Source organism: Prionailurus bengalensis, chromosome F2, assembly GCF_016509475.1.
Source record: "Prionailurus bengalensis isolate Pbe53 chromosome F2, Fcat_Pben_1.1_paternal_pri, whole genome shotgun sequence".
Lineage (NCBI taxonomy): Eukaryota > Metazoa > Chordata > Mammalia > Carnivora > Felidae > Prionailurus > Prionailurus bengalensis.
Genome location: NC_057353.1, coordinates 47311342 through 47455520, shown reverse-complemented (window position 1 = coordinate 47455520; position 144179 = coordinate 47311342). Strand labels below are relative to the sequence as shown.

The window sequence follows — 144179 nt, the reverse complement described above, 5'->3', positions numbered from 1 at the left end:
TTGAGGAGTGATAGATCATCTCTCACGTGGCCACTGGGGATCATTAGAAAGTAATGGACGTGATGGCTGTGTGTCTAGGTATTTGGGGTGGAGCACCTGGAGGTATTTGTGCTATAGACGGTGTCCATCAAATCGGGTCCCCGTGTTCTCTGACATCAGTTGCTCTGACGAGCATGTGTTTCTCAGAGAGCAACAGAGCTCAGGTTGGCGTGGAAAGAGGCCCGTGGATCTTCTTGGGCTATACCCCTGGAATAGTGTCAATGCAACCTGACCTGCTGAGCATATGGCATCACCTCGACTCAGCTTAGCCCTACAGCTCACGATGGCAGGTCCTACGTGTATGTCCAATAGAGCTTGCAACCAAGGCCAAAGCGCAAAAAAAAAAAAAAAAAATATATATATATATATATATATTAAAGAAATCCCAAGGGACTGTGAGCCTGAATAATTTTGCTGTCGTGCACAGGAGCAGTCCATAGCATCCACTTTTGGGCTATTGGATGACAGGACTCTAGTAATACATTCACTACACCTGTCTTCACATGGGGCCAAAGAAGGAGAAAACCCACCTAGATCCGTGCACGCAGCCAGAAAGAGAGGCGAGGTGGGGGTAATTAAAATTCCACAATGGCAGTAAAAATGGCAGCACAACTCAAATGATTGCCTACCGTGGGCCAGGCTCTGTGTTAAGCGCCTTCTATACGTTATCTTACTTGGTTCTCAATCCCGTGAGATAGGTAGCATTGTTGTCCCCATTTTTAGTGACGGGGAAAGCAAGGCTTAGAGAACTCAAGCAAACAGCACAATAGTTAAAATCCAGACGGGGTGGGGCGCCTGGGTGGCTCAGTCGGCTGAGCATCCGACTTCGGCTCAGGTCATGATGTCACGGTTCGTGAGTTCGAGCCCCGCGTCGGGCTCTGTGCTGACAGCTCGGAGCCTGGAGCCTGTTTCGGATTCTGTGACTCCCTCTCTGTCTCTGCCCCTCCCCCACTCATGCTCTGTCTCTCTCTCTCTGTCAAAAATAAATAAAAATTTTTTAAAAATTAAAAAAAAAAATCCAGACGGGGTAACTCCTAACGGCTCAATCTTAACCATTACCTGGTGTTGCACTTGCAATGGGGTCTTTTTTACCATAAGCGAAAACGAAGCATCAGAACGCACACCCTGGAACATCTTTCTTTGCCCATGGCTTGAGTTTTGATCTGAGTGTTTTTGTGTTTCCGGGGCGTTTTTGTTGGGTGCGTGGTTTTACCGTTGTAAACTACCACAAATCCTTGATGGCAGTAGGCACATCTCAAAGCACAATGAACTAAAAAGGCGGCAGAACACACACAGAGATCACGGAAATCGGCTCCAGCCTCTGTCTGGTTATCACTGCTTTGGGGTGGGGGCTGGGGGTGTTGTCTCCGTGGCTGCCAGACAGAAGGTTATTTGAACTTGGCTGGCTCTGAGCGCCAACAGAGTGAACTTGGAGAGAAAGATAAACATACAACAACGGTTCAAAGCTTCAGGTGTTATGATTGCTAATTGAGAAAGGCTCTAAATAATACCTGCTGGTGTGTAGGAATTTCACTCCCAGGGATTAGTGGCTCAGGTAACACTGGGATTCTGTTCCTTCAGATTCGCCCTTAAAGAAAATTAAAAATGTGGTGTCGCAGTCAATCAGGAGTGGGTATGCCTCGGAGTAACCCAGGGCAGCTAAACAGCACCTTCACCTTTGAACTCCTTCGGTTGGATTCTTCACACACACACAGTCTTTCTCTCTCTCTCTCTCTCTCTCTCTCTCTCTCTCTCTCTCTCTCACACACACACACACCCACACACACACACTCCTACACTCTCTCTCTCTCTCTCTCTCTCACCTGCACAACATACTTCTGGCAAAGCCACTGCAGCTGTACTAACCTGCCCAAGTTCCTTTCTGGGCCCAGCCCAGTCAGCATTTGCCCAGGCCCAGGCTCACTTTAGCCGCCCTGCTTGTATTCCCTCAGAGCAGGGCCACACGGTCCCTGACCCCAAATCACGTATGTGTGAGGATTGGGAGTTGCCGAAGTAGGAGAGGGTGTGCCGAGCCAGTGGAAGCCGGGGGGCCCCTCCGCTGACCTCCTCAAGGGGACCACCCAGCATCGCAAGCCCCGTTCCGGCTTCCTCCTCTTCCAGAGACAGCTTGGGGCGGGGGACTGGGTTTGGGGAGACACGCAGCCTGGGTCGAGTCCCCGTTGTGAGGCCTTGGACAACTCCATAAACGTCTGAGTCTCGATTCCCTCAGCTGTAACATAGAGTGAGCATGTCACAGAGTCGTGGCGAGTATCAAATCCCATGCTTGGTCCTGACGTGCTATCCCAGCGGGGGCTCTTAGCAGCGACTCTTCTGGCGGATGAGTTGTAAAATGTCTCTCGTACTCACTCCTGACTCACACTGGCAAACTTCCCTGCCAGATGAGTCAGCTGTATGTTAACATTACTTCAAAAATTAAAAAAAAAAACACACGAGGCGCCAATACGCTACCCAGATTACCATCACAGGAGAGCATCTTTGTGCTGTTTCTAACAAATGAAAGCATGAGGAGAGAACACTTTAAAAACCTTTGTTTTCGTGTGTAAAAATTTCAAGAGTAAGCTTACATGTCGAGTGACACAGGCTGCCATCTTCACGTGTGACTTTGAAGGCTCAGAAACAGTGCCCTCTTCCCTCCCGGTAGGCTCAGTTCTTCCGGGAAGTGTTTAATGGGGCTAATTAAGTACTAATGTTGACAAGCAAAATGTGACGTACCACAGTGGCCCAGGAGGAGAAGACAGCAGAGAGAGGGAAGCTGCAGATACGGAATATAAAATACCTCTTTTCAGAATTTTTCTGAACACGGTGCCATTAAATATCTCCCCAGTGGCGAAGATGGTTGTAGATACCATTTCTTCACACCTGCTCTGTCCCGGGCACTATTTGGCATCTAACAGACTTTGTCTTTCTTCTGCCTTGTAGCACTTACCACAACTGTAGTGATGTCAGTGTTGTTAGAGTCGACTGAATGCTGATCTCTCTCACTAGAGGACAAGCTCCAGGAAGGGACGGGCCGGTCTGTGCTGTTCCATGTCTAGCGGGGTGTCTCGCCCATGGCAATGCTTAGTAAATGCTCTCTGAATGAATGGATGAGCTATAGTCCTTGCAGGAAAGTAGCAAGGTAGGCATTATGATCTCCATTTTACAGATAAGGAAATGGATGCTTTAAAAAGTTAAGTGACTCTCCAAGGAGATACTGCTTTGTGTGCTGGGAACCCAATCAAAGTCTGTTGATTCCAAACACATTTGCTCTCTTGCCTACTAAAGTAACTATTTATTTTATTATATATCTTTTTTTTATTTTAGAAGGCGTGAGTGGTGAAGAGGGGCAGAGGGAGAGAGAAAGAGAAGGAATCCCAAGCACGTTTCGTGTTCAGTTTGGATGCCAATGTGGGGCTCGATCCCAAGACCTGGGATCATGACCTGAGCCAAAATCAAGAGTTAGACGCCCAACCATCTGAGCCACCCAGGTACCCCTGAAGTGACTATTTAAATGAGAGCCTCCTCTGAGTTGCCTTGGCTGGGTTGTGTAGACCCTGAAGACTATTTGACAATAAACATCTTCCTGGGTTTAGCTCCTTTCTCTGGCCCTTCATCTCCCTCATGGGTTATATGGCCTTACCTTTAGCTTCTCAACTCATTTACTCTTTCCCATCCTACTTTGTGCTGCCTGTGTTGTCAGTCCTTTTTTTTTTTTGCTTTGTGCAGAGGGTCCATCTCGAGACAATCCTCATTTAGTCCTTCTTAGCCCTAGTCCCTTCCTCTGCCCCAGGATTCCCAGCCAGGAAGCTGCTCGAAGTAAATCTCACCACAGTTACCCCATGTGATGAACACCCACCTTGACTCCCTGGCTAGAGCCAACAAGAACCTCCTTATTGCCAAATCCAATAAACACTCCAGGGTTCTCACCCTTCTTGTACTTGAATCTGCATTTTCTACCAGTGCCTGTTCCTACTGGAAACCACTTGTGGTCCCCACTCCTACCCCTTCTCCTTGGCAGACCTTCTTCCTCTAACTTCGTCGCAAATGGTGGTGTTTCAGGGTCTCGTTTCATCCTCTGTAGTCTCCCTGGCTTTGATATCATCTTTATCCAGAGATTCTCAGTGTTAGTGGGCACGAGGGTAACCCGAAGGAGGCCGCAGATCATCCTGAGTGCTGATTTGGCAGGGCAGGACGCTGCGTTCAGAGGATTCAGTGCAGGTTGAAACCACAGGATGAAACCCTGTGCTGTAGCTCAGTTTCCCAACATCACGCTCTTCCAAGGTCTAGACGGTGTAGACGGCTTGATGTCTCCTTGGCTGTGGTAGTCATAGCAATGTGCTGCCCACATCCCCCTTCAGGGAAGTACTTTCTGCCCCAGCTACAGGGGCTGCTGTTTGTATCCAGATTCCAGCTGTCCATGCCTTCCAGCATTGCCTCAGCTGGAGAGACCCTCCTGGTCCAAGGTCACGCTGCTTCTCAGGCAGCCACATCCAGTCACTCATCAGTGTGGGATATGAAGCCTCTGTCATCTTGGCCCAACTTGGAATGCCTCTGAAAGGCCATGTTAGTTCTTCTTTTTTTTTTTTAAGTTTATTTTTATTTATTTTGAGAGAGAGAGAGAGAGAGCAAGCAGGGGAGGGGCAGAGAGAGAGGGAGACAGAATCCCAAGCAGGCTCAGTTGCTGTCAGTGCAGAGCCCAATGGGGGGCTCAAACTCAGGAGCCATTAGATCATGACCTGAGCCAAAATCAAGAGTCAGACACTTAACCAACTGAGCCCCCCAGGTGCCCCATGGCCATCCTAGTGCTAAAGGTCCCCGAGAGGTGAGCTGATGGGCCGGTTATCTAATGCTGTGTAACAAACCACCCCAAAGTGTAATGGTTTAAGACAATGGCAACACTTACTTTGCACATGAATCTGCAGTCTGGGCTGGTCTCCATGTTGAAGAAGGGACAAAACGATTATTCGTCTCTGCTCCACCCAGCGTTTTCTGGGGTAGCTTGGAGGTTGGGGCCGGGTGCATTTAAAAGCTCGCTCACTCACTCATGGGTCTGGCACCTGGACTGGGCATGCTCAAACTGCAGACAGCTAGACTGCTGGCCTCCTCAGACTTCTCTCTCTACCTATTACGTGATTTCTCTACATGCTTTTTCCAGCAGGGAGACTTCAGGGAAACCAAACTTCTTACTTGTTGACTCAGAGCTCCTAAAATGCATATGGTGAGAGAGGAAGCCAGGCAGAAGCCATATTGCCTTTTATACCTAGGCTTAGGAGTCATGCAGCATCACTCTGGTCGAGCAGTGTAAAAGTCCCCCCAAGTTCGAGAATATAGACTATAGACCCCACCTCTCCTTGGAGGAACTTCGAACTCACGGTAAGAATATGTGGGATGGGACACAGTTCGTGGGGCCATGTTTGGAAGATATACTCTGCCTCAGCCAAGGCAGTCATTAGGCCTGCCCTGCAGCTGGATCTCTCCTTCTGCCTACTCCTGTTTCTTTCCCCTCCTTTCTGTGTTGCATTCAAGAGCACACCCTAAGAAATACCTTGTTCATCAAACTGGGTCTCAGAGCCTGTTTCCCAGGAACTGACCCTGCAAGACTGGCCGCCCAAAACCAACATGTCCAAGCAAAATCAGCATCTTTCCCTGGTGTATGCCACCCCATCTTCTCCTCCTCTCTGTGCTTTAGCTCAGTGAATGGCCCCGCCCCTGTCTGGCATCAGCCCCTTCCCTCAGGCACTCTCCATGTCTGCCTCTCTGGGACATCCTCTGGGACATCATTAGCACATGTCCATTTCTCTTCTTTCCCTGGCCTTGTCCAAGCCACCCCATCTCTCACTCCAATCTGCACAATAGTCCCATAACTAGTCCTCCGCGCCCACCCTTGCCTCCCTACAGCAGCAACTCTTACTTGTTGCCGGAATGATCTAAGTCCCATATTTGAATATTTTATGTGATAACGCCCAGACTTCTTAACTTGGCCCACAACCCCCTTTGTAACCAGAACTTGCCTTCCTCTGGAGTACCCATCTCTCATCCCTGACCGTCACACTCACTCACTCTGAGTTTCTTTCAGTTCCTTTGTTATGTTATGAGCATGGCAAAATCTCTCTACCCTTTCAGGGATGTTCCTCTTGGTGGATGGGACGGTTCTTTTCCCACATCGCAGACCGTCCTATGTATTTACGTTTCAGATTTTGGTCCAAATTTCAATTCCTCTAGAAAGCCCTTCCTGACCCCTAGACTGGGTGAGGGGCCCTGACCTGAGCTCCGGAAGTGCCCCTCCCACCATTGCACAGCCAGGCTTCGTGGAAATCACATTGTGACCACCTTTCCTGGAGGTTGGAAGTTCCACCAGGGCAGTGACATTGCCATCTGGTTCACCAATGTAGCCAAGACACTTAGCCCAGTGTGTGGCACACAGGGGGCACTCAGGCTGCCATGTACCACAGAGCAGGTTGTGCACTGGTCCACTCCAAGGAGCAACAGATACATAACCTGTGCTGTGGACACATCCCCTAGGATTATGCAGTACCCACCCTAAGCACACGCAGTGGCCAGCCAGAAGTTTTCATCGTATAATCAAAAGAATCGATGAATTATGCTATCTCTGGTGCTCTCTGTGAGCCATGAGATTGATGTTTGGCAAAAGGAAAATTATCTGATTTCAGCCGTCTCTTTTCAAATGCCGAAGAATGCAACACTGGCAACTAGAAAAGAGAAAGAAAAAGCCTAAAACACAGGTTCTCAATCCTGGATGCACACTAGAATTACTTGGGAAGTGCTGGAAAAATACAGATGCCTGGGCCTCACCACAGACCCATAATAGAAGCTCCGGGGGTGGGGCCTAGTAGGGGGATTTTTTTTTACTTTTTCTTAGGTATCTTTCCTGTCCAGCCAAGGTTGAGAGGCTCTGGCCTAAAGAGCCTCCAAGCACGTCCAGGGAGCTTAAGAAACCCACCAGCAATCATTAACCTTGCTCTCAAACACCTCACTCAGGAGCCACAGGGCTGAGCGCCCAAGATGAAAACCTTTTTTGGGTTAAATGTACTTCTCTGGGCTTTGGACCTCAGATGCAGACCTGAGTTTGCCATATCCATCAGTTCACAGTACGTCGTCTTCATCGGTCCATGCAAGGCCCTCTCTCGTATTTATTCCCTTTTACTCCATTCTCCCTTGAGTTTCTCACCCCCTCGCCACAGGCAACCGTCCTCATATACTTGATGTGTGTACAATGTACACTGGTGTTCATATGCATTCTTGTGAAAATGTGTTTTGCTGCTCTATATACCTGTCCTTGTGTTATGTAAATGCATTATGCTCCAGCCTTATTCTGATAGTTCATTTTTCACTCCATCCAGTCTTTTGTTCCTGTCTGCTGTCGAGTATTCCAGTCCATGCTTCCAACATATTTTCCCCATCCACACCCCCAATGGTACCCACCCACATTGCTTCTAGCTCCCAAACACCACAGCACTGCACAAGCCACCCTTGTGTATGTCCCCTTGTATACCTGCGTGACGGTTTACCTGGGGTAAATACCCTCTCGGGTTTATTAGCTATGTATTTTAGGTCTCATTACTTACATGTTTTTGCATAATGGCATAATGGACACTTTTATTCCCATATGCCAAAAAGAAAAATCCAAGTGATTTGTGTAATATGTTGACTGTAATAATGGGGCCTAAACAATATGGGTGAGTGGCTGTAAGAAAACAATGTAACACATTCTTTTTAAAAAAAAATTTTTTTAACGTTTATTTATTACTAAGAGACAGAGACAGAGCAAGAGCATGGGAGAGGCAGAGATGGGGGGGAGACACAGAATCCGAAGCAGGTTCCAGGCTCTGAGCTGGCAGCACAGAGCCCAAGGCGGGGCTCAAACTCATGAACCGCAAGATCATGACCTGAGCCGAAGCCGGATGCTCAACTGACTGAGCCACCCAGGCACTCCACAATGTAACACATTCTTAATGTCACAAGAAGAGCTGGGAATCTTGGCTTCTGTGTGTCATTTAAACCTGATGCTCTATCAGGCTGGATTTTAGTAAAGGAGGTAGTTTCCATGAGGGACCACTGGATCACCTTAAATGAAATCTCAGTGAAATGTCAGCATTTCTTGGATTGTTCCAAAATGTCACTGGGTAAGACTTCTGACTCCTATAGATGTTAGCTGAACCTCTTACAGGTTCAAAAGGGGCAAACACTAAATCCAGAAATTAGGTGGTATGCATTATACCTAACCTCTATTGACAAAACTAGGCAGAATCGGATATTCTAGCGTGGGAAAGAATTCAATGTTGCCAAAACTCTGCTTGTTATAATCAGCATTATAAGCTGAATGGAATGTTTAGAGGCGACCGTTCAACATTTGATGGGCAAATATTCTGAGTAGTAGTAGTTCACTGAAAATCCTTTGTATAATTGCTGTGTTATGAATGCACTGATGCCCCTGAGATTTCCAAACCAACTATCTGTGTTTCAAAGCCGGTGTTACTTTAGCAGAAGTAGTAGGTTGATGCTGAGACTTTCGACAGCTTCTCTGCTCGCCAGGAGCCTCAACAGTTACCGAGCATTTACTTTCTGGCTGGTAGAGGGTAGTGGTTAATATCTCAGGTCACTTACTAGTTCTGTCACTTAGGGCAAGGTGATCAGCTGCTCTGTGTCTCAGTTTCCTCACCTGTACCACAGGATGGTGTTAAGACACGCCCTTTGGTGGCAGTGGCAGGATTAAAGAGGATACCACATGTAAGGCACTTTGAATATAGTAAGTCTCCCAGTGTCATAAGCCCTGGAGATACCCAGCAAGTATCCTTGTCATGATTTGTTTGGGCATCGTGGACAGAGCTGGGACATTTGAAGTCCAAGTGATTTCTTTAAATTAATTTGTTTAACGGGACTGCCCTTTGCTGGCTAATCCCATAGCATATGCTTTTCTGCTCTCTGACTCCCTGTGTCCCCAGGTTAACCAAACCACACAAACTTTCTTCACTCATCCATGGCCGGAGACAGTCTGCATTTCCGTCACTTGTTTTGTCTACCCAGTTAGATGAAAATTGGAGGGAAGTAAACCAAGAAACAGACTCTTAACTATAGAGAACAAACTGATGATCACCAGAGGGTAGGTGGGTAACTGATAGGTTAGATAGATGATGGGAATTAAGGAGGGTACGTGCTGTGAGGAGCACCGGGTGATGTAGGGAAGTGCTGAATTACTATCTCATACACTTGAAACTAATATTACACTGCATGTTAACTAACTGGAATTTAAATTTAAAAAGTATCTTCAATCAACTGATGAATGGATAAAGAAATTGTGGTTTATATACACAATGGAATATTACGTGGCAATGAGAAAAAATGAAATATGGCCTTTTGTAGCAACGTGGATGGAACTGGAGAGTGTGATGCTAAGTGAAATAAGCCATACAGAGAAAGACAGATACCATATGGTTTCACTCTTATGTGGATTCTGAGAAACTTAACAGGAACCCATGGGGGAGGGGAAGGAAAAAAAAAAAAAAAGAGGTTAGAATGGGAGAGAGCCAAAGCATAAGAGATTTAAAAACTGAGAACAAACTGAGGGTTGATGGGGGTGGGAGGGAGGAGAGGATGGGTGATGGGTATTGAGGAGGGCACCTTTTGGGATGAGCACTGGGTGTTGTATGGAAACCAATTTGTCAATAAATTTCATTAAAAAAATAAATAAATAAATAAAAATAAATAAAAAGTATCTTCAAGTAAAAATAAAGTAAAATCATAATAAAATTGCAGGGAAGTGATGATGTCTTCTCAGAAAGCCCTTGGCAAGTTCAAGGACACACAATAGACTGCTAGAATGCTTCTGTATAAATTTACAAAGTCTTTTTGAATTTTGCCCATATAAGAATTGTACTCTCTTTTTAATGTTTATTTATATCTGCGAGAGAGAGAGAGAGCGAGAGAGAGAGAGAGAGAGAGAGAGAGAGAGCACGTTGGCAGGGGAGGAGCAGGGAGAGAGGGAGGGAGAGAATCCCAAGCAGGCTCCACACTCAGCACAGAGCCCAACACAGGGCTTGATTTCATCAACCATGAGATCATGACCTGAGCCCGATCAAAAGTCAGTCGTTTAACCAACTGAGCCACCCAGGGCCCCTGTACTTTCTTAATATATTCAATAAATGCATAAATGAAACCTGGACAGTGTAGCTTTTCCTTCCCTCTCCCAGAGAGAAGTTAGGCTAGTGTTTTTCTGCAGGCAGCTTTAGCCACTTCCTCCATTGGACGGCTCCTTTTTCGCCAAAGCTCCCAACAGGGTCAGCACTGATTTGCTTAGGACACACATGGATCTGCAGTCCCACTACTTTCTTCATGGAAGGACTTGCTGTTGAAGTCATTGAGCAGCACAAATCCTGTTTTGTGTGTGTGCGTATGTGTGCACGTGTTTGTGTCAGCCTCATGGTGCTCACATGCCATTGCAGGCCATTATCATTCATTATGATGAAACATTATTACCTTTTGCAGGTAGGAAGTTGGATGCATTTCAATTGCTTCACTCAGCCACTAATTGATTCATGTAGTTTTCTGACATTCAAGTTTAAACGTATTTCTTCCATAAACAGGAGCAATACTTTCCATTTGGGGATATAGCCTGTACATTCTATGATGCTCCCTCATAAAGCACAAGCTGATTTCTGCAGACCTTCTGTAAAAAATGTTTCCTTTTCTGATATGATTTCTTTGTTTAGCGGACTCGATGGGTGCTACTGATGACATGGTGGGTTTTAGTTCTGTACTTCTACATTCAAGGAATGTCTTTACTTACATTTTTTAAAAGTTTATTTATTTATTTTGAAAGGGGGAGGACAGAGAGAGAGGGAGGGAGAGAGAGAATCCCAAGCAGGCACGATGCTCAGAGCAGAGCCTGACGCAGGGCTGGATCCCACGATTGTGAGATCATGACCTAAGCTAAAATCAAGAGTCAGTCGCTTAACCAACCGAGCCACCCAGGCACCCATCACGGAATTTTTTCAACGTTTATTTATTTTTTTGGGACAGAGAGAGACAGAGCATGAACGGGGGAGGGGCAGAGAGAGAGGGAGACACAGAATCGGAAACAGGCTCCAGGCTCTGAGCCATCAGCCCTGAGCCTGACGCGGGGCTCGAACTCACGGAGCGCGAGATCGTGACCTGGCTGAAGTCGGATGCTTAACCGACTGCGCCACCCAGGCGCCTTTCTTTTAAATTTTTTTTTCAACGTTTATTTATTTTTTTGGGACAGAGAGAGACAGAGCATGAACGGGGGAGGGGCAGCGGAATTTTTATAAGCACCATAGCTACCTTTCTCTTCTTAACTTCAATATTATTTTTTTTTTTTTTTGAGGGAGAGAGGGACAGAGCATGAGTGGGGGAGGAGCAGAGAGAGAGGGAGGCACAGAATCCAAAGCAGGCTCCAGGCTCTGAATTGTCAGCATAGAGCCCGACATGGGGCTCGAACCCATGGACCACAAGATCGTTACCTGAGCCAAAATTGGACACCCAAGTGACTGAGACACCCAGGAGCCCCAATATTAATTCTTATTTCATTTTGTTATTGTGTACCGTACCTTATCTCAGAAAAGATTTATGATGGCTAGTTTAAGAAAAACATTCCTTTCTCACATCATTTGTTTAGCAAACCTTGCTGCATCCTCTAAGTTTTGAACTGATGATCTTATTCATTCTTTCACAATCTTGAATCCCAGCCTTTGGAGCAGAAACCAGAAGTCCAACAGGCAATGGCTGTGCGACAAAGTGAAGACAGGGTGGGAAGGAGCCAAAGCAACCGGATGTGACTCCCTTCACACTTAGAGTCTTAATTGTCTGCTCCTGTTCATATTTATTTCCAATCAAAGCCCATGGCTAAGTCATGTTGACTCTCATTCTCTGGAAGGGAAGGAAGCCAGATCAGTTGATGTCCTCATGTCCTTCTTGGCATCAACCCAGACATTTAATCCTGAAGCCCTCTCAGGAGTATCCAGGTGAGACATTAGGCAGCACTTGGTGCATGCTATTGGTCTTCCCATGCTGGTTAAAGCAGTTCAGATTCAAGCTCCCTCCGCCATGTCTCTAACCACCACCAGTCCCAGGACAGCTTGTTTCTTCTGCATCAAATTTAGTTTGTCTCTGAGCTCAGGAGCACCGGGGGTCTTTGGAAAGATAGGGTGCTGGCATTCTTGTGTCCCCCACACACCTCCCAGAGCCCCTCCGTGTGTCATCCTCCCCCAGGCTCTTCCTGTCAGTCTCTGGGTGGTCTCTTTCTCTGTGGCCACTGTGGCCACTCCCTACATCTCTGCCTTTGGAGGACTGCCTTTCAGAACTCATTCCCTCCTAAAACTTTCTAATTGTTAGTGTCTAACCTCAAAGCAAAACTGTGTGTCTGTACCCAAAATTTTATTTGTTTGTTTGTTTGTTTGTTTGTTTGTTTAAAGTAGGCTCCACACCCAACTTGGGGCTTGAACTCACAATCCTGGGATCAAGAGTCCCATGCTGTACTGACTGAGCCAGCCAGGTACTGTCACCCCACCCCCCATTTCATTTGTAATCATTGTAAAAAAGTTCTTCAGAATGTGACTGTAAGAGTGTCTTTTAAATACTTATGTGAGTAAAAATGACTAATCTAGGGGTGACTGGATGGCTCAGTCAGTTGAATGTCCGACTCTTAATGTGGCTCAGGTCATGATTCCAGGGTCATAGGATTGAGCCCTGAGACCAGCTCCACGCTGAGCATGGGGCCTGCTCAGCATTCTCTCTCTCTCCCTCTGCCCCTCCTCCACCCATCACCACTGCTCGTGCACTCTCTTTCTCTCTCTCTCTAAAATAAAAAATAAAACAAATATATATATATATTTTAAATTGGCTAGTCTAGTGTGGCTCAAACAGCAACTGCTCCCAAAGGACCCAGACACACGTTCACTTGAATTTGAATTTGAATTTCTCTCATGCTCACGAGAATCTCTTGATCTCCTTCATTATTGCCTCAGAGCCTCATTAACTAATTATTTGACCCCTGACTTGTTTAATTACAGAGTGAGTTGAGTATTGTTGGGATAGCTTCTTGTAGAATTAAAAGCGTAGGCCTCAGTCCCATAGATCTGGATTAACATAGACTCTGCCTCTGTCTCAGCTGGCTGACTGTAGGCGAGTTGTTTCATGTCTTGATACTCAGTTTCTTCATCTGTCAAGGGGGCATGGTCACACCTGTGTGGTCCTACCGATCACATGAGAAAACGCATATTGAACAGCCCATCGAACAGTCTGCAGTAGTGACCTGGATGGAACGTCTGCCTGTCATTGTACTGGCAAGAGCCTGAGAGGGGGTTCCAAACTGGTTTTGGTAGAGTGTAGACACTCCTGAAGACAGCGATGCATAGGGATGGGTAGGGGTTGGGCAGGGAGGGTCTCCCAGGCAGGTGCGGTGTGCCCCAGATCCAAGATGGGGAGTGGCCAGGAGTGAGGCTGCAGAGAGAATTCTCAGCTAGACCATCAAAGACCACCTAAACCATTCTTAGAAGCTCGGTTAGGATGCTGTTGCATTAATTCAAATGCAAAACCTCAGTGCTCTAAGTGGGAGGCAGAGCAAGGAGAATGTGAAGCAGTCAATAGATTTAGAGAGATTTAGGGGGTAAAATTGAAAAGTTTTGGTGATTCATCGGATGTATGGGGCCCAGTCAGCCCGAATTCAACAACTATTTGTTGAGTACACCCTCTGTTCCGGGTAGGACCTTGACTGATTTACTTCCTTATCAACCCCTGGGCCAAATGTCCGCAGAACTCCTCGTCCACCCCAGAGGCCAGGCTGCTTTTACCGGGGGCAGGGCTCTGACCCTGCCCTGTAGAGTGTGCTCGGGGTAGCCCCGGGCCATTCTGATTTTAGAAAAGGCAGGGCTTTAACGAGAGCTGTCAACACTTGAGGATTTGGGAGCCAGATTACCCCGTTGGTAGATTCTCTCAGCCTTTAGACTCCTTGCTCTGAAAGCCTGCTTTGTGATCAGCGTGGTGACCTAAAGAAAGGGTGAGGGAGGGACAGTCAGCCAATATCACTACTGCCATGTGGTCATTTGGATGACCTATAGCCAACAGAGGAGGATGAGGGTGGAGAAGATCCCAAGCCATGACCGAAAACACCCTCTCCTTCAGAGTGTGCCTTTTCTAATCAGGCTTTGGAGTCTTTGATGCTAAAATCTGCTTTCAACCCCACCTCGCTTGCCAACACATGACGAGTCGAGGCAGCCAGAAGTACGAGGGACGGCAGGGGAAGGAGCCTGGAGTTGAAGGCAACGCGTGGACAGGGGGCTGCTATGGTGTGTGAGAAGACCCGCTTCACGGTGTTGGAGACCAGCAAGTAAAGAACTCCGAGTTACTCTGAAGTTACGTTTTGATCATCAGAACTACCATTCTGAAACTGGGCCACGTGGGTCACTATTTCGATAAGTTTTACATCGGTCACGGCAACAAAAACAGCTGCCACTAAATGCATATGATGTGTGAAGCCTCATACCAGGCAGGAAACGCCATGTCATTTCTTCCACACAGTGCAGCCACGTCCTCAGTAGGACAGTGTTCCCATCATGCCGTTGAGGAAGCTAAGGGCTCAGGAAGCCCCTATAACGGGTTCAGTGTTCCACAGTCAATACGTGGCGGAGGGAACTGGGGAAGAGTATGAAAATCAGGATGTGTGGCACTTGATGGAAGCTGACGGCTGAACAACTGGTTATGTGTGGAAAGTTTTGGGTTTGGGAATGAGAAAACAATGCTAATCAGGTATGTTGTGTAAATACTGCGTAATGTTTATTTTAAAGCAAACACGTAGTGGTCTACACGTTCTGGAAGGTCTTCACAAGGAGACAAAGGGCCCGCTCGTCCAGTTTGACCTCTGAAGCCCCCCTCCGTCCATATAACCCCTTTCTGTGTGTCTGTCTGGGCAGGGGGCGGGGGGAGTGGGGGTCCTGGCGCCCACAGCATAGAGCAGCCCTCGTGAGTTAATGGCACCCCGGGGACCAAACCAGGCAGGCTTCTGGTTGGAGTCCCTCTCCTTAAGCCCATGCACCGTATACTGTGCAGCCGGTGAGAAGGATGCTAAGCAGACCTGCAGACTGCCTGACTCCACCATGCCAGAGCCTCAAGGAAGTTTCTCTCTTGGGAGCCAGCCCTGCAGGTTTGGCTCTGGCAGACAAGTCTGAGCTGGATGAACGAGCAGGAAGTGCCAGACCCTGCTCCGCATGCAGTGATCCTTAGCTCTTTGTAGAATAACCTGTCCAGCCCGAGAGGAGAACCTCCCACCGCCCCCTCCCCCTGCTGCCCCAGCCCCAGCAAACGGGCCTGATAGCACCACCCATCTCGGAAGAGAGAGCTTGTGTTCTTTGCTTGGATTTTTGACATTCCTTAATTGGAGCAGTCTTGAGAGGGAGCATCTTCCGATGTCGCTTCTCTGGCAGTGATTCTCCTAGCCCACAACGTTCACTAACTCCCACAGTCCCTTAAGTGTAAAGCCTGACTAACTGAGGGACATCTGGTAACTCATACCCCTTCTCTAGCTCTCAGATTCTTTATCTGCAAAATGAAGCATTTGGATTCGGTGAGCCTGTAGTTTGGGGTCTGAATTCATTACCAGCAGAGTGAAAAAGGATAGTCCGTACTACCAAAGCAATCGAGATAGTCACCTCTCCCCACTAAGAAGGACTGCACTCACTAGGTGAGATACAGAGGCAAACATAGGTTCAGATGGATGTCCTGTACTCTATCCAGGTTTCCCAAGAGGGGAGACCCATGCTTGAGGAAAAGTGCCCAGACCTGGTAACCTAATCAAGATGGCCCCAAGCTGATCCAGCGCCCAAGCCTCCCACCCAGCCCCAAATAGTAAGGCTGAAGAGGCATCGGCATTCCTGTGACATGATCCCCCTACTGGGAATGGAACCCGAAGAGGCCTTAGAACCTGTGTAGCCTCCTTCTGCTCTTTACCAGAGAGAGGAAGTCAAGGCCCAAACGGTTCCCGTGGCTTAAGGTCTCACAAGCAGCAAGTCTGAGGCTGAGGCTGATAGGCCACATTCTCGGCTGCCGGCCTAGTGCCAGGAAGGAGAGGAAACGAGTTTTCACCTGGGAGGCACCTCCATTTTTTAATCCACCCTAGGGAATTCACTCTCCATTTGGTCAGGTGGACAGCCTGTGATTTCCAGGAGTGATTTAGAGCTAGTGGGTTTCGTTTCAGGAGCTTCGCTACCCTGATCTTTGCCTTCTGGTCAATTCCAATTACCACGGTGTGCTAGTCCAGAAACCCCAAACACTGCGTGATCAGCTTTACCATCCATGGTGAGGGGGAAGAAAAGAAACTATGTGCCCGTTAAAAAGTCATCATTTGGATTTAAATCAGCCCCGGCTGAAATAAGCAAGGGAATCGGGAAACTATAGAAAGGTCAAAGGTTTGCAGGTTTAGGGTTTCGTGGGAACATGCGCGTGTTTGGACCAGACCCAAGTGCCTGGTTGACCTGTTTGACAGGTAACAATTAGAGAGTAGGAGCTTGCCTGGCTGGAATGTGGCTGCAGAGGCCGGCAGGAGGATCTGGTTTACCTGCTCAGCAGGTGGGGCCTGCCGAGTGGGACAGGCATGTGCACGCACAGCATTCCAGAGAATCGGTTTTCTTTTAAAGACACAGCGATGGCTGCAGGGCACAAAAGGGTTGGGTTGAGCCCTGGCTGGAAGCCGTTAGCTATTTGCAAGGTAAAGAGGCAAAATAAATAGTTCCCTCTAGACAGCTCAAGGAAGAAACTGTAAAGACGTTCAGGACTCTTTTTTTTTTTTTTTTTTTTTTAATGTCTTAGATGAATATGTGCTTCTTGTCTCAAGACCTGAGAAACCTCCAGACTGGTAGAAAATGCCAAAGATAATAGAACTGAAAAGTCCTTCCACCCTCCCCTCAACACCCCCTCCCCCTTTTTCTTTTTAAGGAGGCCATAATATTATTAAGAGCAAAAGATAGGCTCCTTAAAGGACGGTGTCTGGCTTGAGACAGTCTAGTAATGTTAGCTACTTTTATTAGCACAGTTACGGAAGACACCAGAAAAGTAAAGTTCTGGGGTTTTTCCTCAATAAATTGTACATAATCTGTATATTTTAAAAGTTAAAAGTGTTGTTCTGGTAAAACATAATTAAAGAAAGTAATTGTGTGGTTAAAATAATAGAATATTAGGATAATATTATATACATAATATATATATATAGTATAATGGAGAGTCTACACATAGACCCACATGCATCACATGGCTTCCTTTTGATTCCAAGGGGCTTTTGGTACATGACTTTAACTTGCCTGTATCATACTCAATCATTGATGAGAAGGGAGAGAATCAAGTCAAGGGAGATTGGGACCTGAAAATTGATTGCAATATTGTAGGGTACATGGCTGAAACAAGCTCAGAACTCTAACATTTCCAAGTAGTTAACTTTTAAAAATTTACCAACTCAGGGGCACCTGGGTGGCTTAGTTGGTTAAGCATCCGACTCTTGATTTTGGCTCAGGCCATGACCTCATGGTTCACGAATTTGAGCCCCACATCCTCATCTGGCTCAGCGCTGACAGCATGGAGCCTACTTGGGATTCTCTCTCTCTCCCTCTCTCTCTGCCCCCCCTTTTCTCTCTCTTTCAAAATAAATAAACTTGATTATTATTCCTGGGACTATCGAACTACTTCCTATGGTACCGTTTTCATGTTCTCTGGATACTACTGTTCTAGTCTATCTTTGTAAAATTATGACAGAATCTAATTCTTTTTATTGACAATCTGTACATATCTTTCACTGCCAAGTTTAATTTTATTATCATGAAAAACCACTAATCCTTCTGATTTTGAGTTTACTTAAAAATAAACCATCTCGAGAGTTGCGGCAAGATGGCGGCTTAGGAGGACGCTGGGCTCACCGCACGTCCTGCTGATCACGTAGATTCCATCTACACCTGCCTAAATAACCCAGAAAACCGCCAGAGGATTAGCAGAACAGAGTCGCCGGAGCCAAACGCAGACGAGAGGCCCACGGAAGAGGGGCCCCTCCTGAAGTGGATCACCTAAGGAGAAGCGATCTAAGCCTGCCCCTCCTGCTCCCGAGCACCTTGCCTACCCACCCCAGCTAATACGCCAGATCCCCAGCATCACAAGCCTGGCAGGGTGCAAGTAGCCCAGACGAGCCACACCACCCCACAGTGAATCCCGCCCCTAGGAGAGGGGAAGAGAAGGCACACACCAGTCTGACTGTGGCCCCAGCGGTGGGCTGGGGGCAGACATCAGGTCTGACTGCGGCCCCGCCCACCAACTCCAGGTATACACCACAGCACAGGGGAAGTGCCCTGCAGGTCCTCACCACGCCAGGGACTATCCAAAATGACCAAGCGGAAGAACTCCCCTCAGAAGAATCTCCAGGAAATAACAACAGCTAATGAGCTGATCAAAAAGGATTTAAATAATATAACAGAAAGTGAATTTAGAATAATAGTCATAAAATTAATCGCTGGGCTTGAAAACAGTATACAGGACAGCAGAGAATCTCTTGCTACAGAGATCAAGGGACTAAGGAACAGTCACGAGGAGCTGAAAAACGCTTTAAACGAAATGCATAACAAAATGGAAACCACCACAGCTCGGCTTGAAGAGGCAGAGGAGAGAATAGGTGAACTAGAAGATAAAGTTATGGAAAAAGAGGAAGCTGAGAAAAAGAGAGATAAAAAAATCCAGGAGTATGAGGGGAAAATTAGAGAATTAAGTGATACACTAAAAAGAAATAATATACGCATAATTGGTATCCCAGAGGAGGAAGAGAGAGGGAAAGGTGCTGAAGGGGTACTTGAAGAAATCATAGCTGAGAACTTCCCTGAACTGGGGAAGGAAAAAGGCATTGAAATCCAAGAGGCACAGAGAACTCCCTTCAGACGTAACTTGAATCGATCTTCTGCACGACATATCATAGTGAAACTGGCAAAATACAAGGATAAAGAGAAAATTCTGAAAGCAGCAAGGGGTAAACGTGCCCTCACATATAAAGGGAGACCTATAAGACTCGTGACTGATCTCTCTTTTGAAACTTGGCAGGCCAGAAAGAATTGGCAAGAGATTTTCAGGGTGCTAGACAGAAAAAATATGCAGCCAAGAATCCTTTATCCAGCAAGTCTGTCATTTAGAATAGAAGGAGAGATAAAGGTCTTCCCAAACAAACAAAAACTGAAGGAATTTGTCACCACTAAACCAGCCCTACAAGAAATCCTAAGGGGGACCCTGTGAGACAAAGTCCCAGAGACATCACTATAAGCATAAAACATACAGACATCACAATGACTCTAAACCCGTATCTTTCTATAATAACACTGAATGTAAATGGATTAAATGCGCCAACCAAAAGACATAGGGTATCAGAATGGATAAAAAAACAAGACCCATCTATTTGCTGTCTACAAGAGACTCATTTTAGACCTGAGGACACCTTTAGATTGAGAGTGAGGGGATGGAGAACTATTTATCATGCGACTGGAAGCCAAAAGAAAGCTGGAGTAGCCATACTTATATCAGACAAACTAGACTTTAAATTAAAGGCTGTAACAAGAGATGAAGAAGGACATTATATAATAGTTACAGGGTCTATCCATCAGGAAGAGCTAACAATTATCAATGTCTATGCACCGAATACCGGAGCCCCCAAATATATAAAACAATTACTCATAAACATAAGCAAACTTATTGACAAGAATGTGGTAATTGCAGGGGACTTTAATACACCACTTACAGAAATGGATAGATCAACTAGACACACGGTCAATAAAGAAACAAGGGCCCTGAATGAGACCTTGGATCAGATGGACTTGACAGATATATTTAGAACTCTGCATCCCAAAGCAACAGAATATACTTTCTTCTCGAGTGCACATGGAACATTCTCCAAGATAGATCATATACTGGGTCACAAAACAGCCCTTCATAAGTTTACAAGAATTGAAATTATACCATGCTTACTTTCAGACCACAATGCCATGAAGCTTGAAATCAACCACAGGAAAAAGTCTGGAAAACCTCCAAAAGCATGGAGGTTAAAGAACACCCTACTAACGAATGAGTGGGTCAACCAGGCAATTAGAGAAGAAATTAAAAAATATATGGAAACAAACGAAAATGAAAATACAACAATCCAAACGCTTTGGGACGCAGCAAAGGCAGTCCTGAGAGGAAAATACATTGCAATCCAGGCCTATCTCAAGAAACAAGAAAAATCCCAAATACAAAATCTAACAGCACACCTAAAGGAACTAGAAGCAGAACAGCAAAGGCAGCCTAAGCCCAGCAGAAGAAGAGAAATAATAAAGATCAGAGCAGAAATAAACAATATAGAAACTAAAAAAACTGTAGAGCAGATCAACGAAACCAAGAGTTGGTTTTTTGAAAAAATAAACAAAATTGACAAACCTCTAGCCAGGCTTCTCAAAAAGAAAAGGGAGATGACCCAAATAGATAAAATCATGAATGAAAATGGAATTATTACAACCAATCCCTCAGAGATACAAACAATTATCAGGGAATACTATGAAAACTTATATGCCAACAAATTGGACAACCTGGAAGAAATGGACGAATTCCTGAACACCCACACTCTTCCAAAACTCAATCAGGAGGAAATAGAAAGCTTGAACAGACCCATAACCAGCGAAGAAATTGAATCGGTTATCAAAAATCTCCCAACAAATAAGAGTCCAGGACCAGATGGCTTCCCAGGGGAGTTCTACCAGACGTTTAAAGCAGAGATAATACCTATCCTTCTCAAGCTATTCCAAGAAATAGAAAGGGAAGGAAAACTTCCAGACTCATTCTATGAAGCCAGTATTACTTTGATTCCTAAACCAGACAGAGACCCAGTAAAAAAAGAGAACTACAGGCCAATATCCCTGATGAATATGGATGCAAAAATTCTCAATAAGATACTAGCAAATCGAATTCAACGGCATATAAAAAGAATTATTCACCATGATCAAGTGGGATTCATTCCTGGGATGCAGGGCTGGTTCAACATTCGCAAATCAATCAACGTGATACATCACATTAACAAAAAAAGAGAGAAGAACCATATGATCCTGTCAATCGATGCAGAAAAGGCCTTCGACAAAATCCAGCACCCTTTCTTAATAAAAACCCTTGAGAAAGTCGGGATAGAAGGAACATACTTAAAGATCATAAAAGCCATTTATGAAAAGCCCACAGCTAACATCATCCTCAACGGGGAAAAACTGAAAGCTTTTTCCCTGAGATCAGGAACACGACAAGGATGCCCACTCTCACCGCTGCTGTTTAACATAGTGCTGGAAGTTCTAGCATCAGCAATCAGACAACAAAAGGAAATCAAAGGCATCAAAATTGGCAAAGATGAAGTCAAGCTTTCGCTTTTTGCAGATGACATGATATTATACATGGAAAATCCGATAGACTCCACCAAAAGTCTGCTAGAACTGATACAGGAATTCAGCAAAGTTGCAGGCTACAAAATCAATGTACAGAAATCAGTTGCATTCTTATACACTAACAATGAAGCAACAGAAAGACAAATAAAGAAACTGATCCCATTCACAATTGCACCAAGAAGCATAAAATACCTAGGAATAAATCTAACCAAAGATGTAAAGGATCTGTATGCTGAAAACTATAGAAAGCTTCTGAAGGAAATTGAAGAAGATTTAAAGAAATGGAAAGACATTCCCTGCTCATGGATTGGAAAAATAAATATTGTCAAAATGTCAATACTACCCAAAGCTATCTACACATTCAATGCAATCCCAATCAAAATTGCACCAGCATTCTTCTCGAAACTAGAACAAGCAATCCTAAAATTCATATGGAACCACAAAAGGCCCCGAATAGCCAAAGGAATTTTGAAGAAGAAGACCAAAGCAGGAGGCATCACAATCCCAGACTTTAGCCTCTACTACAAAGCTGTCATCATCAAGACAGCATGGTATTGGCACCAAAACAGACACATAGACCAATGGAATAGAATAGAAACCCCAGAACTAGACCCACAAACGTATGGCCAACTCATCTTTGACAAAGCAGGAAAGAACATCCAATGGAAAAAAGACAGCCTCTTTAACAAATGGTGCTGGGAGAACTGGACAGCAACATGCAGAAGGTGGAAACTAGACCACTTTCTCACACCATTCACAAAAATAAACTCAAAATGGATAAAGGACCTAAATGTGAGACAGGAAACCATCAAAACCTTAGAGGAGAAAGCAGGAAAAGACCTCTCTGACCTCAGCCGTAGCAATCTCTTACTCGACACATCCCCAAAGGCAAGGGAATTAAAAGCAAAAGTGAATTACTGGGACCTTATGAAGATAAAAAGCTTCTGCACAGCAAAGGAAACAACCAACAAAACTAAAAGGCAACCAACGGAATGGGAAAAGATATTTGCAAATGACATATCGGACAAAGGGCTAGTATCCAAAATCTATAAAGAGCTCACCAAACTCCACACCCGAAAAACAAATAACCCAGTGAAGAAATGGGCAGAAAACATGAATAGACACTTCTCTAAAGAAGACATCCGGATGGCCAACAGACACATGAAAAGATGTTCAGCGTCGCTCCTTATCAGGGAAATACAAATCAAAACCACACTCAGGTATCACCTCACGCCAGTCAGAGTGGCCAAAATGAACAAATCAGGAGACTATAGATGCTGGAGAGGATGTGGAGAAACGGGAACCCTCTTGCACTGTTGGTGGGAATGCAAATTGGTGCAGCCGCTCTGGAAAGCAGTGTGGAGGTTCCTCAGAAAATTAAAAATAGACCTACCCTATGACCCAGCAATAGCACTGCTAGGAATTTATCCAAGGGATACAGGAGCACTGATGCATAGGGCCACTTGTACCCCAATGTTCATAGCAGCACTCTCAACAATAGCCAAATTATGGAAAGAGCCTAAATGTCCATCAACTGGTGAATGGATAAAGAAATTGTGGTTTATATACACAATGGAATATTACATGGCAATGAGAAAAAATGAAATATGGCCTTTTGTAGCAACGTGGATGGAACTGGAGAGTGTGATGCTAAGTGAAATAAGCCATACAGAGAAAGACAGATACCATATGGTCTCACTCTTATGTGGATCCTGAGAAACTTAACAGGAACCCATGGGGGAGGGGAAGGAAAAAAAAAAAAAAAAAGAGGTTAGAATGGGAGAGAGCCAAAGCATAAGAGACTGTTAAAAACTGAGAACAAACTGAGGGTTGATGGGGGGTGGGAGGGAGGAGAGGGTGGGTGATGGGTATTGAGGAGGGCACCTTTTGGGATGAGCACTGGGTGTTGTATGGAAACCAATTTGTCAATAAATTTCAGAAAAAAATAAATAAATAAAGTAAAAAAAAAAAAAAAAAAAAAAAAAAAAAATAAACCATCTCCTTCTGTCCTCCTAAAAAAAAAAAAAAAAAAAAATAAATAAATAAATAAATAAACTTAAAAAAAATTTTTTTTACCGAGTTAGTTTTCTTTAAAACAAAAACCAAAACCTCCCCTTCTTTCACATTGTCTCTCTTTGTTGCAGAAATTATTTAAGTCACCTCCAGATAAATGATAGGTGCTTCCCCTTCCCCTGTGTGTTCCCAAAGCTCTGAAGTCCATCACTGGGGGCACATCACTGAAGTCCTGTTAGTGAGATGGGAAGGCAAGGGAGAATTGGCAGCTGGTGATTACATAGAAAGAGACTTGCCGGTTCAAAGACTTAATTATAGTGAAGCAAAGGATCTTAAAATTCAATTGGCAGAAACAAACAAGCAAACAAAAACTTAGCTGTCTCATTGTTGACCATTGCTGGTGGTAACACAGCTGCTAATGTAGCAATTTAACTCTTTGGGTATCTGTGCAATGTGAGGATTATTGTGTACAGACCATGTACCAGGACTGATCCAAAGTCAGTGGTAATGATATTGGAGAGTCAGAGCAATCACAGCTCCCAGGTAGCGAGCTCCTACTATGGGGAATGTGCTGTTCTCAACTGTCCACATTTTCTCATTGGGTCTCCACAGCAATCCTGAGACAGGTATTATTATGATCTCCATTTTATAGACAAGCTCGAGGCACAGAGAAGTTCCAGAACTTGCATAAGATCACACGTGGTTAAGTGCGGAGCTGGGATCTGAACTTAGGCGGTTGATTCGTTCATTCATTCAGCTTTGCATTCTTGTTCTGAGACAGGCACACTGCCAGGGTTCATAAGACCATGATGAAGTCTCAGAGTTGGTCCTCTGTGGACAAATGGGAAGTCACACAATCTAGTTATTGTTTCTGACTCCAACCCAGTTCTCTTAACTATCCCCTTAATGACGCCTTACTGCTACAAACACTTTAAAGTCTGCGGTTGTCAGGGTGCCTGAAGGGCTCAGTCAGTCGTCTGTCTGACTTTTGATTTTGGCTCAGGTCATGATCAGGTCCTGGGATGGAGCCCTGCGTCGGGCTCTGTACTGAGCGTGGAGCCTGCTTAAAATTGTCTCTCTTCCTCTGTTCCTCTAACGTGCTCTTGTGCGCGCTCTCTCTCTCTTTTTCTCAAAATAAATAAATATATAAATACATACATACATAAATAAGTTTGCAGTTGTTTCTGAAACCAATGATCACCATACAGAGACCGCTACCTTCATCCCCACCATTTTCTAGCCATTCTGAGCAGCGTCTCAGTGCAGTAAAGGTGATGGCCAATTTCCAGGGCATATACATGTACACTCCAGGCCTGCTTTGTTTTATTTGCCTAATTAGTTACGGGAGCAGGAAATCCAAGTTTGAAAGTCGTGTGAGCAGAGCTTACTATGGGTGTGAGAAGCCATTTTAATTACTGGGTATTGACAAATATCTGTTTGGTGCCTGGCTGGCTCAGTTGGTGGAGTGTGCAACTCTTGATCTCGAGGTTGAGGGTTTGAGCCCCACATTGAGTGTAGAGATTACTTAAAACCATCTTAAAAAAAAAAAGACAAATATTTGCATGCTGGTTTTTACCCTTGATAATGAGAACTTGGTCTTCGTGGATTCTGAAATAATGACTGCTTCCTGAGAATCCTGGGGGGGAGGGGGGGAAGGAAAACAAAGTTAACTTGCGCTTAACCTACCCAAAGAGAAGTACCATTGTTTCCTTACCCTATAGCATTGCACATTCTCCAACAAGGTTGTTTTTATTTCCCAAATGATATTTCCATCTGATAGTGTCTATAAACTCTGACCTTTGTGCTCTTTGACCAGTCTGTCTTTCTTGTGCCTTTAAGCAAACTCTGAAGGACAGACATGGTTTCTCTGGCAATGACCCACTTTCAGTGGCCATAGAAAGGCTGAATGGCCACTTTCTTGGGACAGAGTAATAATAATAAATGGTAATAGTAGTAAGTATGCCAAGGGTCTGCTATGGGGTAGGCACTGTGGAAATACTCAACATGCAGTGTCTCATTGAATAATTACAGCGTCTATAGGCATGTGTTATGATTACAGGTACCAGGGAAGGAAGCTACCCACAAAGCATAAATAACTTACCTGACGTATACAGCTAACTAATAGCAATACTAAGATGCAGAACTAGGCTCATTAGGCACTAGAGCCTGTATCAGGCAGAAAGTGAAGGCAAATGACCATTTGGTCTTTAAGGTTCTGTAATTCCGACATGCTCTTCTCTACTCTGCTTTGAACAAAGCATATCAGAAGTGTTACCCTTGAGGTCCTCTGGCCCCCGTGCTTTAAATGGGAAAAGAAAAAAATCTGAAGCAGGTTTTAAGGAGAACCACCAGGGGAGAAGATGCTCAAACCATATCACGTGAGGAAGAGTTTACAGAACCAGAAATATTTATAGCCAGATTTGAGGAGACTAGCGCTGGGGAGTTGGGGCAGCGTGGGGAGGAGAGTATGCTAGTTGCCTTCAAATAATTGAAGGACTGTCAGATGCAACAAAGAATAGGCTGCTGTTGTGTGACTCCAAGTGGGAACCTCAGGACCAATGAGGAGAAGTTGGAGGGAAACAGGTGTTGATCCTATATAAAGACAAGTTTGTTATTCCTCAGACTAGAAAGCGGCGGAAAGGATGTTTGAATGCCAGTTCCATCGCTGTGGGAGGCATCTGTTGTTTTGCTTTCCAGAGTCCCTTCCTCTTTATTCTAAAAGCAATAGCCTGATTTCTTTTGGAGAAATGACATTTCCCCATTGACAGCAGTCTTGGTGGGACAGCCAATCAAGTTGTACCACTCACCCCTGGCCCAGAGTTGAGTATGTGACCCAAGTTGGCGCAGTCAGATTCTTTTTCCCAGGACACTGTCTTGAGCTGGGTGACATGAGGGTGGAAAACAGCTGGAACTGATTCTTCCCTGACCAGGGCCCTGACCAATGAGCATATACCAAAATGCGAACTATGTTTTGTATAGTAAGCATCTCCTTCAAGCTATATTTTCCCACCATTTGCTTTCAGTCTTTAAAGAGAATCATCAAGGATTGTGGATTCCTTATGGTGTGGTTTGCAATTCCACGCTCTACTCATCTCTTCCCAATAAATTCTATTTTTACGTAAGTTGATAGGGATTTTTTCAATGTGAGCAAAAGGTTCTGACTGACACCGCCATTAACTAGATGTGTGGCTGTGGTTGTGGGCAACAGTTTGAGCTCTCTGAGCCCTGGTTCCTTCGTTTGAAAACGATCCCAGTAGGTTTTAGCGTATAACGTGAAATAGTGTCTATAAAGAGAAAGGCACATAGTAAGTGCTCAATAAATGCTGCTTCGCTTCTGTTTCTCCTTTAAAACATAAATTTTCTATTTTCAGAAAAACGAAGATGCTTGTAGAGTGGTTAGCGTAGTGCCTAGCACATAGCAGGTGCTCAATAAGTGGTACAATAAATGGTAGCTGTGGAAGTGATTTTATTATAATTTTCTGTCACTGGAAAATGATTGACCAGAGATCTACGGAGGTGATTCAACCTCTGAGGTGAGTGGTTGGACATGATAGTATCATTTCATTCCTATACCAAGTGTCTGTGAATCTATACTAGAGAGATTTAGCATGGATGTGCAAGAGATGGGCAACTCCTTTAAAGCAAAATGGCAGAGACCGATGTCTTGGTATGAGAACTGAATATGGTTGGGTGCATCTCCTGGGCTGATGTCCAAGCCAGCGTTGAGGAGGGGTCACTAACCAACCTGCCCTGGGAGAAGGCTCTGCTGGTCACCCAGGTTAGTGTCCCAGAGACTAACTCACTCGGTGCTTCTACCAATTTTATCGTAATCAGGAACACAGACTCAACTTATGTTGTTTTAGGAATAATGGAGTTTATTGAAAGGGCATATATGCACGGGAGCTTGGGAAGAGCCAAGGAACCCAGCCTCAGGAAAGGCATGAATCAAGACATCTCTGAGATGTGCTCTTTTCACATTTCCAACTCTCCCCCTCACAGCAAAGTCTCTCTCTGTATGTTGTCTCCTTTATCTTCCTCCTTGCCAGCTGGCTATTTCTGGTTATTTGTACACACACAGCCCAAGATGGCCATTCAGTCCCCAAATCTGCATGGTCATCCAGGTCCAGCTACCATACCTAACTTACATCTGGGTGTCTTTCCCTAAATCCCGAGAAGGATTTGACGTGAGTCAGTTGACTTTAGCTGTTGAGTCAGTGTCACGGGCTACCCATGGGCCATCCCTGAGACCAATGTCCTTGCTGGGTACAACCAGCTGAGTCTGGGGAGGCAGGCTCACCTGGTCTGTTGCCCACGCGGCAGGAGACGTGGACTGGTCAGAAAGTGTTAGCAATGTCTGGTAAGAGGCACCTTACCTGTGATGATACCAAAATACAGGATGCATTTTTGTACATTAAATATCCCTTTTAAGGTGTATTTTTTCTACTATTTTCTTCTTGTTTTTAAAGAAAATTTCCAAGGGTTATGTCTCCCACCCAAATTCCTTTTGAGGTGGTTTGCCCTTGAAGAAGATCTCCTGTGAGATTATGGAAATCTCCCTTCTGTGGTGAATACAGAATGTCAACTTGAAGCAACTGGGTCTTCAAATGTGTTGTGTAAGGTTCTCAAGCTAGCAGGAAAGTGTTTCATTGGAAGGAAAGGCTTCAGTTTCCAGTCAGAGGAGAGGTGGAAGGAGGCCCTCAGGCCATGGGAGTGGGGAGAAATTGACAGTAATAAGGGAGTTGGGTGTGAGAGCTGGGTAGGAGCAAAGAGAGACCAGGTGAGAGCTGGAGCTTGGAGTGAGAGGCAAGCCAGCCAAGACCACAAGCCAGACAAGAAGTGCTGCTTCCACTGTGGGTTCCAGAATTTATACAGTGAAACCGGGAAAAGACCACAGAGTCAGGTAGAAAGAACGAGAAGGCTGGGCTGGGTGGGGGCTCGGCCCCGGTGAGATGGTGGAGTACCAGCGAGGCACTAGTCCCGTAACTTCACTCCAGGAGCGGAGCTGTGTTTATCTTGTGAGACTCTAATCAGCTTGTATTTGGCGGGAACACTTGTAAGGTCTTAGCTACGATGGTCTTAACGGCCTCTGACTAAAGGGAGGTTCAGAGGTAAGAAGGATATGTTTTTAAGACCGGGTGAATGTCTTGTCTTAAACTCTATTTAACACAAAGCAGAGTGCAACATTCTACAAGGGCCCTTGGACATACGTTCCCTGAGAAGTTTTGAAAGCCAGCCCGGGGATTGCCCTGTAATTTGTTGTAGGCTTGCATGCCATTCAGATGCTTGTGAGATCTGACCACAGGGTTGAACTCACATCTTTCCAAATTGTTTTGGGATGCTCCTTTGACATCATGACTCTAAGAAAACATTACCACAAGTCTCTCTGTAGGAGTGGAAGATTTGATGGACTGTCTGTGGGGGACTCTCCGTGGGCCTCTAGGCACTGGACTAAGTAAGAGGATTTGGGGTACAGAATTTTGGGCCCACACACTTCACATTAATGCTTGCTCCTCCTCTGAGGGAGTGGGGCCGGGGGCGGTTTAAGCCTTTGCTTGCTGATTTCAAATGTCCCAGACCCAAATCTTGAAGGTGAGCACTTTGTGAATGAGGAAACAGCCCCAGAAAAACTCTGCAGAAAGCCTTGCCTGAACTCATTACTCAACTTCGTGAATTTTGAGGACTTAATGAGACATTGTAAGTAAAGAAAGGGATTACTTAAAGGCTAAGGATATCTGGGACCAGCTTAAATTGGGCAACGAGAAACCTAAGTTGCCCTTTGAGGATATTATTCATCCTATAAAAACAAAGTGTGTTTTTTCATAGTAAACATGTCAGAACGGCAGTTGTATAGACAAGTGTAGACTGGTTGCTGTCCAATCTGCCAATTTTCAGACGAAAGACCAGGATCTGATAAGTGACAGAACGCCATGAGAACATTTGCCACAGGATCTTTTCTGGTTCATCATTTCAGCACCAGACGTTTAAGTGTATCAATAAAAGTTCGTTACAATGGCTGTTCTCACAATGTATTTACAATATTCATCTGAAGGTCTGTCTGATGGCCACCCTGAAGGCATTGGAATCCCATGACCAGGGCACATAAATGAGCGGTCCTGGTGCTTAAGGACAGGGCAAGACCAGATCCCCGAACCAGAAGTAAATATATCTTTGTTGTATTTACGGGCAGATACCATCTCTTCTCCACCCACCAGTTAATGCATCTATGAAAAGGAGAGAAGTGTCCTGTTCAGCATGGCCCACATTTCAAATTGCACACCACCTCATGATTTTTGTCCTGTCATTGTACCATCTATAATATTATTTTCGGACTTTTTTCTTTAAGGCAACTCACTTTCCAAAACATCTAAATGAATGTATTTTGAATCAAGTTGGTCATCTCTTTTAAATCAGTTTTACCCGTCATAGCTTTTGTGGGATAATTCTTTTTTTCTCGTATCAATTGAAACAAATACATAGCTATTACCAAAAAAAAAAAAAAAAAAAAAATACTGGCCCATTTTATTTTATTAAAAAAATTTTGTTTCATGTTTATTTTTGAGAGAGTCTGAGAAGGGGAGGGGCAGAGAGAGGGGGGAAGAGAGCATCCAAAGTGCACTGACAGCACGGAAGCCCGATGTGGAGCTCAAACTCACAAACCGGGAGATCATGACCTGAGCCGAAGTCAGCTACTCAACTGACTGAGCCACCCAGGCGCCCCTCATTTTAAAAGACAATAGCTAAAAACATCTTGTGTAACCATGAATGGCACGCAGAGCACATTTTGGAAAATACTGCCCAGCTATAAGAAGGATGCTGGGTGTGGGAGGCACTTAATGCAGTCTGCCTACTTCTTCCCTGGAAGAGACCTGTTGGTTCCAATAAGCTCATTAACTGCCTGATCAATCCTGGGTTAGTTATTCACCCCCTACAACTTCATTTCCTCCTCTAAGGAAGTTGGACTAAATAAGTTGTGAGTTCCTTTCTGTCTTTAGAGACCTGTGATTTTCCATGTTCTGTTGCCGGGCCCAGCACCCTGGTAGGGGATGCTGTCAGAAGCAGTGGGACTATGAACACAAGTTGTTTCCTAGCAGCACTCCATACATGTGCTTGCTTAATCTTTCTGGGAATTTTGGAGAAGTTTGCTTTGCTTTTCATCAGCAACGGTTAGGGAATATTCCTCCCAGCCACGGGAGGGGAGCAAAAGCCCCCTTTCTCTAGTTTGGATGAGTTGCACTTGCCGGGCGGTGGGGAGGCAAATGGGAAAAGAATTTGGAAGGTGACTTTGAAAGGTTGCTGATTTTGCCCTACTATGACCCTTTGACATTTCTAACCCCCCAACTACTCTGGAATGATCTTGGGGAAAAGGAGAACCTAATTTGATTACTCCACACCTAAGAGCGCAGGGATGATAAACAGGGAGAACGATGATGCATAATTAATGTGTTATTAGTCTAATAAAGTAACAGCAAGTCAGCTAACCTCACTGAGCTTTTGTTTCCTCAGTTGAAAAAGACGAAATTTGAAACTGATGACGTGTGAAATTTCTGCTGGTTCTATAGTTCTTTGAATGTATGACTTCAGCTTTTATTTGTATTTTTTTAAGTTTATTTATTTTGAGATAGAGAGTTCAAGCAGGGGAGGAGCAGGGAGAGAGAGAGGATCCCAAGCAGGCTCTGTGCTGCCAGCACAGAGGCTGACGTGGGGCTCAAACCGAGGAACCGTGAGATCGTGACCTGCGTCTAACTCAAGAGTCAGACATTCAACCGACTGAGCAGTCCAGGTGCCCTGCAGCTCTTATTTTTTTAAGCAAAAAAGTACTAGATTTTAAATTTGATGGAATCCCTTTAAAAATCTGTTATCAGGGGGCGCCTGGGTGGCGCAGTCGGTTAAGCGTCCGACTTCAGCCAGGTCACGATCTTGCGGTCCGGGAGTTCGAGCCCCGCGTCGGGCTCTGGGCTGATGGCTCAGAGCCTGGAGCCTGTTTCCGATTCTGTGTCTCCCTCTCTCTCTGCCCCTCCCCCGTTCATGCTCTGTCTCTCTCTGTCCCAAAAATAAATAAACGTTGAAAAAAAAAAAATCTGTTATCAGAAGACAAGAATGAAGTTCCCTTTTAGGATAACCATCTATCAAACTTAACGTGTAATTTACGTAAGTTTTCAGAACTATGATGTGGTCTGTAGTACAACTGAATCTAAATGTCACATGTCCATGTTCTTCATTATTCCATTCATTTATTCGGTCCTTCTTTCTTCAAACATACACTGCACGTCTGTTATGTACCATGTATCATAACATGGTGATTAGGTGTAATTCTGGAGGCAAAATAACTTGGATTGACTTTCATTTCCACTACACATTAACCCTCTGACATGGGGTAAGTGACTTAATCTCCTTAAGCCTGGTTCCCTTATGTGTAAACTGGGGAGGACAAAATATTGATCATAATTATAGGATCATTGAAGAGTAAAAGAGATAGCAGGTGGAAAGTCAAGTGTCGGGTATATAGTAAGCACTCAATAAATGGCAGCTGTTATCATCCTCCACATCACCATTGTTACCGGCTGAATTGTGTCCTCCCTCCCCCTGACTCCCCACCCTACAATTCATTGTTGAAGTCTCAAACCCCAGTACCTCAGACTATGACTGTATTTGGACACAGGACCTTTAAAGAGGTAATTAAAGGGGTACCTGGGTGGCTCACTCAGTTAAGTGTCTGACTTCGGCTCAGGTAATGATCTCACAGTCCGTGAGTTCGAGCCCCACGTCAGGCTCTGTGCTGACAGCTCAGAGCCTGGAGCCTGCTTCAGATTCTGTCTCCTTCTCTCTCTGCCCTTCCCCCCTCACACTCTCTCTCTCAAAAATAAATAAACATTAAAAAAGAAAAAGAGGTAATGACGGTAAAATGATCTCATATGGGTGGGTCCTAATCCAATATGACTAATGTCCCTATAAGAAGAGGAGATTAGGACACAGACACACACAGGGTAAAACCATGTGAAGACACAGAGAGAAGATGGTTATCTGGAAGGCAAGAAGAGAGAGCATGAAATTAACCCTGCCTATACCTTGAGCTTGGACTTCTAGTCTCCACAACTGCGAGAAAATAAATTTCTGTTGTTTAAGCCACCCTCTCTGTGGTATTTGTTACGTCAGTCCTGGCAGCTAATATGATCATCACCATCACCGCCATCCCCATGTGCTGGGATTCAAAGATGACTGTGCCATTAACTCTTTTTCGGTGAATTCACAGTCTGAGGGAGACAAGCACATAAGCAAATATACTTCATAATGCAGCCCGATAAGGAGAAAAGTGGAGGTCTGTACCCATTACAGCGTGGGATGCTTCGTAGTGTGGAGGAGGGAGAAATTACTTAAGGAGACGCGAGGGAGAAAAAGGAAAGATGTTTTAACCAGCTCTTGGCTTGAAAAAATGGAGGGAGGTCACTTGGTAAATGAAGGGGGGCGGGGACAGTACATATGGTGGAATTCTTAATGGAACAAGGACTTTCTTCAGGATTTGTTATTTAGGAATTATTTGTTCTCCAACATGGGACCTCACCCGTTTGTGGTGGAGAGGAAGTGAGTCCTTAACCATGAAGCGTTATCCATCAACTGGCTAAGCTGGCTCCTGAACATTCATTTCTGTGGTCCAGAGAAGTTGAGGATAGCACAGAAAGATACTCCATTTTGGTCCACCAGAAGCATTCAGCAGGCTGAGTGTTTTTTGTTTTGAAGCCCAGGTAACAGGACACCTCAGCTTTAGCTCAGAGTGGATAAGAGGACAATGAGAAGGGGGCAGAAATAGCCTGGTTCGGGAGGCGGTGGTTAAAATGTAATCCATTGGTTCTGGTGTATACATACGCGAAGATTTAGAATAACCTAAAAATATGATTATAACTGGCTTCGCAGAAAGCCCTCATCATGAGTTCAAATAAGTTATCCTTTAAATGAATCAGAATAAGTGCGGTGGGGGAGGTAATATTATTCTCTGCCTGCTTCATGGATTGTTGAGGATTAATGAGCTAACGTCTGTAAAGCTCTCTGGCAATGCAGAAGAAAAGAACTAGAGAAGTAGGAGGTGTTATTATGCCCTCCCCCTCCCCCCTGCAAAGCGAAAGGACCAAGTGCAAAGCAGTCTGTCTTGTCTTCTTTTTTAAAATAACAAAAAGTGATTAAGGAACATTTTGTTAAAAGACACACGCACGAAATTTCTCGTGTTATTGCGCCATAGTTCCTCCATCTTTATTCTGATTACGCCCATTGGTTGTAACCATTCACGGCTTTTAAATACTTACATGGGGCGCCTGGGTGGCGCAGTCGGTTAAGCGTCCGACTTCAGCCAGGTCACGATCTCGCGGTCCGGGAGTTCGAGCCCCGCGTCAGGCTCTGGGCTGATGGCTGAGAGCCTGGAGCCAGTTTCCGATTCTGTGTCTCCCTCTCTCTCTGCCCCTCCCCCGTTCATGCTCTGTCTCTCTCTGTCCCAAAAATAAATAAACGTTGAAAAAAAAATTAAAAAAAAATAAATAAATACGTGTTTTGCATTAGCTTTCTTATATTTACTTCGCGTCATAATTTACTCATGTCGCTATATAACCTTTAAAGTATTATGTGGATGCGTAACTTGTATACAATAAAATCTACCCATTTTAGTGTATCATTATAGGACTTTTAGTCAATTTATAAATTTATAAAGTAAGCAAATTTATATAACTGTGCAATCATTGCTAAAATCCAGTTTTAGAGCAATTCCATTTTCCCCAATTTCCCTTGTGCCCGTTTGTAGTTCCTGGTTTCATCCCCTGTCCTAGGAAACCACTGATCTGCTTTCTGTGGAAGAGCTTTGTATTTCCTAGAAATTTTATCTAAACTTGTGTCTGGCGTATGTTACTTAGTAAAATGTTTTTGAGGTCCATCCACATTGTAGTATATGTTAGTAGTCTGCTCCTGAATAATATCTCTTGTGTGGAGATGTCACGTTTCGTTTGGCTACTCACCAGCTGATGGACACCTGGATTGTTCCCAATTTTTGGCTGTTTACTGTGCTGTAAACCTATGTTTTTACATGGGCATAGATAAGTTGGAGTGGAGTTGCTGAGTCGTATGGTAACTCTGTTTAGCTTTGTAAAGAAACAACCAAGGTGTTCCAAAGTGGCCGCACCATTTTACGTTCCCACCAGCGAGGTATGAAGGTTCCAATTTCTCCTCATCTTTGCCAACACTTGTTATTGTCTCTCTTTTTGTTTACAGCCTTTAAAGTGGATGGAGGGTGGTATTTCATTGGTTTCAGTTTGCATTTCCCTAATAACTAATGACGTGGAACATTTCTTCTTGTGCATTTACCCTTTATATATCTTCTTTGGTGAAGTGACTTCAAATATTCTGCCCATTTTTAAATTAGGTTGTTTTTCTTCTTGTTTCTGGTTACAAGCGCTTTTAAATATATTCTGGACTTATGTCCTTTGTTAGATACACTATCTGCAAGTATTTTCTCCCTTTTGGCTTTTCATTTCCTTAGTGCTATTTTTTTTGAAGAGAAAACCTCTTTCATTCTGATGGAGTCCAATGTATCAGTTTTTTTTTTTTCTTTTACAGATTATGCTTTTGGTATCATACCTCAGAAATGTTTGTCTAATCCCAAGTCCCAAAACTTTTCTCCTCTGTTGTATTCTAAAGTTTTATACTTTTAGTTCTTACGTTTAGGCCTGTGATCACTTTTAACTTAATTTTTGTGTCTGGTGTAATGTGAGATCTAAGTGTTTTGGGTTTTGCATGTGGCTCTCCAACTGTCCCACTACCATTTGTTGGCAAGACTATCCTTTCTTCACTGAATTGCCTCTGTACCTTTGTCAAAAATCACTTGACCATAGAGGCACCTGGGTGGCTCAGTCGGTTGAGCATCCAAATTTGGCTCAGGTCATGATCTCACAGTCTGTGAGTTCGAACCCTGCATCGGGCTCACTGCTCTCAGTGCAGAGCCTGCTTCAGATCTGGCCTCCCTCTCCTTCTGCCCCTCCCACACTCATGTGTGTGCATGCTCTCTTTCTCTCTCTCTCTCTCTCAAAAATAAACAAATGTTAAAAAAAACATTGGTTGACCCTAAGTATAACTAAATATAAGAGTGTATTTTTGGACGCTCAATTTTGATTCATTCAGGTCTATCCTTATGCCAATAGCATACTGTCTTGATTTCTGTAGCCTTACAGTCAATCTTGAAATAAGGTTCAGTTTTGTTCTTCTTTTTGAAAATTCTTTCGCCTATTCTTTGTAACACTGTTTAACACTGTTTATTCTTTGTAACACTTTTTAACACTGTTTAATGGCTGCAGAATAGTCCATAAAATGGATGTTTTATAATGAGTATACCTCATCATTTAGCTGTTCCAGTTTTTTTTTTTTTTTTCTGTTGTATTTTTTCTCTTGGTGGTATAGTTTCTTAAGGCGAGTTCTGGGAGGGGGGTTGCTGGATCAAAGGCTATGAATGTATGTACCCACATGTTTGGTATAAAAGGGACAGCCTTGGGGCGCCCGGGTGGCTCAGTTGGTTAAGTGTCAGACTATTGATTTTGGCTCAGGTTATGATCTCGCAGTTCATGAGTTCGAGCCCCACATCGGGCTCTGCACTGACAGTGCGGAGCCTACTTGGGATTCTCTCTCTCTCCCTCACTCTCTTCCCCTCCCCCACTTGTGCTCTCTCTCTCTCTCTCTCTCTCTCTCTCTCTCTCTCTCTAAATAAAGAGATAAGCATAAAAAAATTTAAGGACAGTCTTGACAGGTAGGGTAGTGCTTTTCACCCTGATGGGCTAACGTTTATCGAGCACTTGTGAGGTACAGGCATTGCACTAAATGTTTTATACCTATTATTTCACCGAAGCTTCACAACTACTTGTCAAGTAGATGTGATTATCCCCACTTAACAGGAGGGTGAGATAAGTATTTTGACCCAGTTTGACCAGCAGACAGATGGTCGAGCCAGGATGGTAGCTGAGAACATCTCCCTGACCGAAGTACTGAAATACCTCTGTTCACTCTCGTCAGCAGTTACTGGAAGGATCGTTTGGGATGGGGGAATTTGCTCAAGTTTCCCAATCTTCACCAGATACGCTCATCTTCTCTCCTTGTCTTTATCAACACTTTCATTACATGTCACAAGGGCTGCCTTGTGGACTGAGGTGGCCCGTCTTACAGGCAGGAAAACCCCAAAATTTAAAGGTTGATCCCTGGAAGAGGCCAGGAAATGATTCTGACTCTAATTAATGTCTCCTAGGCTTCTTTGGTTTCTCCTGAGTACTACTGAACGAAGGGGAAGCTTTCTAATTTTGTTCTATGTTATACTTTGAACGTGAAGTTTCATTGAAAGTCTTGCCAAAAGGCTCGGCGCTGGGCATTTGCACTCTCCATAGACATTCTTACTCTACAATGTTTTCCACCCTCCCTTCCCACCCAAGAGCCCCGGAGCCTTTTAAACTGAGGACACAGCATCTCCCACTCTCAGTGGCCTGGAACGCGGACTGAGGCACACAACGGCAGAGCTGTCCTGCAGAACAAAGCAAGCGTCCGGGCTGGGGAGGAGACTCCAGCCCCGCTGCTCTTCTGGCTCAAAGGAGCGGCAGTGAACAAAGCAGGGGGGCCCTGCCTGGGAGCCTGCAGCTCAGAGTAATGGACACTCGGCTCTGCCGAGCACAGGTGGCACACGCCAGGGGAGGTCGGGTGTCCGCTTTGTGCAGGCGGGAACTGGGGCTGCCTGGCCCTGTCTCGGCCCAATCTCAGTCAAAAGCTGGCATTGATGAGGGTGGCGGGTCCTGTTTCATTCCAAGGCTGTGCCCTGAAACAGCACGAGGCTGAAAGTCACTCTCCCTTCCCTGGGGAGATGCTGAGAACGCACGAAGCTGAAGCCTCACGCCCCCCTTTCCAACCACCTGCAGGTGGAACCAACCCCACGCTCCAGGCTATTGTTCAAATGTGTCCTCTGCCCAAAATGACCTTCCTGCCTGCCCATCTGCCATTCCTCCAAGTGCTGCTCCAATCCTGTCTACATCACTGATTCTACACGAATGCCGACTGCGCGCGAGGCACACGTCCCAGTCTGGGAAATTGTCCTAGGTCTCCCTGGTATGATTCCTCTCTCCTTCCCCAGTACCCTCTGAGCACTTTGTCTCGACCTCTACTGTAGTCTTTACACAGCTGGGCTGTCATTCTGCTCTACCCTCTGAGCCTGACCTCTGGAGCTTCTTCGTTACTCTGTTCTGAGCTTTTCTGTCTTCCAGTCTCTGGCTCAGCGAGCTGATTCTGATCTCCTGGTTCTGACTTAACCACAAGATTCTTTTGTTGTTGTTTTTCTCATGATGTCCCCTATAACCAGTGGTTCCTGGCATCCACTTTGGGAAACACTGCTGTACTTGTAACCCAGCCTGGAGATCTGACTCAGATTTTGATTTGCTCCCTTGACTCATGGCTTGATTTTGGCCTTATTACCCCCAGGCAAACCTAAGCAATGACCATCCAGCCATAAAACCTTTGCAGCAAGAACTCCCTTCCTTCCTTAAATATACCTTTTAGTTGTAAGTGGCTCTTGCTATAGATAAAATTACCTTATAGTGGAGGAGGTGTACTTGTGATGGTTGGGGCTGGGAAGGGGATGGGGAATAGATTGTCCTGACTTTCTTGAAAATGTTCTTCTTTCAGAGGGTATGGAGAGTGAGGACTGGGGTTCAGTTCAGCCCCTGGAGGGAAAACATGGGGGCTGCAATGGCATCACTTAACTGGCTCTTTGTCCAGTGTTACTTGAGGATGATGAGAAATCTTGGCCCCCTAATACTGCCCGGTAACTAGTTTTATTATCACTGCAATGGTACGTGTTCTTTTCCCGTGTAAAAATGCTACTGTAATCGATCCATCCGTCTGCCTGTAGCTTCTGGGAGTCACATATGTGTGCTCAGCACTGTATGAAATGTGCAATACAAAGAAATAACAGAGATGGCCCTGCCCAAAATAGACTATTCTGGGACCTTGTGCCCAACTTGCAATGCCCCCCCTTAAATTCCCACTCTATACTCACTCACAGGAAGCTGGCTCCCTACAGTCATGCTCATTGAACTTGATCTTATATCCTGGGCCCAGCTGATTGGACCACAGTTGTCCATTTGACCCACACAGACCCAGTCAGAGCCTATTCACAGTAAATGTCAGGGTGGGGCTGGGGGAAGGAAAAGAGAGAGAGAAAGACCGTGGAAGGTACTGGAAGAGGAAATGAAAGCTTCTGCCTTTAGCCCTAAAGATCAGAGCCACCATGAGGCCAAGAATGGCATGAAGAGAGTAACCTGTGCCACCGGGATGCCCATGCCCTTGCAGTAATGCCCACTTTCAGAGGCAGAAGCTCTTGTCCACAGTGGCGGCTCCAGAATTCCTGGGGGAGGTGACAGCTGGAATATGGGAAGAAGGCAAGTGCTAAGTGATTTTTTTTTTTTTTTTGGATGCTGTATTTGCATAGTATATCCATTGTTTTCGGTTGGATTGTTTGTTTTGGGAGAGCTTGAGCAAGAGGAGACTAATTCTCCCAGCTACGTCCTGGCACTGTTACTGGTTGTATCAATGAGCGATTGCCACATACTGTTGTGTAACAAACCACCCCAAAACTCACCGCTTACAACAGCAACCGTTTATTCTCACGCTCACAGCTCTGCGTGTCTACTGTGGGTCAGCAGTGACTGCACTGAGCCCCAGCTCCAGCTGGACTGAGCTTCTCTTACGGATTGAGGTCCGTCTGTGTTCACTCTGGGGCCCAGGCCGAAGGGGCAGCGGCTAGAAGGGCGAGCTCTTTCCATGACCGTGGCAGAGGAGCAGGAGGGCAGTGCCAATGCTCTGGGCTTGCGTTGCAGCTGTTAGCAACCCACTGACCAAAGCAAGTCACACAACTGACCCCAAAGTCAAGGGATAAGGAAATACACTCTTACCGTGGAGGTAGACGGGAAGGCGTGAATATTCTTGAACGATCAGCCATCTATTGCCCTTGTGCTCAGGAACACTTCTCCATCCCCCATACCTGCCCCAAAGCACCATGAGAGGTAGAAGATAACTTCTCTCTTCTAGACGGCCACATGTTAGTGCTCAGGGGGTGTGTGCTGATTCTTGCTGGGCGCCTTACTCTGCCCACCCGGAGAGCCTCCCCAAGACCGCGATTGGAATAGACCACTCCCAGAGGTCTGACGCCACTGTCCCCACAAAGCAATGATTACAGTTGGTCATTTTGTTTACCGTCTACGCCCTCTCCTCCCGATGATAAACTTTACAAAGGCAAGAGCTGTGTCCACTAGTGGCCCCAGCGTCACTTACAAAATAGGCACTCAAAAATAGTTGTTAAAGAAATGAGCGAATAGGCCCCACAGCAATAGATATCGTTGTATTGCAACCCTCAGGTTGTCGGTGTTTCCCCAAATACTGACCACATGCGTCATTTGTAACTTCTCCTAAAACCTCCTCCCTCCCCCGCTCTTTTGCCAAGTGAGTGAGGGTGGCTGGATCACAAGGCTGAGTGGTGAGGCAGCCTCTCCATCACTGCCTCCCATCACTCCCAGCTCCTGGAGTGACCTCTGTTAGCAGGTTATCTGCCTGGACAAGTCACCTCTGCCCCGATCGGGGTGCCCTCTGTGGGTCTCCTGGCCTGATGACAATCAAGGTGTCCTGATAGGCTGCGCATTGCCTTCGTTCCTTAGAGCTATCAGGGTGTAAATGTGTTGGGATCCATTGATTTTCTTCCCCCTCTCCGCCTCCTCTTTACTCAAGTGCAATGAAATAATCTCATGGCGGAAGATCTGGGGGGAGATTTCCTACCTGGTGACCCTTGAAATCAAGACTTAAGCTCAAGGCACTGTTCTCTCTAAATTCAGGCCTTGCCTAATAGGACAGTAGCAAATGCGCAATCAGAGTAATGCTGAGCCTTTCCAAGGGCTTTAGAGACACAGATATGGGTTCACATCTGCTCTCTACCATTTTACTGAGCGTAGGACTGAGAACAGGTTTTGAAGCCTGTCAGTTCCCTCATTTGCGAGTGTTAAATGGTGCTGCCCCGAGGTGCCCTTGTGAAGATTCAATGAGAGTCTAGTTCAAGGGCCCGGCACGGTGCCTGCCAAACAGAGTGCTCCAAACAAGGTACCCTTTCTCACCCCCTACCCAAACGCTTATTCATTTATCCATTTTCTTCCTCTGATTTTTGCAGTAAAGGCAGGTTCGAATGAATAATCACATCAACCTTGAAGAAACCAAGTTAAGCAAGTAAAGTCTGAACTTGGGAGGAAAGAACAATCCCAGACATTTTTCCCCTAACCTGCTCAAACTGTGTGTCTGATAAAACCTATGATATACAAACTTAATTATTTAGAATATTTTCTCATCCTTTGGAAGGCTTTCGTGTATAGTCAAGATTTGAAATGGGAAGCATTTAAGTTGCTACAGGATGGCGGGTATTTGGGATGCATTGATAGAGAAGATTCTGGGTATGTGAAGCAGGGATGGCGGGGTAAATTTCGAAGTCCCAGCATATCACCAAGGACCGCAGGCCACCACATTGTACTTCATAACGGAGTGTGGGGGCGGGGGGCCGTATTTCTCACACTAATGTGTTCTGGAATTTTCTTTTTTTTTTTTTTTAATTTTTTTTTTCAACGTTTTTATTTTGGGGACAGAGAGAGACAGAGCATGAACGGGGGAGGGGCAGAGAGAGAGGGAGACACAGAATCGGAAACAGGCTCCAGGCTCTGAGCCATCAGCCCAGAGCCCGACGCGGGGCTCGAACTCACGGACCGCGAGATCGTGACCTGGCTGAAGTCGGACGCTTAACCAACTGCGCCACCCAGGCGCCCCTGTTCTGGAATTTTCGATACAGTTTAGCTTGCCAGAGGCACCTGGGTGGCTCAGTCAGTTAAGCAACCGACTTCGGCTCAGGTTATGATCTCACGGTTTGTGGGTTCGAGCCCTGTGTCGGGCTCTGTGCTGACGGCTCAGAGCCTGGATCCTGCTTTGGATTCTGTGCCTCCCTCTCTCTCTGCTCCTCTCCTCACTTACACTATGTCTCTTTCTCAAAAATAAACATTAAAAAAAAAAGTTCAGCTTGCCAGCTTACAGTCAGGTGAGAGAATTCTTTAAGCATCCCACAGTAGCTCCCCGTCCCTCTCCCTCAGCTGGCCACGTGCCAGGAAGTGTTTTCAACCTCAGCTCCAGCCTCCACCTCCCCCTGGACCTTCCTGCCTATGATGGGCCTGCCTGCTGAGCCTCTCCCCTGGATGTCTCATAAACCCTTAACACCCCACACTTCTGAAGCAAGACTTGCCGTCTGCCCCAGTCCTGCTTTCCTGCCTGTTTTCCTTCATCTCAGCTGTGGGCATTACCAGCTACCCAGCCACACGGGCCAGGAACCACGAGCCCACCCATTCTGTCCTTCATTTCCTGCCCTCAACCTGTCTCCACATTTGTTCACGGTCAGCAAGCATGTACTGGTCATTGGCTGGGCCAGTCAGCACCTCAGACACCAGAAACAGAGGGGAACAAGACAGGCCCTTCAGCTCCTGGAGCTTTACCACTCACACATTTTTTTTTAAGCTTATTTATTTATTTTTGAAAGAGAGAGAGAGAGAGAGAGAGAGAGAGAGAAAGAGAGAGAAAGAGAGAGAAGGGGAGGAGCAGAGAGAGGCAGGGGACAGAGGATCCAAAGCAGGCTCTGGGCTGACGGCACAGAGCCCGATGCAGGGCTCGAACTCACGAACCGTGAGATCATGACCTGAGCTGAAGTCGGAAGCTCAACCAACTGAGCCACCCAGGTACCCACCTCTCACACATTTTTTGTCTTTGTTTGGGTCCATCCCGCCCTTACCATCCCTGCCCTGGCTGAGAGCTCTTTGCCATCAGGGCTCTGCCCTCTGTTCCTCCCTGCCACCGGCCCCACCCTCCCAAGTAACTCTCACATCCTGACTGCTTTTCACTCCAAAATGCAGATCTGTGTCACTGCCTTGCTAACCCCCTCTCCCGATCCCCTTGACCCTGCTTCCCGCACATGTGGATTCTCTAGGGTAGTTGAAAAGAAAGTAAAGCAAAGTAAAATAGAATAGAGTAAAATTAAATAAAATAATATTGGAGAGCCATGTAGAGCTGCCAACTTTTTCCTTTGTCAGGTACATCATTTGAAACAATGACCACTTAATGACCGTTACCTTTTCGTGAAAGAAAGGTCATTACAACCAAATGGTGAAAAATACATATAATTTAAGGGAAAAAAGTTCCTTAAATTACACAGATGTCCATACTTTCCTCATTTCAGCAGAGCCCGTGAAAACTCCATCACGAAAGACTGTTGAGGAACCAGGGCCAGTGGATGTATAAACAGCCTCCCCAGGATGCTCAGCCCTGGGCCCTGGCTTTCTTCTGGAATCACCCTTGCAGACCCCCTGCCAGCTCCTCCCACAGACCCTGCTGTGCCTGGTGCACCCCCCTGCTCTCCCTCCTGCATTTTGCCTAGAATGTTCATGCTGCCTGTCTCTGCTTGGCTGCGCTTACCCTTGGAAGCCCAGCCTAGGAACGATCTCATCCAGGAAGTCCTCGTGGTGACGGAAGTTCCCCCTTACCCCGAAGTGTAGGGTATGTAGTTATCCCAGTCAACTAGCCTTTCGAGGTATTTCTGCCTTCAGGGCTGAATCTACCCTCCCGGCCCTTACCACCCCGCCTGTGCCCCTTGCAGCCCAGCAAGTCAAGCTCCCTCCTCAAGGTTTTTGAGCTGTCCTGGGGGCTGCAGTTCCCACAGTCAGTCTGCACCCAGTTCCTGCTGCCTCATGGGTCCTCAGAATGGTTCTGTCCTCCTCTTTCCTCAAGTGACACCAACATATCAGACTTTTACTGAAGATGTGGGTGGGGAAAGGATTAGATTGCAACCAACATAATACAGGCAGCAGTTTAAAAGCATGTTTTCAATAGAGGCGTCCTAAAATTCTCCCAATCATTCCCTGTCCTCGGAGAACCCCCTTAGATGTCTGCCCTGTCACGGGGTTTGTCTCATCCCAAACCCCTTCCTTCCACTCATCAGCTCTAACTCCCTTCCATCACCAGCCGTAACTCCCGTCCATTCCCCATGCATAGCGATTTCAGTCTGCATCCCTCCTCTAAGTTCTGGGTCTACGTTTGAATATCCGAAACTCACAAATGAGTAAAAGAGTGCTGTCTCTCACAGATCGGCACCCTTTAGCAGGGTACATCAACAGCAGGAGCTCTGAAATCAGTTTTGCAAATACAAAACTCCTTCAGACACCGGGCTCCGTCAGTGGGAAGGGAGCCATCCAGAAAGCAGTGGGGTTTGGTCAGTGGGACTTGGTTGGTTTGTTTGAGTTAGTGATTATTTTCTTAGAGATTTGTCAACACAACTGGTCTGCTAGGCTGGAGCTTCTGGGGACAGGGACTTACTTATCTTTATCTCCCCAGGATGAAGCACTTAATACATGTTTGCTGAACGAATTAAAGAGCTCATGAGTGGAACCAGCTCAGTTAAACCAATAGTGAGCATGCAAGGAATAATTTGTTGAATAAAACGCTAACTCGAAGATTGCATAGCAACATTATTTACAATAGCCAGATTATGGAAGCAGCCCATGTGTCCATTGATAGATGCATAAAGAAGACACACACACACACACACACACACACACACACACACACTGGAATATTATCCAGCTGTAAAAAAAGAACGAAATCTTGTCATTATAGTGACGTGGATGGAGCTAGAAAGTATAATACTAAGCGACATTAAGTCAGTCGGAGAAAGACAAATGCCATATGATTTCCCTCATGTGTGGAATTTAAGAAACAAAAGAAATGAACATGGGGGGAAAAGAGAGGAAAACCAAGAAACAGACTTAACTATAGAGAACAAACTAATGGTTACCAGAGGAGAGGTGGGGGGGTGGGGTGGGGAGAGGTGACATAGGTGATGGGGATTAAAGAGTACGCTTATGATGAGCACTTAGTATGTAGAGAATTGTTGCATCACTGTATTGTACATCTGAAACTAATATAACACTGTATATTAACAATACTGGAATTAAAATAAAAATTTTAAAATAAGTATTTGTTGAATAATAGAGTGAATCATTGGTTTGATGAATGCATTCTAAACTGCTATACCTTATTCCACTTTCTTCTTAGCAGGCTCATATCTGTCTGTTTTGGACTCAGGCCATTAACCAGACCCCAGCTCCTCATGACATTCAGCTTGGCTTGACCTTGGGCTGTATAGAGTTTAGTGATTAGGGATGCAGTTTCTGCATCGAATAGATGAAGTTTCAAATATGTGTCACTTAGGAGTCCTGCCTGACCTTGGGCAGGGCACAAGGCTTAAGTCTGGGTTTCTTCCTCTTAAAATTCAGAATAACAATAGTACTGACCTCAAAAGGTTTGGGGAAGGATCCATTGAGATAATCCCTGTAACGTAGCTAGCATAATGCCTTAATGTCTAGCACACAGTAGGCACTCAATAAATGGTGGATGTTGTTATTAATTACTGTCATTATCTCCTCTTTGTTATTATTATCTCAGATGTCTGGGCTCTGGACAGTTTTGTGTCCCTGTGGAGACTACCATTTACCCCTCTTTGCAAGGTACAGCTGCAGTAAGTAGAGATGTTCTAATTACTCTAAGTGGGTGGTCTGGAAACCTAGTTTGGGGAGAACGTGGTTTGTTTTAACAACATAATTTTTTTCTCTTTTAACAAAAATTTACAAGAGATGCCAACACACAATGAGATCAAAGTGCAGCTTTTCATGATGTAGTGTTTATGAACGCAGCTTCTGCAGCCACTTGCCTCGTTGGAATCCTAACTCCTTCAGTTACTAGTATGTGAGATTGCTCAAATTAGCCAACGAAGCCTCAACTTCTGCATCTGCAAATGAGTATAATAATGGTACACTTGGCAAGGTAGTTGCATGAGATAATGAATAAAACAAATGGCACCTACTGTGCCCGCCAAAGCTAACGATTACTACATGGGTGTCTGAGAGTGGAGGAGAGGGTAAACCAACTTCCAACCGTGGCTCAGGAATCTCCACTGGAACCACATTTTAAAACTCTCAATCTTATTATTGGTTGTACTGTTCTAATTTTATATCTGCATAGATTGGTGCCACCACACCTAGGAACATTCCAGATTGCCTCTACTATGACCAAGCATTTGGTTTTCTTCACAAACCTTAGTATGACAGAAATTTGCTTTGACAAGTATCAGTTCTTTTTTTTTTTGTTCTAATTAATTAATTTATTTGGGAGGGACGAGGGCCAGAGAGAAAGAGAGAGAATCCCAAGCAGGCTGTCACGCTATCAGCATAGAGCCCAAAGTGGGGGCTCGATCTCATGAACCTCGAGATCATGACCTGAGTTGAAACCAAGAGTCGGACACTGAATTGACTGAGCCACCCACGCATCCCTGAAAAATATCAGTTCTGCCCCAAGTTCATACCCTCGTCACATCCTTTATCCTTGGCTTTAAAAGCTATATTTATGGATGGGAAGGGGATTGCATCCAAATCATGCAGTCTCCCGCCTGTGTCATACTCGGTTTAATTGGACTCACTCTGAGAAGGATGCCTTTGCCTTTGGTTTGTCAGTCAAGGAAAATGGAAGCAATTGGGCGATTGGTATGGTCTAGTATGTGTCTTCAACTCTTTTCAAACTCTGTAATAATGTGCATCAATCTGAATTAAATTGGATCGATCTAGAAAAGGTCTAAGAAAGATTGTCACTTTTACAAATGTGTCGCTTTTCCAGACATGATTCTTTCCGGTTATGTAAAGACTACAGATGATTAGGACACCTTTTGTAAATCTAAAAGGAGCTAGATTAAGTAATGAGGTATATGTGAAATCAAAATGACATTTACATAAAACACATCAGGATTTCCTCTATTAAAGGGAGAGTGTAATTTTTAAAAATCAGGAAATATAAATAAGTATAAGCACTCTTTTCTTTAGATTTATTTATTTATTATTATTCACTTATTTATTAGATTTTCAATCTAAGTAGCCAGAGTAATAAGATGCAGCTGTAATAGGTTCAACAAATCCTTGATTGACTGGAATGCTTCAGGAGTGGCATGCTTTGGTAGTTGGATTTCTTCACCTTGCAAGAAATGTTTCTAGAACATAGTTTTACCCCTCCCTTTCTCTTTCCTTCCTCTCTCCTTTCTATTTTCTCTCATTTCCTTCTTAAAAATGAGTATAAGGGATATAATTTGTCTGACTCTTCTGGACAATCATTCTGAACATGAAATGTTACTGTTCAGTTTTGAGATATGGAAATTAACTTGATTGATTTTTTGGACAACTGAATAGTGAAGAAGTCTATGCTTATTTGGCAAATCTCATCATTGTCTATGACATAGTCTTGATTTCTTCATAGCATGCAGTGCTAACTGAAAACGAACAATTCATTATCTGTGTGTGTGTTTTCTATCTGCCTGGCCCTCTCAAACGGGAGCTCCATGGGGCACAGACTTGGTCTTGTTCTTGACTGAGTCTTCAGCACCTAGCTTGGCACAAGGTAGCCACTTCATGCAAGTTTATTGAAACACAAATCCCTTAGTTTCTTATTCTTTGCCTATCACTAAAAAGTCAAATGTGAACATTTTTCCTGGGTTCTACTTCAATGATGTCTTGCCAAAATACCATTACAAGAAGTCCTTTTTTTGTTCACCGCATAAGGGATCCAGAAGACACCATTGTAAAGCTGGTTGCTGCAAAGCAAGTTCTATTTTCTCAGAAGGAGGGTGAGCTTCTTTTGAGGTAAAGGTATTTAATTAGAGAACATCTTGAAAGAACCCATAGCTGTGCCCAAATTTAAAGCCAAAAGACAGAATAACCGTTAAACCACTATGAACAGTCACAATATTAAAATTATCTCCCAGATCATTGGTATTCAAATTGTGCTCCTCAAACCCCTGCAGGTTCAGCCAGGGTATGCTGGGGACTTCCTTGGGGTGTGGGAGGAGAAACCCAGGAAAAGGCCTCCACTTCCCCAACTCTCCCCCATCGTTCAACCCCTTAGTTTCACTTCAACAAAGGATTCCACAGTTAAAGAAGGTTTGGAAACCAGAGTGTAGGTCTAGATTACCATCATACCTCGCTGGACCTTACAGTACCACAAATAATTTCCATTCATTTAGCCATTCAAAAATATTTCCTGAGTGCTTCCTGTCCATGGTCCTGGAGTTACAGCAGTAAATTGAGTAGACAAAGTTCCTGACTTCACTAAGCTGGCATTCTTTTGGGTGAGACTACCAAAAGCAAACCAGTAAATACATATGTCAGGTAAGAAGTGGTAACAAGCACAGTCAACCAGGGTCAGGATTGGGAAGGAGGGTGATGAGGGAAGGCCTTACTGATTAGGCAACATTGGAGTAGAGGCATGAAGGAAATGAGAAATGAGCTGGGCCAGTTTCTGAGGGAAGAGTATCTTACCCGAGCAAAGAGCAAGGGCAAAGGTTTTGAGGCAGAAGTGTACTTGGTATCTCCAAAAAATGAGAAGGAGGCAGGTGAGACCATGAAGAAGCAGATAAGCCAGCAAGATTGGATTGGGCTGGTCATGACTCTGTGGCACTTTGACTTGTACTCTGAGTGAGATGGGAAGGCATTGTAGCATTTGTAACAAAGGAACGATAGGATCCTTCTGACAGCTGTGTTGAGAATAGATTGTACAAGGGCAAGAATGAAGTCAGCAAACCAGGTAAAATGCTTCTGCAAAAATCCAAAAGAGGGATGGTGGTGACTTGGTCAAGGTGGTAACAGTGGAAAGAAGAGGTCATATCCAGTCTATATTTTGGTGGTGGGACCAAAAGGACTCGCCAATGGATTAAAAGTACAGTGTGAAAGAAGGAGTCAAGGATGATCGCAAGGTTGTAGCCTAAGCAACTGGAGGGATGGAGTTGCTATAGAACATTATTGAAAAATGCCCTGGTGTCTTCTGAGAGCTCCAGGTGTTGAGGAGAGGGTCAGCCAACCCTAGTGGAATCGCAGCAGGTCTTAGGGGCCAGGAAGTCTAAGAATTCATGTGGTTGAATGGGAAAGGCTTGGGAGAAAGTGGCCTCCCTGGGGGAATGCTCCCCCAGAAAAGTGGAGGAGACCAGCTGGGGCTCTACCCAACCCCAACTCTCCCCACTAAGGGATCTCTGGAGGCTTAGGTGGGCAAAACCCAAAACTCCCCGAACTAGGCTTGGGATGGTTTGGAGCTGAGAACCCTCCTAAATACCCATTCCTTTTGGTCATCCCCTTTCTGCTTTTCCTGTGGTTGTCCTGTCTTGAGCTCTTTCTGCTGGATTGTTCTCATGAAAATGAAGATATATGTCTGCTTTCTGCAAGAGCAGAAATGTGTGTTAGCCATGTTTGTCTCCCCAACACCTGGAACCTTGCATTTATTTGGCCATTCACCCATCTGAAGATTGGGAAAACAAGATAAAAATAGGTAAAGATTCAGAAAGTCCCACCTTGATGATTTGGTGCCCCAGAATGTCTCTGCGCGTGTTTGAGCTGTTCCCCTCCCCGGGGCCAGTTTGCTACATGGAAGATACCAGAAGCAGTCAGCATGCAGTATTAAGTAGGTTGGGAAGGCCTCGTCTCCCATCTTCGTGGTCCATATTCAATTTAAACAAATGCTTCGGATCTTTTAAATTCTCCATTAGTAACCTGCTCCTCTGTTTGGAACACTACCACGTATTTGGGGTTCTCTGTCCCCGCTGTGAAAATGAGCCCGTAGGGCCAGCTTTTAGGCAGATAGAATGGAACTGAGCTCAGGCTCTGAATCTAGTAAAGAAGGGAATGCTAAAGATAAGCGTGTTCTGTCAATTTTGCCTGATTTCTATTATCTTAACAGCAAACAAAATGATGTCTTCGTGTTTCTAGTCGGGTTCTCCCATAGATTCATTTTACACGTGTGGGGCTGGACGCTCGAAAGACTTTTGTTGGGTTCACCTCTTCAGTGTGCACTGACCATTGCTCATTGCTTGGCTGAAAGAGATTTCATACTCTCCGCATCATTATCCACACTTGCCTCTAAGAGAGAGTAAAATAAAACAAAACAACAACAAAAAAGCTGATGTACTCACCCCTTCCGGACTAGCCATCACGGCGCCCACTGATCAAGGGGAGGTGGGTGATGGCAAGAGGATTTGGGGAGGGGGGCAAAGTTCTCAGCAATTATGCTTGGAGGGGAAGCAAGGGTGACCCTGTTAAGATGAACCTGAAGGGAAAGGAGCAAATGAAAGTTGCTGACAGGGTTGAGGAAGCCACTAACATAACAAGGAGTTGCCTGTGGACACTGGACAAGGATAGATCTGACAGGGGAGAGGCAAGGAGGTAGAAGAATGGGAACCTGTTGCCTCCTCCTGGAAAAGGAAATGAGCTGAGTGTCAGCAGTTCCAGAGGAAACAAGACTCACAACCTCATGGCCATTTAGTTTAGATTTTGTCTGCTTTTTATGAGAAGTTCAAATCAGGACACTGCTATCGACAAAATTCTATGAGTGATTATTATCATGTTTATATCTGAAACGATGCTGTATATATGTGGTCAGAAATGAGAGTCTGGCAGCGGAGAATTGGTTTTAAGTATGTTGGGAAGTGACAGACCTCAGTCCTAAGTCCCAGAAGGAGGTGGAGAAGGTGGAGACATATGAGCGGGGACTCGGGAAATCCGTAGCAAAGTGAGAAGTGGAAAGTGACAGGTGCTTTCAAGAGAACTCAAGCCGTGCCTCTAAACTGCCACCTCTTTCAAGGACAATCAGGGAAAATCTGCTTGGCTACTGTGTGCTCAGTAATGTCAAGATTCATAAGATATCCACATGTATGAATTTTCATAATATGTGGCACTTTCTTCTTTGATTGCCAGTCCTTGTATATTGAGCCAATTTGAACAGATATCTTTCTAAGGCGTAGGGTATACATTTCTTGCCAGGGCATTGGAGCACAGACGCAAAGCATGGGCCTGGGACAAGCTTCTTTGCAGCAAGACTTAGAGAATAGAATGGGAGCACTGGTAAGCCAGGGCTCAGCCCAAAGCAGGGATACTGACTGGTGCAAGTGACAGATGATCCCTTCTAGGGTGTCAAGTAATGTCTGCAGATTGGAAGGGTTCAAGAGACTGTGTTAGTCATGAGAGAATCCTCTACTTCTGTCTATGCTGAGGATTCTGAGGGAGCTCTGCGGAGAAGATTCTGTTCTAGGCATTGGCCCCAGATGACCATCTGTAGCCTTTGGCCCCTGACGAATGAGGAGGGACCTCATAGATCAGGGAGGAGGACTCTTTTGGCTTCAGTTAAAACCCGGCTCGTCACCTTCATGGCTCTCCGGGTCTTATCACTCTTATGGTGGAAAGGGTCAGGGACAATTAATCCAAAGGAGGAGTGCTTCTCCTGAAGGCTCAGAGCAGACCTGGCACCTGCCAGTGTGCAATCTGCCACCATCTTGGAGCCTGAGGGCAATGGCAGCCCCAGACTCACCTACTCTGCCAGCCTCATGGGAACTTCAAGGATGAGAAAGAATGCAGAGAGAAGATGACAGAGTCAAGCCGAGACCACAAAGATGCCAGAGCTTCTCACCTCTTTGCTCTTCAGCCCGTAAGCTTCACCCTGATCACTGGGACTTGACAACATTGTTGGCCTGACCCATATCAGTCCCTCCTGTGCCCAGGGATCATACGGGAAGGGGGCTCCAAAGTCCCACAGCCGGAGAGGTGATCTGAGCATCAACCCCAAATCTCAAGACAGTCAGGTGTGCGCATAAATATTCATCACCTCCCTGAACCCTTCATGCCCTCTGAGTGCCAGGCATTTGCTCTCTGTTTTATGAAGATTCTAATACCGATCTAATATCGATCGTTACTCTCATTTTATAGATGGAGAAACTAAGACTCAAAAAGATGAAAGAATTTGCCCAGGGTCAGACGGTGTGGGATGGTAGCTCCACAGCCCATGCTCTTCCTTCCCCACCACATTTCTCCTGGGTGGAGGGTGTGTGAGCAGAGTTGAGCAGGACCTTCTAAGAAGCATTTTCTGTCTAAGCCAGAAATGACTTCAACCTTTCTTTGTCATCCAAGAGCATCATTGTGAATGTCCTCCGTTGAAACACATTATAATTCAGTCAACTCCATGAAGCGTGTGGTTCCGCGTGCTGTGCACCAGATGTCCCCAACCAGCTGTGCATTTGTTGGTAGTTTTCCTCCTAGCACTTCTTGCTGCAGTCTGTGTTTCTCAGCAGCTTCCAGTCTTTCCACTGTCTTTGTGCACAGCTGCTGTGCGCGGGCCTGGGATGACGCCGCCTGTCCTGTTGAGTTTCTGAGAGCCTTTAGCTGCCTAAAGACCTTTTTTTTCTGATTTCGGTATGCATGGAAATTCTCTGAAGGGTTGGGTCACCAAATACTCCATTTCAGCATCACAGAGGTACTAATCAAATTGGACTTACAAATTAAACTGGGTAGTATTGAGACGTTTCCTTTTAGATTTGCTGAAAAGTTGCAAAGCTAATGCAAAGGATTCCCAATACTCTTTACTTAGCTTCCTCTAACATCTTACATAACCATGTGTGTTTGTCAGAACAAAGAGATCAGCATCATTTGTATGTTTTAATATGCTTCAGGACGTGCACACTACATTGTGTAACAGGTATTTCCTAATTATCTAGGCGATCTCATTTGTACATAATAGTCTAGGAAGCCGATTTCTTCTTGACGCCTCAGCTTGTGAAGTTCTTTGTGACCAAGTGTTCCCTTGCCCCGCTGGAAAGTTTATAGCTGCTGCAAATTCAAACTTTTGGTCCCTTTTTTTTAATTGTTATTATTATAGAAATGGATTAAGAGAAAGAATGAGATGTACTTACAGGAGAATTGGAGCTAAGTACATGGTTTCACCATCACTGGTTTGATTTTGTATAACAGGTCCTCAGGTTTGTGCCGTGGGTAAATACTATTTACTTAACCAATTATGGAAGAATAAACATTGCTGCACACACTTCACTTGACCCAGCAGATAAAATCCAACTTGCCATTTCTCTGTCCCTTAGGTGTCAGACAACTTGAGTATAGCTGTTGGGTAATACGGTTATTTCTAAGGAAAACCGAGAGACTGGGACCACTATCTTATAGCTTCTCTGTTTAGTGCCTGTGTAGCAACCCGATCATACAAACAAAGAAAAGAAGAAAGCTAAAGAGAGATCAGAAGTAGTGAGGGGAAGAGAGGAAAAACGAGGCATTTTAAAGTTGTTGAGGCAGAAAAGAAACCAGGAATGAAGATATACAGGAATGAACTTGTAAGAATTCCAGGTGGCAGAAAACAAGGTAAGAAGAAAACCAGGAGACTTTGTTATCCTAGGTCAGGTCCCCTGGAAATGAATTCTGGGCTGGAGAGTCAGGAGTTCTCAGGAACAACATCTTTAGGGAAGTGAGAGAAGCAGGACTGGGCAGAGGGAGAAATTCAGATGTGATGCCATGGTTTTTTTAGTCAGTCCAGCCCAGCTCTGGAGCTGGATGGACCTTTAGAGTTGTTCCAAATTGAGGCAAGGGAGCTGGACTTTGCACCCTCACATCAACTCACATCAACCAGTCCTTGGGTATGGACTACCCCTGAGAAGGGGCTTAGGTTTGGGCAAGGCAGTTTGTTTGTCTGAGAGCAGTTCCCAGAGATAGAGTGAGCCCCAAGCTGATTAACCACCAACATGCCTGACAACTGGAGGAAGAGCTCCTTGGCCTTATTGGGGGAATCTGACTGGCACAGCAAAGCATCTATTTATTATATATGGTATCCTCATCCAAGAAAAGAGAATATTTCAAGAAAGGTGTGGTTGACTGTATGGAATATTTCTGAAAGCTTGACTTAGAGGAGGATAGACATATGCCAAGTTGAAGGTCTTGGTCACCTTAACCAGCATAATTTTAATGGAAGTGGAAGGATGAAATCCAGTTGAAGACACTGAGAAAAAAATAGAAGGTGAGGAAATAGAGACAGCAGGACAGAGGCTTACCAGTCAATAGGGGCAGAGAGACTGGGTGGTAAATAGAGAAAGATGTGGAGTCAAGGGAGGTTTGTTGTTTAAGTTGAAAGACACTAGAACACGTTTGCTGACCCCCAAAATGACATGAATGATGGGAGAAATTGAGACCCAAGGGAGGGCTGGGATGGTTGCAGGAGTCACAACTTTGAGAAGGAGAGAAGTAGGAGATAGGTCACAAATGAAGGGCTGGCCTGGGATAAGGGACAGGATATATCACCCATTATAGAAGCAGCTTAGGCCTCTAGTGGGAACTGAATGACTTTAACTCCTTGCCTGTATTTGACAGAAGAGAGGCCTAAATGGGGCTATTAGATTTCCTCTCTCCGGAATTTGGAGCAAGGCTTAAGGGACAGAAGCCAGTCTGGGAATGTCTCTTGAATGGTGATTTGAAACCAAGGGGTGGCCACTTTCCATCCACCATGTGCTCAAAGAAGTGGAAAGAGCTTGAAGAAAGTGCCTGCAGAGATGAGAAATGAGAAAGGTTCTTGTTGACTTTTCACAATCCAGGGTCCAGGATAGTCTTATTATCTACAGTATGGGGCACTACCTGGCTGATATGCAATTAACCTCACTCCAGATACCTATGAAGGCATCCTTGACTTGAGCCAGCCTTCAGCACAGAGAACTGCTCTGCCACATGGCTCAGGCCCTTTCTTGGACCTATACCGTGGATCATGTGTAAAAACATTTCTTCTAGGGTCATACGCTGTGGAAAAACTGGGTGCAAGAAAATGTAAAGTCATAAGGAACAATTAAGATAAATATGATCTATGTTTTCGATGAGCAGTATCTAGCCATTCAGAGTGATTATTATGAAGACATGGAAACATAAGGCAAAATACGACACTGGTTTTAACGGACCATTATCACAGCAATGTAAAAAAATGCATTTGGGAAAAGATGGGGGAAATACATCAAAATGGGAATCGTAGTAATGTCTTAAGTTAATGGGATCATGTGTGTTTCCCCCTAATTTTCCTAGTTTATTTCTAAAACATGGCTATCTTATGCAGATAATTTAAAACAATTCTTCTTCCTGCATCCCACCTCTGAGCAATTTGGGTAATTTCTGTGAGGCCCTCAAATCATCACAGATCATATGTCTAAAAGGAACTGGAATCAGAGAAAACCACCAGAGGAAGAGGTTGTGTGCATCAAAGGGGACGCCCACCTGCCGGCTGGGACATGAACAACAGTCCCTCAATAAAGCCCAGGAGGAGAACGAGGTGACCGCGTGAGCATGATCAGGTCTTGCAGCCTGTTCCCATTGCAGAAATACTGCCACGAAATAGCTGTGAAATGGGAGAAGAGGTCAGACCATGTCCTCCCAGTGAGCACAGGAGTCAGGATCCTGACCAGGCACTGCCCTCCCTCCCCCTCCTCCTCCCCCTGATCACCGCCTCCATGCCTCAACAGCTCTCCTCCCAGAAGCTCCAAGGGTTTTATTAAGAACCATACTCAGTACTGAACCTAAACCTCATCTTTGCTAAGTGCCTCCAAATGATCTTAATGAGGATTCCCTCCACCCCCTGGGAAGTCAGCTCAGGGCTGTCCTATGACTCTTCTTTCAAGGCAAGTACAACGGGTCACTAAGGGGCTTCTTCCCCAGGAGAAGACCTAAAACGAGAACTTTGTGTTCCTGGGGCTTGGGACTGTTTCTAAGCTCTCTGAGCCTGGGCAGTGCTTCAGGACAACAAGCACTGAAAAGAATAAGCAGTGGAGGGAACTGAGGGCTTGCGGCCCAAGCTCTGCCCCGAGTGCATGGCCACACTTCTGTGCACCTGCTGGCTCCCTGAGCTTCCGTTGTTACAAATCCATCACCCTATTCCTACTCCTCCTGCTTAATCTTCCAGCTTGTACAAACAGAGGCCAAGGAAGGATGGACTGCTATGGGTTTAAGTTAATCAGAGTAGTGAGACATCCACCTCAGAAGCCAAAATATAAATTAGCTATTGGTCTTATATTTGTGGGTAGCAATAAGCTCAGGTAGGTAGATAGAAGTATGTTAGCAATAAGTTCTTCCCAGAGAGCAAATGGATGTGAGAATAAGGTGAGTGGAGACCCCTACCCAGAGGACCAGAGTGTTACCAAAGAAATGCAAATTACTTACTTTATATTAAATATTACTGTTTAGTGAATGGCTGCTAATTAGTGCAGGCCCTGTGCTAGATGGGCCTCGTTGTGTCCTACCCCCTTCAGGTCTCTGCTTCAATAACATTTTCTCCCAGAAGTTACTTCTGACCCCCAGGACCCTACGTTCCCCTGTTAGATACTCAGATTATAATTGTGACATTCACGAGTGTGACTTTTCTTTTAAAATTTTTTAACATTTATTTATTTTTGAGAGACAGAGACAGAGTGTGAATGGGGGAGGGGCAGAGAGAGAGGGAGATACAGAATCCGAAGCAGGCTCCAGGCTCTGAGCTGTCAGCACAGAGCCTGACATGGGGCTCGAATCCATGCACCATGAGGTCATGACCTGATCTGAAGTCGGACACTTAACTGACTGAGCCACAGAGGCGCTCCAGGCGTGAGTTTTTTATTAATGGTCTGTTTTCATGAAAATAGGGAGGAGAGGGTGTCTTTATGATCACAGTTGGGCACTCATCCTGGCTCCACTAGGTTCTCTATAAGTATTTAGTGAGCTGATATCCTTCATAGCACTCGCCACATGGAAAAGATGTAAACCCTTAGGTCATTCCTTCTCAGCTGTCTTGTTCATTGCTAAGCTTCAAGTCCCAAGCACATGGGGACCTCCTTTATCTTGTTCTCCACCAGCATTGGCATGGTGCCTGCATATGGTGGCATCCAACGCTGGTGGCAGGAATAAATAAAAGAATAAACAAACATGAATAAAAGCCCACAGCTCTAGAAATGGGTAGGAACAGAAAGACAGCACTGACAGGTTAGGAATCAAATATGTCCAAGAATGGAGCTAGGTGAACAGAAAGAAGCAAAAGTCTAGGACTTCTGACTGAGTGGACGTGGGATGCCCAGATTCTCCCTTCCAGGTGTTGACGGGGTGGTGTGTGTAGCTAAGGGAACAGAGAAGGCAGGCCACCACGTTCGAGATGGTACACCGAGGCCAAGGGCCTCTCAAGCCTAGAGAAAAAGCTAAGCCAATCATTTCCTACGCTGCAAAGTAAGCTGGGATCCTTTTCTTTTGTGAGATGAAGGCCTTGAGGTCCCAAAAGGTCTGGGGAACAGAGGGGCAATGGTTTAGCACCTGCAAAGTAAGGTTCCACATATAAGGATGTAGCCCAGCCTCTTGACTGGGAGCTTCAGTGCATCTTGCTGAATCCTTGAATCACCGAGGCCTGACTCATTAGGAGATTGGCTCCAGGTCTGGTACATGGAGACCTGAACTTACATCACTTGGGGCTGCTGCTGCTCCAACCCCTGATCCCTCTTCCCAGGTGTGCACAGACAGCCTCAGTCAGGAAAGGGTTCAGAAAGGTGAGTGAGCCTGCAATCCACAACAGGATGACTATGGAAGATGGAGGCCATCAGCAAAGCTTCTGGAGGTCTCTCTCATCTCTCTCTTTGCAATACTGTCTCCCCGGATCACTTGCCAGAGCTGGCTGCTAAGGCAGGGACCCTCTGGAAGTTAAGAAACTGTAGGCTTTGTGTGAAGAATCAGGAAGTGTAAACCAAGTTCCAGATGGGAATTGCTGGAACAGTCCTCTCTTTCTGGTCCACCTCCTCCTTCCTCCACTACCATTCTAAAACTTGCTTTAATAGGTTGTTTTTTATGAAATTCCCTCTTATTCCTACATCAGCTTCCTATTTTTCTGGTCACCAAAAAGGGAAGCGAAAGCATTCAACGTTTTTTGATGTTTGTTTATTTTTGAGAGAGAGAGACAGAGCATGAGTAGAGAAGGGGCAGAAAGAGAGGGAGACACAGAATCCAAAGCAGGCTCCAAGCTCTGAGCTGTCAGCACAGAGCCCTACGCAGGGCTCGAACCCATGAACCGTGAGATCGTGACCTGAGCTGAAGTCAGATGCTTAACCAACTGAGCCACCCAGGCACCCCAAAAGCATTGATTTTTAAAGCAGCTGCCCTGTACCCCCTCCAACACACACACACATGCACGCATGCACTCATGCACGCACGCACGCACCCCACCCCCCCATACATATACACCACATCCCTCCAAAATACTTTATTCATTTTTAACAGATGAAAAGGGAAAGGAAAGTGTGGTATTTTTGATGGTCTTATTACTTGGTTAAATCGTTTGGATGGGGAATGATAGACTTTACAAAGATGCCTCATATTTTAGTGTGGTTGCCCTGTGATGGACTTAATCTTGCTACAACAATAAGGCTTTTGTCACTAATACTTTGGAGGGCCTCTTAGAGGGTAGAGGTGGCATGCCCCATATACAGCTTGTCTAGAAGTTTTTAATTTATTTGTGCTAATTTTACCAGTCTTTGGGGGACAGGTCAAAAATGTGTGCGTATATGTGTGATTATTCTTGTATTCAGCACTTTAGTCTAAATCACCCAAGAAGATTTTCTAGATACATTTACTTTATTTATTTTTTTAATCAAAGTGTCACAAATGGCGGACATTTGTAAATTGCTCTGAATTCATTGAAACCGTTGTCTAATTTGACCTTCACTATAACAGCAATAATAAAAAGTGTATTTGTATACTACACAAATTCTCTAGTGTTTTACATTAGAAGCAAGTACTTTATACATGTATTCAAATTAAGTGCTCAAAGTCACATTTTTACTCAAACACCAGGATCTAAAATTTCCAGGAAAGAGTAAAGGGTGGTAACCCTAACTTGTAACTTTTTGAAGAGATCTCCTCTGCTTATACATGGAACCCAGCCTCAGTGTCTCCATACTGTAGGCAGGGCAGGGACTCCTGCTATGGTCCTGAACTGTCACTCACCTGCTGGCTGTGTAAGTGTGGGTCAGTCCCTTTCCCTTTGGGGGTTCCTCTTTCCTTCTGTGGCGCACAGGGTGACTGGATTTGATGGCTTCTAAGGCTCCCTCTAGTTCTGAAATGTCATGATACTTCGAATAAAGAGGAAATTTAGAATCATCTAGTTTAGGGGCCAAGTCTGGCCCACTGCCTGATTTTGTGCATGGCAAGCTAGGAATGGCTTTTACATTTTTACGTGGTTGGTAAAATAGTATTTCATGAAAGGTGAAAACTTATGTGAAACTTGCATTTCAGTGACCATAAATTAAGTTTTATTGGAGCCGTTCTTGCTTATTTGTGTATTGTCTCTGGCTACTTTTGCACTACAATGGCAGAGTTGAGCAGTTGCCATGGAGATCACATAGCCCACAAGCCTAAAATACTATCGGGTCTTTTACATCAAAAAGGTTGCTGGCCCTAATCTAGTCCAACTGCTTGAGAAAATTAAAGGTTGGGCAAATTCTAGTTCAAAAAGACAAAAATCACAGTTATAGAAAGATGCAAATGGCCATTTTGAAGCATTCAAAGGGAGAAAAACAATTAACAATAAACAAAAGATTAAGGATGCAAAAGAAACTTTTTCCTCTAATGGCAATAATGTGTTTGTGATTGAAGAGATAAGGACAAAGAAATTGTGAAGCCCTTGGAGCACCCTGCATTTATTCATATGAAAGAACCGATGTTTTTTTTCCTCCAAGTTTATTTATTTATTTCCAAAGAAAGAGAATATGAGCAGGGGTGGGGCAGAGAGAGGTAACGAGAACAAATCCCAAGCAGGCTCCACACTGTCAGCGTAGAGCACGACTCAGGGCTCGAACTCACGCACCATGTGATCATAACGAAAGCCAAAGTCAAGAGTTGGACACTCAACCATGTGAGCCACCCAGGCACCCCAGAACTGACGATTTTGTTTGTTTGTTTTTTAGTCTGGAATCAAATTACGATGGATGGATGTGGAAGATTTGGGAATTGGGCAGATTGCATCAGAAAAACCTCAAGATTCTTCATGCTGGTAAGACTCTTGAAAACTTATATCGAAACTGAAGGAAATGGAGGTGAACATTAGAAACGCTTTAGTGGGCCTTTTCAAATGTGTTGGAGGTCTGGAGGCAGTGACAGGGGAAAGGAGGTCTAGAACAGATTAGAACTTTTGGTCAAATAGAAGTCTAGTGCTGGGAAATCCCAAAGCTCTTGATGACACAGAGGCTCTGCTTAGAATAGCCAGCATAGTTCTGAGAACCTGGCCCTTACTAGTGACAGGGCTTGAGCCCTGGCAGGATGGTGAATGGGAGCAAAGTAAGTGTGGAGTTGGCCACGTATTGATTTTGGGAAGGTTTATACAAAGTTTCACGGGGAGGTAAAGCCCATCATCCTTCAATTCACATAGGAGTATTTCCTTTTCCTGGGAAGTTACTAATGGTGTGCAATAAATATTTCAAGCCCAAGCATGAATCGGGGAGCAATGAAACTGACCCAAGATCCATACTGTTGGTGACCAACTAGCATCAAACATTGCTCCTGTGAGAAGAGTCCTAGGTAGTTAAAATATGAACTTGAACTTGCTGAACAGATAGGATTTACCCTGGAAATTCAGATTGTTGTCAACACGCAGCATGTGTACCTCTGGGTCAGTGAGTCAGAAGGGTTCTCTCTAAAGTTAAGTCAGTGGCTAACGGCACGAGTTTACGGGTCAGACTTCCCAGGGTTGCATCCAAAATTGACTGCTTGGATTCCCATCCCAGGTAATCCCAGGCAAATTACTCAACCTCTCAAGCCTCATCGTCTTCTCCTGTAACAATATAATAATAGAAAAAGAGTGGTAATAATAGCACTTACACTATGGGCTGCCGTGAATATTTAAAGGGAATTATCAGTAGAAGGTGCATGGGCAGATCTGAGAATTAGAGAGTGCTCACTAAATGCCCCCTGCTTACTGTTGGCTGCATTGTCCAGCCTGGTTGAGAATATGGATTTACTAAAAATATAGAGTTGGGTGTGACTAGTTTTCGATGGAGTTTCAGCTTCACCACTGAGCAGCTTTGTAACCAGGAGCAAATGACTTCAACTCTTAGAGCTTCAGCCTTCTTATCTGTAAAAGAGTGATAATAATAGTACTTATGTTAGTGAGAAAATATGCTCAAAGTGCTTGGGAGAGTTTGTAGCAGTTAGCTATTCTAATGATGGTCATGATCTGGGTCACTATTAATATTCATTGGTTCCCTAATATCCAAACATATCCTGAAGACAGGCTGAAACACGGTAAGCCTGGTATACGAGGCATGTGTGGCATACACAGTATAAAGAATTTTCACATAAATGATTTGATCAAACGGCCGTAAATTGGGTTTGGGTTGTCATGAAAGTCCTCTGATGGCCTAGGGACAAGGTGCAGGCTCAAGGAAGATTGTGGGGGAGGACCCATTGGCCTTTCCCCGCTGGCCTGGGACCTCCTCCAGCCCCACAGCCCTCCGTGCTGAACCCAGAGGTGACATGTGTTCTGGCTCCTTTGATTGTCTCCTTCAGAATCACGGGGATCCTGGCGTCTTGCTTTCCCATCTTCCTTCTGCCAACTTGTGTTATTCTTGTTTCCTGTCGAGCTGCTCGACATTTGGAACATGTGATTACAGTACCACCTCGTGTTCTGGGTACAATGTAAGCCCCTGTCTCCTTCTCTTTATCAGCAAGAAGACAGAAACGATGGCCTCTGGAAAGGAAAGGGGCCCAGTCTTTAGTATCGGGCCCGGTCTCTCTTCTTAGTTTGTGGAGCTGTGCTCCATTTCCTCCCATTAACAGATTTGTTTACCTATCTGATATTCCCCAGATTGAGTTGCCAGGCATCCAGGGTGATGGGGCTTGACAAAGCTCTTTCCCTAGTTCTTGCTACCCACATCCTTTCACTTCTGCTAACTCCCTCACAATGAACAGAAGGGAGCTTATCTCCTGAGATCAGAATTACAAGAACATGTGTTATAGATATCAGTGGTGCATCATTTAGCATAAATTGTGATAAGGCCGAGGTGTTTCTTCCACTCAGTTTCTTCAGAACTGAGGGCCTCTTCTCACAAATAAGCCAGATTGGAAGGTTTGGCTTTCCTTCCACTTTCCCATGTGCCCAGATTTGGGGGGGGGGGTGCGGGGCAGGGGCACGCGGGGAGGGCGGCACTGGAGAATAAATAACGCGTGTAACTCAAGCCCTGTATTCATAGGATCTTTCTTATGAAAGGCTATGGGATCCCTTCATCCAACCTTTTCATTTTACTGATGAGGAAGGCGAGAAGGATGGTGACAGCTGGATTCTGGCCGAGTCAAGACAGGAGCCCAGTCCTCCCAACTCTCAGGCCACCACTCTTTCCTCTTTATTATTATTAATACTTTTAAAGTAGGCTCCACTCCCAGTGTGGGGCTTGAACTCACAACCCTGAGATGAGGACTGTACCGACCGAGTTACCCTGGCACCCTACCACTCTTGCCTCTTTAGAGCCCTTATTGCCTTCCATGCTCATGGCTGGAGTGGATTCTCCTTGGTGACTTTTTTGACTGTTCTAGGCAGCGAGCACTCATTTGGGGTGAGCCCAACTTGTTCTCTTACTCTTCAGCTTTGGCTATTGTTTGGTCTTTCCAGTGTATGCCACCCACTACAGACTTAAAGATTTCCCCCAGTGGCTTATAGTCAGGACAGATGCTTATTTGGGGTGAAGGATCGAGATGCCTAAATTCAGCCGGCAGAAGGTGAAGTCACTGCATGTTCTCTCAGTGGATAGGGCCCAGAACCCAAGTCCCAGTAGGAAGGCTGCCTCTGAGCTAGATCAGAAACCAAGCAGGCCTTAGAGTCTGAGGCCCACCTACTGCCCTCCCCCTCCAGCAGCCCGAGTCCTGCAAGGCTAGTCCAAGAGTGCCCTGATGCTTTTCATACATGGTCATGGTAGGTTGAGTCAAAGAGTGGTATTAGGATCATGTCCCAGGAAAAACTGATATTGAACTGCAATGATATCTACCGAGTAGATGGCCAAAGACAGGGCCCTGTGGGGCATGTTGGGAATCAAGGTACAAAAGGCTGTCAGAGAACCATAGAAGGGCTCCTGGAGAATGTTGGTTTGAGCAGGACTGTCTCTTGGCCAAGACAACATGGGCATCTCGCTTTGAGTTCTTTGAGGGAAATGTTATTCTCCCCATCGTAAAGGCCATGAAAGTGAAACTTGGAGTTCTTAGCCAAAATTACAAAGCCAGTGTCAGAGTCAAGACTGGAACCCACGTGCTCAGACTCTGAAGTCTGTGTTCTATCCAGGTCACCATGCTGAAATTTAGAAAAGCCTGTCAGCATTCACCAGAAAACTCTGATTGCCAGTATGGTGTGGCATTCTGTCATCATATGGTCAAAGAGCATCCAGTCCAACTCTAAATAAATCAGCTTCCTTTGCCATATGCCCTGAAGAGGGTTCTTAGGGACTCTACTGGGGACAGTGAAGGAGGATGGGCACAGGTGACACACTGTCTGTACTCAACCTCCATCCTCCCCCAACCATCTCTTCAACCAGAAATGCTCCGTTCTATGGGTTGGAAGCATGTGTTTGAAAAGGGTTCCCATAACCTCTGTTCTCCCACATGCTGCAGCTTCTGGTTCAACACCTTGTATAAAAGGAAACTCACAGGGCTCCAGGATCCTCCAGGGCTGAGCACCACATAGGCTGGGTGGTGCCCATAGAATTGTCTTCTTGGTTGAAAAGCCCTCCAACACCAACAAAAATGTGATGACCAGAAGCTAGCACAACCACGGAAGTTAACAACTACCTTAGAATTCATTCATTCATTCATTCGTTCATTCACTCATTCATTTACTTGAGAATATTTAAATTAGAACCACTGTACTTCTGGCTCTCACAGAGGCCCCAGTAGATACTGTTGTGGCCCAAACAGGACAATCTCTCTGATGTTTCCCTCTAAAGACCAAAGCAGGGCACCTTCACATCACAGCTAATGATCTGTCGGGCATGAACTCATTTAAGCTTTTTAATAGTGATGCTGTTTATGGTTTGGGCTGCCATCACCTCTTAACACAACAAGTTCAGTAAGTTGCCGTCACTTATGCACTTCCTTTTTCTCCCCTGGCCTATATTTACCTGTCACGTTTTCCAGGGGTGACCCCTAGGTGCTGTGTGTTGGTAAACAAGCTCAACCTGAAGCGGCAGAAGCACCAGTTGAGCAAATAATTCTTGAATGCATAGTCCTGGCAAATGGCATCATTGCAGATACACGCTAGGTCAGGTTTTCAGTCCCGTTAAAAGCCTTCCCCTCAGGGCGCCTGGGTGGCTCAGTCAGTTGAGCGTCCGACTTCGGCTCAGGTCATGATCTCACGGTCCGTGAGTTCCAGCCCCGCATCGGGCTCTGTGCTGATGGCTCAGAGCCTGGAGCCTGTTTCAGATTCTGTGTCTCCCTCTCTCTCTGACCCTCCCCCGTTCATGCTCTGTCTCTCTCTGTCTCAAAAATAAATAAACGTTAAAAAAAAAATTAAAAAAAAACAAATAACCAAAAAAAAACAAAGCCTTCCCCTCACCAGTGTTCTGAAATCTTGGGTCCATCAAGCAGTCTTTCTATTCCTTAGACAACTGAACAGCTGTAGAGTTCTGCTCAGTTGGAGGAGAAGTGTTTGGTTGTTTCTCTTTTACCTGGGTTCCTTCATATATCCTCGCTTGTATCACCCTAGCCAACCCCATGTGCATGTAGAGAAATGCAAACAATTCTGTTATCTTCTGATATTCTGAGGCCAAGAGTTCTCATTCTGACCATGTCTGCACAAGTTATCAGTGATTTCAGAATCTCTTTGATGCCTTCTAATATTATCTCCGATAGATGTGCCCTAGTTAGCAAGCATCATGAGGGAATAAGGGCATAGTTCTGGATAAAAGAGTTCAGTTAACTAAGAGTATAACTCTTTCAGCTCCAAAGAGTTTTAAAATTTGTGAGCATTTGCAACCTAAGTTTTTCCATGTAGATCACATGGGCCTCACAGACTATCACAAATGATGCCTTTCTGTGCTGGTGCCGTCCGCTTGTATGGGACCGTGGTAGTCATGAAGGTGGGAGCAGGGTTGTCTGATGGCTCCAATGACAGCCCCTCCTGCTCTACTGTCACATTGGTGTCACCGCCGTGTTTTCCATGGGCTGCACCCAGCCAACGACTAAGCATGATGGAGTTCCTGGGCATGGCTGGACACAGGACTCCTCAACTGGGAGATGTTGGCTCCAGATCTCCCCTCGGCCAGGCTGACGCCGTCTGAGAACTGGCCCACAGTCTGGGACTCTTCCTAGTTAACTCCTCCTTCACAGGAGTCAGACACACAACACGAATCTGAGGGCTCTCCCCGCCTTCGCTGGCTCACTCTTTTCCCCTTCACAGGTATTGTCCTCCATCAGTCCCTTGACATCTAACCCTGGCATGGCGTCTGCTTCTCAGAGGACCTGAACAAACACAGGAGCCTCTACCCTGCTCTCTTTTAAAGTCGGTCTCACCCACCCCCAGCTGTTTCCTGGAGGAAACGTACGTGCTCACAGATGTGGGTTACCCAACACCACTCCTGTCCCCCCTGCTCCTGCTCCCACCCTGGCTTCCCGGAGAGATGCCTGCACCACAGTCTCTGATGTTCCCAAAGCCTCACGAAGTCTCCTCCTCATTGAGCCACATCTGCTCCTATCTGTGGGCCCCCTGACGCCCACTTCTGCTGACGCCGTGGGACTCACAATACACCAGAACCCTGCGCTTACCTGAGGTCATGCCCACTGCAGACAAAAGTAGCCAGGCCTGTCTGCTCAGACGAGTGCCTCACCCTTACCTCACTACAAGGGTCCCTGTGGACAGCTGCCTTGTGCTGCCATTGTCACATCTGACTTTTTGTGAGAAGAGGTCATTTCGTTTTTACCCACAGTCTCCTTTCCATTGTTTTGTTGTTGTTGTTGTTGTTAATAACAACCAAAATTTATTTGCTGTTTTAGAAGGTAAACATCCAATTGTTTAAAAACATATTTATTTATTTTCGGAGAGAGAGAGGTGGGGGGAGGGGCTGAGAGGGAGAGAGAGAATCCCAAGCAGGCTCCATGCTGTCAGCACAGAGCCCTACATGCGGCCCGATCTCACGAACCTTGAGATCATGACCTGAGGCGAAACCAAGAGTTGGACGGTCTGACTGAGCCACCCAGGCGCCCCTCCTTTCCTCTGACCTTAGTCTCAATCCTCAGCTAAAGGACCAGCTCTGTGACAGAGTCCTATGTATAAAATTGTGCTTCCTTTCTTACACTGGGAGGGCCTGACTTTCTTATCCCTTCAGATGAAGGCTTTCCTACAAAACTTCATTCGAAGAGTCTTCTTGTGGGTCCCCCAGAATGTTCAGATTCCAGAGTGGTTCTAGGCCCAAATTTGGCCTAGCACACTCTGGGTTGCTCTCATCGGGATTCTGTGGATTGTTCGTTTGCATGCTTGCTGTGTGTGTGTGTGTGTGTGTGTGTGTGTGTGTGTGTGTGTATGCGTGTGCACACATGTGCTCGTATGGGGTGTGTGTAACAGAACTTGTGTGGTTCTTGCCTGTCTGTCTCCTGCCTCGTGATGCCCCCACATCCATCACTTTGATGGCAAACTGTCTCTCACTGCCTCTGTTACCTTCTCTGCCATCTGCCTCCACTCCTGAGGCTCTCTCATTATTACCAATATTTCTCCTTGACAACTTTTTTTGGTCACCGCATATTTCAAAGCTTTTTTGGAGACTTCCAGCATTAGGGGTGTACTAAAATGTGAAGAGCTACAAATGAGTATAGGGAAGCAGGTTTATAATACTTTGTAAATGATGACTAAATTAGGGAGGAAGGAAATGGAAGGAATCTAGGACTTACCTAGGGAAGAATGCTAGAAGCTACACTATGTAGGCCCGGCAGATTTCCAGAAAAAATAATGGACACATTTGATGACATTTTTGACAGATGAATGCACACACACCAAAAAAAGATACCTGTGGCAGACACTTTGACTTTCCTTGGACCTCTTCACTATTTCTGTGTACCCTTCACCTAGTTCAGGTGAGTTTTTACTCTAATAGCTTACAGCTATGACTTTGCTTTGGAACATTTCCCTGAAGTTACTGGAACACTTCACTTGCAAATGCAGAGACAGAAGTGCCTGGGATTTTACACCTTCCCGGGCAACCTTTATCTCATGATTAACTGGTTTGGAAATATGACAGTCCAGACTCCCTTGCCTCAGATGGGGACAAATGTGAGGCATAATTTTTAATGCAGATCTTCCCTGATTATATCAAAGCATCATCTCTCCAAAAAGTCTTGCCTGCCATCACACTCTTGCTTGGCTCCTTCTGCTTTCCTGCTCTCTTACTGGCCTCCTCCGGGAGCCCTTCAGAAATAGATGGCTTGCACATGAATCTTCATCTCAGAGTCTGCTTCTGGGGGATCCCAACTGCACTGGATTGAATAATGTCCTGAAAAAAATCATGTCTGCCTGGGATCGGTCAGTGTGACCTAAGGTAACCAATTAGGAAGCAGTCGTGCTGGATTAGAGTGGTGTCCTTATAAAAAGAGGACAATTTGGGCCCAGAGACACAGAGGTGGAGGAGACAGTCATGTGAAAATGGAGGCAGAGATTGGAGTGAAAGATCTAGAAGGCCTAGATCTAGAAGATCTAGAAGGCCAATCTGTGGATTGCTAACCAGAAGGGTGAGGGAAGCATGAAACAGATTCTTCCTCAGAGCCTCCAGAAGGAATTGATCCTGCTAGCGCTTTGATTTTGGATTTCAGTTTCTGGAACTGTGAAAGAATAAGTTTCTGTCGTTTTAAGCCACAGTTTGTGGCATTTTGTTATAGCACTCCTAAGAAGCTAATATACCAACCTAAGACACAAATACAAGATATAGGAAGCATATGAACATATGAGTATAATCTATATTACATCCTATATTTTGCATGAGATCATGCAGCTTTTATCAATATTTTCAAAAAAATTGATTCAGTGAAGACTCTCTTTTAAATCAATAGCTGACATTCATTATACTTACTGAGAGAAGTGAACAAGTAATCCAGTTAAAAATCAGAATACGAGGATGGTCATTATCATCATTAGTGTTTAACAGTGCTCTGGATAGTGGATGTTCTGGCTAATGCAATAAGACAAAATAGAAAAGAAAAAAAAAGAAATGAGGTATTTTGAGCAAGATGAGATAAATTAATCATTACCAGCAGACACTGGCTACTTGAAAAACCCCAGGCAATGTACTAAAATATCTTAAGAAAGCTCAGGAATAAAAGATAACTTGTATATAGGCTTTGATAAATTTTAAAAGACCTGTCTAAATAGATTTTATGCCATGCTTCTGCACTAAAAACTAAATATTAAAAGTTGTTCCTAAGATTCCCATTAAAATATAAATGAGATGGGGGGGGGGGGCAGATGTAATTTAAAAAGACTAAAATTCACCCAAAGAACAAAGACATGAGAAGAGCCAAAACACATTTTGTGAAAAGGAAGAAAAGAGGGGCGCCTGGGTGGCTCAGTCAGTTAAGCCTCCAACTTCAGCTCAGGTCATGATCTCGCGGTCCCTGAGTTCGAGCCCCGTGCTGACCGCTCAAAGCCTGGAGCCTGTTTCGAATTCTGCATCTCCCTTTCTCTCTGACCCTCCCCCATTCATGCTCTGTCTCTCTCTGTCTCAAAAATAAATAAACGTTAAAAAAAAAAAAAGGAAGAAAAGAGAACTCTCGCCTGGTACTAAAATGTATTATAAAGTTAGAGCAATCGACTGTACCCAATAAATGACTTGGTTCTGGTGCAGAAATATACAAAAGGGAACGGCAGAATAGAAAGTCCAGAAATAGACCCAAATATTTATATAATCAGGATTTATACAATCACTTACAGTGTGGTAATGGCGACAGTTCATGTCATTATAAAAATATTGCTCCATGAATTATGCTGGGAATGAAAGGGTAACTCACCCTAAATACATTCCAACTGAATTCATGTTTTCAAAAGCACTTTGGTTTTCCAGCAATGACACACTAAGCAATTGAGATCGACCACTTTGCTGCAATTTCAAAAACTGAACAGAGTTTAAAATACATTTGCTTGAAGGCATCTGAGAGCTAAAAAACCTGTGAAGAATGGCATGGCCAAGGTCTAAAAGAAGGAGGAAACTCAGGGGCATAAACCCAGCACCTGGGGATGCTTTACTCCTCGAAGTGCTAGCTGATTCCAAAGTAGGTGGCCAAGAGGCTGGAGACAGCGGCACTTTGGAGAGCTCTGAGGAGTGGTGGGGATAAAAATTAAGAATACAAGATCATTGAAAGGGGAAGCCTCTAGTAGATGCCCCATGCATTGGCTCGGCATCCTGAAAGGTACATCTGACCTGACAGAGTGTGGAAATACATGAACCTTCACACTGAACGCAGCTTCCAATCATCTCAAACCTGGGAATTAGATTAGCTTGATCCTGGATTGTTAGAACCCTAAGCTTTCTTCCAGAAGCAAGTGTAAGTCCTCTCTGAAGGATGATAGCATCCTTGGAGACTTGAAATTATTCTACAACGTTGTGTATGCAATATCTGAAAGTCAAGTGCAAAATGAGACCAGATGGTATTATCAAAATCCATGAAATTCTTCCTAAGATTCTCGCATTCTCTTGGGGAAAAAGTAAAAATATCAATCAATACTAAAAGACAAATGACCACACAGGCGAAATATTTGCAAATTACATGACAAGGAGTTAATGTCAATTCTATGTAATACATAAAATAAAAACATTACAATAGAAAAAGTAGCCAGAAGATACACACTGGTACTTGACAAAAGAAGATATACAAATGATCCCTGAACATATTAGAATATCTAATCTCACTAATAATTAGCTAATTTTCAAATATGAGCTATTATTTTTTATCTATCATGCTTAAAAAGATAACAAAAAATCATAATAATTAGTGGTGTGATGAATGTCCAGGAACTAAGTGGGAGGAATAGAAAAAAAGTACAATATTTTTCTGGAGGGAAACATGAAAAGATTTAAATGCATACCACTTAACTCAGGAAATCCACTGTTTTAGGATTTGGCTATAAAAAATCCTATATTTGCCAAGATTCACTTGTAAGATTGTTTATCATAGCGCCATTTCTAACAGTATAATTATAAGCATCCAAAATTGGAAAATTGTCCACGATAACTTAGTAGCCACACTAAATGGGGTAGAGTAACACAATGCAATCCTTGAAAAGATAACAAAATGAAAAGTTATGCCTAATACATTGGTAAGAAAATAAAGCATATTGCAAAATGTAACCTTACTTTTGTTATATGTGTATAGGGTTGACAACAATTTGTTTTTATTATTTGTAGAGGTAGTTTTTATATCATTCACTTTTACATATCTGGATCTTAAAAAATAAAGCAAACTATTCCTTTTAATCAGAAAAATGATCCTTCAAATCTCTTTTGCCTTCAAAATGTCACCTTCCCTTTCATATTTCAAATGAAATGCGTAATAAGACACATACAATTAATTTCTCCCTGACCTTCTGTAGAGTTCATTTGTTCATACATTGAACTTGTTTTCACATCAATGCTTGACATAGGGATTGAAGGAGAGTACTGAACTTGGTTTTTACTATTTTGGGAGCAATGGCTTCTTTATTCTAATTTTTTCTTTCTTTCTTTCTTTCTTTCTTTCTTTCTTTCTTTCTTTCTTTCTTTCTTTCTTTCTTTCTTTCTTTCCTTTCCTTTCCTTTCCTTTCCTTTCCTTTCCTTTCCTTCTTTTTTTACTTATCAAGATGTTGCGTTTCCTATATAAAATGGAACACCATTTCCAAGGTACTGTATTGCTCATAAAGGTAATTCACTCACTTATGCAGTCAATATTTATGAAGCACACCTCTGTCCCTGCACTGTGCCCAAGGCTGACAATAGAGGACACAGACCAGACCAAATCACTTCTGCATTTGTGCTCATGGCCCAGAGCACACCCACTGGATGTGTACATATCTTGGCAACCCACTCCTCAGGCCAACGTGAATGCTTCTCAAGTGAAGGCCACTCGTCCAAAATCCCAGGTCCCTTTAGTGCACATTTAATGGACCAAAAGTAAGTTTATTAGCCTAAGCTTGTAAGTAACCCTTCAAAATGAAAATATAGCTTTCTTACTGAAAAATGAATATGTTTTTTCAAATATTTCTGGAGCTAAAATTTAAAATTTTAAGTTGTTTTAGGGGCACCTGGGTGGCTTGGCTAGTTAAGTGTCTGGCTTTTGATCTTGACTCAGGTCATTATCTCACAGCTTGTGAGTTCGAGCCCCACGTCAGGCTCTGTGCTGACAGTGCAGAGCCTGCTTGGGATTCTCTCTCTCTTCCTCTCTCACTTCTGTCTCCCTCACTCTCTCTCTAAAAAAATAAACATTTTTAAATAATATTTTAAAATAAAATAAAATGAACATTTAAGTTGTTTTAAATCGGTTATCTTTTTTTATTAAAAAAATTTTTTTAATGTTTATTTTTGAGAGAGAGAGAGAGAGAGAGAGAGAGCATGAGTGGGAGAGGGGCAGAAAGAGAGGGAGACACAGAATCTGAAGTAGGCTCTGGGCTCTGAACTGTCAGCACAGAGCCCGACAGAGGGCTCGAACTTCTGAACCACGAGATCATGATCTGAGCCGAAGTTGAACACTTAACCTACTGAGCCACTGAGGCACCCCGGAACAGTTATCTTTTAAAAAAAAATTAGTTATAGCTGCCAACACTCTCTTACACTAAAGGATGTGAGGAGGATGAAATCAATACAGAGACAATACCATTATAAAGAATGCACTTTTTTTTTTTTTTAAAGTAGGCATCACACCCAGGGCAGAACCCAACACCAGGCTTGAACTCAGGACGCTGAGATCCATACCTGAGCTGAGATCAAGAGTTGGATGCTTAACTGACTGAGCCACCCAGGCAACCCCACAAAGAGGGCATTTTTCAAAAACACAAACAAACCCCAAACCATAAGTGCTGTGCTCCCTGTCTGACAGAGAGTGTAAATTTGAATCCCTTTCCAAACAATGATTCAGCGTAATGACAGATAGAATACAGGCTTAGGAGTGAATGAGGTGAGTCACACATAAGTCACAACACAGCATGCTATTAGTGAATATTTGTACACCCAATTTTCCCTCAATGTGTTTCCTGCTCAGAAAGTCCAAATGCAAAGCTGTCCCAAACCAGATGCCTGTAGAAGGTTCAGGTGCAGCCAGGTCAGCAGGTCTCGGTGAAAGCATGTAGACGTGCAGAAACTGACCTTGACACAGGTATGGGGATGTCCTGGCCTCATCTGGGACTGACAGGTTTGGGACCAGACAGATGAGGATTGTTTTTGTTATCTATTGCCTTATAACAAAACGCCACAAAACGTAGCGGTTTAAAACAAATACAGTATTTATTATGTTTTCATGAGCCGGAGGGTTGAACAGACTCCGGCGGGTAGCTTTTCTTTGCTTCACCTGCTGCAGCTGACCTCACATGGCTGCGTTCCACTGGGAACTTGGCCTGGCCCGGTATCTGAGGTGGCATCTCATCCATCAGGGTCTCTCCCGATCTTCAGTAGTCTAGCTCAGGCGATTTTACAGTGGCACAGATGACTTCCAGAATGTAAGCCTCGATGTGTCAGCACTAATGAGGCCTCTGCTTGCTTCATATTTGCTAATGTCCCACTGGACAAAGCAGGTCACATGGCCCACCCCACGGTCAACGTAGGAGGATCTGTACAGGTGGCAACTATTCCAAGGTGTGGCTTATTGAGGGCCCTCGGTCCAACAGTCTCCCACAGGGACCAAGATGTGGACATAGGATGAGATAGAGGATGTGATAGGAGGATGCAGTGGGGAAGGGGGGGTGCTGTGGTGGGACATAGACTTTGAGCATAGGCCACAATAAGAATGTAACCACCACTGAAAATAGTGCTTTAACTGGAAGTGGGGGCGGGGACAAAGAGATCAAGCTGAAGAGACCAACAAAGGGACTGTGGCTGGTTAAACAGAGACCATCTAGAGCATCATTAGGAGAGCAGGATAAAAATCAAAGAAGTCAGATAGGTGGCAAGGCAGAAGGTAGGCAATGGAGAGAAAAAATTGCTGATTTCTTTCTGAAAGAGGAGAATTGGAAATAAAATGCTTACAAATCCATGTACCATTACTTTTTTAAATGAAGGAGCTTGGATTTTCCAAGTAGCCCTTGTGATGTTCTTTTTTATAATGTTATTTTTTTAAGTCCTTTTTTCTTTTTTTTTTTTTTTTTTTGAGAGTGAGCAAGCGTGCATGAGCAGGGGAGGGACAGAGAGAGAGGGAAAGAGAGAGAATCCCAAGCAGGCTCTGTGTTGTCAGCATAGAGCCCCATGTGGGGCTTGATCCCAGAAACCCTGAGATCATGACCTGAGCCGAAATAAAGAGTCAGGTGCTTAACCAGCTGAGCCACTCAGGTGTGCCTGTTCTTTTTTATTCAAAGGAAGGATGGCCTGTGGTGGTTGGGTGACTCCTTAGAGCCCTAGCTGGACCCTACTGCCCCTCTCTGCCATCTTCCCCAGTTTTCCAGCCCTCCCTTCTCTGGACCCTGGTCCCAAACATTTGCTCAGGTGCTCCAACTTTGAAGATACATTTTTTTTTTCAAAATTTTTTTTTTCAACGTTTATTTATTTTTGGGACAGAGAGAGACAGAGCATGAACGGGGGAGGGGCAGAGAGAGAGGGAGACACAGAATCGGAAACAGGCTCCAGGCTCTGAGCCATCAGCCCAGAGCCTGACGCGGGGCTCGAACTCACGGACCGCGAGATTGTGACCTGGCTGAAGTCGGACGCTTAACCGACTGCGCCACCCAGGCGCCCCTGAAGATACATTTTTTTAATGAAGCTTAGGTCAATTCTACTTTCAGATGTAAGATGCTTTAAATGCTTGCTGAAGTTGAATATGAGTAATTTGACCAGTAGACTTACAGAGTCAGAAAAGTCTTATAGTGGTACAAGGTTCCACATGATTCCTTGACCTCATCTGCTACCCACCCACTCCCACCCCCACCTCCATCTCTCTGGCCATATTGGCCAATTGTTTGATAACAGGACCTTACACCTGCCATATAGCCTCTGTCTGGAAATCTTTTCCTCTAGATAGCTACAAAGCTTCCTCTTCTTTTCCCCCCAGATCTTTGCTGATATGTTATCTTACTGATTTTTTTCCTGACAATATTTAAAACTAAAGCCTACCCTTTCCCCACGCTGTCCCTCTTCCCTGCTTTATTTTTCTCTAGATCCCTATCACCATGTAACATGCTATATATTTTGTTTTGTTATTGTTGTTATTGTTTGTCTGGTTTATTTTTCATCTCCCCAGATCCCAGGGTGATTCTAACATGCAGCCAAGTTTGCAAGGAGCAACTTTAGGGCACAGGCTTCAGAGTTATGCAGACATCCATTCCAGTCCTGTCTTGCAGTCGAGGGGTGCCATGACCTTGGGTAGTTCCCTAACATCTCGAAACTTCATTTGCAAAATGCAAGTCACAGAAGTCCTTCTTGTCTCCTAGTTTCCTGTGAAGATTAAATGAGACCTGCAAGCATTGGGCTCCGCTCGCGGTGCCTGGCTCACACTAAGGCCTAAGTAACCGACAAGGTTTCCACCAGCTGGGATATGACTGTCCTCCTCCATCATGTTGTGCCCAGCCTGCTTAGGAACAGTGCCTGGGGCTAAGCAAGCCTGGCCGCAGTTACTGCCTCTCTTTTTCTGGAGGAACTTGTTGAGGTCATTTAGCAAAGCACCTGCTTGTCCTTTTAGAGCCTAGGTTTTCTTTGGTGCCCATTCTCTTAACTGTTCCGTAGACTGCACCAGTTTCTTGGAGCAAAATGGAGAATACTGAAATTGCAGTTGCCCAAGGTCCCCGGCTAGAGGCAATATCAGCAGAGGAAACTGAACACTGGGGAACTCCTTCTGAGGAATTGAATATATGTGCTGATTGTATCTGAAATTTTCATTTGAAATCTTTCCTTCCTCCCCGCCCCCCACTCATTCTCTCTCTCTTCCTTCCTCCCTTCCTCCCTCCCTCCCTCCCTCTCTCTTCTTTCTTTCTTTCTTTCTTTCTTTCTCTTCCCTTCCTTCTTTCCTTCCTTCCTTCCTTCCTCCCTTCCTCCCTCCCTCCCTCCCTCTCTCTTCTTTCTTTCTTTCTTTCTTTCTCTTCCCTTCCTTCTTTCCTTCCTTCCTTCCTTCCTTCCTTCCTTCCTTCCTTCCTTTAAACTTTCTTTCTGAGAGAGAAGAGAGAGATCCTACCAGGAAATGGCACTGGGAGCCTCGTTTCAGGTTTGTTTGTTTTTAAAGTAAACTCTTAGCCCAAGATGGGGCCCAAACTCATGACCCCACGATCAAGAGTCACGTGCTCCACGGACCGAGCAACCCAGGTGCCCCAAGAACCTTCAGGTTCGTACCAGGAACATATCTAGGGTTTCTTGATGCTGCTTGTTATTTTGCTGTTCCAGGCCTCTTCTCAGGGAGCCTTATATTTTTTTTTATTAACATTTATTTACTTTTGAGACAGAGAGAGACAGAGCATGAATGGGGGAGGGTCAGAGACAGAGAGGGAGACACAGAATCTGAAACAGGCTCCAGGCTCTGAGCTGTCAGCACAGAGCCCAACACAGGGCTCGAACTCACGAACCGTGAGATCATGACCTGAGCCGAAGTCAGAGGCTTAACCGACTGAGCCACCCAGGCGCCCCTCAGGGAGCCTTATATTAAAGTGACTTCTTGGGGCTCTTGGGTGTCTCAGCCGATTGAATGTCCGACTCTTGAATTCAGCTCAGGTCGTGATCCCAGGGTCGTGGAAATGAGCCCTGCATCAGGCTCCACACTCAGCATGGAACCTGCTTAGGATGCTCTCTCCCCCTCTGCCCCTCTCTCTCGCTCACACATGCGCACTCCCTCAAATAAAAACCAAATATTGAAAAAAATAATGAAGTGACTTCTCGGTGGAAACGATTTCTTTCTAGCTTGTTCTCCCTGAAAGATATGGTAACAGTGGAGGAGAAAGGTATTCTTTAAAGCGCTATTGTTATTCATTTAAAGCAGCAGACTGTTTATGGAGCCATAGTAGCATGGCAGATCAGCAGCTACAAAGCCGGCCTCCAAGTAGTTTCAGTTCTATTAGGGAAATCAGATTTGCATGCAACTAAGTGCGGTAACGTTTGCTAACAGTAAAAACCAAGCAGACAGAAACAGCAAGCAACAACTCCTAGCTAGGTATGCAAGGGGCATTCTGAGCAGCTTTACAGAAGAGATTTTACCAGACCCAGACGGGGGCGGGGAGGGGCCTGGGAGAGTAAGGATCAGCAAGAGCAAAGCTGCAAGTTTAAGACAACAGGTGCACGTTTGCAGGATGGTGAGAATAGCAGTCTGGTGTGGCTCCCTGGGGGCCACAAGGAGGAGCCGCGGCAGAAGATTCTAGAAAGGCTGGCAGGTCATGAATGAAAAACCCGAAGAGTCACACTTAGAAATCTGAATGTCAGGGTACCTGGGTGACTCAGTCGGTTGAGCGTCCGACTTCAGCTCGGGTCGTGATCTCACAGTTCATGAGTTCGACCCCGCATGGGGCTCTGTGCTGACAGTGCAGGGCCTGCTTCAGATCCTCTGTCCCCCCGCCCCCCTCTCTCTGCCCTGCCCCTGTGCTCACTCTCCCTCTCAAATATAAATAAACATTAAAAAAGAAGTCTGAATGTCATCCCACAAACAACGGGGAGTCCTTGTTTTGAGCAAACCCAGGTCATGACTAGATCTGCGTTTCAGAGATCACTGAGAGACAGGGCCCCGATCCTTGACCTGGCACTGAAGTGACATCATTGTGTGGGCTCTCATGCTTTAGGGGTGACGCTGGTGATCATTTGGGAGAGGAGCTATGGAAATCCCATGTCCCAGGCAAGTAGGCAAGCCACAAGACGGGCCATCCAGGCAGCAAAGATCCCAGAGCACGTCCAGTCAGCTTTGGCAGTGTGTAGGGAGATTCTCTGATAGCAGTTTATGCATTTGCTATCGACTGAGTATTTGTCCCCTTCACCCACAGTCATATGTTGGAATCCTAACCCCCAAGGTGATGGGAGTAGGAGGTGGGGCCTTTGAGAGGTGAACGGGACTTAGTATCTTTATGAAAGAGACTCCAGAGACACCCCTGGCCCCTTCCACCATGTGTGGACACAGAGAAGATGGCCATGTATGACCCAGAAGGCAGGCCCTCATCAGACACTGCATTTGCGCTGGTGCCTTGATCTGGGACTTCTTAGCCTCCATAACTGTGAGAAAATAAATATTTGTTGTTTATAAGCCACCCAATCTATGGTGTTTTGTTTATAGCAGCCTGAATGGACTAAGCCACCACCTGACTATGTCTCTCTCAGATCAACTGAAAACTGAGTTACCATTCTGAGTACCTACCCATTGGTACCAGTGGACATGACCGTGGAAGGCTCAGCGTTGTGAGGAAGGTTGCAGGGGTGGGAAGAACACTGGAATGAATCACCCTGAGACTAAATGTTCTCTGATGCCTCCTGACAGCATTGCTCGTCTTCATGTAGTTACTGAGAGCAGCCACTCCTCACTGCCCCTGCCTTCTTGCCTGCTGTTTTAGGAAGCCCACCTGGGACAAGGACTTGAATGCAAGTGACTTGTTTGGGAAGTAATTCCAGGAAGCCCCAGGAGGGGTGTGGGGAAGTGAGACAGAGGAGAAAAGGAAGTCTATAGCGTGCATTAAAAAGCAGGTTCCTGGGGCACCTGGGTGGATCAGTGGGTTAAGTGTCCAACTATGACTCAGGTCATAATCTCATGGTTTGTGAGTTTGAGCCCCACATCGGGCTCTCAGCTGTCAGCACAGAGCCCCCTTCAGATCCTATGCCTCCATCTCTGCCCCTCCCCTGCTCCCTCTCTCCCTCTTTCTCTCTCAAAAATAAACAAACATTAAAAAAAAAAAGAGCAGGTTCCTGCCATGGGCAGCTGGGAGTCCATCACAGTGGACCTCTGGGTGACATCATAGAACAAGGGCATGGAAGCTGAGATATGCACCCACCATCTTCCATCTGTCATGGGCTGCAGGCTGCTCCCACGGTGTAAACTCTCCAGCAGGCCCACCAACGGACTAAACATGGGCCAGTGACCAGAGCCTCAGATGCTTATGGTAGGAACGTCATCCGCACACACAAATTTTTAGAACATCTACAGGGTGGCAGGCATCATGCTTGGTGCTGGGATAGAGAAAGTAGGGTAGACTCTTCCCTGCTGCCATGGATTTTTCCCTGATACCCCCAGGTAGTCAGGACTCTCCTTCCTCACTCTGGCTCCTATCATGGAAATGGGTTTGTTTGGTTTGACTGGTTGCCCTTAATCCATTTCTTCTCCTTCAACTTCCCCCAATTTCCTTTTGTATATACCCTGGTGAGGTTGCTCTCCTCTCTCTGTTCTCTTCCAGCCGCAGAGGTAGCACATGACTGAGGCTCGACCAGTCAAACACTCCCTTTCCCCTGTGGAAATTGACTGTTAGGCTGAATGGTAGCGACTGAAAATGATTGATTTGTCCAAGAGCCCCAGCCTCATGACCCTCTGTAGAGCTTCTGGGTATTGCCTATTTTCACCCCTATTCTCTGCGGCTTTGGGAGTCTCCCACACTCTTCCTATAACCCCCTTTTTGCTTAATAATGTCAGTGTCAGTTTCCATTTTGTGCAAGCAAAGAACCCTGATGTAGCTCTTTTTGCAGTTTTAATCATTTAAAAGGTATTTATTGAGCACCTACTATGTGTTAGGCACCCAGTAGTCACGGGAGATGCCATGTGAAAAAAAAAAATGTCTGCCTTCATGAGGCTCTCAGCAAAATAGGAGAAAAAATTGAATAAATAGTCCCCCAGTGGGCCACAGAGTGACTAATGTGACAAAAGCAGGTTTCAGGATATTAAGCAAGTGGGTCTCTAAGATTTTAATTTAGATTGAGCCCAAGGAGATAGCACAGAGGATGTCACATGTGGGCAGAGGCCTGAAGATTGAGTGAAGAACATTCCAGGCAAAAGGGGCAGCATCTGTAAAGGAAGACCTGAGCCAAGAAATACGGTTGTCCACCTTGGCCTGACCTTGGCCTTTGCTCATTTATCAGGTGGGACTTGATCAGACCCATTCCAGCCTCTTCCTGTTCTACCACCACCTAGGGCAGTAGTCCTGACCGCAGGAACTCAGCTCTCTTTCTCCAGGAACTCCCTGCCCTTTATTTAAAGCTCAATGCAACAAGTCAAATCAGTCACCTGCAGTGAATCCTAGCAACGTGGGAGGTGTGGTGGAGGCTGAGATGCACCGCCCTGATCCCCCTTCAAAACCGGAGAACTCACACCCCCTCCCGCTGTGAGTCTTACTTCAAAGCAGACACTCCGAGAGCCACCCCGTGTTCAGAACGCCAAGACTTCTTTTGAGACTGTGCTGTCACCCAACTTCTCCCTCTGCCCAATGCCACTTCCTCCCCTTCCCTTCTACAGACTCCAGTCCTGAGAACATTCCTTCCAACCCTCCTGCACATGAATCATCGTCTCAGGGTCTGCTTCCTAGGGAACCACCTTGCAGCAGATGGAAGGAACCAGAATTAAGGATGAGAAGACTGTTCGTGCCTATCACATCCTGACTGTGTTATCTTGGACCAGCCTCATGTTAGTTCCAGGTTAGTACCAGCCTGGTCCACGGAAGGTTCCAAACGAGGGCTCGTTGATTCAGACAATAGATGGAACTTTCTCCGTAAATGTTTTTAAAACACGCGTAGTTGTCAGTTATGACTATTTTGAGTTGGAAAGGGGAAAAACGAAATATAACTCCAATGAACACGTGGAAGATAGGACAAGAGTCAGAGACCTTGGAGCAGGGACAGCAGTCAAGAGGACGCCACGGTTGTCCCGAGGAGACGCACTGATCACGAGAAGGCGAGCAAGCACTCCTGACTATGAGGACTTGGAAGGACAGGGACACAGAAACCAAAGGGTGAACAAGGGCACAGTTGATGGGCCATCAGTCATGTGCGGTGCTTCAGAAATGTCAAGCGGGTTAAGCAGTGATGTGAAGTGTCAGTTTTAAGAGCATTGCCCACATTTGCTCTTCCAGAAATGTTTAATGGGCTCTCAGCAGTCAACCTGGAAAGCGGGGAGTGTGGGCAGGGGCGTATCTGTTTCCTTCACCACCATGGACTCTGTGCTTAAGATGCTGTTGGTGCCCACTGGGCATCTGACAACTATTTATTATTGTTGAATAATTCGTAGGTGTTTGAAAATAAAGTGAGTGGTTTGTTGTCACTACTGGAATAGCTTGTTGGAAAAAAATCCGCATGCTACCAACCTGTGCCGTGAAAATATGAACACACACACGTACCTACCCCTACTCTGTCCAGCCCAGGGGCTGAGTATAAACAAAGCTATTTCCTGGTGCATGGAAGCCGTTTGTCCTATGCACCAGACCCGGGAGGGAATCCCTGAGCTTCTCCCTACAGTTACTTAAGGCCTCTATACCTCTTTTGAACATCGATAATTCTTTAAAGAGCATCTAAATGAACCACTAATAAGACAGCATGCCTCTAAATTTAGTCAGGAGAGGGTAGACACATGTTATAGAATATAGATGAGAAATCTAACAGCACATTTCCAAGGGTCTACTAACAGGGTATTGGAGAAAGTGGGATTGTTTCAAAATAAAACAGTCCCCCTTTGAAGTGAGAGTATATGAAAGCAAGTTCTTATCGTTAATAATTGGGACCTATTGTCGGAGTAGAGAGTATGAATCCACATGCCCAATTGAATGGGTGATCACGGCAATAATCTCCCCTTTCCATTTTGGTCTAATTGTGGCGGTCTGTCATTTCTCTAGATGTGACCGTGACATTTGGTGCATTTCTGCACGAGGATTTGTTTTTCTCCCCACTGAAAGGTGAACTTTTAATTTTTTTTTTTTTTTTAATTTTTTTTTTTTATTTTTGGGACAGAGAGAGACAGAACATGAACGGGTGAGGGGCAGCGAGAGAGGGAGACACAGAATCGGAAACAGGCTCCAGGCTCTGAGCCATCAGCCCAGAGCCCGACGCGGGGCTCGAACTCACGGACCGCGAGATCGTGACCTGGCTGAAGTCGGACGCTTAACCGACTGCGCCACCCAGGCGCCCCGAAAGGTGAACTTTTAAAAATCTCTGATTCCAGGGGCGCCGGGGTGGCTCAGTCAGTTGAGCACCCGACTTCAGCTCAGGTCATGATCTCACGTTCCATGAGTTCGAGCCCCACGTCAGACTCTGTGCTGACAGTTCAGAGTCTGGAGCCTGCTTTGGCTTCTGTGTGTGTGTGTCTCTCTCTGCCCTTGGCCTGCTCACGTTCTGTCTTTCCCTCCTTCAAAGATAAACATTAAAAATAAATATCTCTGATTCCCTAGCATGTTGCAGGTTACCTGGTGCATGGGAGACATTGAAAGCATATTGAAGGAAAGGAGAAGAGGAGGAGGGAGGAGAATGGAAGAGTATCCAGTAAGACTCATGGGGATCATTCAGAGTAGTTGGAACACTTAGCTCCTGCTGGCCTCCATGTAGCTTTCTGACTCTTTGAGTACTAGGGGATGGAGAGAAATACATAAAATTGGGAATCAGGGGGGCGCCTGGTGGCTCAGTCAGTTACGCGTCTGACTTCGGCTCAGGTCAGGATTTGTAGTTCGTGGGTTCAAGTCCTGCGTTGAGCTCTGTGCCAACAGCTCAGAGCCTGGAGCCTGCTTTGGATTCTGTGTCTCCCTCTCTCTCTGCCCCTCTCCTGCTCGCTCTCTCTCTCTCTCTCTGTCAAAAATACACATTAAAAAAAATTTTTTTTTTAATTGGGAATCAGGAGACTTGGGTTTGTGTCCTAGATCTACTATTCAATGCATGTATATCACTCACTTAATCTTTTAGCCTCAGTATCCCCTTCTGTAAATTGGGGATTATCCTTTCTACCATGAAGAAGTCTTGAGTGATCAAGTGACATAATATATGTGATATCATTCAGCAAACTACTAAATGTCATGTAATTGTGGCTTATAATTATTATTACCCTGGAATCAGAACCACCTACCACTGAATACTTTGAAGAAGAGGATAAGGCCTGACCTTTCCCTCATCTTCCCTTCTTACTTTGGGATTTTGCTATTGTATTTGTATTGGATGACTATCTTCTATCTTCCTTGTCCTCCTCCTCCTCCTCCTCCTCCTCCTCCTTCTTCTATCTGGAGGCAACAGTGATTCCAAAGTTTGACGAGTGGTCTCCAATCAAATCGGAATCACCTGAAAACTTTATAAAATACGGATCCCCAAGTTCCAGCCCCAAGGAATTCAACTCACTTGTTCTAGAGTGGGGATGTAGTTTGAAGAGCTGCCCAGATGTGTCTGAGGAGCAGCCAGGCCAGGAAACCTAGACAGGCTGTCCAAAGACCTTCAAGGTCAGGCCCGAGAGTTTTCGAATATGCCCCTTTCTACTGGCTGAATGCCCGGGAAATGCTCTGAGGGGTGACAGCATTAGGCTTTGTTATTTGAGACTAGTAATGTTACAGTAGAAATGCTACCGTGACCATGAAATTCCTGTAACAAATTCACAGACAGGCATTTGGACCTAAAATCAAAGCTCTGGGGGAGCATGGGAAGATATGGAGCTTAGTAAGGCGTTTAGAAAAAGTATTTCAGTTGCTTCCATAGAATTCCGTCCGCTTCAGGAAAACCTGGCATGAGGCACGCCCCTCTATCTCTCAGAAGGATGTTTCGATCTTTCGATCTCAGAGGGATGTTTCCGTCTAACGTGAAAATGAATGGCGCTTTGGACTTCTTGGAAGTCCTCAGGGCGCATTATCATCTGCTAGTTCAGGCTAGTATTTCACTCCAGAGTCACTATCCATCACAAATCTCATTAAAAAAAAAAAAAATGGTCTGTTGAAATTCTCATACTCTCAGTTGGATATGTAAATTGGTACAAACACTTTGGAAAACTGTTTAGTAGTATTTAGTAAAGATGAACGTTCGCATACTGTATTCTGTTTCACTATTACACGCATACTCAACAGAAACGCTAACATACGGTTACCAAAAGACATGTACTAGAATGTTTATGGTCTCACAGGTCATAATAGCTCAAAACCGTAAACTACCCAAATGACCATATGCGCTAGAATGGATAAATAAGTTTTGATACGTTGCCACAACAAAGAAAATGAGTTATCTATAATTATATGCAAAGTTAGATGTATTTCATACACGTGATTTTATGAAAGAAGCTAGACTTCGACTGGAAGCTGAAATTAACCCCAAGGATGTATATCTGAAGTGTAGCCAGTGGTGTTCACCAAGGGAAAACTGGCGTTTTCTTTCTGTACAAGAAGGACCTCCTTTCATTTTAAAGACGCCAGGAATAGCCCACACACTAACCCTTCCCAACTGCCGTGGTGTTTGTCCTTAGAGAAACCCTTCCCAACTGACCGTGGTGTTTGTCCTTAGAGAAATCTGACAAAACAATACCTGAAGAAAGATATGTCCATAGGGTGTATTTTTTTTAATGTTAATTTATTTTACTGTTAATTTTTTAAAAAAGGTTTTTCTTTTTAAGTAGTCTCTATACCCAACATGGAGCTCGAACTTACGACCCCGAGATCAAGAGTCACATGCTCCACCAACTGAGCCAGCCAGGCACTCCCAGAAGGTGTATTTTATAAGCTTTCTGAGTTGATAATTCAACCGTGCCTTCCAAAATGAAGGGAAATGTTGGCTGCATGTCCAGAGGAACTTTCTTTTTATCCCCAAACCTGTCTTGAACAGAGCTCTGAAAAGAGTCCTGCTTAACTGGCCAGCTGAGTGAGGTGTTCAAAAACTACTACCGAAAAAAAAAAAGTGGTGCATTTTGAAGAATTTTTTTTAAATGATTGCTGTATTGCTGTGTGTATGTTTTTAAGTTTTTTCTTCATTTTAAGTCAATTGATTTGGAACAGTACAAAGCAGAAATCTTAAATAAAAATCACCCCATGTCACCTCCCCAAGTAACTCTTATTAGCAGTCAGTGAATATCATTCCAATTAGTCTCTAGGCATAGATAGGAATTATTTGGTAAACATGGGTGCAAACGTAAAAAACAAATTACAAAGGAAAATTGCTTGGGAAACCTCCCTTTATCTCTGTGGCAAAGAAGAGAGGAACTTGTGCTTTCAGAGACTGTAAAATAGCCTTTTTCTGGTCATTCCTTTGATGAGATGACTGCTCTGATAACAAAATAGTTGGAATTCTAAGGCAAATAGTGCCTTTCTGATCAAGCATTGACCTTCTCGGGTGGAAAGCAGGCTGGAAGGAGAGAAACAGCCTCTAGTCCCCACGGGGACTTTTTGAGGGAAAGACAGAACCAAGATATAGATTGTCACAGAGGGAAGAAGGAAAGAGAAGGCATGACCCAGAGTTGCTGCCAGAGCAAAGCAATATACTGCCTGCTGGGGGTGGGGGGAATAATGAAGACTTGGAAATTTTGCAAACTGATCCAGAATCTGAGCGAAAGAAAGAAATAGAACGAAATAGTGTGCCATTGGTCTAACTACTCTTTAATGAAAATAATTCTACTTTCTTCGGTAACTTTTAAGAGGAGAGGCCTTGGGAGTGCAGATTAAATGTGCTAATCCATAAACGCGAGCTGCTTGCAAGTAAACTGAGCACACAAATAAAAGTCTTGTTTGTTGCATGGCTCCTTCTCCAAAATTTTCACAAGATAAGGATTAATTTAACTAAGGAGGAGGGAGGGAGGACAGGAAGGTGTAAACCTGGCCTCTTCAGCAGTCTGAGATGCTGCCCTTCTGACTACACACCCCCCCCCCCGACTGATTTATCACTCACTAGTCTAAGGGACCCTAGGACACTTAGACTGAGAAGAAGAAAAGATAGCTGTCCCCTGCCCCGAGGCCTTCTCAAGCTTATAGATTACAACTACCAGGGCAGAAAGCCCTGAAAACTTGGCAACTCTCCTTGGACCTCACTTCCATATCAAAATTTCCATTGATGTTTGCCTTTGGTTAATGAAATTAACCAGGTTTGCCTGATTAATGAAACTGAGTAAACCCAAGCCATTCATAGCCCACGATTATTGAACAATCTGTGCCCTTCCCTGGCCCATGAACTTCACATGTGTCAGCCTGGTTAGTGCTCATAACTCTATAAAGTAAGCACTGTTATGACCCCCATTTTACAGATGACAAAATAGAGGCAAAGAGAAGTTAAGCTACTTGCCCAAGGTTGCAGAGCTAGTGTGTGAGACTCCAAAGCGGACACTCTTACCAAAGGGCCTGAGGCCAAAAGCCTGGCTCATGAAGACTGGAGCCAGTTAAAGTTAGGAGAGAGACCACATTTCCTTAAAATAAAGCCAGTGCCCTTGCTCTAAGCTCTCCAGTGATTTCAAGTGGCTTTGGAGTCACAAAACCCCACAACACACCACCCGCTTCCAATTTATTATGTTGGCTGTTGGCCTCTTGACCTTGCACCTTAGCTTCTGTGCGGAAAGTAAGAGAAATACGTGTGACGGTGTGTGAGTGTGCGTGTGTGAATAATGTGCATGTGAGTGGATGTTTGTAAGTGGGCAGGCATGACTTTATATGAGTGGAAGGGTTTCACTGCGAGCGTGCATTTGTGAGTGTGCACGTGAATTGTTGAGGGTGGATGTGTACGGATGGATGTAAATGTGTCTGGATGAATTTGGACATGTGTGTGTGGATGTGTGTGCGTTAGTGTGTGTGCATCCATATGCGTGTATACGTGTGTCTGCAAATGTGCATATGAATGTCCAAGTGTGCGCACGTGTGTGTGTGAATGAATACATGTGCGTGTGCATGTGGTTGAGTGACCCACAAGTGTACTTGTGTCTGCATGTTGCATGTGTGTGTGTGTGAATGTGTGAGTATTGTGTGCTTCTCCCAGCTTCCCTTACTGGCGGCAGGTTCAAGTGACGCATGGGGTGCCTGGGTGGCTCAGTTGGTTACACGTCTGACTTCGGTTCAGGTCAGGACCTTGCCGTTCAGAGTTCGAGCCCCACGCTGGGCTCTGTGCTGACAGCTCAGAGCCTGGAGCCTGTTTCAGATTCTGTGTCTCCCTCTCTCTCTGCCTCTCCCCTGCTCGCGCTCTGTTTCTGTGTCTTGCTCTCTCAAACATAAATAAACATTAAAAAGAAAAAAAAAAGATCAAGTGACACATGAGCTCTGCTCTCTGACAGAAAAGCTTGAGGAAGTTGTCCCAGGACAGCCCTGGCCACAGAAGAAGAGAGGATGTCGGTTCTGTGCCCCTGGGGGAGGTGGCCAAGTGGACTCTGACCTGCCAGACCATAGCAAACCCCCCCCAGTGGTGCCACTGCTGGCCTGGCTCCCTGGCCCACTCCATGTGCGTGCCGCCCCCTACCTGGGGTCTCGTGGGTTTTCCTTTTCTCCTAGATGAGTGACCGGGGGCCAGAGATGGAGTAGCACAGGCTTTGGAGTCAAACAGACTTGGGATCAAATTCCTGCTCTGCCTGTGGACCCTGAGGGACTGTGGACAAGCTACTTAACCATTCTGTCCTCAGCTTCCCCATCAATTCTACCCTGCACACAAGTTTATGGTGAATATCAAAGGAGCCAACGCATCTAAAAACAACAACAAAACCAGGCATAGTACTTTGCACAAAATATATGCTTAATAAATGATATTGTTGTTCCAGTAGACCACGAGAAAAACAATCCAGCTTCTTTCTTCCAAGTTGCCCTTTTGGAGAAATCATTAACTCTCACAGTGGAGCCAGGCACAATGGGAGGTTTGTAGAAGCTTTTTGGCCCATCTTAATTATACATTAGGGCACTTTGGAAGCCATTTACAAGCAAGGGTCAGAAAGAGTTAATATACCAGAACAGGGACAACACTCCTCACAGTCACCAGGGAAATCAGTCCTTCGCTTTCCAAGAGGAAGGTAGAAAAGTCCCTATTTTGCAACAACCCCATCTCGACAGCTGAAAACTTTTACTAGAGGGAATTATGCCTCTTTAGAAATGAAACACTACATCTGTAAATGTGAGTCGATTGTCTGACTTTTCAAGGACCAGAAAATGAAATAAAGAAAAGAACTCTCAACAGGGAGGCCACCATGTCACTGAGGAGAACGAATCAGAACAATGACTGAGTGGCTGGCTGAGGCCACCTGCCTTAGAGGCGGGAATTGAGTCAATAAAGGCACTAAACAAACAGTTGGGCTTTAGTGTTCTAAATCAGTTTGTACAGTGGTTAAAGCTTGTGAGCCGAGGAGCACTGAAGGCCTGTACATATCCCCTGTTAAATCTGAGCCAATCTCCCTGGCCAGTGCTTTGTTTACTCAGTGTCTTTCATTGCAAAATGGCCGCCCCACTAGGGTCATGAGCGGAGCTGGGTGGAGCAGGAGACGGAGAAGTCTCAGGGATGGGGGTTAGCATCTGCCTTCACAGGGGTGCTGGCTCCCCTGCCTACGGCTGCTTATTCCTCACGGAGAGAGGCTGAGGGTCCCATCACCTGAATGAAGCTGAAGCCTCAGGTGAAGAGAATGAACTGGAAGGAAACAGGCATAAAACACACTCTGTCAGTTAGAGACAGTCTTGGGAAATAGTTTTTAAGGTTCCTGCTCCAAGGTGGGGAAAGGACCTGATTCGGAAGAGGTGGTTTGCAGACGCTCCGGGTCACCCTAGAAAGTAGGGCCTCAGCCACCAGCCAGCATGCTCCTCCTGTGCCTTCCATCTATGTACTTAAGCAACACAGAGTCGTTTAGAATTTGGGCAGATTAGACTTAAGAAACTTTAGGAATATGTGTTATGGTTTCACAGGTGATAAATTGACATAATGTTGTGTCCATGAACACCCGTATTTATGACGTTCACAAGAGGTAGCTTTGTCGCCATGAAAAACTGGAAGAATTTTTGAATGGGAGAGGGTGGGGCAAGACGATTCCCATAATACGCCCTAACTTCACAACATCCCACATTTTGGAGGCAGCGAAGGAGAGGAGACCAGTTGGTTTCCTGTGTCCAGGGGACACAGAGCTTTCATGCAGGTGCAAGGCACTATTTCATATGGATGGGTCTTGTCTTCAGTGCCCTGCTGTTTCCCATGATGCACCTATTTCCCACCTCAGAACACTGAGGACGGTTTTATGGGGCTGAGACACAAGTGGAGACGTAAAAGGGCATTGACACCCTTCTACCCCCCCTTATCCAGGCCTGATCTCCTCTAACCGTGCCTAAATTTCTAACGTTGCAAAATTTCTTCTTACTCTCTTATTCCATCAAAATTCTCATTCCGTCAGTATAGCGGCTCTTAACTGGAGAGGATTTTGCCCCCAAAGGGACATTTGTCAACATTTGGAGATATTTTTAGTGATTCCACCTGAGGGTTGTAGTGCTCCTGGCATCTCCTGTGAGTAGAGGCTGGAGATGTTGCTAAACATCCTACAAGGTATAGAAGATCCCGATGTGTTATCGAGAATTATTCAGCCCAAATGTCAGTACTGAGGCTGAAAAAACCCTGCTTCCATGTCTTGACATCACAGGTTTTTATTTTTGAAAATAATAATTTTATTATTGAAAAATATCTATTTGTACTAATTCACAATATGGTTTAAATGGCCAATAGTCTACATATAACCTGCCAGGGTCAGTGGCATTTAAAAGAGATTTTTGTTATGATGAGCATTGGATGTTACATGTAAGCGATGAATCACTAAGTTCTACTCCTGAAACCAATGTTACACTACATGTTAATGAACTAGAATTTAAACAAAAGTTTGGAGAAATAAAGGAGGTTCTTACTCGTTGGCAGGAATTTACATCATGCAAAAAAAGGAAGTGAAGACTTTTGGGAAGCTCCAGGGAGAAATATTTTGTATGTGTGCATGTTGGGGAGGCCCTTCTGGCTATCCCAATAGTCTCATCATGGAGGCACCCACCTACCTGTTCCATGGGCAGAAAGAGCATGCTGTGCACTCATTCTGGCAAGGGCTGAAATGAAGACCCAGGTGTGCTGTCTCCCTTACCTGCAACCAATGGAAGGCACAAAGCATTGACTGACCTACTATTTCCTGGTCTAGGTCACCATATGATGGGAATGATTTGAAGTTAAAATATTGAAGGGATAGCATAGGTTGGGTGAACAATGAATACCCCAGTCCCTGGTGCCTGCACAGCTCTCTGCAAGCTGTATGTAAGAATGCTCTAAATGAATCTCTGAGGTCAGAGACTTTCAACCTTGGCTGCATGTTAAAATCCACTGAGGGGGCTTAACAAATTCTAATGCCTAGGCTGACCCCAGGGCATTTCATAAAAATTCCTAGAGGTAAAACCCAGGCATCAGTATTTGCTGATGTAAATAAAAAGTTAAATTTTCATTAAAGTATAACATACAGACAGACAGTGCATTTTTATCTCCAGCAAATCCACTTCTGGGTACATACCCAAAAGAATTGAAAGCAGGGTTTTTAAAATTTTTTTTAACGTTTATTTATTTTTGAGACAGAGAGAGACAGAGCATGAATAGGAGAGGGGTGGAGAGAGAAGGAGACACAGAATCTGAAACGGGCTCCAGGCTCTGAGCGGTCAGCACAGAGCCCAACATGGGGCTTGAACTCACAGACTGTGAGATCACGACCTGAGCCGAAGTCAGATGCTTAACCAATCAAGCCACCCAGGCGCCCCGAAAGCAGGGTTTTGAAGAGATAACTGCATACCCATGTTTATAGCGGCATCATTCCCAATAGCCAAAAGGTGGGAGCAAGCCAAGTGCCCATCGATGGATGAATGGATAAACAAAATGTGGTCTATCCATACTATGAAATACTATTCAGCTTAAAAAGAAAGACAATTCTGACACACAGTACAACACAAATGAACCTTAAGGACGTTATACTAAGTCACAGAAAGACAAATACTGTTAATAATTCTACTTACATGAGGTACCTAGAGTCGTCAAATTCATAGAGGTAGAAAGCAGAGTGGGGATTGCCAGGGGCTGGGGGAGCAGGTAAATGAGGAAGTATTTAGTAGGTATGAGCTAAAGTTTTGCAAGATGAAAAGAGATCTGGAGATCCCTTGCACAGCAATGTGAGAGTACTGAATACTACCATATACTTAAAAATGGTTAATATGGTAAATTTTATGTGTGTTCTAAAAAATGCATATGTTAAAAGAGTACAGCTTGATGAATTTTCACGAAGTGAAGGCACTTGTACAACCAGCACTCAGGTCAAGAAATTCAGTATTACCAGCACCCCTTTATACCTCTTCCATACCCCTCCCAGTCACAATCCCTGACCCAAGAGTAATGATATCCCAACTTCTAATACCATATCCTAAGTGTCATTTAATGGATCTACAATTGTTTACAGGCATATCATATTTTATCTAACTGTTCCCCATTCATTTAATTAGACTTGGAAAATGCTTTTTAAAAGATGCTTGATGGGGCGCCTGGGCGGCTCAGTCGGTTGAGTGTCTGACTTCAGCTCAGATCATGATCTCACGGTCCATGAGTTCGAGCCCTGCGTCAGGCTCTGTGCTGACAGCTTGGAGCCTGCTTCAGATTCTGTCTCCCTCTCTCTCTGCCCCTCCCCCACTTGTGCGCGCGCTCCCTCTCTCTCTCTCTCTCTCTCTCTCTCTCTCTGTCAGGGATGAATAGACATTAAAAAAAAATTTTTTTTTAATGCTTGAGATGCTTTGTGCATATGTCTTTGTTCACATCTCTCTTTTCTTAGAGTAGATTGATTCCTAGAAGTAGAATTGCCCAGTTCAATGGTATGAAATTTTTAAAGGCTCTTGATTCTTATGGGCATCAGTACTTTTAGAGGTTTCCAGGGAATCACAATGTGCAGCCACAGTGGAGAATCACCGTCTTGGTTTATGAAATGCTTCAGATTCGTTCTCTAAGGAACATACCTTGAGCCACCACTGGTAGTTGCTTGGACTTGATCCCAATCAAAATTCTTCACAGATGCAACAGATACTGACATGACAGTTAGGATATCTTTAGTGCAAGGAACATTGGCCAATTGCACATCACTTTAACAACATTGCTTGTTCTCACCAAACAAGAAACCCCAGGTATGTGGATAAACAAAGAATTTGGTTAGGAAGAGAGTGAAGCAAACAATATGTATAAAGCATCCCCTTTTATTTTATTATTTATTTTTTTAACGTTGATTTTATTTTTGAGAGACAGAGACAGCGTGAGCAGGGGAGGAGCAGAGAAAGAGGGAGACACGGAATCTGAAGCAGGGCTCCAGGTTCTGAGCTGTCAGCACAGAGCCCGATGTGGGGCTCGAACTCTGAACGGCAAGATCATGACCGGAGCCGAAGTGAGACGCTTAACTAACTGATACCTGAGCCACCAAGATACCCCTAAAGCATCCCCCTTTTTTTTTTAATTTTTTTTTCAACGTTTGTTCATTTTTGGGGGGACAGAGAGAGACAGAGCATGAACGGGGGAGGGGCAGAGAGAGAGGGAGACACAGAATCGGAAACAGGCTCCAGGCTCTGAGCCATCAGCCCAGAGCCCGACGCGGGGCTCGAACTCACGGACCGCGAGATCGTGACCTGGCTGAAGTCGGACGCTTAACCGACTGCGCCACCCAGGCGCCCCTAAAGCATCCCCTTTTAAATAGCTTTTAGAACAACAAGTGTATGTAGTAGCCAGGGAGAAGGGGACATGGAGTGGGAGAAGGAAGGAGTCTAAGTAAATAAATCATAATTTCTCAGGCCAGATGCCTGATGAAGTATTTATAATTTATTATTTCATTTAATTTGACACACACACACACACACACACACACACATACACACAGACATACACACAAAATATGTAATAGCTATTGCTGTATTTTACATGAGGTCCAAGTCAGAGATTTGAATGATGTATTCAGGATCTTACAGTTAGCCAGCAATGGCCAGGGAACCAACATAGTCTCAATCCTAGTGCCTTGGGCACTTAGCCTGCCCAGGGACAGTTTAGAGACACTTGCATCCAATGATCTCAAAGATTTATTTTAGATTTTTTCATTGGCTTGAGTGCCATTTTCCAGTTTTATGTTAATGATCTACTAGAAGCAGGACAAAAGAATAGATTTGAAACCAAGGACATCAGCCGTAGCTTCAGGAACCATACAGAGATTAAGGACACTTTAGCAAAAGCTTTGACATTTAGCCCACTAAGGCAGACTGTGGGCCATGGGATCCAAAGCCCCATCATTGCATGACTCTCCCTGGATTCTGAGCCCTCCAGAGTCCTAAGGCCACCTTCTTCCTGTGGATGGGGCTGGCATAAAATTCAATTGCCATTAACTTGTTTCATGATAAAAACCATGTGGCTGCCCATGGCCCTTTTGGTTTTTTTCTTTGTTTTTTAAATATGAAATTTATTGTCAAACTGGTTTCCATACAACACCCAGTGCTCATCCCAACAGGTACCCTCCTCAATACCCATCACCCACCCTCCCCACCCTCCCACCCCCCATCAACCCTCAGATTGTTCTCACTTTTTAAGAGTCTTTTATGGTTTGGCTCCCTCCCTCTCTAACTTTTTTTTTTCCTTCCCCTCCCCCATGGTCTTCTGTTAAGTTTCTCAGGATCCACATAAGAGTGAAAACATACAGTATCTGTCTTTCTCTGTGTGACTTATTTCACTTAGCGTAACACTCTCTAGTTCCATCCATGTTGCTACAAAAGGCCATATTTCTTCTTTCTCATTGCCACGTAGTACTCCATTGTGTATATAAACCACAATTTCTTAATCCATTCATCAGTTGATGGACATTTAGGCTCTTTCCATAATTTGGCTATTGTTGAAAGTGCTGCAATAAACATTGGGGTACAAGTGCCCCCATGCATCAGCACTCCTGTATCCCTTGGATAAGTTCTAGCAGTGCTATTGCTGGGTCATAGGGTAGATGTCTTTTTAATTTTTTGAGGAACCTCCACCCTGTTTTCTAGAGCAGCTGCGCCAGTTTGCATTCCCACCAACAGTGCAAGAGGGTTCCCGTTTCTCCACATCCTCTCCAGCATCTATAGTCTCCTGATTTGTTCATTTTGGCCACTCTGACTGGTGTGAGGTGGTATCTGAGTGTGGTTTTGATTTGTATTTCCCTGAGGAGGAGTGACATTGAGCATCTTTTCATGTGCCTGTTGGCCATCTGGATGTCTTCTTTAGAGAAGTATCTATTCATGTTTTCTGCCCATTTCTTCACTGGATTATTTGTTTTTTGGGTGTGGAGTTTGGTGAGCTCTTTATAGATTTTGGATACTAGCCCTTTGTCCAATATGTCATTTTCAAATATCTCTTCCCATTCCGCTGGTTGCCTTTTAGTTTTGTTGATTGTTTCCTTTGCAGTGCAGAAGCTTTTTATCTTGATGAGGTCCCAATAGTTCATTTTTGCTTTTAATTCCCCTTACCTTTGGAGATGTGTCAAGTAAGAAATTGCTGCGGCTGAGGTCAGAGAGGTTTTTTTCCTGATTTCTCCTCTAGGGTTTTGATGGTTTCCTGTCTCACATTCAGGTCCTTTATCCATTTTGAGTTTATTTTTGTGAATGGTGTAAGAAAGTGGTCTAGTTTCATTCTTCTGCATGTTGCTGTCCAGTTCTCCCAGTACCATTTGTTAAAGAGACTGTCTTTTTTCCATTGGATATTCTTTCCTGCTTTGTCAAAGATTTGTTGGCCATACTTTTGTGGGTCCAATTCTGGAGTCTCTATTCTATTCTGTCGGTCTATGTGTCTTTTTTTGTGCCAATACCATGCTGTCTTGATGAATTCAGCAAAGTCGCAGGATACAAAATCAATGTACAGAAATCAGTTGCATTCTTATACACTAATAATGAAGCAACAGAAAGACAAATAAGGAAACTGATCCCATTCACAATTGCACCAAGAAGCATAAAATACCTAGGAATAAACCTAACCAAAGATGTAAAAGATCTGTATGCTGAAAACTATAGAAAGCTTATGAAGGAAATTGAAGAAGATACAAAGAAATGGAAAAACATTCCATGCTCATGGATTCGAAGAATAAATATTATTAAAATGTCAACATTACCCAAAGCTATCTACACATTCAATGCAATCCCAATCAAAGTTGCACCAGCATTATTCTTGAAGCTAGAACATGCAATCCTAAAATTTGTATGGAACCACAGAAGACCCCGAATAGCCAAAGTAATATTGAAGAAGAAAACCAAAGTGGGAGGCATCACAATCCCAGACTTTAGCCATGGCCCTTTTGAACTCAGCTCAGAGCTTTTCCAACAACATGTCTCTCTTCTTCATGCTTCCCAGCCATAGAGTCCATCCATTTTTCTTTCTTGTTCTATAGCACCAAGAAAGACTTTTCTGGGCCCAGGAAATGGAGGAATCTTGTAGGTTAATTAAGATGAGCTGACTCAACACGATTCAGAAGGAGCTGCACTTTCCTGGTCTGTTAACAGTATTTTTATTAACATCAAAACGTCTTTTGAGAAGAGCAAATTAACATCGCCATGAGAACTTCAGACTTTTCTGACATTTTAGAGTTGACATTTTTAGCCTCAGGCTTTTCTCAACAAGGTACTAAGCATTTAATAAATTCTGGGATTAGGAGCTTTCTTCTCCAGAGAGCAGAATTAGCTGTAGTCTACAAAGACAGCGGTTGCCTAAATGTTGAATAAACCTAGAACGTTTTCCCCAGATATTCAGAACACACTTAACTCAATGCTGCCTATTTCTCACACTCCCTACAGCTGTCAGTGCGGACTCTTCTTCCGTACACGTTCACAAAGAAACAAAAGAATCTCCAGGCATTTCTGAAGTGGGAATTTTATGTAAAATTTTTTTAGTATTCACAATTTTAAATGTGAATAATTCAATTTTTAAATTTTATTTATTTATTTGTTTATTTATTTATTTATTTATTTATTTTATGTTTTATTTATTTTTGAGGGAGAGAGAGCGAGACACAGAACACGAGTGGGGGAGGGACAGAGAGAGAGGGAGACACAGAATCCAAAGCAGGCTCCAGGCTCTGAGCTGTCAGCACAGACCCCGGTGGGGGGCTAGAACTCATGAACTAAGAGATCATGACCTGAGCCAAAGTTAGAAGCTTAACTGACCGAGCCACCCAGGCGCCCCTTAGATGTGGATAAAAGTGATGTGATCAGAAACGTCAATTTTTGATTTGAAAAGAAATGACAGTTTAATGAGTCTAAAAACTAGATGTTCTTAAAAGAATCCGAGGAGTCTAGAAACTGGATATTCATCTTAAAAGAAGAAACAGAAATTATTTCCTTTTTGCAGAGACAAAAACACGCTTCTGGGTATTACTTTGTCTATGTCATATTGCTAAGTGGATTCAATCCATCATCGTCTCTGTTTGGTTCAGATAATGTCAGCTGCATTGGGAGCAGCACACTTAGACTTCCCATCAACTGAGGCAACAGCGGTGAGGACAGACTATCCAATACACAATACACATGCAGCCCTGGAGTTTTCAGTGTGTACCATCCATCCATCCAAATTCACCAAGGGTGACAGTGCATTATCCTTCAGAAGGGTTTCCATTTATACATTCTGCTAGGCTATATGAACAGATGCCAAGTCCTGCAGAAAGTTACCACTCTATGTACAACATGGTAAAGACCTATAAAAAATGCTATGCAAGCCTTTTTCTCTGTATCAATTCTTTTTTAAGAATTTTTTTGTTTATTTATTTATTTTGAGAGAGAGAGAGAGAGAGAGAGAGAGCAAGAGAGAGAGTGAGAGTGCGGCAGAGAGAGAGAGAGGGAGAGAGAATCCCAAGCAGGTTCCGAGCTGTCAGCACAGAACCTGATGTGGGGCTCGAACTCACAAGCTGTGAGATCATGACCCGGGCCAAAACTAAGAGTCGGACACTTGACTGACTGAGCCACCCAGGTACCCCTCTATATCAATTCTGATTAAGATTTTCTTTTTCAAGTTAAAATTTAGTTCTTTATCTAATTTAAAAATTTTTAAATTCAAAACTGGTAATTACTATCAATAGAGATCATGTGGTTTTCATTTAAAGAAAGCAAGGTGTCTATTTTTACTCTGGGACACGTAATGAAATCTTTGTAGTTCTCAACACTGGCCAGATCTGCATCTGGAAGAACAAGTGTTTCCCTGCTCCTAAACGGGTGGGTGGAAAACGAATGGCTATTTAACACACCTAGTTCACCCTTAGCCTGTGAGGTCAGCCAAGCTGCTGGTCTGTGCTCTTGAGAACGGTCCTGCCAGATCGGTCCTTGTGTTGGAATTTTTCCTACAATGTGACCAACTAAATCATAACTAAAGGGATGCAGCCCAGCCTTCCCAAGGCCCCTTACCTTACCCCTCACCTCCTAACGGGCTCTGAGTCTCAGTTCTCAGGGCTTCAGCCAGTGGTGTGCTGGTAAACATTTCAACAGCAAGCTTTCTAAACAGAAAAGCTTTGCATTTGCTAATTCTATTGGTGTAACTAAACCTACCATGGCTGATTTCAATCCACCAACGTGAGATCACTGAACACCGAATTAGAAAGAGACGTGTGTAGTTGGTTCTAGCAAGCTGGCATGAGCTGGCGCTAGCACGTCTCTGGCTTGAGCCCTGGAGATCAGCTCCCTGGTGACTGTGCCAGAGGCCTGCACCTTTTCTTCCTGGTGAGCAGGGCCGGGGGAGGGCCCCGGGCCCACCGCTGACTTGGCCAAGCAGGAAAGTCCTCAAGGCAGATAGCAACTTTCCCGGGGGCCCGGGGGCCTTGTTTAACAAGCTTAAGGACTCTCCCGTCCTGCTTCTTCCCCAGAGATGGGAAGCAACCAGCATCAGGGAAGATACAGCTCACGGATGCCGTTAGCGTGGAATTCCGTCCACCGTGTTACCACTGCCGGCAGTCATCACCCAGAGCGTGGTTTGCAAGTTAAATGTGGTAGAAGTCACATTCAAATCCCACATCATGGGAACTGGCTTGTCCAATTTGATCTAAATTAATAGGCAAGAATGATTAAATTGTCCCAGAAAAGAAGAAGAAGAAGAAGAAGAAGAAAAGAAAGGATCGAGAGCTCCACCAAATGTCAAGCAAAGCAGGGGAAAAGGTGTCGATTAGTTAGAAGTGAAGAACTTTATCTCCCAACCTTATCTTAAACCTACAGGTGGAGTGTGATATAGATTTAGGACACCCTGGGCATCACACATTCATCTTTTCCACATACATTTTAGCCAAGTGATAAACAGGCCTTTTTTTCATCCGTGGAAGATGCATTTATGTTGACTTGCCTGGTGAATTTCCTCTACATTTTTTTAGAAGAGGGAATTGTGAAATGAATCCTTGTTGTACTTTCACAGGGTTCAAGGACTGCGTGGAGGAAGGACTTTAAAGTAGTTTGCCTATTTCTAAACTGTCTTATCAGGACTCTCCAAGTTCACTGATCCAATCAGAAGAGTCTACTTGGGGGGCGCCTGGGTGGCGCAGTCGGTTAAGCGTCCGACTTCAGCCAGGTCACGATCTCGTAGGTCCGCGAGTTCGAGCCCCGCGTCGGGCTCTGGGCTGATGGCTCAGAGCCTGGAGCCTGTTTCCGATTCTGTGTCTCCCTCTCTCTCTGCCCCTCCCCCGTTCATGCTCTGTCTCTCTCTGTCCCAAAAATAAATAAACGTTGAAAAAAAAAAATTTAAAGAAGAGTCTACTTGGAAGCATGTTAACAATCTAGTGATGTTTATGTATTGAAAAGTATGTTCAAAACAGGGTGTGTGTGTGTGTGTGTGTGTGTGTGTGTGGGTGGGTGTGGGTGGGTGTTTCTTTAGATCTTAGTTCGTGAACCATATGACAAACTCAGTCATAGTAATGATGTTATGTGTGAATTCAAGTGGCATTTTCCAGCAGTCATGAATCAGACTCATTGCCACATTACTTTTGGTAGCATCCAAAAATAAAATCCGTTTTCTAGAGGAAAGACCGACCTCACTGGAGTTATGGAAAAGAGGCTCTGGAAGCATTTTTACCTGTCTTTTTTCCCCTATTCTCTTCTTTTTGTAAACAGTATCACATATGCAGGAGAGCTGTGTAAGGAATAATAATAAAGCAAACATCTATATACTTAGCCACCTAAGTTAATAAATAGAAACTTACCTAGGATCGGTTACATGATTATGGGGCCCGGGCAAGATGAAGCTGAGGGGCCTCTGACTCAAGACGCAGAAATAAAGTGTTATTAAATGTACGAAAATGTAAAGCTTTTTCCGTTCTTCCCTATTTCTCCTCTGCTCGCGTGCACACTCCTTAGTCCATCAGACTTCATGTACAAAACACGCCTTCCAAGATAACATCATCAAGAGTTTCAAACCACCACATCAGGCCATTAAACCAAGTAATCTCTCTCTATTCATTCAACTCTGGATTTAAATTAGAGGAGGTGGTGGTTTTATTTCATCCAGCATCTCTCAGCGTTTGTAATAGGAGGGGCATGCATATTAGCTCAATCCATTATATGGTCAGAGACAGACTTCCAATTCTATGCTCTTTGTGCTGAAATAAAGCAGTCTGCCACACAAGACTAACTAGGTTTTCATAAGAAACAAAATTTAAGCACCCAGTCATCAAGGCTCGTTAGAACCCCATCATGCTCCAGGTCCCAGGAGGATCCCCCAAACAAAATCAGGCCTAGATGCCTTTGGCTTTAGAATTTGGGGAATGGTTATTAAAGAGTCAGATGTGGAACTGCACCCCTCTGTGCTCTTTTCATTCGTTGTCTATTAATTTGCAAAGCTGAACCAACCAAGCCAGTACCATGGATTTTGTGAATGATAATAAGCCTGAGATTATGGAAACCCTACATAACAGCTTGTAAATTAATGGGATTTCTGCCTCCTGTTCAGATTCTGTAAGATGTTACCTTGAGTTCATTCAGGTCCAAGCAGGGGCCTCTCCTTCCTTTTGAGATTCTTCTCTCCAAAGAGGCAAGGATCCAGACCCAATACACAGGCCGTGACCAAGTATACATGAGAGGTGATGTAAATGTGCCTCTTTAGGAAGCAGTGTATCTATCAAGCAGAGTGTAAGATACGCTCTCCCCTGGCTGTGTTGCCCTGATTGACTCTATTTAAAAGGTAAATGCTAAAAATACATAGATGTGGACTTTGTGCTTGGGAGGGGGATGGTAATCATTGACATTTACCAGACTTTTACTGTGCCAGGCATTTTACAAGTATTATAGCATTTAATATTTGCCAAAACCTATGAGATAGATATGATTATGGTCTCCATTTTACAGAAGGAACTGAGAAGGTAAGTAAATTGCCCAGTTAGTAAGGGAAGGGGACTGGATACAAATGCCCATCCCCCTGGGTCTTTATCTGCCTTGACTCCAGAGACTTGAAGGCCTAGTTTAAACTTCCATCGTGGGGCGCCTGGGGGACTCAGTTGGTTAAGCATCTGGCTGTCGGTTTCAGCTCAGGTCAAGATCTCACAGTTCATGGGGTTAAGCCCTACACTGGGCCCTGCACTGAGAGCCGGGAGCCTGCTTGGGATTCTCTCTCTCTGCCCCTCTTCTGCTCGCTCTCTACTCTCCCCCCAGCAAATAAGTAAACAAACATTAAAAAAATAGATAAACTTCCATCTTTAGTTTCAGCACTTTCGGAATTCTTTCTCCTAACCCTGTGGCTGTGTTCACTCCTACCATGGCAGCCATCACATTGCTTTGTGATTGTTTGTAACTTCCTCTCCTGATAGGTTCTGAGTACTTTGAGGACAGATGCAGAATCATATTCATCTTTGTCTCTGAACACTGGGAATGGAACCAGGCACTCATTAAAGGAGCATTGTCCTCATCGGGGCCGTTGTGATCGTAAGAGACCGAAACTCAGTTCCAGGTAGTTGAAGCAAAAGGGGTTATTTAGAGTTTATGTAACAAGGAAAGCTGTGGTTAAAGAAGACTGTCTTTCCACTCTCATTTTTTGCGTCTCTGTATTTATAAGCTCTTCTTTTCTTCCTCTAAAGGCAGATAGACCTATTCCACACAGAGGAATCATGGCTGCAGTATCCGCTCTCACATATCTTCCCAGCCTGGCCAAAGGAGATAGCAGAGCCCCTACCATCACCACCCAAAGACATTCAATCCCAAAAAGTTTCCTTAGGGTAGCGAAGGTGTCTCCTTAGCATGGCCTGGGTCCCATCCCTAGTTCTAATGTGAGCTGAGTGGGGCGTTCTTGTTGGCAGCCATGGATAGAACTGAACAGCTGAAGCAGGGAAGAGGATCAATTTCCCCCAACGAGAGGAGAGAAATATGAAGTTTACTGGAAGCTACCAGGAGTGTTAGGCAAACAAAACAATTTATTACTGCCCCGGGGCTCCAGTTTGGTTTTGTCGAACTGAAATGGCATTGGAACTGTGCCAGCCCCACCAGGAGAACTTGACCCCGTATTCTCTTCTATCTTCATAGATCCCTTGGTCTTACCTGATGCTTCATCTCAGGGGGACAATGGGAAATATCTAGGTGTGATTCTTGGAAACAGTGTGCTGTGAGGGATAAGAAGAAATATATCAGGAAATGGGAGAAACACCACACAAAGATGTTGTGGGGGACCACTTTGCAGGTTTCCCTCAGGAGGAGGCTAGGTCCCGGTTAATCCTATGGCTGAGATTTTACTTGAACAAATTACTATTTTTAAATCTGCCACTTGAACTTTTAGCCTTGCGGTGCTTAATAAATCAATGTGCAATTTAATAAGCCATTGCAAACAAGGAAAAAACTGCCTCAACATTTATGATTGGAAAGGTAAGTAAAGTTAGCTTAATCCTTGATCATTATATTCTGGGCCCAAGGTGCCAGGAACAGATGGGAAAAGACAGAAAGAATGCATCTGTGGTACAAGGAGTGTACCTTTTCTCCGACAGGAGAACGTTTCTATCCTGGTAATCCCTAGCTGGTGGAGCTGCTCCTGTTGGAGGTGTGAAAGCCGATTCCTTTACCTCTCTCCTTCTTTCTTCCCACTGTCCACTGAGCACCAGGGGAATACGACAAAGTAGAAACACAGTTCTTGCCTTGAAAAAAAATCTTGCAATTACTTGGAGGGACACGACCCCAGACATACACAGGTGAAAGGGCATGAGAGTATTTGGTTTTGTTTTTTTTTTTAATGTTTTTGAGGGTACTTGTTGGGATGAGCACTGAGCATTGTATGTAAGTGATGAATCACGGGAATCTACTCCCAAAGCCAAGAGCATACTGTATACATTGTATGTTAGCTAACTTGACAATAAATTGTATAAATTTTTTAATGTTTATTTTTGAGAGAGAGAGAGGGGGGGGGGGAGAGAGAGAGAGTGAGCATGAGTGGGGGAGGGGCAGAGAGGAAAGGGGCAGAGGATCTGATGTGGGCTCTGTACTGACAACAGAGAGCCCGATATGGGGCTCCAGCTCACAAACCGTGAGATCCTGACCTGAGCTGAAGTTGGACGCTCAACCAACTGAGCCACCCAGGTGCCCCTGGTATGAGAGTATTTGTAAAGCAAAGATGTCATTGGGTGGAAAATGGTTTTCCTTGGAATGGAAGGAGTGATGTCCTGGGGGTCAGGACGCTGGGGCTCTGGCCCTAGCTAGAGGCTTTGGAAAGTTCTGGACCTTCCTGCACCTTTTTTTTTTTTTTCTATAAAGTGGATAATGTAAACATATTGAAAAACACATATGATTCAGTAAATGTAGCCAATGATGTATTCTTGCACTTGGCTCTGCATATCTTCATGAGATACCATTTTAAAACTAGTATTTAAGGGCGCCTGGGTGGCGCAGTCGGTTAAGCGTCCGACTTCAGCCAGGTCACAATCTCGCGGTGCGTGAGTTCGAGCCCCGCGTCAGGCTCTGGGCTGATGGCTCAGAGCCTGGAGCCTGTTTCCGATTCTGTGTCTCCCTCTCTCTCTGCCCCTCCCCTGTTCATGCTCTGTCTCTCTCTGTCCCAAAAATAAATAAACATTGAAAAAAAAATTTAAAAAAAAACTAGTATTTAAACCTAGTATTAAAGTCAACTGACTTCAGGCTCAAGTGTTGAAATAAGATTTTAAGAGAGTAATAATAAATATATACTACTAATAATGGACTTTTAGTTAACAACTTTCAGTAACTTGGTATTGTATAGATAGCTTAAATTATTGTTAAAATCTTATTTTCCCTTTTCTCTCATTCTTTAAAAATACCCCTTTTTGTGTATACTTTGTATCATACATAATATAATGGCATAGCTGTATATGTGCATGATTTTAAAATAACAAATGCAAAGACATGGGCACAAATGTTTATTTCAGTATTACTAGCAAGAGACACAATACAAAAAGTTTAGCAACTACTGTTCCAATTCAGGTCGATGCCAGCCCCTGGCAGGCCCTTCCCAGTAAGGCTCCTTTGGCATTTGTAGAGTCACTTTGGTTTCACTCTCCTAGGACCTCTCCAAGGTCCTTGAACTATGCTTTCGTGATGAGGCTTCACACAGAATACAGTTTCCTTTTTTTGTTTTTTAATTTTTTCAGTGTGTATTATTTTGTTTTTGAGAGAGGGAGACAGAGTGCGAGTGAGAAAGCGGCAGAGAGAGAGGGAGACACAGAAACCAAAGCAGGCTCCAGGCTCTGAGCTGTCAGCACAGAGCCCGACACGGGACTAGAACTCATGAACTGTGAGATCATGACCTGAGCTGAAGTCGGCCACTTAACTGGCTGAGCTACCCAAGTGCCCCCAGAATACGGTTTTCAAATAAAGTCCTCATTTTGCTGCAGGGCAAAAGCAGCCAAGGCTCTTTCAAAACTCCCAAACTACAGTTTGCATCTTGGAAAATTGCATGCCTTGGGCACTTAGAATACCCAGTTTTCAAGGTGCTTCTAAGTCACCAGAGTAATTTAACAATCGTTTAAAATTGCCATGTGATTCTTCACCTCAAATGAGCAATCCCTCCTCAGTGCTCTCTATGGGGACCCAGTGTGCATCCTGAAATGCAGATAGCCCAAATGTCTTGCTCTACGGGAAGAGAATAGAGAAAGGGAATTTTCAAGTGTTTCTTATTCTGCAAAGCATGTGTCAGGACACCTTCTCTATATTAAGTGCCCCATACAGTGCTTGGCATATGCTAATCCCTCCATAAATGGCAATTATCGTTATTACTCAGTGACCCGCGAATCCAGAGGGTAGCAGAAAAACATTTTGGATTTTAAAAATATAAAAAGAATCTAACTGAGGAAGTCAAACGATCAGTCCAGAAATAGAAGAGAGGAAAAAAGACTTTTTTATGAGCTTGGGTCAGGGCCAGGGACAATATTTTGTACCAGGAGTGCAGGAAATCTTTAACAGATATAATCGTATACTGTTCCCCAAGTTGTATGCCATCTGTTTAGGGAATGACCTAAATACATGAGAAAAAGCAAAATGATAAAATAACTTAATAGCATTTAACAGCAGAAGAAATAGCCCCAAGCACCATGCGATTAATTACCAGATAAATCATCAGAAACCAAGGTGGGGAGCTCCAAGGCATTGGCATGCTCCAGAGCTGGGTCCTGTTTTAGGTGATTGGTCTATTGTGGCCATTTAGAACTGGAGCCATGTCTCATGTGACCCTCAGACCAACCACACAACTGGCCCCATATCAAAATAAGACCTTTTGCTGTTCTATTCAGCTCTACAGACATTAAGTACTTACTATATGCCAAGACCTGGGGTGGATACCAGGAATTCAAGGATGAATACGACTTGGTCCTGTCCTCCAGGAGCTTGTGGTCTAGTCAAGAAAACCAAAGTCGTCATTTCATTACAACATGGTAGGCGGAGTGGAAAACCAGCCTTAGCAATGGTACACATATTCAAAATACTCTCCTTTCCATTATTCATTTGATTCTGGAAACAACGCTGAGAGGTGACGAAGGCAACCATTCTCATTGTTTTTTTGTTTTTTGTTTTTAATGATTATTTATTTTGAGAGAGAGAGAGAGAGAGAGAGAGAGTGTGAGCAGGGGAAGGGCCGAGAGAGAGAATCTCAAGCAGGCTCTGAGTGCTGTCAGCATGGAGCCCAATGTGGGGCTCAATCCCACAAACTGTGAGATCATGAGTTGAGCCAAAATCCAGAGTTGGACGCTTATTGGACTGAGCCACCAGGCACCCCTCCCCATTGTCATTGTTATTAAGATCTTCATGTTGTCCATAAAGTGTACTTTCCTAATTTCCAGGTGTACTCCTGTAAGTAACGTCAGTTAATTAGCTGTTGGGGGCCCTACTGCATGCAGGACTTCACACTGGGGATTGGGTGTACGTGGGGAAATGCAATTTGGTTCCAGAACTTTAAAAACATAAACTAGGGTTGGTAAAACAGACTATTCGAATAAACACATGTAAGGTAAAAATGTCAAACAGGAAATGAGTTATAGTTAGTAAGTGAAAAATGTATTACTGGGAATGACATAGCAGAGCGGGACATAACTTGGCTAGGAGACAAGGAAGCTCAAATCTGGTCTCAGGTAGCTACCCTTTCCACATCATCCACCTCTACAGAGACTGAGAGAGACAGACACACATGGTAAACAAAGAAAGACAACAAATACTTTATTACTGAGTGGGGCTTTGACACAGCTCCTGTGAGGTGACTGGCTCAGGGAGAATTCTCTCACCAAAGTTTAGTTTCCCAGCTCGGCCTAGAACAGAGGAAAGAGGGTCTGATCTTGATTCAACCACAGGTCTTCCCACACACCAAAGGGAAGCACAACATTAAAATCAGGAATACTCTCCCACTGTTGCTTAACAGAGTTCTGGAAGCACAGTCCAATGCAGTCCGAAAAAGGAACAAGAGATACAAATATTGGAAAGTAAAGTGACTGTGATTTACGGACGGTGTGGTTATATTTTTAGAGAGGTAAAGAGGCTCACCCCAAAACTTGGGAGCTAAAGAGAGTATCAAAAGGTGGTGATTCATTAAAGTATACAAATAAATCGTTTTAATATAAATAAACAATAGCCTGTTGGGAAATATAATAGAAAGAATATCTCCTTTTACCATAGCAAGTGAAGAAGTAAAATACTAAGAAATAAATTGTAGAAGAAATGTGGAAAACGTATACACAGAAAACTTTTAAATAACTGAGCAATATAGCAGAAGATTTCTCTCATTCTGGAAACAGAAAATAATATAAAATCAAACCTCTCCGAATTAGTGCATAAATGTTGTTACTTCAATAAAATAGTATCTCGGAAGAGAAGGAATTTTCCAAAATGATACCAGAATTCAAAGAAATGAATACAAAGAAAATTTGGGGGGGGGGGGAAGGGGTAGGAAGAATAAGTGGCCCTAACAGATATTAAAGCCTATGAGTGAATAAAATCCCATGTTCTTCCAGAGAGGAAATGGCCAGATAATTCAATGGAATGGAAAAGAGAATTCACAAAGAAAACCAAACACATAGACTTATTTAGTACCTTCTGAAGGTAGTAGCATTCGAAACCAGTTGGACAAGTTAGATCATTTAATAAATTATGAGAAAACTGACTAGCTCTTTGTTTTTTTTTAAATTTTTTTTTCAACATTTATTTATTTTGGGGACAGAGAGAGACAGAGCATGAACGGGGGAGGGGCAGAGAGAGAGGGAGACACAGAATCGGAAGCAGGCTCCAGGCTCTGAGCCATCAGCCCAGAGCCCGACGCGGGGCTCGAACTCACGGGCCGCGAGATCGTGACCTGGCCGAAGTCGGACCCTTAACCGACTGTGCCACCCAGGCGCCCCCTGACTAGCTCTTTGAAAAAAATATAAAGCTCTATTCCTGCCCAGCGCATTTACCAAAATAAATCCCAAATAGGGCAGAAACTTCAACATTAAAAAAACAAACATGGGGCGCCTGGGTGGCTCAGTCGGTTGAGCGTCGGACTTCGGCTCAGGTCATGATCTCGCGGTCTGTGAGTTCGGGCCCCGCGTCGGGCTCTGGGCTGATGGCTCAGAGCCTGGAGCCTGCTTCCGATTCTGTGTCTCCCTCTCTCTCTGCCCCTCCCCCGTTCATGCTCTGTCTCTCTCTGTCTCAAAAATAAATAAATGTTAAAAAAAAAATTAAAAAAAACAAACAAACTATGAAAGTAATGAAACAAAAGACGATCTCAGAGTGGTGTAGCAAAACACAAGATCCAGAGCCATAAGGCAAGTACTGATAAATTGCACAACAAGATAGTCAAACTATGTATGGTAAACATAATCAAATGACAAATGACAAACTGGAAGGAAACTATATGCAACATATTTCTTGAATGTATAAGCTTCTTTAGTTTACAAAGAGTTTTAAATTTTTCTTACAAAACCAAAAACAATCTGGTAGAAAAATAAACTAAAAATAAGAGCAGGTAGATGCAAATGGTTCTCATAATTTTTAAAAAATTTTTATTTGTTTATTTTGACAGAGTTGGGCGAGGGGCAGAGAGAGAGAAAGAGAGAGAATCCCAAGTAGGCTCCACGCCAAGTGGAGCCTAACCCTAACCCTAACCCTCCACCAAGTGTGGAGCCTGACGCAGGGTCAGGTTAGGTCGCACAAGCGTGCGATCATGACCTGAGCTGAAATCAAGAGCTGGACGCTTAACCGACGGAGCCATACAGGCACCCCGGTTCTTAAAATTGTTTAAATATAAAAACAAACAAAAAGATAAAAATGTTGCACCTAGCCAGTTTGCAAAAACTCAACACATTTGGTAATGTTCATTGTTGATGAGAATCGGGTTGTCTGACATGTGGTTGTTGAAAGCATAAATTGGTACAACCTCTGGAGAAAAATGTGATCAAAATCTCAAAAGCATGTGCCTTTTGATCTGGCACGTTGCCAGACATTTAACCCAAAATACATTTGCAAAAGGACAGCCAGGTATAGTCTTAGTAATTCTTGCATTGTTTAAGCTAGCAAAGTCTGCCAACAACTTAAGATGCCCACCAATAAGAGACTGGTTAAATAAGGTATAATGCATTTATCGGATGGAATACTGTGTGGCCATTTTTAAAAATGATACAGATCCGCACAAGATCTGCGTAGGTATAGCAATAATAACCCAAACAAAATTTTACGTTTAAAAAGCAAAGCATAGACCCGTGAACATAACATAAAATCCTTTTTACATTATAAACTATTATTATGCACATCTTACAGATGAAGGAACGGAGGCACCGGAAATTTATCAATTTACCCCAAATCACACAGGTACCGTGGCGTGGAGGCAGTGTTCAAAACCAGGCCGTTTAGGGTTCAAACTAAGTTAGTGGCGGTGAGGCTGGTGGGATCATACAATGAAATTCTCTGCAGCAATGAAAAGGAGCAAACCACACCTAATATACCATGACAGCCCAAACATGACATTAGGCAAAAGATGCCAGCACAAAGGAACCATCCCGGCACCGCTCCGTTTACATACAGATCAAAACCAGGCAAAAACAAATCCAGGGTTAAGTCAAGAAGGTAGTTGCTTTTGAAGAAGGAGTAGGCAGTAGCTGGGAGAAAGCGTAGAGACGGCTTTTGGGCACCGGCGTAATTTTCTTTCTTGATAGGAGTGTCGTTAAGTGAGTGCTCACTTTGTGAGAATTCTGTGTTGTATACTGAAACTGTGTGCATTTTCTCATATCTGTGTGCATTTTACACCAGGGAGTTTAGATAATAAAAAGATTCGTCCTTCGCCCACTCACTGATCTATCAGTAAGGCTTTGGTGAGGGTCAGCCACAATATAATTTAACTGTCAGGGGGCTGCAGTGTAAGTTTCTTTTTTTAAAAAAAATTTTTAAGCGTTTTTTATTTATTTTTGAGAGAGAAAGAGAAACAGTGAGCAGGGGAGGGACAGAGAGAGAGAGGGAGGCACAGAATCCAAAGCAGGCTCCAGGCTCTGAGCCGTCAGCACACAGCCTGACGCGGGGCTCGTACTCATGAACTGCGAGATCATGACCTGAGCACAAGTCCGATACTTAATCGACTGAGCCATCCAGGCGCCCCTGCGGTGTAAGTTTCTTATGTGGAAAAACAAATGTTCTTGTCTCTTTTGACCCCATGATGCCGTGCAGAACGCTAAGTAAAAAGCAAGTGTTCTGGAACCATTTTGTCCTGGCGAATGGATTAGTCTTCCCTCCCTCATAACTTGCTGGTGAGTTTAGCCAAACCAATTTGTCTCTCTGGACATGTGGTGATCTCTGGAGTAGATGATCTGAAGTTAATTGTCTTCCCTTCAGCTTTGAAATTCTACTTAATTCAGTTAATTTTAGCTGAGCACGTTTTGTCTGTGCTATTTCTTGTGCTCAGGACGGGGAGCCACAAAAGCAAGCAATCAAACAGAAATGTGGGCCGGCCCTCCAGAAGCTCATAGCCTTGGGGTCAGCTCAGCAAGGGGCCATTATGACACCGAGACAGGGCTTTGGTGACATGTTTGCCCAGATGCTGAAAGAACAAGCGAGGAGTGGCTAACCCAGACTCCCAAAGGCAGGCGGCCCACAGCTGCGACACCTGGGCCCACGTGGCCTGGGCACGAAATGCTGCTATGTGGGAGTGTTAGCCAGGCTGAGCCAGCAAGCCTTCTCTGAGGCCAGGAAGCAGGAGGAAGCTTCTACCAGGCAGCGAGGCAGAGGAAAGACGATCTAAAATGAAGACTTGAGCGAACAAAATAGAGCTTTTTTTCATGCTTATTTTTCAGATCGTAGCCAATCTAATTGTCTGTGCAATAGAATGGTGGGGGGCAATGTGCGGAGGAATAGGAGTCCAGAGTGTGGCAGGCCCAGGGCAAGAAGGGCCTTGATTGCCATGATACAAAACCACAAGTCAATATTTACGCACCAGAAAGAGCTCCGTCTCCTCCTCCTCTAGTTACAACTTCCGGGAGTTACCCGCTGGCCAAGCGACGCCAGGTGAAAGCAGGCTCCAAGTGGAGAGTTTGGGAGCACCTGGCTGCCAGAGGCCTGAGGATCTTGCTCCAAGAAGTAAAAATCTAAGGGCTCTTCCAAACCTCCAGGGAATACAGGCCCCCTGGGCATGTGGGTAATTAGCACACACAGAGTCCTGAAGTTAGCTGCACTGAGGAAAGCACACTACCCGAAACTAGGGGCCTGGGTAGAAGTCCCCACCTTGGCTTTGTCGAATCGGAAAGCAGCCAGCAGATCCCCCTCCGGCAAAGGATCTGTGGATCCAGCTCACGCACCTCTCCCAAAGGCTACCGATCCTTTGAAAGAATGAAGGCTTGCTTTGCATTTGGTCGGGTTCAGCAAATGTGGCCATTTGCATGTAGGTAAATTTCCCCATATAGACACAAAGATCTGGCAGGTCTTCAAATTATTAAATGTTAGGCAGATTGAAACCTAGAGCTTATCCAGCACCCGTCAGTAAAATCAATATGTTTCAAGATTTATATCAGAGGGGCGCCTGGGTAAGCATCCTGACTCTTGGCTTCAGCTCAAGTCATCATCTTGAGGTTTGTGAGTTTGAGCCCTGCCTCAGGCTCTGTGCTGACAGCAAGGAGCCTGCTGGGGATTTTCTCTCTCTCCCTCTCTTTCTGCTCCTCCCCTGATTGTTCTCTCTCTCTCTCTCTCTCTCTGTCTCAAAATAAATAAATAAACCTTTAAAAAACCCAGATTTATATCAGAAGAGCAAGATCTGTGGTTTTTTTTTTTTTTAATTTTTTTTTTCAACATTTATTTATTTTGGGACAGAGAGAGACAGAGCATGAACGGGGGAGGGGCAGAGAGAGAGGGAGACACAGAATCGGAAACAGGCTCCAGACTCTGAGCCATCAGCCCAGAGCCCGACGCGGGGCCCGAACCCACGGACCGCGAGATCGTGACCTGGCTCAAGTCGGACGCTTAACCGACTGCGCCACCCAGGCGCCCCGATCTGTGGTTATTTTAAGGGAATAGGATACTCTTAGAGATGGAACTGAGAAAACATTTCAGAGAAACCCATTTCAACAAAGTCTGGCTGCTCGCAAGCACGCCCTGCAGCTCCTCCCGGAAGGCACCCCCCCATCCCTTCTGGGGGAAGGGGCTCTGGTTCCCAGGCCCAGTGCCCTGGCCTGTTCTGCTCTTTGGAGCTGCTCTCTGGTCCTCACTGATGAGGATGCACTGCTGGCCTTTAGGGGGCAGGGCTGAGAGACACTTCACGATGTCTGATGTCCGGGACAGACCGGCCAGACGAAGGGTCATCCCGCCTCCTGTGTGACTTTTGAGCGTTCCATTACAGTGAACACTTACAAATCACAACTGGGAGTTGCGCCGGAATATTTAAATTAGGAGAGAAGACATTTAAATGATGAGAAAGGAAATGTAGATCATTGCTAAAATATTGAAAATCCCTACAAAAAATGAAGCCAGTTTCCAAAAGTCCAATGTGGATATAATCTTTTCAGAATACCTGTGGGGATTAACGGTGCTAGGTTTTTTACCTTGAGGCATTGACTTGGGGTGTGTGTGTGTGTGTGTGTGTGTGTGTGTGTGATGGGTACACTTTTGGTGCTGAGGACTTTCAGCAGGTGGAGGTGATCTAAGACACAGAGCCTGGTGAGGCTGCAGTTGGGACGCTCACGGAGTGATGTCAACGTCCGAGGTAGATTACCAGGGAGGCAGCTAGGTTCGCGGATTGAATGTAAGAGTGTTGAGGGTGCTGGGGCTCCCCTAGTGGGACTCACAGGGCCCTGCTTTGGGAAAACTGCGTGGCATGAGGGCAGGGACCACAGTGCCTCCTATGGACAGCTCGGGAGATGCTGAAGATCTTTCCAGTCCATTCTTAGCATGCATGAACATGGCCTGGATTGCTGGAAGGCATTGGAACTGGGAAGAAAGAGGGGAGTGGGGAGGGGCAGGGTGAGTAGGTACCTCAAATGGACTCCTATAAGAGCCTGGGGAAACCCAAACTAAAGACTCCAGAGCCATCCTCCACAGCTCTCCCTCCACGTTCAGTGACCAGCAAGGCATGGGGGTGTGTACTGGGTGGAATGGTGGCCCCCAAAAGATATGGGACCTGCAAATGGGACCTTATTTGGAAAAAGGGTTTTGCAGATGTCATTAAGGGTCTGGAGACAAAGTCATCCTGGGCTACCCTGATGGGCCCTATATCCAGTGACACATGTGTGTGTAAGAGACACAAGAAGAGAAGGCACAGAAGGGTAGAAGGCCATGTGCAGGTCGGGGCAGAGACCGGAGTGTTGCAGCCACAGCTAAGTAATGTATGGAGCCCCCAGAAGCTGGAAGAGGCCAGGGACAATTCTCCTCTAGAGCCTGCAGAGGGAGCACAGCCTTGCCGACACTTTGATTGCAGACCTCTGGTCTCCAAAACTGTGGAAGAATAAATTGCTGTTGCCTTAAGTCACGCAGTTTGCGGTACTTTGTAACAGCAGCCACAAGAAACTAACATGGGGCGTGTCTGGGAACCAGGCACACCCCAGGTTCGACTTTGTAATGCAGTGTGGGAACCCTGAGCTGTCATCAAAGCCACCAGGCGCTAAAAGTGCTTTCCTGGGGGAAGCAAGGAGGGGTGATAGGAGGGATGCGAATTTCACATAAGGAAAGGGACAGGGTCCAGCCAGTCAGGGACTCATCATCCTGGGGTCAGTGCTGTCCGCGAGGCCGGGCTCAGTCTCGCAACGCCGGCTTTGCTGAGCCTCAGTTGAAAGAGAGGGTCACTATACTGTTGGGCCTCAGTGAGGACCTCGCTGGTGGGATGGAGTAGCAGTGTCCAGGCACAAGGTGGAAGCAGCACTGAGTGGCCAAAAGTGCAGGGGGCAGAGTGGCCATATGGCCAGGGATCCCCAGCTATACAGGTGGGGTGGGACCAGTGGCCACGCTTTGCAGCAAACACCGAGAACAGTGTCCCGTAGGCTACAGCCAGAACCCCGGGCCCAGTTGCGGGAACCAGCCCAACACCTGTGCAGGAAAAGGGCAATCCAAGGCGTGGCTGTGGTCCTAGGGATCCCAGCAGAGGTGGAGGTCATGACCACACATTTACACTTTGGCTTACCTGGCATAAAAAATGATAGCTGGGACTGATGTATGCTGGCTTGGGCTAAGGGCTTGGCACGCTCCCCAAAACCCTCTAATCCCCATTGTACAGACGGGGAAACCAAGGCTTAGGGAGTGTGAGCACCTGCTGGTTGCTCCCTCCACATGTCTCGGCTGGGATCTCTGCGCAGGTCTGTCGGCCTCCAGAGCCCAGGGGCTCACACTGCCTCTCCCTGGGGGAAGAGTTCACTTTCACAGTCACTGCAACCACTCTTTGCAGCAAACCATTTTTTCTCTTTTCCCACTTTGGTAGGAATCCCTTCATCTCTATCTCATTACACACTAACTTGCCTTATGAAATGGAGCATTGCAGATACAACTGTTGCTCAGATGGATGGCTCGGGGCCTTTATCACTGGGCTGAGCCCTGTGCAGTGACACCTTGGGGCTGTCTGTCCTAGCCCTGCAGTCCCAGGCCTTCAAGTCTCACCTTCTGTTCTTTTCATCTTCCTGTTCCCAGGCCTCCTACCCTGATGGATGAACTTGAGTTTGTCTTCGCACCTGCCCCCAGCAATTGTTCTCTCTTCCACCTCTGCTGTGTACCTTAAAAACTAAGTAGCCACATTTGAATTCCGTCTGCATTAAGAGTAAACAGTTTCTAATAGGAGCTCAGTGTCTCTCTCAGGCATAAGTTACATGAATTTGTCTCTATGCATCCACTCTACAATCATTTTGTTGGTGTAAATGCTCCCCTCTCCCACCCTGATTCACTTTTAGAATGGCACCTTAACAACTGAAATTATTGGATTGGGGAATCTCTAAAGAAATGAGATATTGCTATAATCTCCATCATCACTTTCTTTCTTTTTTTTTTTTTAACGTTTATTTATTTTTGAGACAGAGAGAGACAGAGCATGAACAGGGGAGGGGCAGAGAGAGAGGGAGACACAGAATCGGAAGCAGGCTCCAGGCTCTGAGCCGTCAGCCCAGAGCCCGACGCGGGGCTCGAACCCACGGACCACAAGATCGTGACCTGAGCTGAAGTCAGATGCCCAACCGACTGAGCCACCCAGGCGCCCCATCGTCACTTTCTTTAAGTGAGGAACCTACCTTTCTATTAAGTGACTCTGAGCCCTGTGACTAGCGCCTACTTTCAGGAGTCCAGAGGTCACCATCAGGGTCCAGTGGCTCTACTGCAAGAGGGTAAGAATGCGGGTCCCATTCCTCACTGAGGTTCCAGGACAAGCACCCTGACGTCTACGCACCCCCCTCAAAGAAGCTGCCTGAAATATTTGTCTTACCTTCTTCATGGGAAGAAATAGGATTCAAGAGTTCACATTGTAACCCATTATTTTATTGTAAAATACAGTTATATACATGAAAGTAAAGTCACTGTTGACCTCATCGCTTAAGAACATTAAATGTTCCTTGCGACCCAATATTGCCACCTGCTGACCAAAGCAAAAACAGTGAAATTGGGCACATAAAACAGTATGTGCAGAATGTGTAACAGCTATATCACCTTTAAAGTGAATACGGATTACAGCAATCTGTGTCTCAATGCAAAACAAAAACAAAAACAAAAACCTATGGGATTCCCCACCTTCGCCCAGGCAAGCATCAACGTCAGATTCCTTTTCCTTTCTTGACTTCTTTAGAAATATCCTTCCATGTAAAATAAGAAACCACAAGGTTCTTTCTTCTTTTTTTTTAATTTTTTTTAACGTTTTATTTTTTTTTTGAGACAGGGAGAGACAGAGCATGAACAGGAGAGGGTCAGAGAGAGGGAGACACAGAATCCGAAACAGAATCCAGGCTCTGAGCTGTCAGCACGGAGCCCGACGCGGGACTCGAACTCACGGACCGCGAGATCATGACCTGAGCCGAAGTCGGCCGCTTAACCGACTGAGCCACCCAGGCGCCCCTCTTTTTTAATGTACTTTAGCCCTTACAGTTAATAAATAAGAACCCTAAAAAGAAAATAATAACGGATGCACTCTCTGGTGATGAGCGGAACTAGAGAAAGCATGGCGTGTGCTGAAGAGAGACCTGCTTTCACGGTTCCCCTCTCCCATGTATTAGCTGTGTTAACCTGAGCCCCGGTTTCTTCATCTGTAAAATGGAAATAAGAATACCTTAGTGAATAGTCCTGCAGAATAACCCGCATTTACATGGCTCGTAGCACAAGTACTTTAGTTCGTGTTGATTTAGTCTTCTTTTATTCAAGAAAAAAATCGTTGCGTTAACTAGGCACCCATCCACCATAGCTCTTCTAGAACTATCTTAAAAGAAATACCATTTTAAAGCATAAATCCCCTACAAGACTCTAAAAGTAAAAGGAGAACTCAGATGGTAGAGTAGATCTTTGGCCCTTTCTTTTTTTTTTTTTTTTTTTAAATTTTTTTTTTTTCAACGTTTATTTATTTCGGGGACAGAGAGAGACAGAGCATGAACGGGGGAGGGGCAGAGAGAGAGGGAGACACAGAATCGGAAACAGGCTCCAGGCTCCGAGCCATCAGCCCAGAGCCCGACGCGGGGCTCGAACTCACGGACCGAGAGATCGTGACCTGGCTGAAGTCGGACGCCTAACCGACTGCGCCACCCAGGCGCCCCCGGCCATTTCTTTTTAAACTTCATGGTTCTTGGACAATGATTTTCACTGAAAACTTATCAAAAAATAAAACTTAGTGAAGTAAGATTATACTCTTAAAAACATAGATTTTACTTCTAAAGTGAAGCCAAGACTTTGATCTGAGGAAGCAGACAGTTAAAGAGATCTGAGTGCCTGACGGCTCCATGAGCCGTCAAAATCAGCAAGCCTCCAAGAGGGGACTAGTATGTGGGTCTTCAAAAGAAAAATGTTGCCTTCGGAGAGCCAAGATGACTTCCTTGATATCTTTATCTGTTATCCTGACGTGAAGTACCTCCTACGAAAAGTATTATAATTATTTATTTTAATTTAACAGATCAGTATAGTCCCTATTAAGAGTGTACCAGTTAAGAAGGTAGATATTGGAGTCAGATTGATAGGCTCAGATTCCAGGCTTGAGCAAGCTACCCAAATTCCCTCTACCTTCCTTGCAGGGTTATTACTAAGGTTAATAAATCAGTGCATGCGATTGCATGCAGCTGGAACAGTGCTGGGCCCAGAGCAAGTACTCAGAAATGTTGTTTATGGAAAGATATTTTGTAACATGGGAGATGCCATTCTGAGATTACTTGGATGAAACAAGTGCCCAAATGAGAACTCACATGTGAAGTGCTCAATATATGTTAGCTACTGTCCTATTGATAGCAGTATTATAATAAATAATAAATTGAAATAAAGAATCACCTCCCAGGCTTGTGCTAGATGCACAAAGGTCTGGAGGGGAGAAATGAAAATACGCTATTGGAAGGTCTGTGTACTATATGTGAAGTGATACAGTATCGCTGGAAGGTAGACGGATAAATTAAATATATACTCTAACTCCTAACACAACCACTAATAAAAGAAAACAAAGAATCATAGTTAATCAGCCAATAAACGGAATCGCTAAAAATATTTAAGGAATCCAGGGGTGCCTGAGCGGCTCAGTGGGTTGAGCATCCAACTGTTATTTCAGCTCAGGTCATGATCCCAGGGTTGTGGGATCGAACCCTACATTGGGCTCTGTGCTGAGCCTGGAGCCTGTTTAAGATTCTCTCTCTCTCTCTCTCTCTCTCTCTCTCTCTCTCTCTCTCTCCTTCCCCCCATCCCTCTCCCCAACTCATGCCCTCTCTCTTTAAAAAAAAAAATATATATAAAATATTTAAGGAATCCAAAAGACAGAAAAAGAGAAAAGAAAGAAGATCAAATGGTGAAACTAGAGAACAAACAGTAACATGGTCAATTTAAACAAACTATACGGATCATCATGTTACATGTAAATGGTCTAAATACGTACAGAGACTGTCAGATTGCATTCGGAGGGAAGACCCAACTGTATAGGGCCTTTCATAAATACGCTTAAAATAGAAAGGCACAGATGGGATAAAACTAAAGAGATGGGGAAAGCTAGACCATGCCAACACCAGTCAAAAGAAAGTTGAGTAGCTATATTAATATTAGAGTGTATTTCAGAGCAAAGAATATTACCAGGAATTTTAAAAAGGCAATTTCTTAATGGCAAACGGGTCAGCTCCTCAAGAGGACATAAAAATCCTAGATGCTTATGTGTCTAATAATAGAGATTCAAAATACACGAAGCCAAAACTGACTGAACTTTAAGGAGTAATAAATCCACAATTACAGTCTGAGATTTCAATGTGTCCCTCTCAATAACTGATAGGACAGGTAGTGAGCAAACCAGTGACGATACAGAGAGTTTGAACAGCATTAGCAACCTGCTCGACCTGACATTCATAGAACACCACCAACAGCAGAATAGACGTTCTTTTCCCGTGCACACAGAACATTTACCAGAATAGACCATATTCTGGGCAACAAAATAAAACTCAAGTATAAAAAGACTCAAGTCATACACATTATGTTTCCTGACCATGATGAAATTAAATTAGAAATCAGTAATAAAAAGATCTCTGAAGTCCCAGGGATGTGGAAACGAAGTAAAATAATACACTTTGACTAACCCCTGAGTCAAGGAAGAAATCAAAAGGCAAAATAGAACTTAATGAAAATGAAAACACAAAATGTATGGGATTCTGCTAAAGAAATACTTAAAAGGAATCTCATAGCACCAAATCTTCAGAAAGAAGAAAGCTGTCAAAGAAAGGACTTCAGCTTTTATTTCAAGAAACCAGAAAAAGAAGAGCCAATGAAATCCAAAGAAAGGTGAAGGGGAAAATAATAATAAAGATAAGAATAAAAATCAATGAAAGAAAAAAATCTAGAGAAGTAATAGAGAAAAACTGATGAAACCAAAAGCTTTGAGGAGATCAATGAAATTGATAAATCTCTAGCAAAACTGATCAGAAAGAAAAGAGAAAAAACACAAATTACCAATATCAGGAATGAGAGAGGTAGCATTGCTACAGATCCTGCAGATATTTTAAAAAATAATAATGGGATAATATGAACAATTTTATGAACAACTTAGATGAAATGGACAAATTCCCTGAAAAATACGAACTAACAACTCACTCGAGAAGACGCAGAGAAGCTGAATAGCCCTAAATCTACTAAAGAAATTAAATATTTAGTTAAAAATCTTCCTACAAAGAAACTTCCTGGCCCAGATGCTTGTTTAGTGAATTCTCTCAAACAAACACTTAAGGAAGAAATAATACCAAATCGACATCAAATCTTCCAGGAAATCCAAGGTCTAAGGCTTCCCAACTCATTTTATGAAGACAATATTACCCTGATTCCAAAATCTGAGAAAGACTTTATAAGAAAACTACAGAGGAAAAAAAAAAAGGAAAGGAAGGGAAGGGAAAGGAAGGGAAGGGAAGGGAAGGGAAGGGAAGGGAAGGGAAGGGAAGGGAAGGGAAAGGAGAAAAGAGAAGAAAAACTACAGACCAAAATCTATCATAAATACAGTTGTTAAAATTCTAAATAAAATTTTAGCCATTCAAATCCAACAATACATAAATCATGACCAAATGGGGTTTATCCCAGATGTGGAAGATGGGTTTAATATTCAAAAATCAATCAACATAATTCACTATATTAAGAAATTAACAAATAAAAGCCATATAATCATCTCCAAAAAAAAAAAAAAGGATTAACAAAACTCCAGTATTCATTCCTGAAGTCTGGGTCACATGTTATGGCTGCAAAGTTTCCTTCCTCTCTGCTCCTGAGAACTACCCCCACTCCCACCCCATCCACCACCACCGTCATCCTTTCCTACTGGCCTCTAAGAGTCCCGGCCCCTCTCTCACCATCTGCCCCAGGTGCCCACAGGGGCTGAGGAACCTGTTACCGTGAAGAAGGCAAGAAGAAAGATTGGGGAACAACTGGCCATCTGACAGCCATACAGTGTTCTCTTTAGTGTTTGGGTGTCTGCCAGTGGAGATGCACCATTTCTTAGTCAATTCTGTATCCCGAGAATCTAGCCCAGTGCCTGGCACATAGTAGGTGCTCAGTAAATGCTTACTGAATGAATGAGTCACAGAGCACAAACCTTCCATTGTAAACTCAGTAAAGATAAAGTAAAATGCATTTTATGTAAGTAGTCCATTGAGGATACTCATTACCTTCATTCTAATCTCAAAGTCTAAATGAGTTCTCATTTCTTTAACAATGGAAACCTTTGCATTAAAGCAATAGACAAGAGGCAGAAAACAAAAAGACTGTACTTAAAGATGAGCTTAATCTCCCCTTCTGAGTTCTCATTTCACCCTCCTCCTTTACTCAAGACAACCACAAACCCCTAAAACCTTAGAAGGAACTTGTCTTTCTGTTGCCACCATGATTGTCTGCCTGTCCCAGGCAAAGGGTAGCACCAATCAAGGAGAGGAGAGGGGGGATGGAGATGAGGTTAATTTTGGTTTTAATGTGTCCAGGAACATGGTATTAAAGAAAACACTGCTGGTAGGATAACAAAGCAGGGCTTGGAAAAGCTTCCTCCAGGCTCTGCCCAGCTCCCTCACTCTGGCTCTAACTCTGGCTGTGTTCTCTCCTTTGCTCCTCACAGAGTTCAGTCTAGTGAGAAGGGTGAACGATTACAATTCAGAATGATGGGTAACGTCCTGGGGTGTGGCCAAGATGTTCAGGGCACAGCAGAGTTGGCAGGTGGAGTGGCTGGGGGGCTCCATGGAGCTGGTCAAGCTTCAGAAGAGATTGGAGCGCGAATGAGAATTAGCCAGCCGTGGGATGAGGGCAGGGGGTGGTTCTAGACTTAAAAACAGTTAAAGCAGGAGGCAGGAGAGCACTGGCATACACACCCAGGGAACTCCTGATGGTTCAGTGAGGCCCTTGTGGAAGCTGCCACATGGGGCAGGAGCTAGGCTCACCATGCCAAGGAATTTGGATCTCATCTCTTGGTGACAGAGAGACATTGACAAGTTTTAAGAAAAGGAGTAACATCATTGGGTTGGGTCATGGAGGCATTCTGGTATGAATGGCATAGGGGATAAAAGAGGGAAGACTAGGGACGAAAAGACTAGTGTAATCATCCAAGAGAGATAAGTGAAGGACCGGCCAGGGCAGTAAGAGAAAGGAATGGAGTGGGGAGGAGAGACTTGGGACCTGAGGGGGAATCTGACAGGCTTTGAACAATGATGAGCTCTAAGAGAGTGAGAGAGGAAAAGTGGCCAAAGGTAGTTTTCAAATTTCTGACATGAGCCATTTCAAGCTTGATGGTGCCATCACATTTGAGGGGAGCATGGTTGGGGAGCAGAGAGACTTCCAGAAGTGGTGAGTCTGATTTTGTCACACTGAGTTTAAAATATCTGAGAGACGACCAGGTGCAGGTGTCGGGTAGGCAGTTGGATCCTCTGTCTAGCTCAGGAGAGATCCATGCTGGTGAGAGATATCTAACACCCGATATCTGTCCAAGGTTCCCAGGAAGCAGGCCCTGAGATGAGAATTCATGTGCAAGTGGTTTGATCATGGAAGTGCTCCCAGAAGACACCTGTAAGGGAGTGGGCAGTAGGACAGGAAAAGGTAGGAAGCCAAGGGCATCGGTTTCCCAGGGCTGCCCTAACAAAGTGCTGCCATCTGAATGGCTTGTACAGCAGAGATGTATTATCTCATGGTTCCAGAGGCTAGAAGTCCAAGGTCTTGGCAGGTTGGTTCCTTCCGGGGGCTGTGAGGGAGAATCTGTTCCACGACTCTCTCTCAGCTTCTGGTAGTTTGCCGGCAATCTTCGGTCTTCCTTGGCTCGTAGATGCTTCACCCCAATCCCTGCCTTCACATTCCCCTGGCATTCTGCACATGTGTACGTCTTTGTGTCCAAACTTCTCCTTTATACAAGGATGCAAATCATATTGGATTAGGGCCCACCCTTCTCCAGTATAACCTCATCTTAATTAATTATACCTGTAACTACTCTATTTACAAATAAGTTCACATTCTAAGGTACTAGAGGTCAGGACTTTAATGTGTGAATTGGGTGGTGGGTGCAAGGAGGGGGGGGGGCACAATTCCACCCATAACACCAAGCAAGGGGGAGATCTCAGGCAGAAGGCTCTGCAAGGCTCAGCCTCAGCCTCAACCTCAGGGGAACCGTGGGCATAAGGAATGCCTCACAGTTGTCCCAACCTCAGCTGGGTGTTTGTGCTCCTTCTACAGTCAGTGGCTAATGGTCTTGAGACTATGGAGGAGGGGATGGGGAACCCCTGAGCACTTCCGGTGCTGTGTCTTTGTGTAGTTAAACAATAATTAAAAATAGCAACATTTTAGGGGACCCAAGAGGATCAGGAAGCATGACGTTGTCTGCTACAATAATCATCAGGAGAAAAGGTCATCACAGTTTGCCAAAGGAAGGGCTGAAAGCCAAAGACTCACATTCCAGAAGCAGGAAGAACGAGAGGGACAAGGAACAGAGTAAGTGGAGTGAAGGAGCTAAGAATTCGGGTGATGAAAGCAAGCACTCTATTCTTACAGCGATTTGGGTTCCCAATCCAAAAATCGAGACAGCTGGCCAACTAGACATGGTTGGAGACAAAAGGATATTTTAGAAATCAGGACTGAAAAATCTGAAAATATCTATGATTGTCATCTCTGAGCTTGGCGGGTGCTGGGAACTTGCTGGTGGAACCCACGAACCAAGATGAAGAACACGAAGCCTCCTATTCCAATCTGCTGATGTCATTTCATGATGGTCAACAGTGTAAGAATGCACATTTTCTGAGGTTTGGATCCTAGCTATTGGGAGTTTGAATGATAAAACAGCACTGACTAGTCTGGTGGTGACTAAATTCAGTCGTATTTGAAATAACAATGAAAGAAAACCAAAAAGACCTGATTTGAAAAACATCACCTGAGATAAGAAACCGATTTGACGTGTGAACACACTCATCGTATTTCCAGGTCTGACCAGCACATTTCTAATCAAACCACAAAAAAAAAAAAAAAAAAAAAATCTCTTCAAAGACGGAACCATCCAGGAGATGAAAGTTGCAAGAACAAGCATTGTTTTTACATACTTAAAAAAAAAAAAAAAGAGGGGCGCCTGGGTGGCGCAGTCGGTTAAGCGTCACGATCTTCAGCCAGGTCACGATCTCGCGGTCTGTGAGTTCGAGCCCCACGTCGGGCTCTGGGCTGATGGCTCAGAGCCAGGAGCCTGTTTCCGATTCTGTGTCTCCCTCTCTCTCTGCCCTTGCCCGTTCATGCTCTGTCTCTCTCTGTCCCCAAAATAAATAAACGTTGAAAAAAAAAAAAAAAGATATGTGCTTCTCAAGTGCCTGGGTGGCTCAGTCAGTTAAGTGTCTGACTCTTGGTTTTGGCTCGGGTCATGATCTCAAGGTTCATGAGATCAAGCCCCACGACAGGCTCCAGGCTGACAGTGGGGGCCTGCTTGGGATCCTCTCTCTCTCTCTCCCAAAATAGATAGATAGATAGGTAGATAGATAGATAAGAGGTGTGCTTCTCAGAATGATTTGCTAAATAAGTAATTATCCAAGGGACACCATCCTTACCCTAACCATTAGTCTGAGATGGGAAAGTGTCCCGGGGAATACCTGGCAGCTGCTGCCTCAGGAAGGGATATCGGATGCTAATTGGTAGGAACGATGGATGTCCAATGAAGGATTTGTGAGTAGAGACCTCCCCTAGAGACAGACTGAAGGGCATATGGATCCAGAAGAGCAACTCGGTGGACGTCTCTCACAGCAGAACGGTTTATAAGGGGCTACCTTCGTGGTTCTTGTACCTGATAAGAAATACAAAAAACCCCTGAAGTATTGCTGGCAGTTACTATTTAAGGATTTACTTGTTAAGTTGCTAAGGAAGTTACAGAAAACAGATGGACCACACTACTCAGGAGATGAAATCTTAAGAGTTCCTGGGGGTTATGGGGCTCCGTTTCCATCCCTCCCTCACTCCATCTGGACTTTGATGTGGGCTGTGGCAAAAATACCACCACTTTCCTGCAGAACTGCAGAGTTTAAAATATGGCAATTTCATGCAGCTACATTGACGATATACCTCAGTTAGTGTCTTAGATGTCATACTTGTCTAAGGACCTTGCCTTTCAATTCCTTTCACAGTGGCTGGAAAGTAAACCTTTATGAAGTGAATAGAAGAAAATATCAACTAGTAAACAAGCAGTTGACACGTATACATCAAACTCTGGGTTAGATGCTTATATGTGTAATTTCACTTAATCTTCATGATAATCCTGAATTGATGATTGGAGACGTGTCTTCAAGAAACTATGGCTCTAGTTTGGGAAATAAAGCCAAAAAGAGAAAAGTTAAATGATAAAAACAACAGGGTAAAACAATACAAAATATTCATGTATTCATTCAATAAACGACATTGTGTTAGGTGCCTGCTACGTGCCAAGCACCGTCCTGGGTGCTGGAGAACCAATGGCGAGGAGCTCATGTTCTTTTTTTTTTTAAAACGTTTATTTATTTTTGAGAGAGAGAAAGAGACACAGACAGAGCATGAGTGGGGCAAGGGCAGAGAGAGGGAGACACAGAATCTGAAGCCAGCTCCAGGCTCTGAGCTGTCAGTACAGAGCCTGACGCGGGACTCAAACTCTTGAACCATGAGATCGTGACCTGAGCCAAGGTCAGACGCTTAACCGACTGAGCCATCCAGTTGCCCCGAGGTGCTTATGTTCCACTGCAGGAGAGATTTGATGACGAGGTAAACAGAGAAAGTGTGTGGGGACAAGTTAGATAGTCAAATTTCTCTGGAGAACCCAAGGCCACCTAGAGTATAATGTCAAATGAACTTCCATAAAGAGGAAGAGGAAGAGGTGGCCTGTGGCTGGGCCATCAAGAGGGAATTCCCACAGGAAGAGAACTTGAGTTTGTTCTCAAAGGATGAGTAAGGTGTAATTCAAAGTCGCAAGGTTAGTAGCAGAGCTGAGATTTGAGTCCAGGCAGTGTGATTTGCAGAGTAATACTTTTAACCAGGGGTTGACAAGCTATGGCCCATGGCCAGATTTGTTCCACTGTCTGTTTTGGAAAATACAACTGTTTTTCTGAGAGTGAGAGAGAGGTCACAAGTGAGTGAGGGGCAGAGAGAGAGAATCTCAGGAGGGATGGGGCAGGGGGGTCGGGTGAAGAGAGAGAGGTGGGCCTCACCCAAAACGGGGCTTGTGCTCACCTGATGCAGGGTTGGAGCTCACCCACTGTAGGACTCGAACTCATGAACCATGAGATCATGACCTGAGCCAAAATCAGATGCTGAACTACTGAGCCACCCAGGCGCCCCCGAAAATACAATTTTACTGGAATATAACCAGGCCCATTTGTGTTGACTGTGGCTGCTTTTGTGCTACAAGGGCAGAGAGACTGTGTCCCATAAAGCCTAAAATATTTACTATCTGTCCTTTACTGAAAAGTTTGTTGACCCCCGACCTTAACCATCTCACCCTCGTGCTCCTATGGGCTAGGTGGACACGAGGGAGACAATGATAAACCAAATGGACCCTTCCCTGAAGGAAATCACAGTCCAGTTAAAATAAGGACCCTCCCCAGGGCATCCTGCTCTCACTGGGTAACGTAAAAATAATAATTAACAAACAACAATGCGGCGGTAGTAACAATGATAATCATAGCAAACATTAATGAGGACTCACTGTCTGCCAGGTACAGTTTATAGTTCTTTACACATATGAAGTCACTGCATCCCCCCAACAATCCTGCGAAACAGGCACTCTTATTATTGTCACTGTAGGCAGGAAGAGGTCGAAGTACAGAGTTTAACAGCATTACTCACTAAAAGTTGGGATTATAAAGACACAAGCAGGCATTCTGGACAAGGAGAAGAATGCAGGGAAACAAGAAAGACAAGCACCACATTATGGCAATGCAGGCTTCGACCTCCACACTAATGGGTCAGGGCAGTAGCTCTCTGGTCAATTAGAATTAGAAATGTAGAAGATACATTTTACTGAAGGACCTGATCGTTAGAAGAAATCCATTCTGACAAAGTCTGTGGCAGTAAATCTCACCAGGAAGTACCCTACTCCACTATCAAACCTTACTTTCTCATAAATGGGAATCTAAGCGGAGTCTCGTGAGGAAGAATGCCAGCATCTCTGAAATCACTGTTGTGGACAAAACTTTTGCTTTAGAATAGCAACTCACATCAATAGGCGCTCAGTAAATGCGTCTGGAATTGAAGTATATTTCTAAAGCACAAAGATGGAATGTTCTTCTAACCATTCACTTCCTGTAGCATCAGGAATGACTCACGTGAGCTCGAATGGCCCAAATGGCTCACGTTGTTCCTGTACCATTTCAAAATGAGGAGAAGAAAAGGAGCTTATCTCTATTCAAGTGCCAAGTATTCTGCTAGGTGATTTACATCCCCAGCATATTACCAGGATTAATACAAATTTTGAAAATATGAGGATTTTTGCTTCTGTCCAGGGGCCAGATTCACCCTCTTACCTTAAGCAACTGGATAAATGGACAAAATATATGAAATGATGTCTTTCAGACATTAAACAATAGGTACTACAGGGCAGTGATCACTGAGAGAATGGAAACAAAGGAGGTGAGTCCTATGAGTATCCGAGCTTGGGACTTGGAATAAGTTTACAGGCTACAGTGCAGTGAAGATGGCCCCCCAAACAGAGTCTAGTAGTCTCACTGAGTTGAGAAGACTGAATTCAGAGCACAGGGAGGCAAAAATGATAACCTTTGCAGAGATAATGCTGGAGAAGACACATGCAGTGAGATAGAGAGAGAGAGAGAGAGAGAACACTTCAAAGTTCTTCAGAGGGATCTCCTTGTAATCTTTGGTTGTGTTGTCCTGATCTCCATATGCATGTAAGGAAACCACTGAGCAGGGAGGGGGAATAATCCCTGGAATAGGGTAGATATAACAATTCCAAGAGTTCTAACAAATCCTAGATGACTAGATTAGTTCATATACACTAGCCCAATTGGGAAATCTTCCCGTGGAGCACTGGATAGTCATCATAGGGTGTTCCTCGATAGTGGGGCCAAATAAGTTCTAGATAAAAGACTATTCTAACCATTCCTTCCTAACTAATCGTAAATCAAGCTTCGAAAGGATCAGACTCTTCTGAAGTGACGTAACTGAATTCCAGAACAAGGCCCAACAATATTTAAAGAATATATCAATATATCCAGCATCCAAGAATGTAAAATTCTCAATATCTGGCATCTAATAAAAAATTACCAGACATCAGGGCACCTGGGTGGCTCAGTCAGTTAGGCAGCCGACTTTTGATTTCAGCTCAGGTCATGATCTCAGGGTTCATGGGTTTGAGCCCTACATTTGGCTCTGTGCTGACAGTGAAGAGCCTGCTTGGGATTCTCTGTCTCTCTCTATCTCTCTCCCTCTCTCTCTGCCCTCCTCCCTTGCCTCTCTCTCTCAAAGTAAATAAATAAACTAAAAAGAGAGAGATTACAGGTCCACAAACTTTAAAAAAAAATTACTAGACATGGAAAGAAGGAAAATACAACTCATAAACCCAAAAAAAAAAAGAACAATTTTTAAGTGAAACATACACAGAAATAGCATAGATGATAGAACTGAATTAACAGATATGAGTGGCACATGAGCTATTAAAAATACAATCCATGTTTAAAAAGTCAGAGGAAAACATGATGTGACAAGGAGAAATGAGAGACATAAAAAAGACCCAAATGGAATTTCTTTTTTTTTTTTAAGTGAATTCATTTATTTTAAGAGAGAGAGAGAGAGAGATTGAGTGTGCACATGAGTGGGGAGGGGCAGACACAGAGGGAGAGAGAATCCCAAGCAGGCTCTGCCCTGTTCAGTGCAGGGCCAGACAGGGGGCTGGAACTCACAAACTGTGAGATAATGACCTGACCTGAGCTGAGATCAGGCTTCAGATGCTTAACCAACTGAACCAGCCAGGTGCCCCCCAAATGGAATTTCTAATATAAAAAGTGCATAATCAGACATGGAAGAAGACAATGGTAGCATATTTGAAAACAGAACAATTGAAACTATACGAAATGAAACACAGAGAGGAATAAAACTGAAAAAAAAAAAAGAGTGTAAGAACAGTGTCAGTAATCTGTAGAACAATATAAATTGGCCTATAAATTGAAGTTCCAAAAAGAGAGAGAGAGAGAGTATTATAAGTTAATTGTGCCTGCCCTCCCCAATTCATATGTTCAAGTCCTACCCCCAGTACCTCGGAATGTGACATTATTTAGAGATAGTTTCTTTAAAGAGGTATTAAGTTAAAATGAGGTCATTAGGGTGAGTCATACTCCAATATGACTAGTGCCCTTATAGAAGAAGAGAAAATTTGGACATAGACATGCAGAGTGAGAAAACCCTGTGAAGATACAGGGAAGACATCCACTTACAAACCAAGGTGAGAGGCCTCAGAAGAAACCTGCTTTGGATTCTGTGTCTCCCCCTTTCTCTCCCCCTCCCCTGCTCATGCTCTGCCTCTCTCTGTCTCCCAAAAATAAGTAAATTAAAAAAAATTTTTTTAAGTGAACTTAAAGGCGCCTGGGTGGCTCAGTTCGTTAAGCTTTGACTTCAGCTCAGGTCACGATCTCACAGTTCATGCGTTCGAGTCCTGCATCAGGCTCTGTGCTGCCAGCTCAGAGCCTGGAGCCTGTTTCAGATTCTGTGTCTCCCTCTCTCTGCCCCTCCCCCGCTCTCACTCTATCTTTCTCTCTCTCAAAAATAAATAAATATTTAAAAAATTCTTTTAAAACTGAATTTAGCAAGATCACAGCATACAACAATATAGACAAATTATTTGTATTATTAAACACAATCATAACTGAAATTATTAAAAATGCCGTAGGCAATAACATTAAAATATTAAATTCTTTATTCAAAATTTCCTAAAACATGTATAAGTCACGTACACTGAAAATCATGAACCATTACTGAGAAAAATTAAAGAAGGCTAGATATACCATATTCATGGTTCAGAAGACTCAATATTGTTGAGATGTCAATTCTCCCCAAATTTTGGCATATAAATGCAACACAATTTCAGTCAAAATCCTGGCAGGCTTTTGTGGAAATTGACATGCTGGTTCTAGAGTATACATGGAAATGCAAAGGAGGTACCATATGCAAAGCAATTTTAAAGCAGAAGAACATCTGAGTTATACTAGCTGTTTCAAGGTGTGTTCTAAGTCTACAGCGATGATCAAAAGTGGTATTGATGTAGATAGGTATAGAGATCCTAGAACAGACTAGAGAATTCAGAAATAGAAATGTGCATGGCCATTTGGACTTTGGCAAAGAAGCCAAGGCAATTCAATGGGGAAGGAATAATCTTTTCCACAAGTGGGGCTGAAATAGTTGACTATCCATATGTAAAAGAAAAAAAAAGAAAAGAAAAATGAATGTTGACCCTTATCATACACTATAGATAAAAATTAACCCTGAATGAATCCTGTGACCTAAGGGTAAGAGAACCTTCAAAGCTTTTCGAAGAGAACACAGGAAAAATTTTAGTCACCTGGGTTGGGGAAAGATTTCTTACCTTGGACACATGAAACATGAACTACAGAAGAGAAGGTTAATAAATTAGACTTCACCAAAATGAACAACTTTGGTTCTTTTTTTTTTTTTAATTTTTTTTTTCAACGTTTATTTATTTTTGGGACAGAGAGAGACAGAGCATGAATAGGGGAGGGGCAGAGAGAGAGGGAGACACAGAATCGGAAACAGGCTCCAGGCTCCGAGCCATCATCCCTGAGCCCGACGCGGGGCTCGAACTCACGGACCACGAGATCGTGACCTGGCTGAAGTCGGACGCTTAACCGACTGCGCCACCCAGGCGCCCCGAACTTTGGTTCTTCAAAACACATTGTTTAAAAATGAAAAGACAAGTCACAGAATGGGAGAAAATACGTGCAAATCATGTATCAGATAAAAGACTGTATCCAGAATATATATAAAGCGGTGTTACCACTCAATATAGTTCAGAAAAGGAACTACTCAATACAAAAAAAAAAAAATGGGCAAAATATTTGAACAGACACTACACCAAAGAAGACACATAAATGGCCACTAAGCACATAAAAAGTGTTACCAGAAAAACAAATGACAATCAAAACTACAATAAGTTACTACTGCAAACACATTAGAATGGCTAAAATTGTAAAAAACACATAACACCAAGTGGTGGTGAAGATGTGGGGTAACTGGCACTCTCATACATTGCTGGTGAGAATGTAAAATGATATCACCATTTTGGAAAACATTTTTTATGGAGTTAAACGTACACCTGCCATATGGCCAGCACTCTCACCCTCAGGCACTTACATTGCAGAAGTGCAAATGTATGTCTGCCCAAAGACCTGTATACAAATGCCTGTACTAGCTTTATTCATAATAGCCAAACACTGGAAGTGAATGTCCATCGACTGGTGAACAGACAAATATATTGCATAATATTCACAAAATAGAAAACTGCTTAGCAATAAAAAGGAATGAACTATTTATTTTATTTTTACTTCAGGCTAATCAAGTGAGGCAGCGGGCGGGGAGAAGAAAGACAGAAACCTGTCACTGGTTGTGACAATTCATTATAAAGACCACTGTACTTGAACTGGCCGGGAAGAGACTCTTGATAATAGCAACAACGTGGGTGAATTTCAAAAGCATTACGCCAAGTCGGGGAAAAAAGAATAGAACACAAAGATTATAATACTGTATGTTTCCGTGTGTATGAAATTCTGGAAACAGCAAAATTGTGATAATGGGAAACAGAGCACTGGCTTCCAGGGGCTGGCGTGGAAGGGGGGTATTGACTGCTAAGGGGAATGCGGAGAGAGAGTGCAGGAGGGACAGAGAGAGAGAGGGAGACAGAATCCCAAGCAGGCTCCTCACTGTCAGCACAGAGCCCAATGCAGGGCTCAACTCACAAACCATGAGATCATGACCCAAGCCAAAGTTGAAACCAAGAGTTGGCTGTTTAACCAACTGAGCCACCCAGGTACCCCTTATTTATTTTAGTTTAGTTATTTTAATTTAATTTTACTTTGTTTTATTTTTTAAATGTTTATTTTTGAGAGAGAGAGGGACAGAGTGCAAGCAGGGGAGGGGCAGAGAGGAAGAAACAGAATCTGAAGCAGGTTTCAGGCGCACAGCTGTCAGCACAGAGCCTGATGCGGGGCTCCAACTCACAAACCTTGGGATCATGACCTGAGCCGAAGTCAGACGCTTAACCGACTGAGCCACTCAGGTGCCCCTCATGATTTATTTAAGTAACCGCTACACCCAATGTGGGGCTCGAACTCACAACCCCAAGATCAAGACTCTCATGCTCTTCTGAGTGAGCCAGCCAGGCGCCCCCGGGGGGAAACTTTTTAGGGTGATTATGCTCAACATCTTTACCACAGTGTTGGTTGCACAATTACATGTGTAAAACAAAGCTCATCAAATTGAACACTTAAAATTGGTAAGTTTTTGTTGTATGTAAATTATACCTTTCGCAAAAGTGACCTTGCCCCCAAATGAAGCATGTGTCATCCCCAGTCCACAGCTGAAGGAACTGAGGCATATAGAAGGTAAGGAACATGCCTAAGTCACAGAACTAGCCGGTAGTGGGGCTGGGATTCAAACACAGGTGTCCATTTGAGTCCGTAGCTCATCTTTTTTCGTCTGTGTTTCGCTTCCTTCCTTGCTATTCATTGTATAAATAATTATTAAAGGATTGTATTAAAAGCACTTAAAAACTAGCAGAACAGGACCTGTATTATGAAGGCCCCTTGCCCAAGAATGTCTGGTAGTCTTCCCCTTGTGATTCTTACTTCGAAACCCTACCCTCACCTGGCTTCGTTTGGAGGCAGTACACCCGCACAGGGCGTGTGTGTCCTCCCTCTGGGACTGTCGGGTTTCTCGAAGGCGCTGCTGTGCCCACACTGCCTGCCTCGCCCTGCACCTTCTCCTCAAATCCAAGTCTTAGCTTCCCTTACCCCAGCCTCGAATTCACCCCATCCCATGTGCAGCATTTACACTTGTATTTACCAGCTCCACGTGTTTGTTCTTATTTATCTTGTTCTTTCACCTGCAGGCCTACGGAGTCCCTAACTAAGCCAGAAGCGTTGTGGAACGCTGCTGATCGGGTCCGGGTGTCCCCGACTCCCACCTCACACTGCCCGAGACGACATCTTTGACACGCCTAGAGCTCCAATTTGGATCTTCTAAGCTCAATTTGGTTCAGGTGAGCCAACCTTTATTAGGTGTCCACTGGGTCTCAGGCCTGTGAAGCTGCCATTACCCATCAGCGCCGTGCGCGTGGTAACAGGAGTGCGAGTAAGGCCCAGGCCACGACAGCAGACGGCGCGGTCTCCAGGGTGAGCGGGGGGGGGGGGGGGGGGGGGGGGGGGGGGGGGCGTGATAGAGGGTAGTGTGGGGAGGGAGCCGTCTTCACAGAAGAGGTGACCCCTGTGTTGGGTTTGAGTGATGGAGAGGAGATGTACAAATTCCTGGGAATATCCGCCCAAAAGCATGGAAGCGTCCATGAGTGCACGTGTCTAGCAGAGGCTGGTACTGTTGGGTACAGAGGCAAAGGGACAGGGCAGGAGCTGAGGGCCAGAAGGTAGCAGGAGCCACACAAGGGCAGGCTCCTGATGCAAGAATCGGGAGCCAGGTGGGGTGCCTGGGTGGCTCAGTCAGTTAAGCGTCCAACTCTTGGTTTCGGCTCAGGTCACGATCTCAAGTTTTTGAGTTCGAGCCCTGCACTGGGTTCTGTGCTGACAACTTGGAGCCTGCTTGGGATTCTCTGCCCTCCTTTTTCTCTCTGCCCCTCCCCAGCTCTATTTATTTCAGTTATAAATAAACTTAATCAAAAATATAAAAATAAAGGAATCAGGAGGCAGGTGTGCTGTTACCAGGTGAGCTGTTACCAAATAGGGGCAGACTCTGGCCCAAGTACAGGATGCAAAGTGATAAAGGGAGCATGTATGAGCTTTGACTCTGTGTTAGGCACTTGTGATCACTTGACGTGTGTTAGGTCACTAATCCTCACAATCCTATCAGGTCGTAAGACCATTGTTAGGCCCATTTTACAGATGACAAAACAGAGGCCTAGAGAGGGTAAGTAATATGTCCACAATTTTTTTAAATTTTGTTTTTTTTCACATTTATTCATCTTTGAGAGACAGAGAGAGAGAGAGAGGGAGACACAGACTCTGAAGCAGGCTCCAGGCTCTGAGCTGTCGGCACAGAGCCGGATGCGGGACATGAACTCACTGGCTGCGAGGTCATGACCTGAGCCGAAGTCAGAAGCTTAACCGACTGAGCCACCCAGGTGCCCCCACAATTTGTTTTTAAGATGCGAACCCAGGAAGTTTGACTCAAGAGCCCAACTTTAACCACTTTGCTACTCTTGTCCCAGAAATACTGGAAGGACTTCAGTTATTCATTTATTATTTATTTTTATTTTTTAAAGCTCATGTATTTATTTTGAAAGAGACAGAGACAATGGCAGGGGAGGGGGAGAGAGAGAGAGGGAGAGAGAGAATCCTGAGCAGGCTCCGTGCTGTCGGTGCAGAGCCCGACGTGGGGCTTGAACTCACAAAACCATGAGATCGTGACCTGAGCTGAAACCAAGAGTCAGACGCTTAACTGACTGAGCCACCCAGGCGCCCCAGGACTTCAGTTTTTAATTTTTTTTTTTAATTTTTTTTAACGTTTATTTATTTTTGAGACAGAGACAGAGCATGAATAGGGGAGGGGCAGAGAGAGAGGGAGACACAGAATCTGAAACAGACTCCAGGCTCTGAGCAGTCAGCACAGAGCCCGATGCGGGGCTCGAACTCACAGCCTGTGAGATCATGACCTGAGCCGAAGTCGGACACTTAACCGACTGAGCCACCCAGGCGCCCCAGGACTTCAGTTTTTTAAATGCCTCCAAATAGCAGTAGCCCAATCAGAGGGAGCAATTAGAGTGTAGGCAAAAATTTTAAATAAGGGAAATAAACCAGTCTCAAAATACCAAGGCGCGGGAGGTATTCCCCCCCCCCGAAAAATAGCAAGATATTTATAGACCTCTTAGTATCTGGAATAGAGGGTTATCATCTGTAGAAGATTGTAATTTACAAACATCATAAAGTAGAAATTCGATGATGACCCTTTAATGCGATGCTGCTCAGATTATGCCTTCCGAGCTGGGTTTCAAGCGTGTCTGGAGGGAGGTGGCATCTTTCTGGGCCACAGCTGCCTTTTCTCCCAGAGAGGACCCAGCGGTCCCCCCCGTGCCTGTACCCAGATATCCAGGACACAGAGGGGACACCCATGACACCCAACACCCAGGCTCAGAACGTATGTGAGTCACAGCATTCCTTTTGACCACTGGCATCTTCAAGGTCATAATTAACATCCTGTTGCTCATGAACAAAGTCCGGATTCCTCAGTTTGGCCTTCGCGGTCACCCACAACTACCTTTCCCAGTTCACTGGTCCCCACCTAGCCCCACGTATCTCTCCTCCAGCCCACACGACCCACTCTCCTAAATTTAGACCAGACTTGTGTATTCCTAGGTCTGGGTCTACATTCCCACTGTTGCCTTGGCCTGGTCACACCCCCTTCGTCTCCCTCTCAGCTGTCCTGTCAAACAAAATCCGACCCATCTCTCCAGCCTCAGGTCAAGGACAACCTGGTCATGCCCATGAGAGGCAGCCTCTCCTGGGGGGGTTAGTGCCTACTGGCAACATGCCTCGCTCCCAGAGGGGCAGGACTGGGTCATGCACAGGCTTGCATGCCCCCCAGGGACCAGGACTGGCCCTGACATAGACTGGGCACTCATTAAATATTCGCTGAATGACTGCCGGGTTTACTTATTTTTTCATTTCCTCCAATTCCTGAGAACCTTCAATTCCAGAAATCTCAAATGAGTATCTGTCACATATTGAAAAGACTCACAGAGAAGGTATTTCAGAGCTTCTCTCCATGACCTGGTCTAGAATATGGTATCTCACTGTTGGGAAGTTCATCCTGCTGTTTAATTTAGCTTCTCCAGCCACACGGTAGGCTGATTTTTGTTGTTCTTGTTCTTGTTATCACCTCTGTACTTTGGAGAACAGCTGGTGCCCATATTTGGCATAACAATTTTTGGTAGACCTTAGAATTCTGTCACATGATCTGCTATCACACAGGGTAGCGTGATGTCCCTGAACAGAACCCCATAACGTGGAAGCCTCCACACGGCATGAAGAGCACACACGCATCATAGTCCTGTTTTTCTCTAGTCAAGGCCTCCTGTGCATTTGAAGGTTCTATGAAATTAACTTTCTCCTTCTTGATTAAATAATCTCTGTTCCCCCCAGAGATTATTTCTGGCCTTATCCAATGTTTTCAAGTTGAAATAGAAATAAATATTCTTGTAAGGGTCTAAGGAAACTTCTAAGTATATTAAATCCTGTGTGTATCTGTATTGTGTGTGTGTGTGTGTGTGTGTGTGTGTGTGTGTGTGAGAGAGAGAGGGGTGTGTATGTGGGGTGTGTGTGTTTGTGATGGGTGTGTATGTGGGGTGTGTGTGTGTGTGAGGGGTGTGTATATGGGGGGGTGTGGGTGTAAGTGAGGGGTGTGTATGTGTCTGTCTGTTTGAGGGAGACTGAGAGATTATTGAGCTGCCCTTCTAAAGATCAGGTTACGGTATAAAAGTACTAAACTAGGGGCGCCTGGGTGGCTCAGTCGGTTAAGCGTCCGACTTCAGCCAGGTCACAATCTCGCGGTCCGTGAGTTCGAGCCCCGCGTCAGGCTCTGGGCTGATGGCTCAGAGCCTGGAGCCTGCTTCTGATTCTGTGTCTCCCTCTCTCTCTGCCCCTCCCCCGTTCATGCTCTGTCTCTCTCTGTCTCAAAAATAAATATATGGTAAAAAAAAAAAATACTAGTCTGAAGTTTACCGAACATGCGGTAAGCATTTGGAAACCCGCTTAAGTACTTGGAATCTTCTAACAGCTGGGCCCTCTGTCATTTTAGCTCCAGGAAATTGATCAAAGACCATCAATTAGCCCTTATGGGGTCACGTCAGTCTGGCCTCAGAGCAACAGATGTGGAAAGGGGCGAGAGAGCAGTGTTTCCCACAGAGTGTGAGCTTGGCATTTTTCACTTTTGAGAGCTACTTGAAGATTCCTAGGTGTGACTTTCCTGGCACGGACCCAGCGATTCTTCGCTGCCTGGATCAATCCTAAAGGAGTGGCGGGTTTTGGTTTTGCATTTGTGCTTTAGGTACAATCTTCATCATTGTCCACACGTGCACACACACCCACCATTTCATCCACGGTAATATCTTAATCATTGTCTCCATTCTCTCTCTCTCTCTCTCTCTCTCTCTCACACACACACACACACACACACACACACACACACTCATCCATTGTGGTGCTTCACTCAAACTGGTGAATGTGCTGAGGATGAGGCTTGCCTTCTGCTCTCTTCCAAGGAGAGCCGCTTTGAAACAACCCACCAGGACATTAGAACAAACCCGCTTTTATTTTATCCAGCAGATGGCGCTGTGCACCACACTCTGCTGGGCCATCTACCGGTCCCGGGAGGTTGTTCCTCCAAAGCCTGGAGTTAGGGCGAGGCTCCACTCTGATCCACTCTCCTCTCCTCTGCAGTCTTATAGACATTATGCATCCACCGCAGCCGTCAATGGATCCTAAAACGTATAAAAAACTGCTTCCTGCTAATACATTCATTCAGGAACCTTCCAGTGAGTGTCGCCTGTGTGACAGGTGCAGTTCTCAGAGCTGGGGGTATGGGGGTGAGCAAAGCAGTTGACTAAATGATGCCCACTGCCCGTGAGACGATGAAAACATACAAATAAATCTGTCACATAACGTAATCTCAGTCATCAGTCGTACTCGGAAGACAAAATAAGCAGGTTCTTTCAGTGGGCTGTTCTGAGAAAGCCTTTCTGTGGGGTGACAGGTGAGCAGAGCCCTGAATGATTCACAAAATGTGGCTCCAACCTCCAGGGCACCTGAGAATGACCTGAGGAGCTTTTCAGCACCCCTGAGGTGTGCTGACCTAATTGGTCAGGGCCAGGGTCGGGGCGCTGGGGGTTTGAACTCTCCCAGGTGGTCTTAATGTCCAGCCGGGGTTGAGAACCGTTGACTCTCAATACCTCAGCAGAAAATCATGCCCCTTGGTAGAGTATTTTCCTGTAACTGAATGAAAAGGGTTCCATGATAGGACTCAGAAAGGTGTCAGCGACTCTTCTCGCTGCTGCTGACTGACATATGGCGGGCTGCATCCTGGAGGCCTTGGGTTGGGACTGGACCGGTGGTGACACTGTCCCAGGCGGCTCCCTGAAGTCCAGCCAAGCTGGGCGGCTGAGCTCGCTCGGCCAGCCAGAAAACACACCTGACCCTGCCAGGCCTCCGGGCCCGGGAATCATCTTAGAAAGGATCCCTCTCCTACCCCCATGTGAGTACACTTGGGTGCCCTACCTGGGAGCAGAGGACTCTCCTACCACCTGTCTGTCTTAAGGTAGGGACCACCTTAAGTTGCTTCTTCTACAACTGTACCTCTCTGACCTTGTACCTAACTCCCTGCCTCTCCGCCTTCTGCTCTGGAATTCATCAAGAGTCTCAGGCTAAACACAGAGGACAAACCAGTGGCTGCCAGAGGGAAAGGGCGTGGGGAGTGGGCAAAATGGGTGAAGGGGAGAGGGAGATACAGGCTTCCAGTTAGGGAATGAATAAGTCACAGGAATAAAAGGCACAGCATAGGGAGTAAAGTCAGTGACACTGTAAGAGCATTGTATGGTGACAGGTGGTAGCTACACGTCGGGCGAGCATAGCCTAACTTACAAACTTGTTGAATCACTATGTTATACACCCGAAACTAACGTAACTTTGCGCGTCAACTACACTCAAATAAATAAATTAATGGGGAGGGGGAATCTTTAAGGGAAAGGGGCTCTCGGGACTAGATTCTGGAACTATTGAGTGGGCCCAGGTGTGCTCTGGGAGCCTCATGGACTCCAGCCCTCAGCTGCTGACCCTGATTCTGTCTCATTTGGGACACATGGGTCCCATCTCCACTGGTGCCCGACAGTGAGCTGCCTTGGAGAGCATTTCCTTGTTTCAGACAAGCTGGAGGTTGTCTTTCCCTTGTCTGAAATGCTGGCCAGGAATGGCTCGCCACATCCACCTTCCTGAGACTCGGGCTCCAGGGCAGATCTTGCCCTCAGACACTGAAGTGCTCAAGGAGGCGAGCGGAGGATCTAGGCTGAGAACAGACATACTAAAGAGAACCCTCGGGGCGCCTGGGTGGCTCAGTCAGTTAAGCTTCCGACTTCAGCCCGGGTCATGATCTCACGGCTCGTGGGTTTGAGCCCCGCTTCGGGCTCTGTGCTGACAGCTCAGAGCCTGGATCCTACTTCAGAGTGTGTCTCCCTTTCTCTCTACCCCTGCCCATGTTCTCTCTCTCAAAAAATAAATAAACGTTAAAAAAGAGAGAGAGAGAAGAGAACCCTCTGTAATGAGATCTCCATGGTATTTGTCCTGGAGCCCAAGGCCACAGTTCTTTCTCTTTATTTTTAATCATAGAAAATTCAAAGCAAACACAGGAGTAGAAAGAAGTGTAAAGTGAAACCCCAGGGACCCTGTCATCCAGCTTCAACAGGTTGTCATCTATCATCATAACTCTAGGAGCTGGGGATAGGGAAGTACAGTAGGTTTCAGATAACATGTCATGGTACCCATAAATATGTCAGAGGCACATCTTTAACAGATAGCATTTTCAACACGCTCACCATGCATTTATCACCTTATACCACAGTAGTTCATATTCATATTTCCCTGTTGTCTTTTTTTATTTGTTTTTTTTTTCAATTTTTGAGTGGGGGTGTAGAGGGAAAGAGAGAGGGGAGACTCTTAAGCAGTTCCATGCTCAATTAGGAGCCCAACACAGGACTCACTCCCATGACCCTGGGATCATGACCTGACCCCAAATCAAGAGTCGGATGCTCAACTGACTGAGCCACCCAGGCGCCCCTCCCTATTGTCTTGAAGGTCAGTTTGCTTAAACTGAGACCAAATTGTTCCTTGATACGGGCAAATATCGTATTCGTTTTCCATTTAACCCACTTCCAACTCCCCAGTTCTCGTTGGGTGAGGAGCAGGAAGTTAGGTAAGAACATTGACAGTGACTTGAGAGGTTTAGTGGAAGGCACATGTGGGATCTGGATGAGCCTTCTCTTCCCTGCTCTCTGAGGGAAAGACAAGCTTACTTGTTATGAGCCTTAAAATTCACAGACAGTGATCTGTTAAGTACTCATCAAAAGCAAATAAGCATTATTACATAAATCCCCAACAGTATTTTGCTATATAAAAAAAAAAGATATTAAGCTCTATTCTCTGATGTGAAAAGTCAACTGAATCACTCAGATAATTCTTAAGAAACACATTCAATGTTTAATGGCCTTGTTCTTAAAAGTGATACCCTCCCCCACCCAGTCAAACCACTCTTTTGAGTTTAGAAGTGTTATTTAACAAAAATAAAATCCACTGTTCTTCCTTCCCTCGGTCATTAGAAGATGGTCTTTAGCTCTTGGTTAGTTTTCATTCTTTTCCCTGGAAGACGTTCCCCTTAGAAAGGAAGGGAGAGTAAATCGAAGAGTGCAGGGCGTTAACAGGGATCTAGTGGAGGGTAGAATGCTAAATCGTAACTTCTCGCTGGGCAGAAGAAGATTTTGCTATATTTTATTTATTGGGTTGACTCCTTTGTTGATACAAATCCCCTGAGATGTTGTAATCTCTTAGCTATGCTTTAAAATTTTTTTTTTTTCAACGTTTATTTATTTTTGGGACAGAGAGAGACAGAGCATGAACGGGGGAGGGGCAGAGAGAGAGGGAGACACAGAATCGGAAGCAGGCTCCAGGCTCTGAGCCATCAGCCCAGAGCCTGACGCGGGGCTCGAACTCACGGACCGCGAGATCGTGACCTGGCTGAAGTCGGACGCCCAACCGACTGCGCCACCCAGGCGCCCCATCTTAGCTATGCTTTAGAGGAAGGTTTTAGTCTCCTTCTGCTACTGTAACCCATTGGTCAAACTCGGTGGCTTAAAACAACACACATTTATCACGGTATGGTTCTAGAGGTCAGAAATCTAAAATGAATTTTACAGCACTAAAATCAAGATGTTGGCAGGCCTGGTACTTTCTAGAAGCTCTAGCCGAAAATGCGTTCCTTGCCTCTCCCAGCTCCTAGAGTCCGCCCACATTCCCTGGCTCGTGGTCCCTTCCTCACATCACTCAGACCACTTGCTTCTGCATCACATCTCCTGCTACCCGCCCTGGACTCCTGCCTTCCTACTATCAGGATCCTTGTGATTATGTTGGGCACCCACAGGTCATTAGGATGATCTCTCCATCTCAAAATCTTTCATTTAAACACATCTGCAAGGTCTCCTTTTTGCCATATATAGTAACATTTACAGGTTCAGGGGATCAGGATTTGGGCATTGCTTAAGGGAAGGAACGAGCTGTTGAAAATCCAGGCCTTATAAACCACCCCAGAACTCTCTCTTCTTTTAGTCTTCTTGGGGGTGGCCAGTTGACAGTCACATACACTGTACTCTGGGAAATCCAAAGCTGGTCATTTGTTGAAGGGTAGAAATTTGTGGGCCCCGAAGCAGATAATATGCATTTTCTCCCTTGTGAATCAAAATTGTTCAAAACTGTGAGTATCCATAGACAACTATTGAGATATCGTCATCAGATAGCTTCAGTCTTGGACTTCTGTGGTTTCTATGGGGTTGTGCAAACATTAGGTACATTTGCCATCCCTCTCAAATCAGGGCAGGGTCTAGGACTGCTTTGACCGTGTCCAGGCCTTAGGAGTCAGACGGCTTTCACTTCCTATCTCCCAGAACACTGGATCTGGAGGCCTAATCTTCCACGTAAGAAGTCCAACAACCTTGCTGGGGAGATTGCATGGAGAGGTCTAGAGGTTGCTGGGAGAGGAAGAAAGCCACAGCCTCCCAGCTATCCCTGTCAGGGCACCATTTATGTGAGCAAGCTGTCGTGGATCTTCCAGACCAGCTCACTCCGGCTGAATACCACCGAATGACTCAGTCTACACCACAGGCAGAAGAACCACCTTATCAAGTCCTCTCTGAATTCCTGATCTACAAAATTGTGACATACAAGAAAGCGGTTGTAGTGTTAAACCTCTAGGTTTAAGACTGTTCTGCAACAATTCGATGACCAGACAGAATTTGGTGGCCACTACTCACACACAGTGTGCTAATCACTCTCTAGAGGGTCAAGGGTAGAAACGGAGGGGGCAGCCATCCCCAAATCCCAATCCACAGTATCATCAGAGAGTGTAGATTTGGACCTTTCCTGTCTACATAGTGAGAAACTGATGGATTGACTCATCTCCGAAGTGAGGATCAGGCAACAAAGAGTCAGAGTTTTTTTGGAGTGACAAATGGAATAAGAAGAGTTTTGTAATCTGAGAAGGCCTATCCGGATGTCGTACTTAGTAGTGGTAGTTATAGTAACGGTGTTATAGGAGAATTAAATGGAGAATAGTCATTCTCTGCTTGTTTAATATTGTCTCCAAGGGTGGGTGTTGATAACAGGTTTCGAGCAATATGATTTTGCATCATAACTCATTTTCACTGTTGAGAAGGAAGAAAAGGACAAGGGAAGAGGAAAACAAGTTATTATTTTTTTCCTCCCAGAGAGTTTGGGACCTAGAGCGTTACTTGCTAATGTATTACGTAATTGTAGATTATGTAATTTGTGGACACATGTATTCTCTTCCTGTCCTGAGCTGACCCTCCCCTCTCTTGCTTTCTTTGATCCCCGTGCAATTTTCCGTGTATCCTGCCACTACAATAGAATGAAAATGTATTTTTTAGACCTCAGCTGAGCCTGTGACTGCCTATTTAAAACCAATTGCCCTTCAGAAAGTTTGATCAAGCCTCGTACAAACAATGATTAAAGAGCCGGAGTGAAATAAGTCTGCCTCTCCACGGAAGACAGTTCATGCAATCAAGGCATGAACTTGAGCCCAGAAAAGAGCCAGCACATGTAGTGCCTTTGCAGACATTTCAAGTTTAGTCTGTCCATACTGAGGTCTGCAAAAGATTAGAAGCTGGAATTCTAGGCCTGTCAGGAACCAGACCCACACAGCCTCTGGGACCAGAGGCCTTTGGTCACAAGATACGGGAGCCTCTTCTCAAGCAACTGAGACAGAACATGCAAACACATATTTCTGTCTTGTAGATTAAGATTCCTGGGCTGGATGTCCATTTTCAATTTTAAAAACTGGTTTAGAATTCTCCCTGTGTTCTTAGCCATAAGAAAGGCTTTGCTCACTGTTGACTAGCCTACCCTGATGGAAAACAAACAAAATGTTAGGTTTTGAAAACAATACAAATCAGACTTCCCTGCCGGACCATCCTGTTTCAGGACAGCAGGAGAGATCCTGGTGGCTTTTCTGTGCTTGAGGTTTTCACCTTTTCACTGTGAGAGTTGCTCTGAGTACGGTTAGCACAGCTCTTGTGAAGTCAGGGTGCCATCTTCCAAAGACAGGACCCCTTATTTTGAAAGAAACCGGCTGCATCTTAGGCCAGATATTGGAACTCAGAGACCTGAGGGCATCCCACGGCCTGGAGAGAAGGGGAAATTGCCAATACTGTGTTTCCCGGTGGTGAGCTGTGTTTGTTCAGGCAGAGAAAGCAATGAAAGTGTTCCTTTCTCCCGATAAGGTGAAATTTCTCCAGACCAAATTCCCTGGCACCCAGTGATTATACCTCTGAAGCGGCCAAGCCCACAGCACACAGGAAGCAACAGTGACATGCCCTGGAGAAGACACAGGTGCTACTGAACGGAGACGGTGAGGGCGGAAGGAGGGGGTGGAAGCTCACCCCGGGGATCCAGCGGGAGCTGGGGATGCAGGGCTGCACACGGGCCAAAAGGAAGGGATTTGGGATGGGCACACTTGACTTTGCCATTGGTATGTGCCTTTGGCAAGTCCTCTGACGACTCTAAATTATATTCCTCGTTGGGAGAATGGGGATATCGTCTATTTCATGGATTCTGGGTGAGAGTGCCTGTTGCAGGTCATGTTCACGGCACAGGACGAGGGAAGAGTGGGGCCGCTGAAACACAAGAAACCGGTGAGACTGAAGTCATCGATACAAGTCATTCCCAGCTTGGGGGCAAGGACGGGGCTTCTGTGCAAGGCTTAGGGCCTCAGTCGGGATTGCTCTGGGATCCAAGGAGCTAGTGGTGAGTGGTCCTGAGTCTCTGCAGGGTCATTAACCTCTTCAGCTGTGCCACGAGGCAGGCAGGGCCTGGGACTGCAGGCCATAACAGAGCTGACACCCACGGCAGGCTGTGCATACTCGCCGTTCTTTTTATTTTAAAAAATTGTTTTAATGTTTATTTATTTTTGAAAGAGAGACAGAGTACGAGATGGGGAGGGGCAGAGAGAGAGAGGGAGACACAGAATCTGAAGCAGGCTCCAGGCTCTGAGTTGTCAGCACAGAGCCCGACACAGGGTTTGAACTCATGAACCACAAGATCACGACCTAGGAGGAAGTTGGATGCTTAACTGACTGAGCCACCCAGGGGCCTCCATACCCTCAGTTCTTAATGAAGGCTTGTAGCAACCCAACTCGTCTCAATTCCAGGTTGTGCCGCTTTCCCAATCTTCATGTACCCATCTGGCAAGCTTTCTTTTTTTTTTTTTAATTTAATTTTTTAAATTTACATCCAGGTTAGTTAGCGTATAGTGCAATAATGATTTTAGGAGTAGAAGCCAGTGATTCATCCCCCACATATAACACCTAGGGCTCATCCCAACAAGTGTCCTCCTTAATGCCCCTTACCCATTTAGCCCAACCCCTCCAGCAACCCTTCCATCAACCCTCAGTTTGTTCTCTGCATGTAAGAGTCTCTTTATGTTTTGCCCCTCTCCCTGTTTTTATATTATTTTGCTTCCCTTCCCTTATTTTCATCTGTTTTGTATCTTCAATTCCACGTATGAATGAAGTCATATGATATTTGTCCTTCTCTGACTAATTTCGCTTAGCGTAATACCCTCCATGTTGTTGCAAATGGCAAGATTGCATTCTTTTTGACTGCCAAGTAATAGTCCATTGTATATATATATATCACGTCTTCTTTATCCTTTCATCTGTCGATGGACATTTGGGGTCTTTCCATAATTTGGCTATTGTCAATAGTGCTGCTACAAACATTGGGGTGCAGGTGCCCCTTCAAAACAGCATACCTGTCTGTATCCCTTGGATAAATACTTAGTAGTGCAATTGCTGGGTCCTAGGGTAGTTCTATTTTTAACTGTTTGAGGAACCTCCATACTGTTTTCCAGAGTGGCTGCACCAGTTTGCATTCCCACCAGCAATCCATCTGGCAAGGTTTCACCCATGAAGACTCACCCACTCTGATGAAAGTTGGACTTTAAATGAATATTTGGAAAGGGATTAGGTGGCAGGTCTTCATTTCCCATTCCTTTTTTGCAGCTGATATTCCAAGTCACCAGTCACCAAAATAAACCTGCTTTTTTACTTTAAGCCAAAAATTTCTGTTGATAGACTGATGGTGTACAAATGGTGACCTTTCCGGATTTGCAGAATTCTTTGGATACATTATTTATTAGCTCACAGGTGCTGCATAGAGTTGTAAGATAGATGTCGAGAAGGCCAAAGAAGAAAATGCTAAAGGAAATTCTATTTGTGACAGGAGCTTCACAGGATTTCTAAATATGTTGTGAAACCTATATTTTGGCGTCTGCCTCCGCAATGGCCATGGATGTTAGGGTAAACAAGTAAACAACTTGGCTTCACTTTTATCGTTTTGGGGAAGTCTAGCTTATTCAGGGGGAAAAAGGGCCAATAGCAAGAAATAGTATCTTTGCAATAATGCCTTTTCCAAATGTTTTGCATTTGCTCACCCATGAGATAATCGTGACAACCTTGTGATGGAGCAGGAGTTAGGTATGGTGTCAACATCGACACCTGTGGGAACAAAGTCAGAGAGCTGTCTCTCTAGGGCCCTGGCAGAGGTCACAATGATAGTGACAGAGAAGGGTTGGGGCCAAAGTTTCCTGTCGGCCTATCTCTTACTGATGAAAGTTTTAAAATGTTCTTTCTTTTATTATAAAAGTAATACAGGGGTGCCTGGGTGGCTCAGTCTGTTGGGCGTCTAACTTCAGCTCAGGTCATGATCTCACGGCTGATGGGTTCGAGCCCCGCATCGGGCTCTGTGCTGACAGCTCAGAGCCTGGAGCCGGCTTTGGATTCTGTGTCTGCCTCTCTTTCTGCCCCTCCCCTGCTCGCACTCTGTCTCTCTCTCTCTCTCTCTCTCTCTCTCTCAAAATAAATAAACATTAAAAAAACAATAAAGTAAAAGTAATACGTACTCATGAAAAAAATTAGAAAATAGAGAAAATTAGAGAACAAAAATTACTCCTAATTCTACCACTCGAACACCATTATTGTTAACATCTTTGATCCAGAAGATAAAGGACTTCTGTGTGCTCCCCTCTACATGCTCAGGTATGCAGTGAATACCTGCTCTTAGCAATCTTACACTAATTGAACTGTCATACAGATCCTTGCTTGGCATTCAGAGAGACAAGTGGCTGTCCACTCAGTATGAGCTGAGCGGCACCAAAAGAGAGCCAGTTGTGCCCACTCCCTTCTTCTGGGACCATTATTAAGTCACTTCTTAGGCTAAGTAATCATGTCTCCAAAAAGCAGGTCCCTATTAGTTGCAATTAGGTCTTATGAGATGAGTAACCCATTAGCATCCGTGAACAGAGACTGGTTTCTCAGATTAACTGGCTCAGAACAAGACTCTGATGGAAGGGAAGGATGGGTAATTGTTTGTTTTTTTTTTTTTTAACAAATTAAATGCATTATTTACTTGTTTCTTTTATTTTTATTTTTTAAATTTACATCCAAGTTAGTTAGCATATAGTGCAACAATGATTTCAGGAGTAGATTCCTTAGTGCCCCTTCCCCATTTAGCCCATCCCCCCTCCCACAACCCCTCCAGAAACCCTCTGTTTGTTCCATATTTAAGAGTCTCTTATGTTTTCTCCCCCTCCCTGTTTTTACATTGTTTTTGCTTCCATTCCCTTGTGTTCATCTGTTCTGTGTCTTAAAGTCCTCATGTGAGTGAAGTCATAGGATTTTTGTCTTCCTCTGACTAATTTCACTTAGCACGATACCCTCTAGTTCCATCCATGTAGTTGCAAATGGCAAGATTTCATTCTTTTTGATTGCCGAGTAATACTCCATTATACATATACCACATCCTCTTTATCCATTCTTCTGTCAGTGGACATTTGGGCTCTTTCCATCCTTTGGCTATTGTTGATAGCGCTGCTATAAACATGGGGGTGCATGTGCCCCTTTGAAACAGCACACCCGTAGGATGGGTAATTGTTAAAACTAGTGTGAGGAGTGTTTTCAAAGCTATAACAGGGGCGGGTGGTCTCTCTGGTCGATGACACCTGACATTCTACTGCTGCTGTCATCATCATATGACAGGACAGATGGTTTTCCAAAGATGGAGATATCTATCTCATACAGCATGTCCTTCTTACAGTGCAACTGACACCCAGTCACTGAGAGGTAGAGTCTGTTTTCCTTTC

The 144179-nt window shown here is 44.7% G+C and overlaps 1 long non-coding RNA gene across 1 annotated transcript; it reads left to right on the top strand.

Annotated features, from left to right (window-relative positions):
* The first annotated feature begins 44868 nt into the window (after positions 1 to 44868).
* Positions 44869 to 140971, top strand: LOC122495675. Its single transcript, XR_006300533.1, has 4 exons — positions 44869 to 45135; positions 59416 to 59501; positions 129598 to 129747; positions 140263 to 140971. It is a non-coding gene; the product is annotated as an uncharacterized LOC122495675 (long non-coding RNA).
* The last annotated feature ends 3208 nt before the right edge of the window (positions 140972 to 144179 follow it).